Genomic DNA, 120,528 nt, shown 5'->3' on the forward strand with positions numbered 1-120,528 from the left:
CTGCAACTTCATTGGATATGTGCAAATTGATTTTACTGGTCAGCCAATCGAATTGCAGTATGTCTTAAAATTTCGATTGTATAATCTTAGTTTAAGTTTTTGTGAATAAGGGGCCAGGGACCTGTTTCACGAAATTTTAACTAAGATAAAATCCAAATTTTAGTAATTTGATTGGATAATATTAGATTGATTTTAGTGCTAAGCCAATCAAAATTGAAGTATCTATTAAAATTTGGATTTTATCTTTAGTTAAGATTTCGAGAAACAGGGCCCAGAATTTACATGTCTAACAATAGCTATTTAAGACGATTCAATAATTCATTTGTTAATATAATAGATTAATTGTATTACTCGTTTTTTTTTATTATTATTATCAAAAAATAAATAATGGACAGTCAATCCATGTGTATGTTTATGCAGCTAGTAGTCTACTCTTGCATCTGTTGCCCCCCCCCCCCACCCTCCTGCCTTTCTTCACCTTGAACTGCATACAATAGAAACTTCTTACATTTCTAAAAGCGTGAGCAGACTGTGGTATATGATTTTAACCCAACTTTTATAACAGAATATCAGGTAGATTAAAAATTCAGCGGAGACTTATAGTCCAAGTACGACCGGCAAAAAAATGCCTTTATAAGCCCGTTTTGCAGGTACGCGTTTTCGCCGGCGAAAAAGTCGGTCTAATGTCAATGTAATGGGATCTTTTCCAATGTAACTGTCACAATTCGATAACAGTACATATTCACGGTTCCTGTTCCTTAGACGCTCATACTAGTTATGAATAGGTTTGGGGTTATTATAGGCCTAGTGTAGGCTAATCTACTTCACATTCCTCCGCATTATCATTGTTTTGTTGGGGGGGGGGGGTTGGGGGGGGGGGGGGGATTGTTTAATTTTTTCACTTTTCATCTTCAATTATTTACAAGCATATATAAGAACGTACGTGTTATAGTATAATATTGCACAGCCATAATACATATAAATAGACATGGGTCCATCAGAAGGGGTGTAATTAGTATCAATATTCTTATAATACATTCGATTAAAAAGCAGTAATTGTATTCCATAGAATTGTGACCTGTATATTCGATTAAGAGTGTAACGTATAATTATTCTTATTGATATTATACATGTTCCATTTCTGTAAGAATATGTCAAATTTATCATTTCATATAGAGATATGTTTTCCACCTGGTATTGGAAGGCAATAATGCCAAAGCAAACCCTGTAGGCTATTGGACTACTCTTTGATAAAGTACATCTAAATATATGTGTAGTATTTACAACAGATAATGGACGGAGCCCCAACTTTACCGATCATTATCTCTTCCATTGTTAAGTTGGTGTCTTTATATTCAATAATAGTCAAATACTTGAAAACATCATTCCACAATTTCTTAATGATAGTAAAGGTGTTCTACTCTTTCAATTTCCGTTATACAAAAGGAGCAGTATATAGTTATCACCTACTCTTTTTATTTTATACAATTTTTTTGTGAGAATAATTCTATGAAAGAACATAAATTAGAATTCTTGGAGCTTTGTATCCAATATACAACTTTCAAACATAGTATATAGTATTTACTCCATATAGATAGCTTTGCACACAATTGTTTCCCACCATATTTCATTTCGCCCATTTCTCTACTATCATTTTCTATTAATAGAGTATATGTATATGTTTGCAACCCTTTTGTTTACTGAAGAGTAATTCTAGTGGCTTAAATTAGGATTGGTGGGGGTAGAGGAAAATAGCATTTGGATATGAGGCTTAATTTCCACTCTTTTGTGATTGCTAGCTTCAGAGCTTCATATTGGAATGATCATTATTAAGTTAAGATTCAATGGGGACCAGTTTGTTAAGGTACAGAAAAAAAAGCAAGTTAATGAATATTGGTTGAGTATGTTCCGTAAATATTCATAGTATGATTTCTTCAAACAGGAGACATTGAATGACCAATAATTATTTGCCATGGCTTCGATCCTGATATCAAGAACAAAGATACCTCCTTTGATGGTCCATGAATCAAAAAATAATGATAAACAGACGTAAATATAACAATTATAACGTATTTGTTCCCACGATCTATTAAGCCCCACTTCACATCTATCACACATGCCATCTTTCTGACACAGTATAACGACCAAGTCAAGAAAAACAATACAGTGTTTGCATAATACTTGAACTTCGATCACACGAGAGGTCGTAAATAAATAGACACGACATATACTTAGAGCTACTTAAGAAAAAAATATATATTATGCATACAAAGCTGATATTGATGTATTTTATCGATAATAAATATACTATATACTAACCATTTTATTATAATAGAGAGGTGAGCGTCCATTCTACACAAATTACGAAATTTCGGGACAAATATATATCATGGTACAATCCAGTAAGTGGGAACATATTGGAGGACTCGGAGAAACCTCTACTGTTTGTTGTGCACAAAGAGAGGGAGAGAGAAATAGGGTTTAACGCCCACTCGTCACAAATTAGGTCATTTCGGGACTAACATATGGTTCAATTTTATTTTAATAATTCACTTGCACTTAGGGGTCTTTAGCAGTGGGAGGAAACTGGAGAACCCGGAGAAACTCCACGAGGTTGGACCCTACTCCTTGTCACGTACAACCGGGGAACCGAAACTACGCCAGTTGACTCAATGACAGGCCTTATGATACAACGCACATGCACTAACCATTCGCCCCCCCCCCCACACACACACACACCACAAGCATAGGGTCGAAACGATGTTATTTCACTCATTTACAGACCTTGTGATCTAAAGCGCACGCGTTATACCACTTGTTATCCCCTTCCACCACCAGAATCGAAGTTATTATTACAAGTCCAGCATTCGGTGGCGAAAAACACGCGCTATGGAACCTTCAATGTCTGTAAAAGGAATGATCGCTGCTACATGTTATGTTCAGAAATGGAACATATTCGAATTTACGCCAATCGCTTAACTTTACCTCACAAACTCAACGAAAAAAAAAACCCTCCAGGGTTGGACAAAATCCCCACGAAATTAATTAACTCGAGTTCTGTCGTTTGAAGACAACACAGTTATTATAAACTTTCATTTTAAAGGGACAATAACACTCTTGCTGGCTTGACAGCTCCAGAAAATAAAAAATAGCCTTATTCTAAGTACTAGATGTTTAAGTGTCCTACCTGTTGTGTAAATTATCCATTACATCCTATTTTACTTGTCCAGAGGGTTCGAAAATATTTTTAAATTCAAGTCACATTTGAAGAGGTTTACGTTAGGCTTTTCAAATCATTTAGTTGAATTTTTCCAATTTTTTAAATTAGGTGTGTTAAGATGAAATTTGTATCACCAATTAATTGGAATATTGTAAAATAGTACAATTTGTTGACCAGAATAAAGATTGGGACATATTATTCAGTTACAACAAGAGTGGTATTGGGCCATTAAACATTTATTTTGAGCATTATCGAATCTTGTGTTATGTGTTTTTAATCTATAGTGCCCGGTCAAAATGGAATACATGTACACATATTTTAGAGTTCTTGCATTACACAAGAGAAACGACTATTCGAATCGAACCTAAAGTGTCGATGGTTTGTTTATATAGTGAGAATTTCGGTATTAGATAACAAATTAATCTTTTGAGCATGACCGAATATGAAATAAAATTCATCGGATTTTTCCGCCCTGGTTCTCCCTTGTCAGTGGTGTTGGATCGAGGGCTTGACGAGGGACAGTGTAGTAGTTCCGTTGGGACGAAAACCCGTGCATTGCAGTAGGACGTTAAATTCCATTTTATTTCGAATATTAAATACCTGGTCCACATTCTATAGTATGTTACTTGCAGTAACGCCACCATTACTGTTTTCTTTTTAAAATTCTGTGACGATTTGCATTTTTTTATAGAGCAAACGTATTTGGACATTCGTGTGTGGGTGACAGTATTAGGTTTTTAAAAAATACTAAATTAGATATTTTGAGTGTTATTTATAAAAAAAAAAAATGTTGATATTTTGTAAGCGTTTGCTATTAAAGGAAATTTAATGGCAATTTACGAGTCAGTTTAACCGGTTTTAAATAATAATTTTATCCCTTTTTCATTCTTCTTGTAAATAATTTTAAAAGTACAAGGTTATCCAGGTAACGAAACACGTTGTAAACCTTGTATACCCAATAATCAATATTAGCCCGTATTGATGAAAGAAACATGCACGAATGCCTACTAGCGTTATATTCAAGTCTTTTTATTTCCACACTGACATTAATGTCGGGAACAATCTCCACATGACAATGGTATACATTCCGCCCACTGTTATACCAACACGGATAGTGTTTTTCATGAAACGATATATTTTAAGAATCTAAGAAAAATTGAGCAATAGTTTGGGCATTGATAAGTAAGAAATCACCCATATCCAATTATTATTTTCTCGCTCCTTTTAAAGATGCATTATGTAAGATTTAAATAAAGATCCGATCGTTGTTACTATAATAGTTCGAAAATAGATACTAAAAATGAATAATATGGAAAATTTCATTCAAATTACTTTATTCTGAGCGAAGTTATGACTGTTTGTAAATTTAGCGTAGAGCATTTATTAAACATGCATTATGCAAGAGCAAAATCTGCTTATTACAAGTCTTTCTTTAGGCTGGAAATGTTATCTAAATTATCAATTAGACATTAATTAACTTATCCAGACCATAATTAACTCTCGATGTCAAAGCTAGCCTTCGATGTTGGCTGGATTAGATTCCTATATGCCGCTAACGGCTATTGATAATTAAATCAGAAAAAGTGGATAATCGAGACTATGCTGTTTATATTAATGATTTTAGTAATGATGACCGAGACTATGCAAAAATTTCACCCGCTTCTTTCTCGGCTCATAGTGGATCAATTTGACTGAAATTTCCAGCAAATTACCTTTACACTATCAAGTTTTTAACTATTATAGCGAGAACTGCCATCTCTTTATCTTATCTCCCATAATGTATCTTCAATGTAGCAACGGTCTTTGACAACCGAGACTAAGCCTCGATTGTCTATTTTATCATTAAAGCTCGCGGGTGTTCAAATCTATTTAAATCTCGGCCTGCCGGGTAAATAATTGTCTAAATAAATGTTTATATCACATTAATTTGAAGCCGAAATAAAGACCTCCAATAGGTAGACTTAGCTCTTACATAATGCATCTTTAATACCGAGCGCGATATAAATTTCTCATCTTAATTTTAACATTTGAGGTTACGCCTTGGAACATCGGGTTTTCAAGAGAAGTAATTTACCAAAGGGAAAAAAATGACATTGGGCGGAGAATAGGATATTACTCTTTCTATAGAAAATCAAATATTACTTATGTTGCAATTTTATATTATGAAAGAAACGTCTGGTTGTGGCAAATCTTGATCAAATGTACCAATCGGTTGTTAGAGGGTTGTCAGATATTTAACTGGAAACAATATTTAACTGGAAACAACAAACCCGGTTTAAGTAACTGTTGGTTGTAATCGTTCCGTTTTCTAACTATTGGGTCCACTATCATTTCTCTATTCGGCTTGTTTAGTAATACGCAAATTGTAATTAGTCGACTTCAGATCATCCTACCAATCTAAACCTCATGAAAATATAGAGATCCCCGACGAAGACTGGTCCGAAAGCCTTTGCTTATAGAGATGCTTAATTGGTTGGCTGTCGAAGCCATCGTTGTGCTCCTATCACATTTGGTTCACATTGCGTTTTGTTTTTAGCAGATACAATGGATGGGAATAGGTTTGTTCTCACTTTCCCAGCAAATTAACCCTACTAATTAAGCGAATTGGGGATTAGTTATAGATTAGTAAGTTATACTCTGTTTTAATTATCGCATGAACAGTTCAATTTAACCTATGACATGTGTGAACTATAAATCACTGTCTGATTTTTCGTTCATATGTCAGTTTAATTTTATACTTAATTACGATGAACACTGTTTATGATAAAAGTTTATTAAAAAGTTGAAAGTTCAAATTGTATGTCATTCCAAAATGGCTAATGCATAGGTAAACGTTAGATTCATTCCAAACTCGAGAGGTACTCGAAGCCTAGTTTATGATAATTATAAGTTTAGTGTTAAGACAAGAAGAGGAGCCACCATTCACTGGAGGTGTACTGTTCGTGAATGCCCTGCTACTTGCAATACCAGGAATGACCTGGTTACTACCTATACAGAAACATCCATAATTATCAAGCTGATCCAACCAAATTAATATAAAGATATATATACTATAATAGTTTTATATTTTTGATATTTTTTCAGATTTACGGGTTTCAGAAGCAGATGACTGTGTAAAGTTTGTACCAACTTTTTACAGTGCACATTCCATGTTATATCGAGCCAGATCCCAAAATTTACCAACTATACCAAAGAACCGATGTGATGTAGAACTGCTTTAATGTTATAAAGAAACAAAAAATGGTGAAAACTTCTTACTTCATGCAGAATACCAGAATAAGATGTTAGTATTATGCACCCAAGAAAATCTCTACCAACTAGCAGCAGTCGATATCCTATTCTGCGACGGAACCTTCGCTATTTGTCCAAGCCTTTATTACCAACTATACACTATTCATACTTTTATTGGTACCAACATGTTACGCCCTTATGCCAGATAAAAAAAAGTCAACATACCAAAAATTTTTCCAGATACTGAAAGAGAAATCCAGTTCATTAAATTTAAACCTACAACCAACTACCATCTTCACAGACTTCGAAGTAGCAGCACAGAATGCAGTTCGTCTAGAATTTAACTGCACCCTTAAAGGTTGTATGTTCCATTTCCGACAGTCTATCTGGAGAAATCCCCAGAAACATGGTTTGCAGAAACTGTTTGGTGAGAACAATTCTGTGACTAGTTTTGTGAAACGAGCGGCCGCGTTAGCCCTTATAAAACCTGGTGATATTGAAGACTTTTGGTTTTACTCCTTAGAAGACGCGGGTATGGATATTCCTGTGGTTCGCGAATTTGCAGACTCTATTACAGAACAGTGGGTCGAAGGTGTAGATATAAGTTTATGGAACCATTTCTATACTGAAGGTGCAAGAACAACCAACAATGTTGAAGGTTGGCATTCAAAGTATCGTCAAACCATCCGAATATTTTTAGATTCATAGAACTACTAAAGTCAGAACAGGGTTACACAGAGATACAAATTTTACAATATGGAAATGGAGGCGTTTCACGTCCAGAGAAAAGAAAATACATAGAATTAAACAGAAGAATACATGATGAAAAACAAAGATTATTAACTGGTTTGACGACTTTATATGAATACGGAAATTCGATATCACATTTAGTCGGATTTTAAATATACATGCACAATACTAAATTTGTTAATAAAATAACTTGTATGTAAAGTAGTTAATATTGATATGAAAAATATATATGTACATGCTAAATTTGTTAATGAAATAACTTTTATGTAAAGTGGTTAATATTGATATGAAAAAGACTATAGTTTTAACACCATTGTTACCCTAATTAGTACTGGTCCAATGATTTTACCTGGAAAACAATAGCTGCTGGGAAAGTAAGAACACCCCTGGGAATATCCCCGTCATAGACCTTAAGCCTGGAAGCATTCAGACACAAAGTTTGTTTATAGGTCAATTTCGAGACGCAAATACAAACAGGGTATGAAATTGTCACCCTCAATAACATCCCATATCTCTTATTTCGTCTGGGTTAATAACGAGATCTTATCAAATCGACCGTTTCATGTCCCACAGCTGTACATAATTAACAAGCAACGCTGAAATCTGTGCTATATTAATTTATGAGTAGGTTACTCGTATTTCAATCAATATATCGGTCATTACAATATTTTGTGTAATCATTTATTTTGTTTTCTCTTTGAAGGAACACTGCCATAATTATGTATGTTGAACGTGCATGGATTTAATTATTTAAATAAATGAAACACCAAAATTTAAAAAAAATGTCATTTATAGTAAAATTCACTATTTTCATCTTAAAAACGTTGAGTCATTCGGACACGATCAGTCTCATTGCTTAAAGGGCGTATAACTCTATTCGTTGGAACCTTTAAATAGACCAAAATGGGTCTAAAAGTACATGTTAATGTAATATGAAAGGACATGTATATAAAGTGATTTACAGTCATTTTTAAAAAAGATTATTGTAATTTCTAATCAGTTTTGTTCGGTGAAATACGGGACCAGTCCAAGCTGTTGCGCTTGCTTGTTCCATTCCACAGGTTTTTTAATTATTGTTTTACTGTTTGTGAGTCAATCATTTTTAAAATTATTTCCGCATTGTTTATTTTTTGTTAAATTACTATTGGCACTAAACTCCATAGAGTACACGATGTCGTGCACTGATATTAAAATGCTCGTAATGTCGTAAATATTACATATTAGTAATTCGTAGTCTAAATTTTGAATATTATGGATAATATTGAGTTAGAGGTTTAGCTCCTTTAAAAACGATGCAATATCCGCATAAAATGATTTTGGACCGTTGCAGATTTTGAATCTTGCGGCAAAAATCGCCGATCCCAGTATTTCATGTTAAATTTCCGATTGAATGACCCTATTTTTAACCAGATAATAGTAAACACCAGTGTTATTTTTATTTTGCCTTGTAAGTGTCTCGATAAAGCGACATCCGTACCCCAGTAGGATACTCGATAGGACGTTCCAGAATAGAGAGAGAGAGAGAGAAATGGAGTTTAACGTCCACTCGACACAAACTAGGTCATTTCGGGACTAACATATGGTTTAATTTTATTTCAATAATTCGCTTGCGCGTAGGGGTCTTTAGCAGTGGGAGGAAACCGGAGGACCCGGAGAAAACCCACGAGGTTGGATTAGTAATGCAGGGGTTGAGGTAGTTTAAGCGTTTCGGCGTGTTTTTCACATACAATTATACAGCTTTATATACTCAAATATATCTTAGGTAGCTCCTTTATATAATTTGAGTATGGACATGTGTATCACCTTTATTTGATGTGCATAGATTGCAAAAGAAGAACAAAATAATATGAATTTTGACATTTATGTATTTTTATTTTTTAAAAATGAGATAAACGCAATGTTTAACAAACAGTTTACATAACTAAACCAATAAATTTTTATTCAGCTGACATCATCTACAGTCAATTAATTTATGATAATAGAGTTTAAAACAATAGCAAGCAAGTAACTAATCATGTAAATTCCTTTTTTGGTTTGCACAGTACATGAACTTCAACTTGAAGGGAAGCTAGCCACATTAACGAATTTTGTCAAAATACTCAATGAAACGTTGGTTTTCGGAAGTGGTTCTTAAAGGATTTTGGTTTGCACAGTACATGAATTTCAACTTGAAGGGAAGCTAGCCACATTAACGAATTTTGTCAAAATATTCAATGAAACGTTGGTTTTCGGAAGTGGTTCTTAAAGGATTTCGAATAACCTGAGTGAAACAGACACAGAAATTAATATCTATTGTTATGCCCCTTTAAGTTTGGAAAAGAGCCGGAGTGTATTTTCACAAATGAGGACAGACAAAGCAAATACTACACCAAATCCTAAAGCCGCAAATGCCCCTTTAATATCGTCTAAATACATGGCCTTCAGCTCCGTACTATCTGAATGAAGACATTCTTTAGGGCGTTGGTCCTTATATCGAGCCTGCTCCCATCTTTTTAGAACACCTCCATCAAATAAATGAAACATAAAACGCTGAATTTCGGGCGTCAAAGGAGAATCTGTAGGAAGAGCGAGGGCAACATGTTGTGTTGCCAGTACATTTGTAATTGTGTCAAATGTACAGTCATTCCGCGAGAGCTTAAACAGAAGAGGGTCTAGCGAAATATAAGCATATTTCCCTTTTGTAACTCGGTCAATGTGCTCTGTAGCACTTGTTGAAAGCACACCGGGGTCGGACTTATTGAATTCGAGTATTTTATTCCAAGCTTTCCGCATGTCAGCCCGTTTGGCTTCTCTCAATAACGCAGCCGTCAGGGTGGACGGATGGACACCCCATTTCCATCCCTCAAGTTCTACCATCTCTTCGAGACTGTTAAACGGTTTCTTCTCCCGCCTAACAGAAAGGGAAGCCGTTAGGTTACCAGAATAAGTCGCTGCTATCACCACACAAAACAACCATAAGGAAAACGTCAGAACCCTACCGGTCCAGGTTCGTGGACGAATACCATCACCTCCTAAGAACAGACATCCAGCTACTGATAAAAACAGGTTGGATACACCCACAAATTCCGTTGCTGGCGAAGTTTTATGATGTGTGTTGTCTTTATTTACCGGGTTAACCTTTTCCAAAATATAAAAAACGATACAAATTCCAACAGCGGCGGAGAATAAAACATAATAAACTTGTAGCTGAAATGGCTGCATGATATTTAACCATCCTTTGGTCGAATCATCTTCCTTTCGGAACACCATGCCAAGTCCCTGGGTAAAAAAAGGCGGCAAAATAAAATCAACCACCCCTTCCCTATCTGGAGTCAACGTAAGCTCTGCTACTGCCATGTCAACTTCGCGTCTTATCATTTGGGCTACCAATCCGTCCCACGAACCATTGACGAGGTTGCCCCATTGGTTATCTTCTGGTTCCACAAACCTATACGTAAAGTTTAAAAACCTGGACATAGCATCACAAAAGGTCTTTGCGTAACCTGAGTATGTAATGTTTCCACTATCATTATGCTTAATAAAAAACTGCGGCGCGACATGAGAAGTTATGATAAAATGTCTACCATTGAAGCCATACAATGTATTTGGGAAGAGGGATGATTTTGTGTAGGTTCGTACAAGAGCAAACCGTCTGTTAGATAAAGTGAACGTGAATACACCCACAGAAGACTCGAAGCACGAAATAATTACAATATTTTCCAGAACAATTTGGTCAGTATTAAGAACCGAAAATACACATGTATTATCATCACCAGGAACAAATATCCAAAACGACTTATGACTGAAGTCTGTAGATCGATTAGAACGAGCATCTAGAGTATTTGCGATTGCCAAGAGGTTGAGAACATCATGGCCCCCAAACAGAATGATTGAAATATTTGGGAAATATTGTTTGTGTATCATTAATAACAGAGATGTCTCTTGTCCTTTCCAGTCGTGAACATCAAAAAACGCCGCTGGTGTGTATTGTGTTTCCACAGAGTCGTAAAAATCCCAAAGTAAATTTAAGCCGTGACTGTCATAAATGACCACCAACCTCATCCAGGACATAATATCACTGATGGTAGCGATAAGTTCTAGAATACGGGGGTGTTTCGTGCTGTATTCTCTATCAAATAACGTTGTTTTGTTTACGAAATTCATTCGGCCACTTTCGTGCGAACATACTGGGAAGATAATAGACATGACGATGACGTATATTGAAAAAGACACAAGCCCCAAGAAATGCATCTTATGGAAGTGCGCTGACATTTCCGATCGTAAGTGTAAAATTATATTCCACAGAAAATCACAGCTGGGTGGTAGTCAAACAAATAATCTACCAGTGTCCACAAATATCTCCGTTTTATTAAATACTTTACGAATCCTTGTATTGGTCATCGTCAGTTACCAACATTAACCGAAAATAATCTCCAGCACTTCTCTCACCGCACAATCATTTTTTGTATTAAGAAATATAAATATCCACAAAATTACCAACACATTAAAACTCTACATTTAGATATAAGATACAAAAACGGAACGTGTGGTATTTCACGAACTCGTGCTTTTGCTGAAATAATTTACCTCGTGAATGTACACCTAAATCATGGTTATATACTTGGCAAACATAATAATGATGTCTGTTAGATTAAAAAGAATGTACTATATTGACGGATTGATTTTCTCTATTTATTTGTTGACACCGACATAACCGAACACCATTATTTCTTGTCCTGAAATAAGCCCGGGTCTATAATGGCCGAGCCATTAGCTAATGCAGAATCACACAACATATTCACCTGGTTGGTTGTCTATTTTGGAACATTATGTTTTCTATTTTAAGGAATACGGTGACCGTGATCTGAAAAAAATAAAAATTTGAAATTAGATTTCAATTACCGTAGTAAGGCGGTAAGTGAAAATATTTTTACACGAATGTAACGTACACGGAAATTGAAATATGGAATATCTTAATACGCGGATTTCCGAATCTAATTACATTACATTGTCGATATAATGGTTCATTGTCAGTTCAATCATACATGACAAATCACCATGCCGTTAAACCAGCCATAGTCATCCTTATATACATCATAATTTTCAATAGAATAAATACTTGAATCTCAAAACAGACAATGTTTTGCAGTGGTGTGGTCATGCCCGGTGCCAACTCCTTGTTTGGATGCCCCAAGATTTCAAGTATAGGGCCTAGTACTCATAAATGTGAGAAAGGAGGACATTTTAAATACGTAAAAACACATGAATATACATATACAGTGATAATATCATTCTGTACACAGAGAACTACCTAGTTCGAGAATAGATCTCTGCCCTGAATGGCCGCCATTTCCAAAAATTAGTATCCTATTCTGTAATGCGGCTCTACTCCATTTCATATCTGTCATACACAAAATGACTAAATAAACCTTTTCAATTATTTTTTTAAAGATACATTATGGGAGATTAGATAAAGAGTTGACAGATCTCATTATTATAGTTAAAACTAGACAATTTAAAGGGAATTTGCTGAAAATTTCAGTGAAATTGATCCACTCTAAACCGAGAATTTAGCGATTGAATTTTAGGCTTAGTTTCGATCATCATTACTAAAGTCGGTACGATAAGAACATGGTCTCCATTATCCATTTTTGGATTTAATCGTCAATGAGCGTTGAGCCGCTGATCGGATTCCAATCCAGTAAATATCGTAGGCTAGCAAGAGTTGATTATGGTCTGGGTAAGTTAAGTAATGTCTAATTAACAATTTAGGTAACATTTCAGGCCTAAAGAAAGACCTGAAATAGGTAGATTTAGCTTTTGCATAATGTATGTTTAATAAGTGAAATAAATACTTCTCAAAATTTTCGAAGTATACTAAAATCGTCGATTTGGTACTTAAAATGTCAGTCATCCAGCTTAGTGTCCGTTCTCAAGCGGAACTAATTGTAGACAGACAGCGTTAGTTTAGTATACGGTAATATTAGATTCCAAAATTGTTTATTTAATTTTAATCTCTGATTGGACGCCCCAAGTACCGACTTTCAAAAATTGCTTGGTAATATGTTTACCTGAAAATAAATGTGTCATTCAAGATAGTACTTAAAATGTCGGTCATCCAGCTTAGTGTCCGTTCTCAAGCGGAGCTAATTGTAGACAGGCAGCGTTAGTTTAGTATACGGTAATATTAGATTCCAAAATTGTTTATTTAATTTCAATCTCTGAGTGGATGCCCCCTGTACCGACTTTCATAATCTGCTTGGTATTTATATGTATATCAGAAAATACATGTGTCAATCAAGATGTTTTGCGCAATGTATTCTAATCTGTTTACGTGTAATTATAGAGCTACAATTTCAGTGTCATTGGACAAGGAAGAAATCTTAGGTAGCAGATTAAATTAAAAACGAATTTATTTATTTATGTTATTACGGTACAACGGAGCCAGACACTTTACAAGTTAAAACTAGAGAATCAATAGAAACAACGAGATTTAATCTACATAACAAGCATTCTTTAGATTTATTAATCAGGATTTCTTGCGCCGGATAATAAGCCAGACCAGAACAGATCAGATGTCAAATATAGAGTTTAAAGGGAAGACATCACTATCACCATGAAAATTAATGAAAGTTATTTTGAAGAATACCATTTTCAAATTAATAATCTTACCGAAAATTCAATAACTGACCTTATCTTAGGGATAACTTGGCAGATTTGTCACAAATTTTGCATACATTCTAACATGGATGTAAATGGAAAGTCCAATAACTTCAAATCGAACATTATTATTTTACCAACAATTATACCTGAAAACAAAACTTCCAATGCCAGTTATTATTTAAGGTCATAGTATCGAATTTAGACAATTATTAATATGTTATCAAAAGTCTACTAAATTATTCAGGTCATCTAGTTTAACCCGAACAACATGGTCACTTTATTTATTTTTATCTGTAAATATATTTGTATCTGTAAATATACTATTCTTATCTGTAAATATGATTTTTATTAAAGTTTATGATTTAAATATCGAATGATTTTAAAGACAAAATGAATTTATTAAAATTGACTACTTTGATCAAAATTGAGCACTGTAATCAAAATTGTGTACTTTGATCAAAATTGTGTACTTTGATCAAAATTGAGTACCCTGATCAAAATTGAGTAATATGATCAAAATTGAGTAATATGATCAAAATTGAGTAATGGAACCAAATAATTCATTACTTTTATAAAAATTGATTAACCATATCAAAATTTTATTACGCTTGAGTACGTCGCTAATATTGTGCCTAGTAAAATGAGTTATTTTTTTTTCTTGGTGAAAGCTATAATGGCTCTTTAAGTATTAATTATGACAAATGAAGCCCAATGAGACAAAAAAGTACCTGTTGCCTGGTCAGACAATACAGAGTTAAAATTCAATGACATAAAATATATAGATTGATGTAATGAAATAAAAAAGCCCACAAGGGACAGTGCTTAACTAGTCTCGATAAAATAGTAGTTAATGAATAGTATTCTAAATAATTAATCGAAATAACGATTACACACCGAGTGCTTAGCAAATAATTTACGTAAACTGAGTATACATCGTTCAAGATAAAATTTAAATAGTTCAATAGATATTAAGTGTTTGCCTATGTTACGAGAGACATTTTACACTATATCACATTATCTACAAATAAACTGGTAACTAGCCTATTGATTTCAGGACCATTTTCGATTTCTAACCATTTTCGATTTCTAACCATCTTATTGCATGCATGAACATGATACGGGCTGTTTAAACCTAATTGAACGTTTACCATTAAAGACTGTTTTGTCCATTATTTTTCTTCCCTAAAAGAAAATCCAAATAGTCTGTCTGAGGTTGTCAATTTTCATCAGTTTAATTTAAAATCAAAGTTAGCACAGCTGTTTTGCCAATAATGTTCTCAATATACCCTAAACAATCAAAATTAATTCACGCCGACAATTTTATGTGTCTTAGACAAATACATGTAATAATATTTGCTGTCCTTATCGTACAAACAGCCCATTCTCTCCGTAAAGGTTATGTTCTGTATCCTCGACCGTAATGACAATAATCATTACACTACCATAGTGCGTATTTTTGACTTTAAAGATGTACTCGAACGTTCTAGCGAATGTCGCTCTTAATGGTTTGTGTTCAGGCATAAAAATGATGTGTTTTAACAAATTATGTGTCTAGCCCCATACAATTTAAATTTTTGTTTTAAGAAATTAAGCGGATGCCTCAGTATGTTTATGTCTATATCACACCTTCCCGGTATTATTGGCCATAAATTACCCAGGTTTTCTCTTGTCTTCAAACCGTTTTAAAACGACCGAAGCGACCTACGTTCACCCAGGTTTCAACACGTTCACGCAGGTTTCAACACGTTCACCCAGGTTTCACCACGACCTGACCACCGATATCCACGTTTGACCCAGGTTTGCTCACCGTGGTCAAATACTGCGAATGTGTGACAAGGGCTTTACTAAGTTTAGTGTAATGCATCGACAGTGGAACCACTGATTTTGTCAAAAATCATAAAAAAGAATTATTAACTTAGTTGTAATGGTAATCATTTAAACCGGGTAAACTTTTCCCTTTTAACATTTTAAAAATTGCACAGAACCTTAGGTTAAAATCGATTTTGATAAAACTTTCAAAATAAGCACCAAATGACCCACTTTATCGGTTTCGATCAACCTTCGACCCGATTTCAAAGTTTTGCACTTTTTTAAAAAAAACAAATTATGACGTCACTTTAAAAGACTGGATAAGTAATAACGATAAACGCCTCGACCAGGCATAACTTCACATCAGATATTACTGATTTTGTCAAGAATCTTAAAGAAAATAGAATTATTAACTAAGTTATAACGGTAAACATTTCAACCGGGTAAAACATCCCATTTAAAAAATTTTTAAGAGGAGCTGCACAGAAACTTTTGTTTACCAACTGATTTTGATGAAACTTTCAGAATAAGCACCAAATTTTAAAAAAAAAAAATTTTATGAAGTCACTTTAGGTTAAATATCAAAATTTAATTCAGCCGATCGATAGCAAATTGTGAATGGTTTCTAAAACTATATAAAGATATTGAAAATCGGATAAGAATTCTAAGACGAGATATATTTTAAAGATTAACCTAGGTTTTCAAAATGGTGGCACTTCCGGTGAATTTGAACTTGCCTCCTATTTACAAATATTTTTAAATAAGGCAAAATTAAAGAAGTTGAACATTTGTGCTCGGAAAATTTTGTTGACATTTTTGGCTTAATCCCCCATTTGTAACGGATTATGAAAGTTTCAGCTCGAAAAGTTCAAAATAAAAAAGTTACACACAGAAATCTCAGTTTCCAATTTAAATCCTAAAATTACGAACACATACCAGTTGGTGAAAACCACATTGAAATAAATTCATAAATAAAAAAAAGTTTCCTTTGATGTCTAATATTGGTCTTATTTTAGCTATGACGTCACTTCCTGATATGACGTCTTAGATATTTATTAAGCTTTTGAACTAAACACCTTTCTCAGATAGTACAGTGTTTATTTCTGTAGACTATTCGGCCACCCAACCCCCCAGAATATGTCTAGAGATCACATACAAAGTATTTGCTCCACTGCCTTCTATCATATACATCGAATTGGAAAGATCCAACGCTATCTCAGTTATGAAAATAAAGAAAAACTCATTCACGAATTCATCTCAAATAAACTAGATTGCCACAATGGTTTACTATACGGCTTACCAGACTATCAGATTAACAAACTACAACATGTTCATAATTCAGCAGCTCGACTCCTCACTAAAACTAGAAAACATCAACACATCTCCCCAGTATTGCAACCTTTACATTGGCTCCCAAATCCGCAAATAATTTCGTTCAAGTTACTCCTCTTCATCTTCAAAACGTTAAACGGCCAAGCTCCATTTTATATAAAAAGTCTTGTAAACCCTATACTACCAACAGAAATCTCCGTTCCCAGAAGAAAAAAAAAACATCTTCTAAAATTTCCAGCTATTAATTTACGACTTGGAAAACGTGCCTTTTCTTATGCGGGTCCTTTTCTATGGAATAGACTACCACAGTCAATGAAACAATTACCGTCTGTGTGCCATTTTAAATCTCAACTCAAAACATTCTTGTTTCAAAACCATGATCTGTAAATAATCAGTGAATATAACGCGCTTTATAAATGACAATGTTATTATTATTATTCTTTTCCGAAAACGCGAGGAAGAAAAAAAAATAATAATCTTTATGAAAACCATAGTTTTTATACTAGTGTAAAAACTAATAAATCACAAGAGACACAAACCTCGTTCATTAATGAACACATACTGTGTATTCCATAGAATTGTATCCCTTGTATTTCCAGTTCAATTATTACATACTATTTCATTTATATCACTCGTTAAGTCGACGCGATGAAAATAATACGACTAAATGGCTTTCTGTTGTTGAATTATTGTAAAACCAAAGACCACTGTCGATATATCTGCTTCAACAAATGTTATATGTGATCTAAATTAGAATGTAATGAGAATTAAAACAAGACAATTAGTGAACTACTTACTACATGATATATACTTGCTGTAGTTAATCTTGCAATGAGACTATATTGGCCTAGCCGTTACAATTCCCATCTCAGTGCCAAGAAAACTAAGATATTAACCCAGTATAGTAATTGATTCAGATGTTTATTCACCAGTATGATTTCTCCCGTTTTAATATTGACTCAATCTGTGGATATCGATAACACCTATAATAATAGACTATTAATATTTGATTACCTGAAAGGCGTTTCTAATATGTGTAACACTACTACCACACTTTATTTAATTTCACGTTTCAACAGCTTCTGGCAAACAAATAAACATATTTCTGATGTAAAGTTTGTATGTAAGATAATACAATTACAAAAGTGTTTATACCTCGCATTGATTACGGAGCTACAGGTATATGCTAGGTTCAAATTACCGCTAAACCATTTTCCATTTATTTGCCAACCACAGGCCAAATCGTCATCAAACAAAAAGTACATACTTCACCACGATTGGATATCCTGGATGGCAACAGAAGCTGGAAAATTCACGGGTTCATATTGTCAGCGCACAAATCAGTTGGGTTTGTTAGTGAGATTAATGTTAATCGTAAAATGTAATATGAACACTCAGGGTAGTATAACGATATGCCTGTATCAAATCAGCACTGTTGAACCATGACAATGGTTAATATTTTATCGGTAATAGGTTCTGACATGAAGATTCTTTCTTTTGCAGTAAACCATACAAAAGATACATTCCCACGCAAGAATTTATCGGGGAGTTATTTTTTTTCCAATAAATATATAGCTATTGTGATATACATGTATATGGAAATTAGAAACACCCAATCTTAATAGAAAAATACTGGGTTCCCTGAACAACATCCATGGGGCGCGCACACGACAGAAATGTAAAAGTATTCCTAGAGTGACGTAAAAAAAGCTTCATATCTGTTGATCTAATGGTTAACGGTTGTGATAACATGGAGAGAATTGAACGTCCAGTAAATTCTGCAATTAGCACATGATAATCCAGGAATTTACTTAGGCTTCGATATTTATGATGGGCAGACACAAGCGGGGATGGATTCTCCCCCAATCAAGTCAGGTAATAGACAAGGCGGATATTTTGTTTTCGATTAAAATGTTTTGAGAGGGATTTGAAGAAAACTTTTGATAGACAAATTAGTTTGAATATGTTTTCGTCTAAATATTTTAACAAATAAGACAGTACTGTTTACGTGGGAAGGCATATATAACAATAACGTGATTTTGTATTATAAATTCTCTGAAAAGATTAAAAACATTATATTATTAAAGCTATGGAGTTTCCATCGCATGATAAAGATGTCCATAGATTGGAGGTGGGTAAGACGCTGGCTCGCTAGCCTGGAAGTCGGGTGTTCGATCCCTGCATTGGCCGAGAAAGTTCATCCCGATTTTCCGGCGTGGTTCCCCTTGTCAATGATGCAGGACGGAGGGCCTGACAAGGACAGCTGTCTAGTCGTTCGGATAGGACGAAAAACCGAGGTCCCGTGTACATATTGGCGTGCATGTAAAAGACACCTTGACAGTTGGAATTCGATATAAGAGTAGGCCACAGTGCCGCTGTCCGGGCAAAATTTCCCTCATAGCACACTGTATGGCGTATGCCCGTCATCATTAGCCCAGTTCGGAGCAAAAGAGTAGGACGTTAAACCCCATTTCATTTCATTTCTCAAAAGAAGATTAAAAACATTATATTGTTAAAGCTATGGGGCTTCCACCACACATCTAAAATAATTATATGATAAAGATTTGCCACAGATTGATGAGTCGATTAGGCGTTACCTGATGATGAATATCAGTACTGAGTGCTTTAGTCTGGTAACACTTGATTAATGTGCAAACGCATTATCTTAAAAAGGTTTGATATGTTCCAATCCATATAATAATCTATCGATGTTTCAATAAACCGGTGTTATTTTACTTATAGATAGTGGCACATTACTGCATTGCACAATACAAATTACTCATAATTAATATAGTATATTAAATTATTAAATGCTGGATAACTTTCAAAAATACGTTGTACATTTTTATCGCAGTTTGAAAATCCTAACGCCAATGGTATATAGTCGAGCGATCGATGAACTGGCCTACAATATTCCGTTTTTATCAATTAGACCTATTGTTCGGATGAAACAAAAATCCGAATTCAACCCGTATGTACATAGGCGTGCATGCAAAAGAAGCCTTGATATTTGGAAATTGAAAAGAGAGTAGTACCTCGGGACGTGTACTAAAAGTATACAAAGACAAAAGAGTAAGAGCAATGTGCACTCACGTTCAATATACGTTCATTTTAAATACCCAGAAATATACAATTGTGCATGAATGCAGCATACATCAAGCCAGTCACCGCGCCATAAAGAGAATTGACAAAGTACCAGAATAAAGCTAATGTTAAGATAAACAGAAAAATGTCAGCTAGATAAAGCTGACTCAGGTACCTTACGTGATCGATCAATACCCTTCACAATAACAGCTTCTTACTTAAAGTTACCCAAAGGCACTATCTTATCAAGGTGCAACACCAGTTTGTTATTAATAGTTAATGGAATAAATAAATGCAATACTGAGTATAAAGGATTGTGTTATGTGATAGGTAACACGAAAATTACCTCATTACTTTTAATCTTCATAGTTTAATCTTTAAAGATAAGCGTTTGAAAAGTAGACTTTTAAGTCATTTCCTGTAATAAAGAAATGAGTAACTTTTGTCTATTCTAAATGCAAATCCCTGAAATATATTTCTAATTACCTCCAGCAGTATGATTTTTAATGGGAAATATTGATTTTTAAGGATGTGTAAGCCATGTAACATTAGGTGAAGTTACCTTTTGTGTTGGCGTTAGATTATTTTGCAGACAGACCCGTTGTTGTCAAGTCGACACCAACGGACTCTTAACGTCTATCCCTGACAACACATAGTAGTAAGATCGGTAAAATTTAAAAATAAAGTTCACAGATCTACAACATGTGGCTGGCCAAAAACGGTAACACTTTAACACCAACGTTGCAACCCTTTGAGCTGTCGTTGCTGGTTCCCGTTTCAACATCCAAAACTTAATTGAATATGAACCCTTTTGAGATGTAGGAGCTGGTCCCCGATTCAACCGCACGGAAATATAAGCCAAAACTTAGGATTTGATGTTGAGAATAATTTAGGTTGTGGATAGGTGGTTATGTGCATCGATTTGTTTTTGCTGTCCATGTCAACGTTTTAGCTACAAAATAAACAATAACATCAATCAATTCCTGTTAGAATTTCACTGGTTAAATGGCTGCGGGTTTAACTAATGTTTTATTTTTGTCGAAAGAGATTCGAAAATAACTATCCTCCGGAGGTTAGCACCAGAGCGAAACCATGATATGTGTTATTACATAGTTTGCGTTAGTAATTGAGGTATTGATTGATAACACCAGCTCGGCGCTTGGTTTGATAATCTCAGATTAAAGTGAACGAGATAATGTTATTATTTATAAATCATATGAACAATACATATGTGTAAGTTCCGTCAACACAAATCCAAGTTTGTTTAGTTTCCATTTGCATCGTTAAAGTATAGCGTCGCAAAAGTAGTAGTAGTGTATGGCTTAACGTCCATATCCACCTAGTATGATATCGCAGATAAGTGTCACACAATTATCTGTGTGCCTCTTAAGTAGTGTAGTGTTTGTTTGATCCGGTTTGATGATTCACGTCATCAACTAAAACATGAATGCAGATGATTGGAGAAAATCTGGACATATCTGTACTGATGCTAAAACCAAATGTTTAAACGAGAAGGGGGATCACGTGGCTAAGTGGGTAAGACGCTGGCTCGCTAGCTTGGAGGTCGGGTGTTCGATCCCTGCATTGGCCGAGAAAGTTCATCCAGATTTTCCCGCGTGGTTCCCCCTTGTAGGTGATGCAGGACGGAGGGCCTGACAAGGACAGCTGTCTAGTCGTTCGGATGGTACAAAAACCGAGGTCCCGTGTACACATTGCCGTGCACGTAAAAGATCCTTTGACAGTTGAAATTCGATATAAGAGTAGGCCGTAGTGCCGCTGTCCGGACAAAGTTTCCCTCACAGCACACTGTATGGCGTATGCCCGTCTTCATTAGCCCAGTTCGGGTCAGAACAGTAGGACGTTAAACCCCATTTCATTTCATTTCATTTTAAACGAGAAGATTTATAATTATTCAAAATCTACTAAACTCTTTCTAAGACTTCTTTTCAGACAGTATGCCTTTAGCGAGACCGGTGCACCTGCCCTAATCCCAAAATAAATAGATGGCACTAATTTAGTACTTGTATATATCTCTTTTTATGAAGTATATCGAGCAATCAAAGAGCTTATAACCAGTATCTGCAGACTCCTCTGGCTAATGAAGACGGGCACATAAGAGGGAACATGTGCATAGACAATCGTGTTTCCGCTTATCCTTCGTTAAATAACAACTGCCAAGGATTCTTTTAAGTGCACGCGGGAGTTCTCTTCGATTCGTTGTCTATTTCCAGTACTCCAGTGGCATTTCTGTCAGGTTCACTCAAAAGGCTATTAATCCACTTGAAAAACTTTAAGATAGGAATGTTCATTACAGTAAGTCATCCTAATAAACCACAATAATATAGTAGGGTGAATTTGGACTCAATAGTAAATGTTTAATACGTCATGCTAATCCGCACAGTATTACATAATTCAGTCAATTATATTTTAATGGATCTTAATCCACCTTAATTACCCACCATTTATATCTACTTCATATTGACTTATATATTTCATTAATCACCTGTCTCCAGTATTCTTTGTTTTAAACTTTAAATTGAGCTTATAAATTATAATTAACGTCAACGGGCTATAGCGTTTAGTTACCAGGGTATATTGTTTGTAGATTTATAGGATTAATGCCCTAGGCGATGCATGGGGATATATAGACCCAAAATGACAGAATTTGGGAAGAGCTGGCTATACACGTGTCTTGGGAGATCAACTTAGATCACATACCTAAGGACAGACCTTATTTACCTGTATTTGGAGACATAAGTTTATGTCAATTCCCATATCCACATTGGAGCTTATTTACTATTAAGCATTGGACCAATAATTGTTATATTAATTGTCTGTTGTGATATTTGTTGATTACTGTTTACCAAAGAATATAGAGAACTATTAACAACCATCAACAGTCTTGTCTTCTTTTAATCAACAACGAAGATTCCAGAAAATACACGAAAAGTGCACTTGTACAAATGGGGAGATTGCTTTGAGTGGCAAGATTTCGTTCGTACCTCAAACAGCCAAGCGAGAAGTTTAGAACGAGCTAGAACACTTTCCAACAATATAAATATTCAAGAAAGCAGAATTGGATACCAACAGTCCTGAGGAAGAAGAAACCACAGCTACACTAACCCTAGATAAGCAAAAGCGGGAAGAAGGCGAAAATGTTCCGGTCATCTAATCCAAGATATCCAGACCATGGTGGAAATTCGTACAGTCAAGACGTTGGAATATTCAAGCCGACGTCATCAAATGGAGCTTTAGATAACAGAAGACAAAAAGGTATGTGGTCTTTTTATCAAGGTAATCGCCATGCGCCATCTAGTTATTGTCAGTTTAATTATCAACATCATAGTCCTCGTGCTCTTGCTCCTAAACATGATTATAAAGTCAAACGATCTGTTTCTTTAAATGTTCAAAGAAATAAAAATAAAACATCGGCTAAAACCGATCGCGACACTAAAAGAAAACATGAATATGAAACACGGAAATTCTTTATGAGGCAACTTCCATTTTTGCAAATTGGCATACGAGCGTTTCATGAAATTCAAAATTTAAATGGCGTGATAAAGCAACAGTTAAAAGCAGTGATGAAAAAATTAGACGTTACCCATACTATTAGGAACACGCCTATTCAAAATCTAAGCCATGATAAATGTAACATTGAAGCTAATAAATTAAATAGGAAAATCTCTGAATTGACCTCGGAACTTGAAAGCGCGCATAAACATAAACTTGAGATGCACCTTGATCTCGACGAATTATTACGTTCTAAAGAACAATTAGAAAAGACCCATGGAAACGCTATGCTCGAAATTGAAAGATTGGGCGTGAGAGAAAACTTTTTAGAGTCGAGCAAGAGTGACATAATATGCGAGCTTATTGAACATCAGAAACAGATCGAAGACCTTAAAGAAGAAAATGAACATTTAAAACAAGATTTGAACAATTGTTACGACTATGATGAAAACGATTTTTGTGAAGGTCCACCCAATACATGGCCCTGTAATAACGGGAACGATTTTTATGATGGCCCACCCAATACTTGGCCCTGTAATAACGGGGACGATTTTTATGATGGCCCACCCAATACTGGTCCATATGATAATGGTGGTAACGATTTTAATGATGGACCACCCAATACTTGGAAGTATAATAATGGAGATGATTTTTATGGGGGTCCATCGAATATGCGTCCATATAATAATGTAGGAAATCATTTTAATAATGGCCCACCAAACAATTGGCCAAATAACAGTGGACCAAAACATAAAAATAAATTTAGAAACAAATCTTTTAACAAGCGATTTTAATTATTTTATTTACGTGATAAAGACTGACAATACAATTACCTTGATAAGCCACATACCTATTCCAATTTATATTTATTGATATTTGTATTCTATATACTTAGTGTGTGTTTCATTATGATTTTTTATATTTCTGTTTTATAATTTTTATTAAACCGGGTGAGGGCACCCATATCCACTATATGTCGACTCCCATCCGCTTTACAGAATTTGTTAATTTTTATATTTGTACTTATATATGTTGATATTGATATGATGTATTATGATTGTTTTTATATGTTGCCGATTTATATTCGGGACGAATATTTTTTTTAAAATCTGGGAGTATTATAGTAGGGTGAATTTGGACTCAATAGTAAATGTTTAATACGTCATGCTAATCCGCACAGTATTACATAATTCAGTCAATTATATTTTAATGGATCTTAATCCACCTTAATTACCCACCATTTATATCTACTTCATATTGTCTTATATATTTCATTAATCACCTGTCTCCAGTATTCTTTGTTTTAAACTTTAAATTGAGCTTATAAATTATAATTAACGTCAACGGGCTATAGCGTTTAGTTACCAGGGTATATTGTTTGTAGATTTATAGAATTAATGCCCTAGGCGATGCATGGGGATATATAGACCCAAAATGACAGAATTTGGGAAGAGCTGGCTATACACGTGTCTTGGGAGATCAACTTAGATCACATACCTAAGGACAGACCTTATTTACCTGTATTTGAAGACATAAGTTTATGTCAATTCCCATATCCACATTGGAGCTTATTTACTATTAAGCATTGGACCAATAATTGTTATATTAATTGTCTGTTGTGATATTTGTTGATTACTGTTTACCAAAGAATATAGAGAACTATTAACAACCATCAACAGTCTTGTCTTCTTTTAATCAACAACGAAGATTCCAGAAAATACACGAAAAGTGCACTTGTACAATAAGACCGCAATATGCCAAATTTCAAGTAGATTCATAATTCCAATATATCAGTGAAAATTTAGTTCTTTAAAGTCACAAATTTCATTCATGAATTGGCAGTCCCCCACTGGGTCGTGGAATCAAAGCCAAGAGTAATGTCCTTTGTTTTCATTGCCAATTCGGATGACTGAGAGTCAGCAATAATGTCTAGTTCTCTTGCTATCATGCTCCACAGTTGTGCGATTTTGTATTTGACTTAAGTTTCCTTTGGAGATCACGAATGATTTCATTATATGTATTTTCAATGACTATTATTCTTCAAGGTCATTGCAGCTAGATTGACCTTATTGTACACATTTCTCTCCGGTTTATAATCAAGGATGGTTTCAATGGTATCGGGAAATTACCGCCATAGCACACTGTTTCGTTTCATTTAAATAAAATGAAATGGGGCTTAACGTCCTACTGTTCTGCTCCTATACTGGGCTAAAAAAAGACGGGCATACGCCATACAGTGTGCTATGAGGGAAATTTTGCCCGGGCAGCGGCACTATCGCCTACTCTTATATCGAATTCCAACTGCCAAGGGATCTTTTACGTGCATTCCAATGTTTACACTTGACCTCAGTTTTTCGTCTCATCCGAAGGACTAGACAACTGTCCTTGTCAGGCCCTCCGTCCTGCATCACTGACAAGGGATCGAACACCCGACCTCCAGGCTAGCGAGCCAGTGCCTTACCCACTTAGCTACCGTGGCTCCCCGTTTCATTTATATGACAATATAGGATACCTGCACAATGAAGTAAGGACAGAATAAACATACAGCCGAGGCAATACAGTGGCATAAATTTAAGGGTATCCCACCCCACCCCAGCACAATGCATAGTTTATGGACGTTAATCTCCATTTGATTCCATTGTTGGCGATACGAAGGCTAGGTGTGTCAAGTAGGATAACGGTGAACATATATTTACATACGACTCTCCGTGTGTATTTTTATATTGAAACCGATTATTGATACTTGATTTCTGGTATTATTGAACACAATTTATCCCGAGATAACAGTTTTTACTTAGATAACAGTTAATATGAACATCTAAAATGGGAACATGACCATCTGTCGTGAAGCAGATAATGTTGTTGATTTCCAAGAGATTATCGCAAAATAAAATTGTTTATGGCCGTGGAAAGTAACGAATAGCGTGTGAAACATCGAAAACGAGGATTGTGTAATCTTATTGTTCAATGATTTTTCTAATAATGGAATAGGAGTCGATGATTAATTCGTTACTATGACAACAAATTTTGATATTTGGACTTTTGTGAGATTTGGTCGAACTATTTGGTGTTAATTCAATTCTGGGTCACCCAGATATGAACAAGGGGTTTTACATTTTTCTGTGTATTGTCATTGGCACAGAATCGCGTCAATTATTTGAAAACAGGGTCATAGGATTAACACCTATCTGGGGCCTTTGTGCTGCACAATGTATTGCTTACTGTATACAAAATCAGGTAAGTCGTATTTTAACTCAGTCGATCTTCCCCAGGATATCCTTTTCGTGTGTCCCTTGTCAGTGATGCAGGTCGGAGACCATGGCAAGGAGACGCGTCTGGTTGTTCGGATAGGATAAAAAAAAACGATGTTAAGGTTATCCCACCCCCTCTTTTTCATATAATTTGAAATGTTTGCTGGGGTTCTTTAAATAATTATGAAGCCATAAATGAATACACATAAACATATTCGCTTTTACACATAAGTCGGACTTAAAGAATATGAACGTTTGATTTGGTGTTTATTTTTTCTTTAATGGGACTACTTGGCATCTGCGACCTGTGAATTCAAAACGGATTAACGAAAGGTGCATACATTTTTTTTATATTCGGCATTTTTCGAAAACTATTGGTAAGCCTAGAAAATAGGATATGGTATTTGCCATTAAGATTTAGGACTGGATAATCCTCGAATGATAAGACCTACTTGCGGGCAAAATAAATTTTAAAAAAAGATTACGAGGGTGAAATAGTTCGATAAAATGCCATTTAGTTTCTTAATTTTGATAGGATTGCTTGAAATACTGTAGTGGTTGACCTATTGCAAGGAAAAGAAGGCTATATACATTTAATGACCACGGTTTTATCCATTGGTTCATTCTTCTTTCTTCTAATCCAGTAAACAATGTATAAGGAGGTACATGTACTATGGAAACTAAAAACATTATCGGCCACAGACAATGCACGAATTATGTTCGTGATTGCATTGAACAATGCCCTTGATCATGTTTTTGGTATATTCAGAATGTCCTTGATTGTCTAGAATAATGCCCATGGTCATGCTTTTGTCACATTCAGAATGCTCTAATGGTCCTTGGTTGTATAGAATAATGCATCTGGTCATGTTTTTGTATATATTCAGAATGTCCTTGATTGTACAGAATAATCCCCATGGTCGTGTTTTTATATTCATAATGTCCATTTTCTTATATTCATAATGTCCTTTTTATATAGAACAATGTACATTGTCATGTTTTTTTCTATATATATATATATTCAGACTTGTGGGTCATGCTCTGATGAAACAGAACACGTGTGGATGTTCCAGTGTTCGGTTTGTATATTACATTTTAAATTCTGTAGACAATTTGGGAGTAACAGTAGGTCAGTAAGGCGCTGTCTCACTAACTCGTGATCTTCTAGGATAGAACACACAATATAGGATACCGACACAATGAAACAAAAGAGAGAGAGAGAGAGAGAAATGGGGTTTAACGTCCACCCGACACAAACTAGGTCATTTCGGGACTAACATATGGTTTAATTTTATTTCAATAATTCGCTTGCGCGTAGGGGTCTTTAGCAGTGGGGGGGGGGGGTGGATGGCTGAATGGTTAGCGTGCACGCGCTGTATCATAAAGTCTGTCATTGAGTCGACTGGCGTGGTTTCGAATCCCCGGTTGTACGTGGCAAGGAGTAGGGTCGCCTGTCCAACCTCGTGGGTTTTCTCCGGGTCCTCCGGTTTCCTCCCACTGCTAAAGACCCCTACGCGCAAGCGAATTATTGAAATAAAATTTAAAAAAACCATATGTTAGTCCCGAAATGACCTAGTTTGTGTCGAGTGGACGTTAAACCCTATTTCTCTCTCTCTCTCTTTAGCAGTGGGGGGAAACCGGAGGACCCGGAGAAAACCCACGAGGTTGGAAATGAAACAAGAAAAGAACAAACAATATAGGATACCGACTCAATAAAACAAGAACAGAATAAACAATATAGTAAAGAGCAATATAATTACAGATTCAGATTTTAAAGTAAAGATTTAACATTTGGTTGGGGGGGGGGGGGACATAAAAATTTCAAAACATTTTTCAGAAAAACTACACATTTTTGTATACACCCACATTTTCATGTGGACGTATTATGCCGTCGCCCCTGTTTGTCCGTCCGTCCGTCCGGACGTTCGTCCACAATTTGTTTGTGGACACTCTACAGGTCACAATTTTTATCCGATTTCAACGAAACTTGAAATATAGGTTTATCTCTCTAAGATCTCGGTTCCTTTCGATATTGGCATGTATCGGACCGTACCTTCATGGATTATGGCCCCTGATTGTACGAAAAATCACGTTTTTAGATTATGGACCCTATATAGGTCACTGTTTTATCCGATTTTGTTTAAACTTAAAATGTAAGTTTATAACCCAAAGATCTCAGTTCCTTTCAATATTCGCGCATATCAGACCGTAACTTCCTGAATTGTGGTCCCTGATTGTACGATTTAAAATTTCGTGAAAATCGGCCCAAAACTGACAGACAAAATGGCCGCCCCTAGTACTCAAATAGCGTAAAAATGTGGTATATCAATGTTGTTGACCCTCTAGAGGTTACAATTTTCTTCTGATTTTAATGATACTTGAAATGTAAGTTTATAACCCAAAGATCTTGGTTCCTTTCGATATTTGCGCATATCAGATAGTAACTTCCTGAATTATGGGCCCTGATTGTCCGAAAAATTGCGTTTTTAACTTGAGGTCCCTCTAGAGGTCACAATTATTATCCGATTTAAAAAAAAACGTTCAAAAATATCACTGTTACACCGTAATGTTAATTGAGTTCGAATTTCGTGAAAATCGGGCCAAAACTGCCGGACAAAATGGCCGCCACTCGTACGCAAATAGTGTATAACATCTGGTATATCAAGGTTGTGAACCCTCTAGAGGTCACAATATTAAACCGATTTTGATGAAAGTTGAAATACATGTTTATAACCCAAAGATCTTGGTTCCTGTCGATATTAGCGCGTATCGGATTGTATCTTCCTGAATTATGGCCCTTGAATGTAGAAAAAAATCACGTTTTTAGCTTGCGGACCATGTAGATCTTGGTTCCTTTTGAAAATCGCGTATATCCGAACGTCACTTCCTGGATTATGGCTCCTGTTTGTTCGAAAAATCGCATTTTTAGCTTGCAGATTCTCTAGGGGTCACAACTTTTTTTTCCAATTTTAAAAACTGTTTGAATATATCACCATTTCACCATAATGAAGGATGAATTTGAATTTCGGGAAAATCGAAATGAAACTGCCGGACAAAATGGCCGCTCTTTGTACGTAAATTGTGTAAAAGTATGCTACGAAGAATGTGGATCCTCTAGAGGTCACAATTTTTATCCGATTTTAATGAAACTTAAAAAATATCTTTATATCCCAAAGATCTCAGTCCCTTTTGATATTTTTGCATTTCAGACATTAACTTACTGGATTATTGCCACTGATTGTACAAACAATCCTGTTTGTTTTTATCTTGTTCTCTATCCATCTCTTGCAAAATGTAGGCGTATCCTGCCTGCCAGCCGCTGGTTTTATAACAAAATGTAGGCGTATCCTGCCTGCCAGCCGCTGGTTGTATAATAGTGTTGTATTAAACATCGCTAAAATACAGAAGCCTGGTTATATTCAAAAAATCGCAAATGGTATTCTTATATATTCTTTGATTCTTATTTTTTTAAAGTTTGCACCGAATGAAATGACGTGATAACATATAAAATAAAAATCTCCAATAACAAAACGGGAGTATCTTATAAAGCCAGTGTTAACATACCTTTCTATTGTTTAACAGGAACCTGGGTTGAAATGTTCAAATGTCGGAAGCTGTTCTATCTTCGGCTTTGAAGGCGGTGAGACAATTGATTTTATACACCCTCTCCCCTCTATTGTAAAGTGGTTAGTGTGTCATATTTGTTTTGATATCCTTGTTTAAAGATCAAAAGATTAAACAAGTCGATTATCAGCATTATATACTCTATGGAACCGTATAAGAGGAATAAGTGGGAGAGATACCGCGATAGGAATTCTGATGGGTTGCGATACTTTTTTTCCCTTGCAGAGTTAATTGATTCAACGCTATGTTTTAAATGTGCCCGTATGAATTAAGATTGCTATTCTGAAGCTTTGTCAACACATTCCATTTATGTCGACATAGCACATGGCGATATTTTGCAGACAGATCGATATGCACGTGATATTGTCTATGCATTTATTACATCATAATGTAATCTAATTTTTTTTTAATGTAATAGACTTTAGACATCCTAACACCACCTTACAGATGCATTATGAAAGAATTAGATACAGAGATTTCCGGTCTTGCTATTGTAGTTCAAAAAATCAAAAATAGATAATGAAAAATTATTATACTGAAAATTTTAATCAAACTGCTTTATTCTGTGCGAAATTATGAGTGTTTTAACGTTTTGACAAAATGTAGCGTAGTTTGTATATTATCGTAGCAACGGTACTTTTTATCGTTAAACTCTGAAATGGCCGAGGTATTCTAATCTACTTGAAATTGGGGCCAGCCGATGCCGACAATAGGCAGATTTAGCTCTTACATAATGCATATTTAATGATACTTTTGAAAGGGATTTTTCATGTTATAGGATACTATATATCTACGACTCGCAACGAATCTTAAAACGCATGGATTGAGCGATATCGGTTAGAATTTTGTTCAAATTCTAATTTGAACAACTCCTATGTCGAACACGGGAAATCGTAAAGGGCATTACGACCGGCGATTTTGAACGAGAAACAAAATCCCGTTGGGGCATAAAACATCAATATGTATATCAGCATTCGGCTCATATAGAACTATCTACTTCGAGAATAGCTCTCTGCCCCGAATAACCGCCATATTAATAAAAAAAAAATAGTGTACTATTTTGTAATGGGGCTCTTCTCCGTTTCAGATCTATAATACGCAAAAAGACTAAATAAACCTTTTTAATTTTATTAAATGGAAGTGGAATAAATACTTCTACTTAGTGGTTTCGACTAAAATGGTCGATTTAGAAATTAAAATGTCGGTCAATTAGCTTAGTGTCTGTTCTCAAGAGGAGCTAATTGTAGACAGACAGCGTAAGTTTAGTGTGGTACATCAGTTGTGTATAGATTTCGTCGGGTGAAGGAAAATACTATACAATCGACATGTAGCATATCTGAGCCACTGTATATGTTGGACTCTGGTTGAGCAATAATGAATATTACTATGAAGTAATCAAGTTCAGAATCGACCAATAGGCATATACATTCTAAACACTGACATTGTTTCTATGACCCGTCTAGAGGAGATGAGCATCGACATGGGTTCCATTCTTAGTATTGTAATTCTTTGTCTAAACCCACGACACAACGTGCGTCACGGCATCCCCTTCAGTTAGTGCCTGAAAAGCGCTAATACCTCTTTAATTTTGTCTGACCACAACCGTCTCTTCTACAGGGTATATTCCAGAAGTTCCACTTGTAAATATAGTCAGAAGTAAAGTGAATATAAATTATGTAGATCTTAAATGGGGTGCTGTCACAGTAGATATTCCTATTGTACATGTGATACAAGTACAATGGAGCGATGACGACCATTGGGATACTATTGGTATGGTAAGGTGTACATGTTTATAATTAGCAAATAACATCGATAGGCCTAGCCTATTTTCTGACAAATTCTGCTTTTTTCGAAGTTCGTTCTTGGGGCTTAACGTTCGCTTGCACCAAGGGTGATATCGCAAACATAATCTTTATACGCCTGTGTCAAATTATAGTTGTGTACATGTTATTACTGATTTATTTTCTGTAATACAATAAGTTATTTATAGACAAAAAAGTCCAATTAAAGGTTGATTTTCATAGATAAAAGTCCATAACAGAAAACTGATAAATGCTATTCAGATATCAAATCCAAGTTATGATTATTAAATAATCTCAATCGTTACAAACAATAAGCAAGATGGCGCCATACAATATTCAACTTAGCTGAAGTTAACTAATTGGGGACAAAATCCGTCTAAAAACGCTGACACGTCCCTGTTTTCAAACAGTCTTAACTAGATCTGGATAACAGTTTATTCCCAATATTTTGTTTTACGTTACGTTAATTATATTTAGACACAACACAACAATTACACGATCGTTGACATCGGATGCCAGAAGCCTTTGGTGCGTGTGGCCTCGGTATCGAGGTTCGGTTCCTTCTTTTTTAGCAAGCCAATCAAGATTCCAGGTAAATTATATCTACATGCATTTACATACCCTGATAATACAAACAAATTATGTAGTAAGAGAGATGGGGTTTAACGTCCACTCGAAACAAACTACATGTAGGTCATTTAGGGACTAACACATGGTTCAATTTTATTTCAATAATTCGCTTGCGCGCAGGGGTCTTTAGCAGTGGGAGGACCCGGATAAAAACCCACGAGGTTGGACAGGCGACCCTACTCTTTGTCACGTACAACCGGTAGGTCGAACCCCCGCAAGTTGACTCAATGACAGACCTTATGATACAGCGCGCATGTGCTAACCATTCGCCCCCCCCCCCCCCCCGGCTCAGTGAGTAAGACGCCGACCTACTAAACAGGCGGCCCGTTCCCAGTGTTCACAGAGAAAGTTTCCCACGATTTTCCAGCGTGGTTTGATCTTGCTAGTGGTATAGGACAGAGGACCGGGCATTGAAAGCGAGTAGTCATTGGAACGAAAACCGAGATTCCTTGTACACATTAGCATGCACGTAAACGAACTCTTGACAGTTGGAATTCGAAATAAGAGTAGATCGTAGGGCCGCTGTACTGGCAAATTTACCCTCATAGCACAGTGTATGGCGTAAGTCCTTCATTAAACCGGTTGCACTGCGGCATAATTGCCGGTAAAATGGCTGCCTAAAGCATTTTATTACTCTTTAGATTTCTAAGCATTGCACTGAATAAGGAAATTTAACAAATACTGTTTAGAATATGGGATTAAATAAACTTATAAAACTAAATCATGATAATTGGCTGACTTTTGTAAATGGAAATAGTATTGTTTCCTTATAAATTTTCTTCCAGATCTAGTCGTAGGTCCTGTACAAAACCTAAAGACCAGATATTTATATTATAACAAAACTGAAGATGAGATTAAACTTCTTCTTCGGTGGATGCCTCCAAGGGGTAATATATTTTGTTCATGACGCCGGTTGCTGTTTACTGTAATTTAAATTTAAAGTGTTTTTTATCAAGTGTGGAGACATCTGTTACACAATCCCCACCCCCACACCAACAATTATACAACAATAAAGTTGTTTTAAAATATACTGAATATACTGAAATAAACTGTTTCAAAACACAGAGACGGATTATATGGAATGCAATTACTGGTTTATTATCGGTACAGCTAGAAGTTTCTACTAGTATTTGTGGTTGAAAACGACATGAGAATACTTATCGAAACGCCGCGCTATATGTATATTAATCCGGTGACTTTGTTCCATATAAATGGTCTAGTGTTTTAATGCTACGCATGGGTTGTTCCAAAATATATTAGATTAGTTCACTTCGAATGGGTCAGAAACTTGGACACACTATCCAGTTTGAATTGGTATCAGCTTTTGTTTAATTTGTATTTAAGGTTGGCAGAATTCCAGCGATCTTTCATATGAGTTGAATCCGAAGCCTATTATAAAGGATTGTCCCGGAGTGCCCCAGTATCAACGTAATATTGGAATGTTCTTTGATGATATTGTAGATGTAAGTCTATACTTATAACTGTCTCATTTCTAAATAAATTTATGAAAAAAAATAACAAGTATTTGATACATAAGTCTCAGATTTCACTGTCTCAGATTAGATCAATTTATAAACAAATGTTTTTTGATCATAACGTAATTGTCTTTCATATTTGGTTTCATTAACGTATAATATGTTTATTTTCAGGAGGGGCTAGTTAAAATGGTATCAGTAAGAATTCCTGGCATTGCTAAGGACTGTCAAGTAACACTTCAGGTACGTTTAATTGGCCCTATTCACTAGAAAATATAAATGATTCATGCGGGTACAAAGTGATTCAGAATGAATGGTATGGAAAGATGCGAAGCTAAGAACGACGAAAAACATAATAAGTGGTTTATATTATTGTTGTAAATCAGTTAAAAAGTTAAGCACTAAATGTGGGTACTTATTATAATCCTCAGTTTTATATCAAATGAATTAACTTTAAAATATGGAACAAATATAATGGTCTGTAACCGTGGCCCAGTGTGCAATGCGGTCACTCGCTAACCTGGAGGTCCTGGGGTCGCTCCCATGAAAGTTCCTCGGGTTTTTCCGGTGTGGTTTCCCCTTGTCAGTGGTGCAGGACCGTGGGCCTGGCCCGGAACAGTGTTTAGTCGTTCGGATGGTACGAAAACTCGAGGACCCGTGTACACATTGACGTGCACGTAAAAGAACGCTTAACAGTTGGGTAATTAAATCTTTTAAGTGTAATTTAATCCTCATTATTAGGTAAATCAGTTCTAGAGAGAAAGACAAATTTTAATGGGGTTTAACGTGGACTTGACACAAACTAGGTAATTTCGGGACTAACATATGGTCCAATTTTTCTTCAATAAGTAGGGGGTCTTTATCAGTGGGAAGAAAACTGGAGGACGTGGAGAAAGCCCACGAGGTTGGACCCTACGTACAAGCGGGGAATCGAAACAACGCCACTTGACTCAATGACAAACCCTCTGATCCAACCATTCGACCCCCCCCCCCCCCCCCAGTTCAGTTGCATGTGCAATATATATTGGGTAATTAAGTTATATGTGTAATGTAGTCCTAATTGTAATATTGTGTAATTAAGTCCTAGGTGTAATATAGACCTAATTATTGTGTAATTAATTCCTAAGTGTAATGTGGTCCTAACTATTGTAAAATTCCAGGTAAACGCCAGGACACCATGTAACTTTGGACCTGTGGCCAATTTTACTGTTAGTAAGTATATATAAATTCTTACAGCGGTCGTCCTATTGTCATTTGCCTCAAGAAATTGTATACCATACTATAATGCTCTCCCAACTATAACAAACCTAATCACTGACTCTAACCAGAGCAACGCATAATGCGCAAACGTGCCTAAATATCGTTAAAGAAAAATTGCACGCGTCGTGTTTGCTGGATGGACACACTCTGATCTTGGTAGGATGGTGAATGTACCACATTGTAGAGCGAGCATATGAATTTACAAATCACCGGTGATAACCAAGGGGGTGAAGCAAGAAGGCCTTGGGATGAACAAAATTGGGAATAAAGCACATAGGAAGCATAATATATTGCATTAAATTTAAAAACTTGGTTCAATAAGTGGATTTTATGGTATAAATTACAATGTAGTATTTTTGTGTTATTTTCAGATTGTTCGTTGATTGATGGATACCAATGTCCACCTAAACCTTGTGAGTAAAGCACAGAATAACAGTGACATTTTACGTTTTGGACTTACATTTTAATGTTCGTTGTTGGTCTGACGCCTTTCCTTTCAGTATAGGCAATGTACATTGCTTTTGATACCGTACATTTTAAGTTTATTTGGACCCTTTTGACTCCGTACACTTTCGCCTCATAGAAACAAGTTGTAATTAGGCATGATTTGCTTAGTCTTTTTGATTTCTTTCCATATGTATGAGAATTGTATAAAGCCTTTGATACAATGCATTCTAAGGTAGCTTTGGACCTTTTAAGTCCTATAAGCGTGGCTCCATAGATGCACGTTGTAACTAGACGTGATGGACTCAGCCTTTCTGACTTCTTTCCATGTGTATACGCATTGTACAATGCTTTTGGTACCATGCATTCTAAGTGACGTCGTAAACTCTGGTCCCATAACAAGTTGTAACTACATGTTATGCTCCAGTCTTTCTGCCTGCTTTCTATCCCACATGTGCATTGTACACAGATTGTGATGCAATGCATTCTGTTTGACTCCGTGAATTTTGACTCCATAGATGCAAGTTGAGACAAGACAGGGTGTGCTCAGTCTTTCTGAAACAACTTGTACTCCATTTGAACACCTTGGATTTAGTGCTATTGCGCACATATTCTTTGCGTGATATTGTCTGTATTAGCTTGCTTTACGCTATATCTTTCTGCATATGTGTTCTTATTTTTATTATCATAGATAATCCACCAGGTAATGTAAGAGATGTGAAAATTGTTTTGATGCCAGGGCGCGAATCACCCAAAGCTTCTATAACTTGGTCCCAGCCCACAGATTTAGGTAGTGCTGGTATTATTTCGGAATACTGGATTCAATGGGGTGAGGTGGAGAACATGTCACAGAATTCATTTCTCGCCATACCAAAACTCATCGATGCCAAAAATATGTCAGTTCCAGGGGTAATTAGTTTTAACTTTTATTTTGATTGTACAAACAAATTCATCTAGAAATAACATTTATTTCAAAGAAAGGCACAAAATAACCAAGATCTGAAGTGACTGGTTTTGCTGATTCTTGATTAAGGAATGCGGGTAACATGACTGTACTTCTACAGTTAATTATTATTTGATTGTCCTTTTTCAAAGTTGGTCATGAATTGAATATGTTCTTTGATTCTAGAACCAGTTGTTTGTCGAATTTGATGTAACATCTAATATCACCCAAACAGTTATAGGTGTACAGGTATGACTTTTGTTGGTAATATAACAGTGAATAAAGTGAGGGCATTGGTGCGTTATGCCCATTTATTGGTTTTCTCTGTGCATTGTATCTGTATTAGCGCGGGACTAAATAACCATATGTGACACTGTCGTGGGCACAAACTCCCAAATAAACAATAAATATGACAATATTCCGTGTCAAAACAGCCAAACAGGACACCACGTGAGACCACCTTGTCACAGCAGCACTTCACCTTTGAACTTCAATCTGACCTTTTCTATGGGCTTCACGTTGTGTAGTTTACTACAACGAATGACCAGGCAGTGCTTGATCAGGCACATGTTTACGTGATTGAACACTAGCAAATACACCACCCTGGATTTCACCACCATGTACTTATTGGGAACTAATAACTAATGCCATGAACTACGGCCATATTTGGATTACTAGACTATGGCGTCATTAAACTAATTAAGTTAAGACAATTGTCCCGAGTAATTACAATATAATATCTATGTCGACCCAGACACATTACCCAGAATTTATATATTGTTAGACGTGATATCAAAATTGTATTGCACAGAATGATCCTTGTTCTTAGAGAAAATTTGTTTACTTTAGTCGTGGTAGAAACATGGCCCAGTGGAATATTACACCACTATATTAAAGTAAATGAAGCAGTGGTCAATGAGCTAATAATGTTTGTTATGATTGCTTCAGGAATATGTATACTAGTACGCATGAATAACTGCGTAACGATCGTTTTTACTTGAAAATATTTGTACCGTGCCATTTAGATTGTTGATATTAAAACACAATAAAATTTAATTATGTTAACATTAGAAGCAATATTAAGTGCACTGCTAAATGTATTGAATTTTATTGCCTTTTAGATAATGGCGTGTAGCCCTGGGCATAGTCTGGCAAGCAATGAATGGGTATCACCAATAATGAATATAGCACCAATTTCCATTGACGAATATAACATTCTAAAAGGTATGTGCAAAATTGATATAAATATTAACTTTAGAGTGAGTACAAAGTTTAAGACGGGTCTTCCAAATCAGTTCCTAAGATAGAGACGTTTTAAAATACAAATTTTGAGCGGGAACATTTTGTGTATTTCCAAGGTCTACTTTGCATTAAGGGGTGTAATGGCAGTAATGCTTTTGTTGTCTTTTATTAAAAGAGATTTCAGTTACTTTGAATACTATATACGCTAGCCTGGAGGTCGGGTGTTCGATCCCTGCATTGGCCGAGAAAGTTCATCCAGATTTTCCGGCGTGGTTCTCCCTTGTCAGTGATGCAGGACGGAGGGGCTGACAAGGAAAGCTGTCTAGTCGTTCGGATGGGACGAAAAACCGAGGTCCCGTGTACACATTGGCGTGCACGTAAAAGATCCCTTGGCAGTTGGAATTCGATATAAGAGTAGGCCGTAGTGCCGCTGTCCGGGCAAAATTTCCCTCATAGCACACTGTATGGCGTATGCCCGTCTTCATTAGCCCAGGTTAGGAGCAGAACAGTAGGACGTTAAACTCCATTTCATTTCATTTCATTTGAATACTATAATAAGATTATTGCAATTTATGTTTTGTTCAAAGTGATAATGCTTCTTTTAAAACGGAAATTGCAAATTTTCTAAGAAAGTCAAAACGTAATTATTTCTATGTCTTTTGCTCAACAGGATGCCAACTCACAATTATACGATCATAGGTGTCATTCTCACACTTAAAACTCATTTACACAGGAAATAATAACACATTACCTCCCAATTACCTCCCTTGTTTTCTATTCTCCACCATGGAGTAGCTTTTTTCAAACGTTTGAAAATGAAGAGGAAAATGATATTTTTGCCAATTTCTCAGCTGACAGTAGTGAATTATAGGATTAATAGGATTATTCTTTAACAAGGTAGGACTGTTTATGGATACCATATATTTTCAGGCTTTATTTTAATAAATTTTAAAAATATAAATTAAAAAATTGCAATTTCCGCTTTAAGATTTTACCTGTCTGAATAAAAATGAATAATTCGGTATAATTCTCATACAAAAACGGTCCAAAGGTCCTTATAAGCGTGAAATCAGGGTACTATTAAAATGGGCCCGTCCGTCCACCCGCAATCAGTCTGTTACACAATAAATTCTAATTCATGGGGAATATTCAGATGTGGAAAGATAAACCACGCCGGAACGTCTCGATGAACTTTCTCGACTAACACCGGCAACGAACCCTCGACCCCCAGGCTGGCGAACCAGCGTCTTACCCACTTAGTCAACGTGGTTCCTAATTAAGCGAGAGTGGTACAACTTGGTTCGTTGTTTCATTATAAGTTCGATAATTAGTATTTTCTGGTTTTTAGGTTAAGTAGAATGACGCGGTGTTCGATTGGTTGATGATTTATAAAAAGATATGTGGAAGTAATTAATGACTGTCATCTATTCATTTTGGTAGAGCCCGCCATCCTCATTGTTGGCTTATTTTTTTATTGACCGGAACGTTGATTTAAGTCAGAATGGTGTGTTACTGGCCGAGCTAACTCTGTATGATGAGAGCGCCACGGGATCACTAACCACAAGGCGTCGGGTTTCCTCCCGATGTTGGCTAAGAAAGTTCTTCGGTATGTTCTAGTAATGCAGGATGGAAGGTCTGACAATAAACTGCATGTAGTCGTTCGGATGGGATAAAACACCGAGGTCCCGTGTACACATTGGCGTGCACGGAAAAGAACCCTTTACGGTTGAAATTCGAAATAAGTGTAGGCCGTGGCGATGATGTCCAGGGAAAAATTCTCCTCATAGCACACAGCATAGCGTATGCCCCTCTTCAATTAGCCCACTTGGTGCGCGAAATTAGGACAACGTTACACCCCATTTTCGATCGATTAAATTTTCGTCCGATAAAATTAAGCTAATGAGGATATGTGTACTATTTTAGTTGGTTTATAATGCTTTACAAAATCTATAGAATTATTATACAATCAATATTAATATATTAACAAATCGTGACAAAGACATTCTTTCTTCAGGGCAATTATTGTCAGATCAGAATGGATTTATTGTTGTCAAAATGCCCATCAATGATCCATCTGTTCGAGTATTCTGGCAAATCAAAGAAGAGAAGAAAAAGATGTATGCATCTGTTCGTAGTTATAAATTTCGTTGGGGCCTTTATGAAAATAATTCTATTCAAGACAGCACCACGGCTGAGATATTAAAAGTAGGTATAAATTTGATGGTGATCCTAATGATAAATCTCAAGATTTACAAAAATAAAGCCATGTGGTAATATCGTCCGGATAAATATTCATTTAAGAATGTCTGATGTAAGAGCTAAATCTATCTATTGCATGTCTATTTTCTGGCTTCAAATGAATTATTATTTATAAATGTATTCATACAAGTCAGTGGTCAACTCCCTAGACAATTGTATAGCCGGGATATTGAATGGAAAAGAACACCCGTGCCATATAATAATTTATAACATGGACGGGAAATCTTCCTTTGTTCTTTTCGTTGAATAAGCAGATTGTTTTCCCTGTAGTAGATTGGATGCAGCTTAACCGTGCAATAACTAGACATGTCCAATGTTATTGCACTCTTTTGCTGATTAACACTAGTTTTAGTAGAAATCATATAGAGAAGTGGGGTGGGTTTTTTGTGCAATAACAACAGGCATGTTGAGCAGGTGTCAATGTTACAAGTCATTTATAGCACGCTTCATTCGTTAACAGGTTTAACATCTCAGCCTACGGCCTCGATGTTTAAACCTGTTAACTCATGACAGCCGTGCTATAAATATAACTTAATCGTAACATGAATAATTGAGATATGCAGCAGTGGTATTTGACAATCGAGACTACTCAGGCTTAATCTTGTCAAAACTTCAAACACACATAACTTCGTTCAGAATAAAGTATTTAAATTGAAATTTTCATTATATTTATTTTTCATTGTCTATCTGTCAGCTATTATAGCATGAAAGACCAGCTCTTTACCTAAATCTTACATGATGAATCCTTAAAATTAATAACTCTTATGAAATATGAACTAATGAATATTATAAAACGTTGTATTAGATTGCATTTACTATTTAGATATTCTTTCAAGCACTTATTATTATTTTTTATTCTTTTATGTCGAATCGTCTAATTACACATTTTATTCTACAAATGAAATTGGGTTTAACGTTCTGCGCCACTGACAATGGAAACACAGTCTGGGCAACTCAAAAGAACTTTCTCGTCGCCACTGACAATAGAAACCAAGGCTGGGCAATTCAAAGGAACATTCTCGGTATCCCCAGTGGTCTCATTCCGTTCTACACCACTATTCCCTGGGTTCATCCATGGGGTAGTCACGTATTCAAATTATCTCCCTTGCTCTTGGCTTGATTCTACGAACCAATCAAAAACAGTTTACAAACCAATCTTTGCCTCATTGCTTACGCTCACAGCAATATGACGGTTTGCATGCTGCAACAAGGTGAGAGTTACTTCCCTTCGCCAATTTCCTTTGTATTTAACGATATTTTTTATTGGTCGCTAAAAATAGCACAGTCACCCAGTGCAGATAATTTCTGGGAATACATCAATATTATATTATAGCTATATAAAAATTTTCTCAACAGAATGTAACGCACCTAGATTTACACCAACTAAAGCACAATAAGACTTACGGTATAGAGGTAAGCTAATGTGGTATACATTCTCTCGTATTTGTTAATACCGAGAAGTGCGAATAAAACTGGTTTAATAATTAATGAAGTCAAGTATTCTTTTTCGTCCATTCCTGGATTTCAAAACGGTACATGTATTTATATAATGGCGAGACCAGCGTCCTACAAATGACTACGGAAAGCCACTTCACTGCGTGCTTAATGCACGGACAGTGACATGTTTGAGTTAATGATAACGTTGCTTGAAAAGAGTAATATTATATCGGGTTATAGTGCACCGACAAGGACAATAACTATGATGGTTTGTGGGTTTTTTCTCAGCTTGTAGCTGTTTATGATACAGATGATGAAGAAGACACTATAGAGGAACAATGGGACAATACTACTTTTCATCTCTTCACCGTACCATTTCCACACAGTATGTATATATATACACAACATTATAAATTGATAGTATCAGACATGTCATACATACTTTTAGAGAGAGGGAGAGAGAAATGGAGTTTAATTTCCACTCGACACAAACCAGGTCATTTCGGCACTAAGATATGGTTTAACTATATTTCAATAATTCGCTTGCGCGTAGGGGGACCCGGAGAAAACCCACGAGGCAGTCGAGGCTGGAAGGTGCCCCTACTCCTTGTCAGGTACAACCGGGGAATCGAAACCACGCCTATTGACTTAATGACAGACCTTATGATACAGCGCGGACGTGCTAACCATTCGGCACCCCCCCCCCCCCATCAGAACGACTAGACGTGTTTCCTTCCCAGGCCCACAGTCATGCACCACTGATAAATGGAAATATTTTAGGAACTTTCTCGGTCAGGACAGTGATCAAACTCTGTCAAGCTCCTTACTCACCGGGCCAAAGTGTCCGCTTTATCATGGCGATTGGGTATATTCATAATCATACTCAGTTATAACCTTGTCTTGATGACCATGTCTAAATTATCCAGGTTGGAGCCAATCTCGTTAAAATACAGATCTTATTTCGTTTCGTTTATTATAGTTCAAAATACATTCTATTTGCCTTCACTTCACGGGGATCAGGAAGAGTTGTTATATAACTCGCGTTCTGGTTGATATGAGGGATTAACCAATAAAACTGTCTGTTCTGGCGAGTTCTTGGCGTGCGGTGCACGGAACTGTGGGTAGACATTCGCAGCGAAAACAAGTTGTCTTTCCAAATACCCAAGGCAGGTTAGTTAATCAAATGTCTGACGCCATAGGATCAAAAACAAACCACTCATATGACCCTTTACGCGACCTCCCAGTCAGCTATTAATGTATTGGAGTAGTAATGTGAAAGACCGGATAATCTAGCCAATGACTCGTTTTTCTCAAATATTGACAACGCATCCACACTAATATTCGTAGAATATTTTTCTGGATGATAGGGACTAGTAATGGAGGCCATCGAAAGTATAAAAGAAACGAAACGAAATATTGATCTATATTTAAACTCAGATTGGGTTGGAGCAGAAACGAAGAACGTTAAACACCATTTCATTCATGCATTGTCCTGTACTAATCTATGATGTGGTAGCACTTATATAATGTATGAATCTATAGGCAGATATTTTTGACAATCGTCTGCTTCTGCTATAAACAAAGATCTTTAAAATACTAATTTAGCATCAGAAATATTGCAATCAAGTGTGCTTGCGAACGCGTCGGATTTTTCCATATTAAACTTTACTCCAGTTTGTAAATACTTGATAATATCTTTCTAGGTGCTCCTAGTGTCGAAGTTCTCTCATCTACAACAGTCACACCAGTAAAAGACCCTGTTCCCTCAGGCAGTAATTATTCTTAGTCTTCTTTAAGCTAAACTCAATGTCTTAAAATTCATGTCCTGATGTGTCCTTAAAAAGATCTAATGTGTTTTAAACGGTCCAATGTGTCTTAAAAGTGTATAATGTGTGTATAAAAAGGTATACTATATTTTTTAAAAAAGGGCTCATGTATCTCTAAAAGGGTAAAATATATTTTTAAAAGGTAGGCCTATAATATATCTTTAAAAAGATATATATATTTTTAAAGGGATCTATTGTGTCTTAAAAGATCTTATGTGTCTTAAAGGATATAATGTGTGTTTGAAATATATAACATGATTTTAAAAAGATATGATGTGTCTTTAAAAAGATATAATGTGTCTTTAAAAAGATATAATGGTTCTTTAGAAGGGTCGATTGCGTTTTTAAAAAAAAAACTCTAGTGTGTCTTTTAAAATGTCTAAAGTGTCTTTAAAAGGGTATAATATATCTTAAAAAGATTTTATGTTTTTAAAGAGATATATTGTGGCTTAATGGGATCTAAGGTATTTTTTAAAAGATCTTACGTGTCTTAAAAGATCTTATCTTTCTTCAAAAAGATCTTATATCTATTTAAAACGATCTAAGATCAACACCTTTAACTTTATTTACAGAAAATCAGATAATGTTGGAAATGGTTATACCTGTAGTGCTTGTTATTATAGCAACTCTTGTTATTGTTGTTGTTATTGCTATAAAGTTACGATATAAACTACGCTATGTTAATAAAACACAAACAGTCAATACAGAACGCTTTTATTATCAACCGGAACAAGACAACAGGTTCGTTATATTTTAGTCAACAGGAAGTATTAAAATGTAATTATTATATTATAGTACAAATTCTTCGGAGCAGAGTGATATTCAGTGTAATTGCTAAATGCTTTACAAAAAGATAAAATCAATGGTTGTGAGCAATATATTTTGGGAATAGGGCGGGGACATCATCCCCACGGTTGACTTGTTTGTTGGGGTTTTTAAGAGACCTAAGTCAATAAAAGCAAAATTGGAATACAATCTAGAGGCATGAGTATTAATAGTTTATGTTGAAATATTATCTTTGTCAAATGAAAACGGGCCAATCGAGATGGTATACATGAAAGCAACGGCAAACTTAACATATCTGCTATACAGATGGTATTCCGGATTACCGTAATTCAATTTATTTAAAACACAATACTAGGACATATTATGAATGGATATTTCATCTTAAGTTTTTATTATTAGTTTTGTTGATAATGTGGATATACACATACATTCGATAACAACACAAGAAGTGACGGATAAATGGGAACTTCCACCCGGTGCTATAAAATTAGGCCGTGTTTTAGGAGAAGGTGCTTTTGGTCAGGTTAGACTCGGAAAGATCAGGAATAATGTGTTATCAGATAGAATGGTACCAACACCTCAACCATCAGATATAACATCAACACATACTATTGTAGCTGTTAAATTATTACATGGTAAGTTTTATAACATCAGTGCATACCACAGTAGCTATTATATACTATTCAAAAAAAGTAGGGGATATTTGATTTTGGGGGCATAATACTAAAATATGCAAATGACTACGAAAAAAGTCACTATAGAACCTAACAGAAGAAACATTTCCAGTTACATGTGACGCCCAAACGCACCAATAGCTACCGCATGGAATGCAGGTGATGCGTGGGATCATCATGGGGGTCCAACCCAAGATTTGCACGACTCTGACTTTGAATGTTACAGTCATTGTGGCATTGAATTCCAGGGTGGAAACATCAGTTTAATTGTTTTAGTGACCAGAAAACAAATTTTGATATGCGTCGGCTTACCCAAAATGAAAGGTTACGTGCCCTTGGCATGCTACAGATCGGCACAACACAGGCGGTTGTGGCGCAGACGATGAATGTTTCTCAGTCTGTCATAAGCAGGCTATGGTCCAGATACCGTGATACACAATCTGTACAGGACAGACCACGCTCAGGTCGACAAAGGGCGACAACTCAAGCCCAGGTTCGATTTATCCGTACCTTGGCCTTGAGAAATCGTGTCATCACAGCAAATCAGATCAGCGCTCGTCTTCAAACAGATACTGGTGTGAGAGTGAGTGGCCAGACTGCATCGACTGCATAGGGGTCACCTTCGCGCCCGACGTCCTCGCTTCCAAGACGTTAACGTCATCAGACATGATCGATTTGGGGGTGGTTCTGTTATGGTGTGGGGAGGCATCACTGTTGCTGGAAGAACGGCTTTACATGTTGTTGCAGGGCGTGTTACAGGCCAGTACTACCGGGACAACATCTTGGCAGTCCATGTTGTGCCGTTCGCACGACGTCATGGCCGCCGTTTCATCTTCCAGGATGACAACGCAAGATGTCACAGGGCCAGGATCGTTACAGGTTACCTCCAACAAAAGAACATCACCACATTACCTTGGCCAGCACTGAGTCCCGACCTCTCCCCCATCGAGCATGTCTGGGACATGCTTGGACAGAGGTTACGTCAACGTCAACAACGTCCTGCCAATGTCCAAGAACTTGCTGCTGCGTTGCAACAGGAATGGGACAATCTGGACCAAAATGACCTTAGACGTCTCATTAGGAGTATGCCACGTCGGATCAATGCTTGTTTGGCAAACAGAGGAGGATTTACCCGTTACTGACTTGGTTGTGATGCTGTGGTAACTTTGCTGTTTGACCCCGGGTATCATTTTACCCTTATAATGGTCAGTCTGTGCCTTACTTAGTCTAACGATCATTTGGAATAAATCGATGAATGTGAACTTCATTTCATTTTGTCATTTGTTTCTTCGTCAGTTTCATTAGGTGACTTTAATAACACTTAAAAATCAAATATCCCCTACTTTTTTTGAATAGTGGTTGGTAAGTTTTATGACATCAACACATACTACCGTAGCTGTTAAGGGGAGTGGGTGGCCGAATGGTTAGCACGTCCGTACTGTATGATAAGGTCTGTGATTGAGTCAACTAGCGTGGTTTCGATTCCCCGGTTGTACGTGACAAGGAGTAGGTTTTCTCCGGGGTCTCCGGGTTCCTCCGGTTTCTTACCACTGCTAAAGACTCCTACGCGCAAGCTAATTATTGAAATAAAATTGAACCATATGTTAGTACCGAAATGACCTAGTTTGTGTCGAATGGGCGTTTAACGTCATCCCTCTCTCTCTCTCTCTCTCTCTCTCTATCCTTCTCTCTCTCGCCGTAGCTGTTAAACTATTGCGTACTTATTTTTGTACAGTAGCTTTTTAGTTATTACGTGATAAATTTTATAACACCGGCATACTATATTATGCCTAGTTATCACACAGTAAGATTTACACATAAATAAAATACAATACATTAGAAGTGGGGTCAGGTGGCCCCGAAAAAAGTAATCGTGTCCCAGCTTGCACACGATATTTCAGTCTTTTGACTTGTTAGCCACAAACACACACCATCGACTAAATCAAAGCTAATTTGGCCAGTTTTAAACACACTTCTTTTAATGCATGACTTATATAGTTATAATTTATGAACTGGAATAGTCTACTTTTTTTAGATTAACAATAGTTCATTTATTTGATATATTCAATAATTCACTTTTATTTCGAACATGAACAGTTCACCTATTTTATGAACTTGATATTTCATTAACTTGACTTGTTCGCTTATTTTATGAACTTGACAACTAGTTCACTTATTTAATGAACTTGACTAGTTGACTTTTTTTTTATTAACATAAATAGTTCACTTATTTTTTGAACTTGAAAAATTCATTTATTTTAATAACTTGAATAGGACACATAGTTTATGTACTTTAAAGATACATTCCCGCGTACAAACTTTGTTATTTGATGATATATTTGGACTAAAAACATATTCAAAGTAGCCAATCTATCAAAAATTTGCTTCAATTCCCTTTCAAAACATTGTATTCGCCGGGGATACTTATAGCTATAAGTAAGCTGATGTTAGACACAATGTCTGTCAACTTAGCTTCATTGTGGGAGGATCCATTTTTCAGAATGTATTTATCATTACTTACTGTACATTTACCATACATATTGAGACCAAAGTAAATTCTTAATTATTTCTGTCAACTTCTTTTTCCGCCGTTTAATTGCAGAGTCTTTTGTACGTTGATACCCCTCAAACTGCCTAACCATTTGATCAAGAAATAACAACCGCTCCCTCACTTAAGCTGGCACACAATAACCTGGCAGATAACAGCTGGTTGCCAGTTAGTGATACCCTGACAATTTTGCCCAGTGCTTGTCCCATAGTCGTTTTTTGGGTAATCCAGTATTTTTCTAGTAAAGTTTGGTGTCTATACTGTTCATATACATGTATACCAAATTTGACATACTTTTATTGGAAATAACCACCCGATAAATACTTTTCTGGGAAAGTATCTTTAATGATTCACTTATTTTATAAACTTGAATAGTTCACTTATTGTGTTAACTTGAATATTTCATTTATTTCATTTAGTTCACGAATTTTATTAACGTGAATATGAACATGTGAATTTGTCAAAATCGTCTAATTCTTTACCTGGTTTGATAATTTCAGATAATACTGATAATCGTAATAAACAGGAATTTATAAAGGAGATTAATATAATGAAGGAAATAGGTGTACATAATAATATAGTTAGTATAATAGGCTGTTGTACATATAGAGATCCAGTATGTCTTATTGTAGAACATGTACCTAATGGAGATCTACTCACATATCTTCAAAATATTCGTCATGCTATTGATACGGTAGGTAATTTCATTGTGTTTGAATATTGGAGTGGACTCGTCTACAGGATGGGAGTCGCTATGGTTCAGTGGGTAAGGTGCTGGCTCACTAACCTGAACGTCCCGTTGTCAGTCGAACCAGGTCCTCGGCATGTTTTGGGGTAGTTTCCCCTTGTCTGGGTGCAGATAGTGCGAAAAACCGAGGACATGTGAGCGTTAAAGAATTCTTGACAGTTCGAATTCAATTGCTGTTCAGGCAAATATTCCCCCCATAGCACGCTGTATGGCGTTTGTCAGTCTTCTTTATCCCGGTAGGTTAAACCTCCTTTCATTTATTCATTCGTCTAAAAGATATTGCATGGTTTATGAATCGCGGTTATTAGAAAGCATGCGTCAAAATGTTTTATTTGACAGTTACATCGAAATTATTCAACTGAAATTATAGAACTTGTAGAGTGTATCTGCCAAGCAATTGCTAATCACCTTTCAACATTCAGCTTTTGAGTCGTTTTACGTACAATTTATTGTAGTGGATTTCAACAAGTTTTACGAACTCTCTGGGTCGGTGGGGGCGGAGGGGCGGACGAGCAGTGATTGTAATTTCGATAATTATGTGTGTTTATTCAAAATCAGAATTAATTGTATAACTTGTTATTGCAAGATGTATTGTAACACTATTTTAGTGATAACAGAGATCAGTTTCGTAAATATATGGTTTATTTACATCGGAACAGAATATAACACATCTTCATACAAAACAATACAGGAACTTAAACTAATATACTGGAACTAGACTATACATCGGGAACTAGACTACGACAGGAACATATCAGGGCGGTACATAACTATATTAAATCCAGCATTCCGCCCCTCTGCCAAGGCAGCGGCTGAACTTGGGGTGAGTCTATGCACTCGTCCATGCCCCTCTTCTCCTCTCCGCTCTGCCTGTCTAACTGCCAGTAAACTCCTGATTATATAGCGCCAGAGAATAGATAAGACAATGCAATTGTCTCTTTATCACGTTATGGTATGCTTACTGACCAGTGCATATTCCTTTGAAGTCACGTGGAGCTAAATTGAAGAAAGTTATAGAGTACTTTGTTACAATATAAAAACATCTATAAACTTTTCAATATAAACTGACGTTTATTTTAGGATGAGAATGTTGTGGTAGATGTTGATAATAATCAAACTCCGATGTTAACATCAGCTGATCTTCTGTCTTTCTGTCGACAAATCAGTATGGGCATGGTAAGTAAACTTAAATTTAGAAACAGAAATGAAAGAAGTTTAAAAGATAAATCCTTTTATACAGTAAATATTATATGAAATAGGACATAACATCCTATTTTTTGCATCAACCGTGATAATGAAACGTGTGATGACACATATTTCGCCTGTTTCGATTTCACAGCTGCCGGTGAATCATTGGCGTTCTGCCAATGGTATACACGGCTTTTCGTCCCAACCGAATGATTAGACGCTTTTCATAGCCAAACACCCCCACCCCCTGCACCACTAACAACATGAATCTGGCATGAAAATCAAAAAACTTTCTCAGCCAACAACCAGATCGAACACGGGACCTCCCAGTTATAGGCTAGGGCTATACTGACCGAGTCACCTTGGGAGGGAGGTTGGTGCTTAGTACAGTGTGTCGGGGAAGTACGTCGCGAGATGATTTAGGAGAAATGTTCATGTCTGCCCTCAGTTTTTCCTGTTCCTGTCCTCGGATCGTCGCAGAGTCCCTCAGAACTATGACACCGAGCTCGCATGGCGTTTCAGCTAATGGGCGTATAAAAATGAGCATGTAATCCAGCAATCCAGTCATCGAATTCATAACTGGCGATTAATTTTAAATAAAAACGGGGTTTTAGAGTAAAAACTGACCTGATTTCCTTGCAGATATAAACATCTGAAATGGTCTCAGACTAAATCTCCTGGCATCTAGATTTCACATGGTAAGCTCGCGCTCGGACGCGGTGGCTCCGCTGTCAATACAGTCCACCAATCAGCCCCCAACACCCCCACCCACACCCACACCCACACACGCACACACTTTTTAAAAATCCTGACTAAAAATCAAACATTTAATCCTTCAAACACAAATCTGTGTTCTTAATAGTAACAACACGAATACCCAAATCGACTTAGAAATAAATGTTATATCTTCTTTTTTCTTAGGAGTATTTATCAGAAAAGGGTTATGTTCACCGAGATCTGGCTGCCAGAAATATATTAATAGGAACAGATAAGATATTAAAGATAGGAGATTTTGGTTTAGCGAGATATATTTATGATGATAAAATCTATGTCAACAGAAAAGGCGGTAAATTGCCTGTAAAATGGATGTCTATAGAAGCTATCTTTGAACTGTCATTCTCTATTGCAAGCGACGTGTAGGTAGTTTAAATGATTTAAAATTATTCTTTTGTTTTATTAAACGGAACTAACACCCCAAGAAAAGCCATTTTCAGGCAAAATGTTTGAAAATGCCCTAAATGTTTTCTTAATGTCTATTTAAGAATGACGCGAAATAGTATTATTATCCCACGCCCGAACTAAGTTATGGTGGGGATAATGAAATGAGCCCCTATCTACCCCCTGTCCCGGGTGTGTTTCCGGCTGCATAATTCAAACACCTTTCAGAATTTGTATACAAATGAAATGAAATGGGGTTAACGTCCTAATATTCTGCACCAACCGGACAATGAAGGCGGGTGTACTTCATGTAGTGTACTATGGGGTGAAATTTGCCCGGATCGCGGCGATTCCGACTACTTTTCGCCAAATTCCTGTCATTGTGTACATCCGACCTCGGTTTTTTGTCCATTCCGAATGACTGGAAGCTGATTCTTGCCAGGTCCCCCATCCCACACATCTGGCAAGGGGAAACCATGTTGGAAAATCTCGGAGAACTTTCTCTTCCAAAACCGGGATCGAAGCCCGGACCGGCTGGTTAGTTAGCCAGCCAACGCTCGCTTAATAAACATATTACATTATTTGTGTTCTCTGCTTATTAGGCATTTATATTTCTATTTCCATAGAAACAAATGAATATCAACAAAACTCAATCATTTCTGATCGTATAGTATTTAAAGTTGCGTTAAAACGAAGTTATCTCCCTTCCATTATAACAAACCTGTCTAGCCCAGTTCGACCAACGCAGACCTCAATTTGCGTTGGTTTAATATGTTAAGCTGTGGAGCTTCAATCATGCATCACGCCATTCGTGAGTTCGATTCCATTATTGTACGCGGCAAGTTTGTAAACTTCGGTGGTGATTGACTTAAAGTGGTATGCAGTGGTGTTACAAACTGTCAACACTACGTTAGTGAGTTCTGCCTCGTTATTGTATGCAACAAGAGGTTGGATTACCAACATGTTATTACGGCTTTCTTTGACGGAACCTATAATAATAATATCTCCTCCCAGGCGCAATCAGAAAAATCAAACAAAGAATTTTATTTTAGTCCCGAAATGACCTAATTGTATTGCGTGAACTTTGACCCCCCACCACCACCATTTTTACTATTGCTCTTTGACTTATTTTTCATTCGACTTGATCAAAGAATACAAAACGTTTTCCATATTAATTTAGGATTGACTGAATAAAGTAACTAACGCCCTACTTTTCTGTTCCAATCAGAGTAATGAAGACTTATTACGACTTCATTCCTTAACCCAATTTTTCTACTTGACATATTTATTTCGCCAAATGACATAAGTGTGTGTTGTATTTCGTTTCGCAAATACCTTTCCTAATTTTCAGATGGTCGTTTGGGGTAGTAGTGTTTGAGATTGTAACATTTGGCGGCAATCCATATCCAGGAATCAATAACAAAGACCTATTACAGGAATTAAAGAAAGGTTACAGAATGGAGAAACCAGAAAACTGTTCCCAGGAACTGTAAGTTATTCCAATAATGCACTTTGTCATGTCTAGCTGTTCGAATGAGACGAAAAGCCGAGCTCCCGTGTAGACGTTGGTGTGCACGTAAAATAACCCTTGACAGATAATTCAATTGCTGCCCAGGAAAAATTTCTCCCATATCGCATGCCCGTCTTCATTATCCCGGTCAGTGCATAAAAGTAGGACGTTAAACCCTATTTCATTCATTCATTTGCAGGGGCTGTTCATTTAATTTCAAAAGCCTTATCCAAATTCAATGTTTCGATTGAAATATGGCTGAATGGCTATCTTATATTTTAACATTAACAGAACACAATTTTAACAGTTATATATAGCTGGAATGTGTCCTTTCATTCTATTAACGTCGTCAAAACATGTATCGTCAATTGGAGAAGAATAATTATCCTTTTTTATCGAATTGATAGAGCTTTTATTTTTTCCCCGGTCGACTAAGTGTAGCTTGTAGGTGTGGGTGGGAGAAGGTGGGCGTTTGATTCATTGCTGATCTATCTAGGTTTAGTATGAACCTTTACAAATGACAAAATTGTTTGATTTGCAATCACAGTTAATTTTGCAAAGCTGCATAAAGATGAGAGATATCAACAAACGGGGAAAAACCGTAGTCTCTTGATTAAGATCAAGTGGGAGGTGCACGAAACTACGTGTATGTCAATGTGTGATCGTGCAGAACACGAACGAACGCGGGATTATGAACATCCAGATCAACGTTTTTGTCACTCATGCTTTCCCAAGAGTTGATTTTTAAAAGGAAGAACAAATATGTAGGCACAAGAAATTTTTATAATTTATTCAAATTTAGTTATTTTAATTGTTCTTTGAATTCAAAAATATATTAAACTGGTATGAAACCAATATTCATGTGAAAATTATTACATCAAACCAACTCTATTAATTTTATTAGGCTTGCGTGTCACTGTTTTGGGAGTGGCACATTACCGTTTGGAATTATCAACTCGTGTCGGCCATGACGTGTTTTCCCGAGCGTGGTTTCACAAACACACAATATTGTTGACTAGAACAAAAACATTCTGGATATTTTCTATCTCGGTTGCCAGATATCAGGGTAACGCCGGCGAGGCTGATAGGGAAAATGAATAGTCGTTAACATGGAACCAAAAACATCCTATGCTGCACGTAAATTATCCATTGGTATTTGTGATGGTGTCGAAAGTAGGTGTACACGCCACTCCGCGGCAAAAAATATTCCCCTGGGCCCTATTTACTCTAAATATGGTGTAATGGTGACAAGACGTTAACCCCCATTCATTTACGTTCTTTGATATTAAGGAGCCGCTGTGGCTCAGTAGTAAGACGTTGGCTCGCTAACCTGGAGGTCCCGTGTTCGATCCCAGCGTTGTCCGAAAAAGTTGCTCGGGATTTTCTGGCATGGTTCCGCTTGTCAGTGGTGCAGGGCGGGGGGCCTGGCAAGGGACAACGTATAGTCGTTCGGATGGGACGAAAACCGAGGTCCATTGTACACATTGGCGTGCACGTAAAAGAACCCATCGACACAGCGCCGCTGTCCGGGCAAACTTTCCCTCATGGCACACTGGTGTATGCCTGTCTTCATTAACAGAACAGAAAAATAGGACGTTAAATCCCATTTCGTTTCATTTCTCTGGTATTGAACGGAGTTGTACTCGTTGGCGTGTACGTAATTAAAACATTGCTGTTGAAATCGATGAACAGTAGGCGGAAACGTCGCCGTCCAGGGGCAAAGTACCCTCACAGAACACGGCGTAGTGTAAACCCGCCCCATTTTATTTGTTGACGGCGTTTCATTCACATTTAAAGTTTCAAATCAATCCGTTTATTTAAATACAATAGTGTAAACAAACTCTATTTGGATGACAAAGTGCCAGATATCTTGAACTATCGGGGGATATGTACCCAGCTGTTAACGTAACTGAAATGAAATTGGGTTTAACGTATACGGCGTTTCTTCCTACTCTTCGAATTCGGACTACCAGGGATCTTTTACGTGCACTCCAACGTGTGCAGGTGACCTCATGTTTTCATCCCATCCCAATACTACTTTCTGGATAACGCCATATTGTGAAATGTAACCCACACAAAGTTATGGCTGCGGGAACGGGGGAAGCGGGAGATGGGGGGGGGGGTGTCATGTCTGCGATATCACAAGTGTGGAAGGAGACGTTAAACAATCAAGGGAGAGAAGGTCGCCATTTTCAGTGTTAAGGTACTTTCTAGAACCTCGCTACCCGTCACCATTAAGCCAACGAATGTTTAAATCGACCACACAAGTCCCAAAGTCTTAAAATAGATATAGTTGTTATCTTCACGTGGAATACAGAAAATAGAGTAAATATTTTTAAAAATTGTAAAAAGAATTTTATGTAATCAGTTATGGTTGAGTTCATGTCATTTCACTTCCTTTCTCCGTGCACAGATACAAGTATAATGTATGCCCTGTTCCGCGCTTAAAGGCTTTAATCAAAATACTGTATAGGTATTGTCGCTTAGCCCACTTACAGAGCTGTCTGTACATACTGGGTACGTTCATTTTGTTAATACAGTTAACGCAGGCCAGAAATTAGTTACTTAGTGCCTAATAAATCTTTATTCTAAAATTCCAAACACACCAAAATTCCGCATTATGACGTTGTGTGGTGGTTGGTTGTGCAGGTGAATGAATTCTAATTTAGAAAATGACTAAATATGATACCGTGTACGAAGCACCTGCACCTTGGGTTGGACTTCGCCTAATTAACTCACATCGAGAAGGTCGCTACAGCCCAGGTGTGAGGCCAAATATTTCCACGCACCTGTGTAACAAGTCTTCACAAGAATTCATAAATCAACGTACACAGCGACACTACCCCTTTTTTCCTCTTCACATCTTAAGGGCATAAACATATCAAATTAAAGAAGGCATACTTAGAAATGAATAAGTTGGAGAGTTTGTATAAGCTTGTATTAAAGTGTTATTGAAAATAATATCATTATATATTAGGTTTTTGTTTATAAATTGTGTAATAGAGACGGGCGTCCATTTATCTCTATATGTTGACAGGTTTGTTAAAGTTACTTAATAAAAAAAAGCCTATATAGATGTGTACGTGCTATGAAATAGGTCTATATTGTGATAAGAATCTGATATAGTTATAGACTCATCATCATCATTATCATGTATTATTTTCTATCGCAAATTCTAATGTCAAATGTGTTCCAATGATGTATTTGCCCTTATCTGATTCTTCTACAATTTAAGTCGAATTAGAACATTATATTTTATAAAGGATGTGCCTTTAAAGGTGGTGGTCCACCTGTATATTCTAACAATAGACAGACAAGGGTAATAACTACCAGAATGAACTTCGTTCAAACGCCAATATTGTGTTTTGTGACGCTACTGGACAACATGGAAGTGTCGATTGGGAAGGACACATAAAAACAAGAATAATTTTGGGTCATTGACAATAAATATCGCAATGTTTAAGCTTGTAGACGTCACATTTGAAGATATGCCCGTCTTTGATGACGTCACTAAGAGGGGGTGGGGGGCTAATTAACATCGAGTAGCTGTCATCATTATGTCTTCTGTTAGAATATATCTGATCGGTGCAGAAAAGTAGGACGTTAAACCCCATTTCATATAAGTTAGAATATAGAAATACAGATGGGACATCTCCTTTAAAAGGTCCGATCTTCTGTACGAGAAATTGGATAATAAATTATTTCACAAACACGATAACATGTCTTCAATTCTATCATTATACCACTTTTAATTCCGTTTTTTTTTTATCATTTGTCGAGGTCTGAACTGTATATATATCAACGTTGGGTGAATCTACAAAATCTAAATTACCAAAAGAGATTTAAATGACTCGACGCTTTAATGATTCTTACAAATCTAAACAGACTCGTCCTTTAAAACGCAAATATTTGAAATTCCACATCTGACAAAAATGCTTTGTGTGAAAGTTCAATGACTGGTCAAAAACAAACCTTAAAACACGTGGACTTTACGTCTTAAATAACGGAATAGATCTATACAATGATATAAATGATGATTGATGCTTTTGACAAGTTTACGGTAATATGTTCTCCGAATCAGCAGCAATATTGAACAATTAAATAGTTGGGAATTAACACTCGTCAGCATAACACGGCCATTTTGAGACTAACATACAGTTAATTTATGTCAATGGTCACGTGTGCAATGGTAGGGCGATGTATTTTGTCCTGACAGTGGCGTTTCAACGAATTCCAAACGTCAAGGGTTCTTTTACGTGCATACCCGTTTAACGTCAATTCGACACAAAGTAAGTGATTCCAGGACTAACATATCGTTCAATTTTATTTCAATAATTTGCTTGCGCATAGGGGTCTTTAGCAGTGGGAGGAAACCGAAGAACCCTGGGAAAACCTACGAGGTTGGACAGCCACGCCCATTTGACTCAATAACAAACCTTACGCAAAGCTCATGGGTTAGACTATTGGACCATCCAACACCCTAAAAGCATTGAATACAAGGTAAAAGGTATACCTGTATCCACCAAGGGAGATCACGTGGCTAAGTGGGTAAGACGCTGGCTCGCTAGCCTGGAGGTCGAGTGTTCGATCCTTGCATTGGCCGAGAAAATTCATCCAGATTTTCCGGCGTGGTTCCCCCTTGCCAGTGATGCAGGACAGAGGGCCTGACAAGGACAGCTGTCTAGTCCTTCGGATGAGACGAAAAACCGAGATCCCGTGTATACATTGAAATGCTCGTAAAAGATCCCTTGGCAGTTGGAATTCGATATAAGAGTAGGCGATAGTGCCGCTGTCCGGGCAAAATTTCCCTCATAGCACACTGTATGGCGTATGTCCGTCTGCTTTAGCCCAGCATAGGAGCAGAACAGTAGGATGTTAAACCTCATTTCATTTTGTAACAAGCAATCTAGAGCTACAGCGACTTGACTTAAACAAGGAGGATGTTTAATGTCTTACTCCCGTCAATCTCACTAAACCCGGCATTAATTTAACAAGACATATGTTAATGTCAGTCTCAACAAACAGTAGTACACACAGTTTTCTAGGCGTATTGATAGCTTTTGTTGTTGGTTAAACATTTAATGTTTTCACAGTCTGCTAGGAAAGTAAACGGGGAGAGATAAAAGTATGCTAAACCCCTTAGTTTACAATAAGCCTTGTTTACATGTTGTCGATTTGTTTACTGTGAGGTTAGTCGACAGTAGATTAGCGAAGTAGAGAGAACTCTCTTTTTTTTATTTACTAAAAAAAAATAAAGAGGGCCAAACTGTAGTTGTAATGAAATGAAATGGGGTTTGATGTCTAACTGTTCTGCTCCGCCTGGGCCAATGAAGACGGACATAGGCCATACATTGTCCTATGAGGGAAATTGTGTCCGAACAGCGGCACGACGGCCTACCCCTTCTTCGAATTCCAACCGCCAAAGGTTCTTTTATGTGCAATGCTAATGTGTATACGGAACCTCTGGTTTTCGTCCCATTCGAATGACTATACGCTTTCTCTTTTTCAGACCCTCTGTCCTGCACCACTGACAAGAGGGAACCACGCTGGAAAGTCCCGGTAACATTTCTCCGGAATCGAACACGGTCCCTCCAGGCTAGCGAGCGAACGTCTTACTCACTAAGCCACTTCGGCTCCCCCAAACCGTAATTGACGTACAAATGTATAAATGAAACCAGCTTGTTCGCGTTTTTAGATGTAAATCTGACGATCAATGAAACAAGACTGTTGCAGTTTAAAGGGATGTTTCGCTGAATCATAAATTACATGTATATGGAAATATGACTTAACATGGTATATGTTCACCTCTCACACTGGCAGCTACGGTGAACATTCGAATAACGACAGTATAGCGTTAAAAAGTTGGAGCGCAGAATCTAATATCGCTCCATAAATATTGCCAACCAGAAACATAAAGCGAAAGAGTTAGTAAAATTACCTTGGTTTTCTAGACGCTCATCCATACATTGGCATACGGTTATTGGGACACTGACTTCACAAACTGCATGGTTAAACACAGTTGTTATTTTAATTTTATAAGACCCGCCATGTAACATAACGCTCGGTATCACGAACCAAAGTTTAGTAACCATTCTGTCATTGTGGGAGAGAGGGAAATGGGGTTTAACGTCCACTCGACACAAACTATGTCATTTCGGGACTGACATATTGTTAAATTCCAGTTAAATTCGCTTGCGCATATGAGTTTTTGGCAGTAGGAGGAGACCGGAGGACCCGGAGAAAACCCACGAGTACGTGAGAATAGAAACCAGGCCTCTTGACTCAATGACTCAATGACATACCTTACCATCTAACGCCCACGCGTTAAACCATTCGGCACAACATTCGGCTGAACGCCATTCTGTTGTCATTCTTAAATCTTCACTAATAATGTTCAGGTCACAATATTATTCTGTGGAATACACATAACTATTTATAACTGGGCGACGTTTCGACTAGGCTTATGAAGAGACAATATATACATGTAAAAACAATATTTGGTTAATGCTGACCAACGAGATACAATCCTATAATGTTATTGGTACGGACGACCTTCAGTGTCGACTGTCGTAGGCGGAATGTCCCTTTATATTATTTGTCTTCAGATAAAGAGCTGTACAGTTGAATTACGTTTTTTATGTCAATTTACATATCTCTTTTCTTTTCAATTGTACATTGAATTATTGTGGTTAAACGTCTCGTCGACAGTGGAAGAAAAAAATGCCTTTTAAAAAAATGGGTACACTGTCAAAAGAGGTTGAAAACCGCTTAAATAGTGTTTGAAGTCTAAACTATTATGTCGATCAGAGTTAATGTTCTCTGGTTTTCTTTAAAATCAGGATAACACTTTGTATTCATTCTCCTTGTTAAAATGATAATATTTTGCACTTGTTGTTCAGACAATTATATACAATTTACGTGAAATTAAATTAAAAAATCATACATTCATTCTTTCGTTGTATATATTCAAAGTTGTCATGAGCAAGGGTTTTGGGTGGTCGAACGTATAACGGATGCGCTTTAGATCACATAGTCTGTCATTGGAGTCAAGAGGCGTGGTTTCGACCCTACACCTATACGTGACAAGGAGTAGGGTCCCCTTCCTAACCGCTCTCTCTATTGCGCTTTTTATACTGCAGTATATTGTCGTTTTTCTGTCCGTCCTGGGGTTGGGTGGCTGAATGGTTAACGCGAGCGTGTTGCATCATAAGTACTGTCATTGAGTCAAGTAGCGTGGTTTCGATTCCCCGATTGCACGTGACAAGGAATAGGGTCGCCTGGCCAACCTCGTGGGTTTGCTCCAGGTCCTCCTGTTTCCTCCCACTGCTAAAGACCCCTACGCGCAAGCGAATAAATGAAATAACCTAGTTTGTGTCGAGTGGACGTTAAACCATACACCCCATACACCCCCCTCTCTCTCTCTCTCTCTCTCTCTCTCTCTCTCTCTGTTTGAAAATTTTAATAGTGTGTGTTCGATTCATTAAAAGGAAGTCGCCTATTGAACAGTTTCGGACAATGGCTACATTGTTTTGAGCGTGACAACATTTACTGTTGTTCGGACATATAGCATAGGCTATGCTGATCAGACACCTAGCTGTCGGTGGTGTGTGTGTGGGGGGGGGGGGCAGATTTGTCTACTGTATTAAGGTGACTAGTGTTTGGGCGCCTGCCTAACCTCATGGGTTATTTCTCGCCCAAGTTTAGATACACCACACGTTAGACCCAAAATGACAATACACATTAAAATGTGGGTTTTATACTGTATCCATGTAACCAGTGGTTAACACTGTATCTATGTAACCAGTGTTTAACACTATATCCATGTAATCTGTGTTTAACACTATATCCTTGTAATCAGTGTTTAACACTATATCCTTGTAACTAGGGTTTACCACTGTATACATGTAATTAGTGTTTAACATTGTATCCATGTAACCAGTCTTTAATGCTGTATCCATGTAACTAGTACTTCTCGAAATAATCAGTGCAGACATAATCAGTGTACTATATCTAAGTAAAACTAAACAGTGTGTTTATGTCTATCGGAACAATCTGTGTTTCTAGTATATGTAAATAACTAGTCTGCTTATTAAACTATAACCGGTGTATACTATCTGATTTAATATCAGCAGTATCTTTTACTGCATCTAAACAAACCCGGTCTAATACCAATATATTCTGCTTATTAACCAATCAATCAGTACCGAAGTAAACCATGACATTTTTATTTGTTTAGCATAAGTATTTACGAATGTTTGAAGTCAACTATTCTCTTGCGTATAAAAAATATTACTTGTATAAATAATAATTTTCCGTGATTGGGAACTCCCGGGAAGAAAATACTAACCCCGCATTGTGAATATTTATACACGATACATGATTAGGATTCAGACCATTTATAAATCAATTATTTATAACCCTCGTATATAGTACTTTAATGAGGAGGTATAAACTGAAATGATCAACCCCTTTACAGCACAAACTATAGTCATCAAGTTTACCTTTTTTATGGGTTCTAGCCAATTAGATGGGTAATTGATTTACAAACGATTGTCTTTCTATTGAGGGCTTTATCATATAGAACTACAGGGTGCACTTATAGAACGCCCGCGTCTTTAACGTGGCTTGATAGCGAGCTTTGTTCAAGTATGGGAGGTCCGACAATAATAAGAATGTTGACGTATTGTTCTGGTGTTATTGTTCAAGGATATACTGCTCCAAACTCTAATCTTGTACACCAAATCTAAGATTATGGTGTGTGATACGAAGCTTAGTGGACGTCCACGAGGGAAAAGGCACACCTAGGTATTATTGTTGATAAAAATCGCTAGATGTTTATCTTTCTCCATACCAATGTTAATTATAATCTTTGTTGAGATACCGCCATCATCTTTTTTTAATGATATCCCATTCATGAAAGAATTTGAACGAAACTGTGCTAAATACGTAGTTTTGAAATAAGGGGATCAGTTCGAAATGACGCAGGTTTGTTTTCCGCGCCGAGTTTTATTGGCTTTTTAATATCTCATTTTTTTAGTTGTCAACAAACTTCTCCCTGAGTTAATAGTTCTGTAGATAATATATCCAGGACTGTGATGGCACAGAAATTAAGGCGCTGGCTCGCTAACCAGCAGGTTCCGGGTTCGATTCCAGTGTTGGCAGAGAAAATTCATCTGGATTTTCCGGGGTGGTTCGCCCCTTACTCATGGTGCAACGAGAGGACCTGGCAAGGAACAAGGTCTAGTCGTTCCTTGGGGACGAAATACCCAAGTCCCGTGCATAGGTAAAGGCCCTTAACATGTGGAATTTGAAATAAGAAAGAAACTACGGGGGCCCAGTTTGGGAGGCCCGAAGTTACAGGATATGAATACATTGCAGGACATGAATAACTTTAAATAGGCCTATATTCATTCATATTTAAGGCCAACCATGCTTTACTTCACAATTAGTAATTGACTGATACCTGTAAATAGCCACACCTGGCAGTCCTGCTGACAGATTGCCTGGAGTTTTGTTGGCTATTTAACATCTCATTTCATTTAGTTTTCAACAAACTTCTCCCTGAGATAATAGTTCTGTAGATAATATTCTAAGGCCCCGGGTTCCATTTATGTGGGGGGTTTTTAAGTTGGCGAGCTGCAGGACACTTTTCTAGTGCGGGGCCCAATTCTGTATATATAAGACAAATATAATGACCGTTACAATAACTGGCAGAATATATAGCTTAACCTTACTGTGAATATTACCGGGTTTTACCCAGTTCTGTCATTGAAATTTAATTAGGATTAATAGCCCGCTCGGCTAAAGCGCAATAATATGCAGTAGTCTCTAACCGGTTATAATTCTTGATTTAAATTTATTGCTTTATTTTTTTTAGACACGAATAATAATGCACATTTGTATTCACGTTCATCGTCTGGTTAAATTGATGACAAGTCATACACCAGGCCAACGATCTCGCTAAAAATTTAGAAAATTTGAAGAATTAGCATTACTACGCTGTACAAATTGTAGAAATTCCATTCGTAATGCAACCTACTTGTATTTACATGGAAACATATTTACAGGTATCAATTATTCTAGTAAATAAAATGAAGGAGATTTGTTATTTAGTCAGCTCTATTTTCGACCAGGCAATACTTATCTTGGGGGTGATGCGCTTTGAAAACAAGTCTGTCTAAGTCTCAGTCAATTCAGTTCGACCGACATGAAACTGGGCATGCCTGTTTCTTGAACCATTACGTGTTAATAGCCGGGCCTTGATTTTTGATATGACGTCACCATTTCAAGATGGCGACGATGACGTCATGCCCGGTTCCTAATGGCCGATGGTTTTGGTTTTAATACAGACGAATTGTATTAGGGAAAAAGCGAACCGAACAGACATCGGTGTTATAATTTCCGGATGGTATGGAACGGGTTGAAATTGGTTCAATTGAAATGAAATGAAAAGCCTTTAACGTCCTACATGTCTGCACCAATCGGGTTAATAAATACAGACTCCTAAACCATATGACATCGACAATAATACGGCAAATTGCGAGAAAATGATTACGAAACAAAAATGAATTAGGAAATAATCAACATGGATATAATTGTGTCCATGTTCATTTACTTTAGTTTTATTTCTAACCCAGATGTCTCACCTTTGTATGTATAGAACTGAGTCGTGTTGATTCACTTCAGATTTAGAACTCTATGCTGATTTTAGCGCTATGGGGACCCCTTTCGAACTATACCAGTTGAATACCTAATATGAATAACCGGTCAAAAATGATTCAACGGTATGACGAATTGAAAATTCATCGATTTATACTGCTATCTATGCAAGAAGGTGGGCACCTTCTTTTATTTACCGTGAACCAAATTGTTGGATCTGTGTTAAATCCGACTGAATCCAAGTCGGGAGATTATCTAGCGTTGGACAAGGACAGCGGTCTAGTCGTTCGGATGGGACGAAAAACCAAGGTCCCATGTAAACATTGGCGTGCACTTAAAAGATCCCTTGACAGGTGGAATTCGATATGAGTAGGCCGTATTGCCACTGTCCGGGCAAAATTGCCCTCATAGCACACTGTATGGCGTATGCCCGTCTTCATTAGCCCAGTTCGGAGCAGAACAGTAGGACGTTAAACTCCATTTCATTTCATTTCATTTATCTAGCTTTAGTACTTTGATATTGTTTTCTAAATTAAATGTTAAAGCCGTGAGAAATTTGATATTTTCCGATAATTCCCGTTTACCTAAATATTCAATCAACGGACTCGCCTCCATGACTAATCTTTGTCTAAGTTGAATGTCCGCGAGTTTGCGCGGAAGTTATTCAAGGGTTTTGGGGTCATTACCGGTAATGGAATTTTATATATCTGTTTCTATTGCCACGGTTGACATTTCAATATTTTACCATCAAGTGTCAATCTGAATAAATTAGTCACTTATGGAATTTGAGTAAATGGGATGGCGATCATTAGTTAGTTAACAGTGGTTTTATTGTATGTTAAATAACTGGAATAGCTGGGGGCTATCATTGGAGTGGCTAGAACTCTAGTAGAGGGTAATCACAAATAATTAACAATCCCTTTGATACAGATAATGGATGAACCTGTCTATGGCTATTTGTTACGGTATTTGTTAATTTCATAAAGCTTTTTATGTTTACTTTCCATATGTACATCTAAAATTCAAATTTGAAGAGGGATAGAGAAATGGGGTTTAACGTCCACTCGACACAAACTAGGTCATTTCGGGACTAACACAAGTTCTATTTTATTTCAATAATTCGCTTACGCGTAGGGGTCTTTAGCAGAGGACCCGGAGAAAACCCACGAGGTTGGAATTCAAGTTTGGAATGCGAAACATTTTGTTTAGCAGTGGTAAATGGTCGCCAATGAGTGTTCAGTGATGGGTGTATAACCCTTTCTTAAAGAGCATAAACCACTTCGTGTACGAAAATCGTCAGATGTCCTGTATATTTTCTACAGCTGTGTTAATTCCCAATAAATAGGAAGTGGCAATCAAATCTTAATGAATCTAGATGTGTGCTTTAAAAACTGTTCCTAGGAATTTCCCGGCTTGGCTTCCCCGTGTCAGTAGTACTAAACGTATGGGTCTGGCAAGGAAGAGCCTCTATAGTCGTTCGGATGTGACGAAAAAAAAGACCCTGTTTACGCGTAGGATTGTACGTAAAAGAACTCTTGACAGCAGGAATTCGAAATAAGAGTAGACCGTAGCACCACTGTCCGCCCCATCCCCCACACCACACCTCCCACAGCGTACGCTCCATAGCGTATGTCTGACTTCATTAACCCATTGGAGTAGAAAAGTACGACGTTAAACCACATTTCATTTTATTCTTAAGAAACAGAACCACTTAAAATAGTTTGAAAGCTAGTTTATAGAAAGAGGATCGTGTTTCAATAAATAAAAATGGGGGAAGAGAACCACTTCATTTAAATAAAATAAACCAGAGAGCTCGCCTGAAAAGCTTTCAGTGAATAACTACAACAGATGAAAACGAATCCACAGAAAGTCGTTAAACATGGGCTTGTGTTTATCCCTGGCCTACACAAAATGCAAGAGCATGCCATCGTTGAACATGCTATTTAGGCGAACCTGTGGGCTTAAGTCAAAAAGAACCGAGTGCGTTGTTCATAACCCCGCCAGTCTGTAAGTAAATATGGAGGGATAAAGAGATATACGTGTCAACAAAGAGTGTATTAACATGGTAGTGTGAGCCGGGAACATAGTCTTTTAAGCGACTGTTTAAGCGAAAGGTGTATCTATCTCTATATACATGCCAATGGCTGCTATCTTTTCTATCCCTTTTAGATATGATTCGTTGTTCCCTCCGTGATAAAAGAGAGCTAATTAAATCGATAAAAGTTGTTAAATTATTTAAATTGGTGTCTTATGTTGCTTGTTTATTTGAGTGGCCGGTGGTCTAACGCGTGCGCTTTAGATCATAAGGTCGCAGGTTTTTTGTACCGGCTTCGGCGAACTATTGAAATGAAAATATATCAAACCAAACCCCAAAAATTGCTGTGATTTGCTTTTATAATTGTATCGATAGTATTGAATGCGGGGCCGAGGTGGACCAGTGAGAAAGTCGTTGACTCGCTAACCTGGAGGTCCGGTGTTCGATTCCGCTGATGACTGAAAATGTTCATCACAATTTTTCGGCGTGGTCCCCTCTTGTTGGTTATGCAGGACAAAACAAAGGGCCTGGCAAGGGACAACGTATAGTCGTTCGGACTGGAAAATAAACCGAGGCCCCGTTGTACACATTGGCGTGAACGTTAAACAACCCTTGGCAGTAGAGTGTCTATATAAAAGTACGCCGTAGCGCCGCTATCCGGGTAAAGTTTCGCAATTTATGGCGTATGTCCGTTTTCATTAGCCCAGTCGGAGCAAAACAGTGGGATGTTAATCGTCATTTCATTTAATTTCAAATTTAAGCTACACAGTATCTGATTTACCTATTGGGGGGGGGGGGGAAATGGGGTTTAACGTCTACTCGACACAAACTAGGTCATTTCGGGACTAACATATGGTTTAGTTTTATTTCAATAATTCGCTTGCACGTAGGGGTCTTTATGAGTGGGAGGAAACCGGAGGACCCGGAGAAAACCCACGAGGTTAGAATTACCTATAGGCTTACCAAGCTAGAGCCCAGGGTCTTAAGATCTTTGCTTATATGTGTTTAAAACAAACTGTTGTCTACCTCTAGTCCTGGGGGTGGCGAATTCGGTGGGTCCCCATAAATAGAATAGCCTAGGACCTCTCGTCATCTTAATCCGACACAGGCTATAAGTAGGTCAATGGTTTGATTTACCATAATTACCTTGGATTATTTTCAATATGATATGTTATGAAACTCTTTGTATTTTGTTCTTGATGAAAGTTCCAGTACCCGTTTAAACCACTGGAAAAACCATCATTGCGCTAATGTTTTGCGATCGCTAACTATTAGCAATGTGATGAATTAGAAATGTGCGTTCCGGTGAGAAAACTAAAAGTTTAAAATGGTCAGCACTGACCCATCGCACCAACTGGTTTCCTTGGGGCCCATCGCGGTGAAGAATACGTGACTTGATGAGAATACCAAATATATAGTTTGGATTTAGGTCATTATATTTTTCAGTGGATGCGACGATTTTTTCAAATCGGGGCCGATGCACCCTTGACCCCTCTCTGCCCTCGTACCACGTCCGATGTTTCGAGGCCTGTTAGACATCCATGTTTACGAATGAACTCAGTAGTGAATTTAATGCTCATTTTGTCGGGCAAACAAGAAACTAGTCGCGGCATTTCCTTTCTGCTCTCTTTGACGTCTGTGTAACCTCTTCGACGCCATTGTCTTGTATATAGACGTACTTGATCATGATCGTAATTCAATATACAATTGATCAATAAAATTAGAACTTCCATCACCGTTCTGCTAAAGATATTGTATATCGTGAATGGCCTTTTAGCAGGTTTGAAAATATCTCTAGCCCGTACAGATGTGTCAACAGAGTGCTAATGTACATAGTTAGTTTTACTTCTGGCAGTCTATCGTCATTAAAATATCTTGAAGTTTTCACAACATTTCGCGTAATGGCGATGTACGTGTCACCCCCACACACCATAAAATAAACGCAGGTCAACAAAGTTAATTGTTTTGCGGAAACCACCCTACAAATTAGCTCACTGTTGACCTTTTTTCAATCACATTTTGAATGATTACAACTAGCCCATGCTGTATACTTGGGTTTCTGTCAAGACATTTTAGTGTTGGGGGAAGATAATCATGTGTGTCATTACGATGTGTGATTACACAGTCTCTGTGCGATTAAATTGACCTGAAATATACTTGAAACGTTTTGCCGAACCCGGTGCTAACATAGTGTGGATTTGCTGTATAACCACTATTCACAGGACAAGTTCTGGTAGCAGCACTGATCCTACTGTATTGGTACTATTCTCAGGACAAGTTCTGGTAGGAGCAGTTGTCCTACTGTATTGGTACTATTCTTAGGACAAGTTCTGGTAGCAGCAGTTGTCCTACTGTATTGGTACTATTCTGGTCCACGAATAGGCAGCCCTTTTTTCTTTTCTTTTTATATAAAAAAAATGCTGCCTATAAAAAAAAAATGCTGCCTATTCATGGACCAGCGGCATTATGGAAGATTAGATAAAAAGCTGACAGTTTTAAAAAATAGATAATGTAAAGGGAATATGCTGAAAATTTCAATAAACTACTTCGCTTTTAGTGGAGAAGAAAACCTCATTTCAATAACAATGTAGCCTCGGTTGTCATTGTTACCGTTGTTAAGGCTAATCATCAAGCGCCGTTGAAGCGCAGATCGTATTCAAATCTGTTTAAAATCGGACCCATCATAATCGGGCGTTGATTATGGTCAAATCACGCTGTTAATAAATATTTAATTAATAGTTAATATTTAAGGCCTAAAAACAGACCTGCAATAGGCACATTTAGCTCTTCCATAATGTATGTTTAAGATGTTTTTATAAACAATATTTTAGGGGAGGACATCACATAATGTGTCTATCTTAATTAAAGTTAATTTTTGTTGTCAATATTTTGTAAGTTAGCTTTTTTATAACACATATCAGCTGATGTTTAAAATAGCATGTAGGCGTTGTCATATTGACAGATCTTAATAAGGGTTATTGTCTATCAACTATTTAGGTCAATAAGCGAAATGTTAGCTTTCCCTTAAATGGGTGTGCTATATATAGACATGAAATGGTATAGGGTTTAACGTCCTACTGTTTAGCTCCGACTGGGCTAATGATGACGGGCATACGCCATACAGCGTGCCATGGGGGAAATTTTGCCGGGGCAACGGCGCTACGGCCTACTATTATATCGAATTCCAACTGCCAATGTGTACACGGGACCTCGTTTATTCGTTCCATCCCACAGAACGATTATACGTTGTCCTGCACACCGAGAAACCAGATGATATTTTTTCGGCCAACACCGGGATCGAACACGGTACATCCAGGTTTGCGAGCCAGCGCTTTACTCACTGAGCCACAATCATACAATCATAACGTCCATGGGGAAATGTTATCATACAAATAAATATTATGACCGACATAAGTCATATGATTTCTATATAATTTTACAAACCTATGTTACATTTCCCATTTTGGTAAACATATCTTTGCCAACATCAAAGATACATTATGGGAGATTCGATAACGAGTTGGCAGTTCTCGCTATAGTAGTTAAAAACTAAATAATGTAAAGGCAATTTGCTGAAAATTTCATTCAAATTGATCCACTATGAACCGAGAACTAAGCGGTTGAAATTTCCGGCTAGCCTTGATCATCATTACTAAAGTCAGTACGATAAACAGCATAGTCTCGATTATCCATTTAATCGTTAAATCGTGAAGGAAAGTTATGTAGTAAATCGGCTCATAATCCACTACAGATCGCAGGCTAACGATGCCATCTAGAGTTGATTATGGTCTGGATAGGTTAATTAATGTCTAATTTTTAGATAACATTTCAGGCCTAAAGAAAGACCTGCAATATACAGATTTAGCTCCTGCATAATGTATGTTTAATGTATTTTAAATATATTTTATTTACCTAATTATTTCTCCTGTATGATACGTGTTTTATAAAGACAATATGTCATTCATGCTAGTATGTTTAATAAATCACATATAAGCTACTTGGACTCAGTCTTAATTTAAAAAGACCAGAAATAACGTGGTGACAATATTATGGTATATAGGACATACTTTACCTTGCAAGTACGTAGGGTGCATAGGACAAACAAAAACATATCAAACCTGTTAATATGATGCCTTTTAAGGTGTGAAACATAAAAAACATACCAAACAAACTTAAACTCGCCGTTTAGCTATAAAAAAATTTATCAAGATCTAAAATGTCTAGCGGTAACGAGTTTTCTGTGATAATGTGGTCGTTGGTTCTTTGAGAAGTGTAAATTGTCAACTCGTCAAACTAAATGAACTTAAAAATATGATGGGTCTCTATCATATATAATTTGTAGGATGTCTACATGTGGACACTTTACCCTACCTTTACATATTTATAGTTTTACTATAACCATGTACTTTTTAATATTCAAGTTTTCAGAATTTTTGTCATTTTTGAGCGACATTAATCAGGTGTTCCGTGTGTTGTTTGTTTGGGTTTTACGTTAAAGGCTCAATACCACTCTTGTTGTAACTGAATAATATGTCCCAATCTTTATTCTGGTCAACAAATTGTACTATTTTACAATATTCCAATTAATTGGTGATATAAATTTCATCTTAACACACCTAATTTAAAAAATTGGAAAAAGTCAACTAAGTGATTTGAAAAGCCTGACGTAAAGCTTTTCAAATGTGACTTGGATTTAAAAATATTTTTGAACCCTCTGGACAAGTAAAATAGGATTTAATGGATAATTTACACAACAGGTAAGACACTAACACATCTAGTACTTAGAATATGGCTATTTTTTATTTTCTGGAGCTGTCAAGCCAGCAAGAGTGTTATTGTCCCTTTAAACCGTTGGGCTTACTTTATTTCATTGACGTCCAGCCTAGAGATGCCGTGTAGGCCTAATGGAAATAAAAAGGGTCTAACATCTCGTCAACACAATTCAATATTTCGGTAATTTTGAGACTAAACTATGATTATTTAAGTCTCTGTTCATGTATGTTATGCTAAGCGAGAATTTAGCCCGGACAACGGTGCTTCCACCTTCTTTTCTTCGATTTCACGGATTGTTTGTCCCATCCGGAAGACTGGGCAGCACTTTATTTGTTAGCGCAAAAGGTGCTAACCGTGCTGACTATAACTTAGGAACCATGCTTGAAAAATCTCGAGATTCTACTAAGCCCACACCGGGATTGGAATCCTGGACTAGAATTTTCGGGTCTAACATGGAAAGTGTATCTAGTTCCTCGGATCAATAGAAAAACCGAATCATATGTACAGCAATCTTCAGTAGAAAGCTTGACCTCGCTTTAAATTCGATCTTATCAAGGCCTTCGCGTATTTTTCGACACTAATTTCGATTGGTTCCTAACCCAGACGGGGACCTCTCAGATTCCTGTTTCGAAATTATAATCGCGAATACCAAGTCGCGCGCTTTCCAACTGAAATGTCTAGCTGTGATAATCGAGTTGTAAATTTCAAGCTTCGTTCAATATCAAGGTTGTTGGAACTTTCCACTTTTCGGCTATGACCCACTTCGCATCTTAGTCCAAACCTTTCTAATTTACTTTTTGTTCTTTTATTATTACGTGTTTGTATCATGTGTCTGTGGTAAAGGTAGATGATAACTACCTAAATGTTTGGGAATTCCAGACTAATGTAGTAACGGCTAGATGTTGTAAAGCTCGCAGTCGTTGCTTCAGGAACATGATGTACAGCTTGACAGTGCAGGTACAAAGAATAGGAAATATGTGATGCTTAGTGTCATGTCAACGTCATACGGTTATTTTAAGACTAATATGCGGTTATTTGTCTATAGCCAAGGGCGCATGGAATGTTGAATTGTGTCATCGATATTTCCGCGTACACTTCTTACTTTTCCTCCTCTTGTATTTCATATTTGGTGTTTATATTTTCAGATATGATATTATGTTGGATTGTTGGAAAGCGAAACCTTCAGACAGACCAAGTTTCACAAAGTTACGAGAACAATTGGAAAAGTTGATAGAAGATACTTCAGGTGTTGAATATCTGCAACTAAATGTAAATCTACAAGACAAGCGGTATTATGATGTTGATAACGATAATATATCTACTTTCTTATAGAATTACTTAATAGATAGCAACAGGATCTCAAACGGGTCTAGTTTTATATATTATCAAAAATCAGTAAATTATTTACAAAAACACCTACTGCACACAGAGAACTGTCTACTTTGAGAATATATCTCTACCCTGGATGGCCGCCATATTAAAAAAAAAGTATATTATTTTGTAATATGGATCTAATCCGTTTTACATCTTTCATACACACAAAGGCTAAAAAAACATTTCCGATTTTATTAAACGAACCCCGCGCATAATATTAAAAATTTACAAAGAAACATGTGGATAATAATAAACAAAAACAAAGAAATCAAGGAGATTTTTACTTTGTGAATGAGTGCTAGTAAGAACCACAAGCAAAATAAAAATCAAAACAAAAAGTTGAATTTATACGAACTGGTGGTTTTATGTTTGTTATTTTTTGTGAAAATAATGTTGTTAGTATTAGAAAGTATTGTTATTTCACCGTATATAAATTATATTAATAATTAAAAATAGGTAGATTTGGTCAAATCTTGGAGGAAAAATACTGTGAGTTTAGGCACAAATATGCAATCATGGTGTATTATTTTAATAGAGTTTAAAAGTTAAATGTATTTACACTTCACGCGGAAGAGTTATATCGATTGGGCAGTAATAATGGCAAAAGGTTGTTCAGATTAATGCGAGTCTAACACATAATTTTAGTCTGATTGTACAAGATTATATCGTGACGTGAAATGAATAATATATACATGATTGTAAATAAATTACCCCCGTTTTTGGAGCAGAATGTGTTTATATTGTTAATTGTTGTTTATTTCAAGTTTTATATGTTAAGTTTGTTGTTATTTATGATATAATTATAATAATATAGAATTTATTGCAATTATCATTATTGATTGACCCAATTTTACCGGCGTAATTTGTATTATACTTATCATCAATTTGATCTTTTAAAAAATCTAATGAAAGTTAAGCAACTGTTTCTGTTTACTTCGTGTTGATATTAGTAGTCAATTAAGAGATAAGACTAATATGTGGACCAGGAGTTCCAGGGTTCGATCCCGGTGTTGGCCGAGAACTTCCCCCTGGATTATCTAGCGTGGTTTCCCTATGTCAGAGGTGAAAGCGGGAGGGCCTGGCATGGAAAAGAACCCTTGACAGTTGGAATTCGAAATAAGAGTAGGCAGTAGCGCCGCCTTCCGAGTGAGCCTTGCACACTGCATGGCACATGACCGCCTACATTAGCCATGTTGGAGCAGAATAATAGGACGTTAACTCCATTTCATTTAATCACAGGCGCTAGTCTATAAATGATTTATTTCACTATTACATTATCCCAAAAGGAACTCTAAATTATTTATTGGAATAATGATTTTCATGTCTGATTACAACTGTTTATCTTCTAGTTGTTATTGTACAATGTTTTCCTAATTCACCCGATAAAACCTGCCGCGGAGCTTATCTATGACTAGTATGCTGTGTGTAGGCTCCGCGAAGCTACTGTTTGGTCCATCACTGTGACAGTAGTTTGGACTTTCCATTTCAGTTTTTTTTAAATTGCGTTATCTTTAAGAAAAGGCAAAGATAAATTTAGAAGCTGCTCGATTGCCCGTTCAGAGAGAGTGACTGTATGGGCTGACAAGTCAAGTATTGTCTAGTCTTTCGGATCGAACGAAAAACCGAGGTCCACGTGTGGACACAATGGCGTGGACACAAAGATTAACCTCATCATTATTAACGCACATGTGACCGTATGTTAGTCTCAAAATGACCAAAGTATTGTTTTAATGAGACGTTAAATCCCATTCCATGCAATCATTCAACTGGAAGATACATTTAAGAGTGTTTAGTGTTTTTTTGTCGATCATCTTTTCAATAAAAGTAAATGTAATATTACATCTATTTTTTTTTTAAAATGTGGTATTACGTCCAAATAAGTTAAATAACGGATAGCCATCGCTTTAACACTGTGTTAGTCTGAAAATGTGTTGATGAAACGTTAAACCCCATTATATCGATTGATTTAACCGAAAGCTGCATTTATTTGGCGTTTCTTTTGTCGGTCATCCTTTTAAAATAAATTAAATGTTTTATTATGTCCAGTTTAATTAAACAAAAATGTTGTATTGATGAAACGTTAAACTACAGTCCATTCATCCACTAAATTGGAAACTGCGTGTAAATGTTTTTGGCGTTTCTTTTGTCGTTCAGTTAAAAAAAAAATAAACACACTAAAATGCGGTATTGCATCAATTTTTTTAAAATGTGGTATTACGCGCACAAAGGATAACTATCTATTTAATGTAATTTAAATATAAAATATGTAGATATGGAATGCTGTAAGTATAAAATAGACATCTCGTGACGTGTACCCAATGGTGGGCTATGTTTTAATTGACTATGTCCACACGTGACATGTGTCAGACCATCTGCAGACACAATAAGCTAGTTGTTTAAGTATATATCGTATCCACGAACTGTCATTAACACAGCAAGAGCCTTGTTTTTATCTAACACTTACAAATTGTACAATTATCTTCACCAGTCGCTGTAAGGGAAATGGTGGGGGTTTCGGTAGCTTGGTTGATCTTGGTGATGACCTGACAATCAACACTTATTTGACACAAAAGTGGTATGATCCAGTGTTTATCATGCTGTATCCAAACTAAAATGCCACCGGGCCGTTTCTTAGAACTAACCCCAAAGGCACGGGGATCACTGCAGACATTGTTAACGAGCTAAACACGTGATATACACGTAATAAACTTGTCTAGATATAAACCAGTGATTGTATTTCCATATAAACTGTGTTGTGGTTTTTTTTTGTCTAGATTGTCTGTCCAACAAAGGCGGGCGTTGCTCAGGTATTCCGTTTGCCATTAGGCGAACTGGTTTGCGATATCACTACTGTGGATGCAGATGTTAAACCACCAGTTACTATTACTACTGCCGCGGTTCTCTACGACAAATTATACTGTACCACCTCTACGGAATTGTAAATTAGTTCAATCTATATAGAATCCGGTTTCAATTTCAGCCTCTAAACTGCGCATTTTGGAGAATCTTCTTTCCTTCTAGGCTGTCACTGTTGTTAGCCCTACACCCCAACCCATCTGCATATTGAAAATTAAGATCTTGTTTCGTTAATAAATCTGGATTCCTGCATTAAGATTCGATCCAACCAAACACGCCCTTACGTCCGGTGGAAACTATTTGTACTATTTGTAGCAGAGAGCTGCCACGACAAAATCAATTCCATTCCATAATTAGATTTTCTAATATCTTCTGCAAAATTGTGATATAAGAGTTTCGGTTAAAACTTCAAAAACTTGAATCAAGCAGGCTGCGTTGAGATATACATTTGTGAAAAACGAGACTCGGATAATTATACCGAACCGAAATAACACGACAGATCGAAATCTAAGCAAATAAACACTTTCACATAAATGTACTTACATATCAAAGGAACCATAATAATTCTATTTTAAATTGATTTCGTCTGTAATATCAAAAATATAGCCTTTTATCTAAATCTCTTTGTACATTGCCGATGTAATTTCTATGCTCAATTTGTTTCTTTACACTTTTCAACTTGTATACCTCTACATCTATTTTTTTATTAATTTTTATAAAAAGTTTAAGAGAATCTACCCTTTGTTTTCCTCCATTTTTTTTACCTCTCCGTAAATATTAGAATTTATTGTACTCAGTCCTCGTTCTGTTACGTGGCTGACATTTTCAAATATTAGTTTTGACATTTGAAACAAAAAATAAAGGGAAAAGAAAAATGCCCACGCTTAGCTTTCCAGCAATCTCTATGAATATTAAGGTTAACTCATTTTTAGGACCAGTTTGTTGAAATCTATTTTCCATGTGTTTTCTTTGTGCGCTATTGTTGGTAGTGTCTTTGTCTTCTGTACACATTCTTTCTCTAAATATTTTTGATAATTCGAAAAATTCTGGTTCAAAGTTTCAAACAGAAGCCTGTGTGCTTTGTGTTGTTAACGGCATAGTTTTCGTCTAAATACTTTGAAGCAGTATTATATTATTACATCAAGAACAATATCTAGATGGAATATTTGACGTTTGCTTTGTTTTAGCATACATGTGAGTTTCCCAATGTCATAAGATGTTCAGTGAATTTTTCTTTATTTTAAGGTCTTCTGGGAACAGATCGGCTACCTCTTTTTGTGCTAAACATCTACGTAATGCCTTCTTTGAGCGGCATTTAGCAATTGACACGTAATAAACACAAAAAAACAGAATATGGAGAGAGAGAGAGAGAGAGAGAAATGGGGTTTAACGTCCACTCGGCACAAACTAGGTCATTTCGGGACAAACATATGGTTTAATTTTATTTCAATAATTCGTTTGCGCATAGGGGTCTTTAGCAGTGGGAGGAAACCGGAGGACCCGGAGAAAATCCACGAGGTTGGACAGGCGATCCTACTCCTTGTCACGTACAACCGGGGATTCGAAACCACGCCAGTTGACTCAATGACAGGCTTTATGATACAGCACGCACGTGCTAACCATTCGGCCATCCAACCTCCCCCCCCCCCCCAGAATATGGAACACAATTACTATTTTAATTAAAGCGACGTGTCGTTGGGGGTTCTCTCAACGTTTTCAAGTAAATGATATTATATTATATTCATCATCATTTGCTTGACAATTCGCTTTAACTAAAATAGTAATTGTGTTCCATTTTTTATGTTCTTGTGATTATTAACTACGTAATGCGTTTTTAACCTCAGTGGACCATTGAGAGTGGTATTGGATCAGGCCATGGGTTCGATACTGGTGCAGACGGAGAACCCTGAAAAAAAAATAAGTCTTATGTAGTACACGTTTGTGTGCACGTAAATAAACCCAAGAGTTTGAATTCAATGAAACGTCGGCAAATATTCCCTCATAGCCCAATGCACGGCGTATTTACGTCTTCATTAGCCGTGTGAAAAGTAGGCAAATATTCCCCATAGCCCAATGTATGGCGTATATGTCTTTAATAGGCCATTGAAAAGTTGGCAAATATTCCCTTATACCCCAATGCATGGCTTATATACGTCGTCATTAGCTAAAATACTGTTTTAATATTTTAATAAAATAAATGCATACCTACTCAGATATTTAAACAGCCCCTTGGTTGTAATTATCCTCTAAAATAAAAACATAAAACAGTGTAATTTATTCTTTAATCAACTGAGTTTAGTTAATGTAAGGTATTATGTCTTAATTCATTTCTCTACACAAAGCTTTAACTATCCAGTTTTTCTACTAAATGTCAGCTTGAATAATTTTTACATCCATTTTATAAATATGTAGTGTACTGTTTAGCCACGAACATTTTCGGTTATCACATGGAGCGCCGGTATAGAATACATGAATACTAGAATTCATGGAAGTAAACTTGTTTAAAGTCAGTTCAGTGACTGATCCAAGTGGCGGAGTGGAGAGTAGGAGGCCGCCCCCCACTCCCAAGTAACAAAATAAAAAAAAATCCGCTTATAATCCTGGCCCCGAGTTCACAAAGCATTCTCAGACTTAAGTTAAGAATTTAATCAACTTTCAATCACTGTTTAGGGGAAATATCTTTGCTCCTCCAGAAACACAAAACTGTGCACATGGATTCTTAGTGATGTATTTAATACATTAACACAACAACGGTTTTATAAAGGGCTATATTTTAGTTAAAATAAGGCGAACAATTTTAAGTAAATTCTTAACTTAAGTCTGAGAATGCTTTGTGAACTCGAGGCCTGGTTCTATGAAACGTGTAATTTTGAACTGTTTGTATGTTAAATGTTGTATTCGTGTCCAGACATTAACACCACTATATTTCAAACATTTTGAGGAAGTGGGGAAGCCCCCCCCCCCCCAATCCCCCAAATCAAATATCCAGCGTCCGGCACTGAGTCAGTTTCACACTGGCATCAATCTAATCAAATATCAAGATCTAAATCTGCAAGATCGAACAGCAAAATTTATCATTCGAATATAGTTACATCGAATGAAACTGTATTTCGATCCAATAAGATTTGGTTTACACTTTCAGATTAATTCAGGCTTTCGATGTAGCCTACAAGAAGATTATTAATTGAATTATCTAAAGCCGGTTAACTAATATGATTCTTATTGATTATAGAATAAAATGCTCTACGACGTTCACGGGGGGAGATTACTTTCAGCATACAGTGTCAGTAGCATATGACTAAGTCGATATTATACAGAATCTACGGCATTAAATACACGAATTCAAATTTAGTAATAGTCCACTTCAATCAATATTGATGTTGTTATTTTACCATGACAATATGGGGCTGTCCAATGAACATTTGAAAATCAGTGTGCGGCGTCGACTTGTATAAGGTTTGTAATGAGGCGTCTTGATGAACGAGGCAAAGCGTCAGTGCGTAAGTGAAATGGAAAACCGTACTGCCGATGTACACATGACTAACCAGACGTAAACGACTAACATTCAGTTTGGACCATTCGTGTATTTTGCCGAATATTACCGATCAGAAATTACGATAAAATTTTTGTCATTGAATGTGGTCAGTTTATATATATATATATATTCATATTGCATTAATATGTGCCTTTCGACACATTTTCGTCCATTTTAGATTTTAAAAATAAGAGATTTAGCTCTTTTAAAACAATAATCATTCGGTTAACGTTGACATCAATGGAAATTCTCCAATAATTTACAATGGGCTGCTGCACAGAACTGGATGGTTAGTCTCGAGAATCTGCCCTATTCGTCTTTTGGAGACCACAATTTTGGGTGACTATCTGTGATATGGGTAGTGTAATTGAAAGCGAATAACACACGATTTCTGTCAAATTCAGTGGGTGGTTTTCTTAATTCCCGATTGGCTCTGTAACATATAAAATTCATTAACAGAAAATCTGTCACATTTTCATCTATTCTTTTCACTAATTATGTATTATGATCTAGGTACTAAGTAGTGGATGGAGATGAATGAAATGGGGTCTGGGTGTCTTCACATTATTAAGTTGTTACCTTCTCTGCATTAGCCATTCTGTTTAGTATTTAATAATACAGCGTGTTAAAGACAAGCGAAGCCAATCGGACCAATCATAGTCCTCGTTACCGACCTTTCTAAGATAAGTTACTGCCACAAACCATTTTGATCAAATCATTTGTCATTCTAGTAATAACTTGACATGGTAGAGATTAGGGTTTGGGAGAGAATGGTGGGGATCAGGTTTCAATAAAAATTCAACAAATAACAAGTCATGTTACACGGTTTGGGAGAGAGGGTGTAAGGGACAGGTTCCAATCAAAACTATTCTTAAATTCAACAAATAACAAATCATGTTTTGTTTGGGAGAGAAAGAGTGGGGATCAGACTCAAATCAAAAACTGTTCTCAAATTCAACAAATAACAAATCATGATATATATTTTTGTAATATATAATATAATATTCTTACACGTATAGATTTCACAAATAACTGGTCATTAATTCAACCATATACATGTAACTACAAGTCTTAAAATAGATTTTATAAATATATATACAAATCATGAACTTTATAACAGCATATTAAATACTATAGTCAACATTAAATGTTGCATTTAATTCACTTTTTTGTCTTTTTTAAATAATTATTTACTGGTAACTATCGTCCATATATAAAATAGAACGATCAAAAATAAGTAACAAAGCCGTTGATTAAAAAAAACAGATTTTTTGTTCTGACAAAAAAAGTTCCGGCTTTTGCTCCTATTTTTCAGCACTGTTATACATTCAATAATAATTCAAAACCAAAAATAAACATATATTCACTAAATTCACAACCATAGTAATGATATTTTATGACTAGTTCAGCTTGGTCTGTAAACAACACCATTAATATCTAACGACATAGTAACGGCATTGTAAATAATAATTGATAATGTGCACTATTTTTTGTATATAACTATGTATCTTTACAATGAATGTATATTTTTTGTATTTATAATAATGTAATAATTACAATTAAGAGAAATTACAATACAACAAAATGGTCTAGTCATGACCCTTAAATATACAGTTACATCATTCAAGTTACAGTTACAAATGTATCATCAATAGGCTATCAATAAGGTACATGTAAATTCTAATGAGGTAATTTTTGTTTTATAAGAGAAAAAAATGCCACTGATCTGGGAAAATTGCGACAACATTACTGAATATTTGGTTTTTATGTACTGTTTTCTGAGAGCTACAAACACTCTTTTATCCCGCCTAAACTTTTCCCGTTCACTCGCTCTCGCTCACTCTCCAGGGTAAGTAAGTATGTGTATAAAGGTTGTGAAACAAACCCATCGGACCTGAGTAGTTATATTAGCACACGTGTATATTGAACATGACATGCCGATCACTCATATACATGTACAGTATGAGGTACTTTCTTCAAGTGTTAAATAAAAAGATACCACACCACCTTGTACCAGGCACAGCACTCTTTCTACTGACCACGTCATGGCGTCCATTTTTCTACAAGATTTTATCACATTATAAACAAACGAGTTTTTTTCGTTTTTCGTGTTTTTTTTATTTCAAATAAACAATATTGAGGTTTTGTGAGCAGGAAAACATTACCGACAGCCACAACCTTCCACAACCATATCTTGATAGTTTTTAAGCACCACTTTATCCAACTCGTCTAAATATAACATAGAAATAGCGCTAAGGTCCGAGGGCACACAACACGCTTTAGGCACGGCAGTAGGATCCACAGAATGAACAAGAGTCTGCATAACAGCATGGTGTGTAGAGTTCAGATGCTGTCCCATCGGGAACGGACACTCCCCCCGACAAAAGTAAGCATTGTAGCCTGGGGGCGCTACTATCCAATCATTCCAACCCACATCACCAAAGTCTACGTATAAAACGTGTCTCTTGCACTCATTTTTATTTCCCTTTTTCTTCCGACGACGTCGCTTCCGTGCTTTACGTCGCCTCGCATTGGTGCTACGACTAGTCCTTGATTTAGGCCCACGGCCATCATCTGTGTACGTTACTAACAAAGGTCTTTGGATTTGCCACTGCTGTTCATCAATGTCTGTCGAGCGACGTAATCTCACATGTGACGTAGTCGATATCGACGGACTATCGGACACAATTCGCACTTCTATCCCATAATTATAACTAGGTCTCTTTCTCCACTTTAATACTGCTGGATGAACATCAAACGATTCCCACGAAGAGTTTCTCGTATCCACAATTTTAGTGTCAATAAGTCGTGCTATGCATTCACTATCTTTTGAAGGAGCTTGCATGATTTCATGAATCTCCAGTCTATGTTTATAATGATTCTTTTTTATATTATTTTGACCGTCTTTTTTCGCTTGTTCTGTTGGAGTTGCGGCTACGATGTCGTAGACGTCTTTAAACACACGTAGTTCTGACGCTGCCATGATTTCGCCATCAGGAATGGTGGAAACGTTAAACCAGATTCTAACACATGTTCTTTCATCACAGTCACTGCCAGTTTCAACATCTGAAAAATATGATAATAAAAATGACATTAGTTTTGACAAAGCATGATTTGTAATACAGTATTGTCCATTAATGTAGTATCACTTTCTTTCATTATCGCATTTAGCTTGATGTGTGATATTAACGGATAAAATGTAATAGTTGTGATTATCCACAATTAACAGCGAGAATACAGTCATTTAATTTATTTATTTATTCGATTATTTGTTAAGTCAGATTGTACCCTTTTTCCTACAACCCGCCCTTACAGCTGAAAGTAAATGCTTTCGATTCCCCAAATGCATATTTTTAATTCTTACATCTATATCCACATTAGGAAACCTTCTGATGAGGATAGAAATGAAATGAGTTTTAAACGTCCTACTGCTCTGGTCCGACTGGACTAATGAAGGCGGGTTGAGGTATAACTCAAAAGATAAAATGCTTACCATCATGGTAGAAACTGCGAACTGTGTTGGCGGAGACGATGCCTTTGCCTTTCGCCTGGGCGTAGGGACTGATGAACTCGGGATCCCTGTCTAAACGCTTGTACAAATCCAACATGTATCCAGGTATCGGCGTACGGCGTCCTGGAACGGGGCGAGATTTTAAACCAAAGAGACCCAGCAGGTTGGATTCTACCGCCTTGATGACTTTCTCATTCCTCCGGGGTGGCAGTTCTAGGCTTTCAGCTGAGGGTAAGAAGCTGTGATCTATAACAAGCACGGTCAGTAATAGCACCAAGCTACTGTAACAAACTGCGATCATAGTGGACACGACGCCTGAAAAGAGAAAGAATACAAACATTAAGAAACAAATTTTAAAAAAAAACCACAATCAGTTATTAAAATAAAGATTCTAACATATGGACGCTGCCATAAATAGAAAGAGAAAACAGTTACATCTGGCGGCTGCTGAAGACACGGCATCAGTTTTCTACAAATTGTTCTGGGTACAAGCTATGATAATAAATCATTCGTATATCCCCATCAATATGCACGTAACTGATTAACAAAGAAAATAAAGGTAGAAATATATATAGACTATGTACACGTGTAGTGAATTCAAAGTAAACACTGCAGAAACACCTGTAAACAGACACTGGTTCAAATATAAAAATTTTATAGCAGAAACTATAATAAGATTCTTATAAACATAATTGCACTTAATCTAATAAAAAGATGAAGGCCAGGATCAAACAAAGCCATCTTAAAGGTAATGTACTTACAATGACCATAAAATAAAACGAGCGAATATTTTATTTTCATTGTAAAAGTTTTAAACCATAAGCTTCTAATTCGTTACCTACGACTTTACATTCCGCGTTTCTATGGGGAGAATTCAGCGTACTATATACAACATAGCTAACGGGTTCGCGTATTGTGGAGGATATATGCGTATGGGGTCGTCATAGAGTATGACAATATAATAAGCCCCAGTGATAAAAAGGGCTTAAGTGGGATTTAGCTAAAGTGTCTCCCCCTAGGATTGTCAGTCGGATAACTATCAAATTTAAGACCTGTATAAATCGTTTTATTTTCTTGGTCACCCGCTTATGTTGCAGGTGTTCGTATGTTAAAGTCACGCTCGGCTACGATTGGGAAACCGACTTAAGTACAATCTGAGTAACAAACTACCCCACTCTATTTTCTATTCCATGATGGTAAACAGACAGAAAGTCAAAATGAAGGTTTCAGGATACCACATTATTGTTCAACGTAGTATAAGTTAACCATTGATGTTGGCAGCAAACGTGTCACACATTCGGTGTTAAAACTCCAAAACTTTTCAAATGTTTGATAAACTAGTTACGTGACCGCCTAAATGACGAATTACAGTCAGTACTTTAAGAATAGAACCCCCGCTTAAATTACTAGCAATTATAGCGTTTCTAAAAGTAACTGACTCAATATAATATGATATCTAATCTATTCACAAAAGGGACACGACTTTTAAGAACAAAAACAAACCGTGAACAAAGTTCCCGGGCATGAGTATGGAATGATTAACCCCTTGGGAAGAGTGTCATTTCTGAAACAGCGTATGGAGTCACGCCAAATGTACACATCCTATTCAATATTAAGCACATACAAATTGTGACAAAGTTTACTTATATTTATCATTAGATATGATAGAGCAAGCAAAGATGACAGTGGCACAAAGGGACCCCATCAACACATTTCAATTGTCAACAAACGATGTTGCTTGTTTTACGCGATAGGCACGGCAGAACGCAATCTGATCCGTTTCACAAAATGATCGCGCTTAAAGCACTTACACCTACGTTTGTTTTGTATCCGCGGCACGGAGACCTTTATGGACAAAATCCATTGTCACATGAAACTGTTTATGTACACTCGCGAGTGGATAATGCAAATCTATCTGTAAAATCCTTAATTTGGATTGGCACAGGTTTCTGACCACCTAAAGAAAAATGTCGGACGTGCTCTAAGCGCGGCGTTTTACTTTATTTCGTCTATTGAAGACCCGAACAAAAGCTAAACAAAAGAAACAATTTATCACCAAGTAAGGAATTTCCATGAACTTACAAACATTTGTGCTATAAGATTTATAAGATTTACAATGTAAAATTTATTGGATATAACATATTTTGGGCCACCTAAGTATATACCTCTTAGGGTATCACATGTTATTTAACTGTCCATTAGGCATAAGGCGGGCATATTTATGAGCTCTTCTCGTGAACGGTGTCGAGGGACTTATCGTAGCTATATTTTCAAACTGTGACGGACCCAACCAACTTAATGTCAACTTTGTTAGAGTATCCAATAAAATATACACATAAATGTAAGACATCCACGCAATTTGTAAAAGCGGGGCTAAAGTTCCAAGAGGAAAGGGCGAGTGTTTTGTCGTTGATACAGTACTTGCGGCAAACTGAAACAATTTTATCAAACTTTTCTACAGCAAAAACCGGAAATGGTTCACCTAGTCTAAATGCTAAAAGCGTGACGTTCCATTCTAAATATGAACCATGTTTTATTTGATTTATATATGTTAAAAATAGTGTAAGCTTTCAAAACACCAGCGGCAAATGTAGATGAGGTCCACACAAAATCAAAAAAGCCCACTTTTCCATTTAAAGAAAGGATTATTTGGACAGTAATATGATACATATATACACATGTTTGTCTGGTAAGTGTTTAAGTTATTGAGGGCAATTTTTCATGTACATATATTTTTTTCATTTCTTACTTCTCAAGCTAGAACACCTCCAACATATTGTATTTTACAAATAAGTGAAAATATAGCGGATATCCTGGTTGCTACTAATACAATTATCACCTAAAACTGTTTGTTTGATATTTCACTATTTGTACCCTAATGCTGACTTATCTAAAAAAAAATACCGACATCTAAATTTAGTATTTATAACTGAATTCTGACTTCGTTGTTTTTAATGACATTTGTGTTGCTATTATAACAGTACTTATTTACATTCGTTACACTGGACCTTTCTTACATAATTATTCATTTGTTTTACTATTAAAAAAAAATATTTATTTTAGTACTTAAACACTTTTCATCAATCAACTATCTGATACAAAAACTTTTAAGAAAACAGATCTATTAATTACTGCGATGACATATTGATTAATGCGTTGAGTTGTAACTCGTACGATCTGAGTTGTAACTCTCTTGATCTGAGTTCACCGGTGATGCAACCGTTAACGATGATCACTTATCAGGCTACGAACCGTTCAACCTAAATTATGTTAACCGTTAAAACTAATAATAAACAAAACAAGTCTTCCAGAGACAATAGACTGTCAATCAAGTCAATAATTAATTAGTATTGATTAGTCCTAATGTTAGTGAGTACAAACTAACACTGTTTCATTGTTATTTCCTAAAATACAATCGAAATGCAATTTGGTAAAAATATCTTTAAAAATGCTATTTCACGCAAATGTATTTATTGGAATATTAATGTACATTCTTACTTATGGCATATTTTAAAATGACTATTAGAATTTGGTGAATCGGTAATTAAACCGATTAATCCAATAACAAAGTTGAATTTTAAAATAATATGACCTGCTACATAAAAAGAATATACACCCCAGAATATGCAATTTCAATATTGTATATAGCATGACAGAGAGAGGCCACTCGACACAAACTTGGTCATTTCGGGACTAACATACGGTTCAGTTCTATTTCAATAATTCGCTTGTGCGTAGGGGAAGGACTCAAAGAAACCCCCGAGATTGACAGGCAACCTTACTCAAAATCACTCCACTTGACTCAATGACATCCCCTAAGACCTAAAGCGTAGATGATAATATAGTGGGCATTAACAGGGGTTTTCTATCAATGCCTTTCGAGATCACAGCCCTGTCTACAATAATTAAAAAAAAAGTAATATCCAATGTTATACTTACAAAAATCGTTTTACAATCTTGAATAATACAAGAAATACGTCCATTTCGGTACACACTAAACAATAACACCATATATAACAGTCGGGTATACTCAACAACACACTAAAACTAACTTAGCCATAGATCAACCTTAACGGTATGTAGAGCAAAGAAATAGGACCTACCTCTAGTGACGGCATCTTATATTAATATGAGGTCCAGGCCCCACTGACCAACTAGTGACGGTCATTATCAAAACAAATTGTCAATTTCAATAAGTCAATCATATCAATTGTGTCAAAGGGATTTGTCTCTAGGTAATCGGTTAAACAATAGATCTCAGTGATTAACGTCATCAAGTGAGTAGATTGCTCACTACGCTTCCTTGTTAATACTTTGATTATCAATGCAAAAATAACGAAGCCAGTATTTTTTAAGCAATTATTATTCATGATGACTAAATTTCTATATTTTTACGACTAATCCTTTATTGAGATTCATATATGATTACATAAATATATCACTATTTCAAAGACTTCTTTGCCGGAATCATATTACCATTTTCCCTTTATATTGAACAAAACAGGTCTTTAGCACCGATAAAAGATCGAATAACACACAGTTAACGTACAAGCCGCATCATTTACCATTGTTTATTTTCCCATTAAAACGTCCTTTTATAAATTAAAGGTTATAATGAGGAAGAAACACGATATATTTTATAGGCTATTGTCTCATGTTCTAATTAAATTGGTAATATAATTACTGTACAAATATCTTTGAATTTTTCAGACTTTTTGAACAGAACTAACGAAATGGTTAGATAATGGTAAAGAAGGTAAATTTACGATTGAATTACAATTTATGTTTATCTTAAATTATTCAATTTCGAGTGCATTACTAGTTCAGCATTATTCAGAATTTCGAGTGCAATTTACTAGCTGTGAAGTGTTCAGCATTATTCAGAATTCCGAGTGCATTTTACTAACAGTAAAAGAGTTCAGCATTATTCAGAATTTCGAGTGCATTTTACTAACTGAATATTACTTTTAGTGTCGAGTTCTGATTATCTAAAACTGCGGTGTATAGTGTATATTACTAGAGGTGCGTGATTCTGCAGTATCCCGAAATTCGATGCATAATGCATTTACTAAATTGAAGAGGATTTACTGCACATGGAATATTACTAGAAGTGCATAGCTATGAATTATACATGTATTCACTGTAAAGCGCATTTTACTGGCATTAACTAGAGTAATAGCATATCAGGTGTATATTCTTTGCCAGATTTCCACCATTGTTATGAAGGTATCCCACAGTCAACAACTTAGTACAAATAACAAGTGCACATTACTAGATATCTAAATTATCCATAACTACTCTGCATAGTGCATATTACTAGAGTCCGAATTATTCAAAGCTTCGCTACACAGTGCATACTACTACAAGTGGAGAGTTCGAATTATTCAGAACGTCGCTGCATAGTGCATATTACTATAATGTACGGGCATATCATGTCCGATGTATATCCATTGCAAGGATTTATTGTGAAACAAAATGCTGACTTGGTGCAGTTTGAATATGTTTCAGACACAAATAAAATACAGACACACACATCACACCGCACAGCGTGTGCTCCTTTAATAACCTGTCACTATTAAAGATTTCAAAATGTGCCGGTTGTGACAATAATTACACGATATATGCATATTTAGTCTTTTTTTTCGAATTTTGAACAGGGATAAATAAGACAATTGCAGCGTGCGTTTTATGATTCATTATTAACAAGAAGACATTTCTAGTCCTATCAATCTCAAAAGCAGTTAGTTAGCTTTAATATCTGAATTCTTAATTTTGATTTTTATGCAAACGAATTATTCATCATCATATTTTGTTTAAACCGGGACTGGTCCCCTAGCGTACTCATCTTGGCCTTGCAATTGTTGTTCCTCGAAAAAGTCTAAGGCTCGACCAATTCATGTATCATCGACATTAAACTTGGCATGCATGTTCCTTGGACAATTGTGCATCGTTTTTTTTATATGATGTCGCAATGCCGCCATAGTTGGCGCCTGGGCCATATTACGGCAGTACCTGTTTTCTTTAAAGTACTAATTTTGTTATTTGCCCGGGTATACATAAACAGGTAGGAGTCTATTCAGATACAAAATACATATTTAGAAATATATATATTTGAACAAGAGAAAGCACAATGTTTGCATAACGAACTTGTACCTGTACAACACTTGTTAATTCAGATGTTGATATCGACTATTTGTTGCGTGATAGCGAAAATTAATCTGTACTTTCTAATGAACTAGCTATAAGGTTTTCTGTATTAATTATATATAAGATCGACACACATTTTCTAGTTCATGTGGATCGATATACAAACCGACTGTATGAAGAACAAGTTTACTACACCGTAAAACACAGCCATCACAAAATACGATCGCATTGGGTTATAAAGTGGTCTTATTACAGAAATGCATTGTACCATTATTCTCTTCGTACAACATGACCAACTCATAACACAACTGATTTTCTGTAGGAAAGGGTCTTTTCGTGTGTCTACAATCATCAAGAATTCGGCAATTACTTCATTTGAGATCAGCTACTGGTTCAATCCCTGTTGCTCGGAATTTTCCAGCCTGGTTTCCCCTTGTCAGCGATTTAAGACGGGACGGGGAGGGGGGGGGGTGCGTCCCGTCATTCGCATGGGACGAAAAGCTGGGGTCCACCCCAGGACACGTTCATCTTATAGCACATTGAATGGCGTATGTCCGTATTCGTCAGGTCTGTCGGTGCAGGAAAATAGAGAATTAAACCCCATTTCAAATAACATAATTTCAGAGGCCATAAAGCCGACCCTTTTTACAACAAAACAACATCGGTCACTTTAAATCATTAACATCCCACGAGTTGGAATGACTTGTGTAAGAAAAATACTTCTGTGAATAGTAGATGTACACGTAGGTATAAGAGTGGTATCAGACAAAGCAACAAACGCGATCATAAACATTAGAAATCAACATTAAACGTACGTATTTGATTAGACAATCAAAATTGAAGGTAGAATTTCGTATTACAGACAGGAGAATATCTCTTGATTTGCCCAACCACAAAAGCTCGATATATATTTATAACAGTTTTATATATATATATATAAACGGACTTTTAACACAGACACTTAATTAAGCCTTTTCATTTGCTGTTTGGGCCAATAACTCGGCAACTAATCGGCAACTTGTATACATTGTTTAGGGATTGCTAACGGGAATCTAAGATCACAGAATTTTGTGTTTCTAGTTAAAAATATAATTATCATATTCGTACATCAAATCCACTTCTCTGGTCAACAATTTACTTGTTTATTCACCATAAAGAACAAAAACAAGCAATCACTAGTCTATATTGTTACTTATTCTATGGCGGAGATAAGGTAATAAGACATTTATTGCACATATAAAAAAAGAGACGTAATCTTTAAGCAATACATAAATAAGAAAATAAACTCGTGTACATGTTCTCTGTCAATGTAGGGAGATTTAATTCAACAAAGACCACGCGTATTTATCTTCATTCAAAGACAACCTGACTCTTTATTGACTGTCACATGTGGGCCAACGATAGAGTGAAAGTGCTAAACGCGACCTACAACCTCAGCGCTCAAACCTGAGGAATGTTATTCTTTACATAAGATTTTTGTTACAAATCCATTTATTTGTTTATGTGTGTTTGTTTGAGGTCGTGATAATAGTTACCTAATGCCATCAACCCATCCTTTGTCGAGACTTATTTAAAATGGGCTTTTTATCTACCATAACTCAACAAAGCGCTGCTCTCTCTCTCAATATATTTTTACTAATCACTTTAACAAATAAAAGCAGATTTCCCTCAGTCTATTCAGAGTACGTTCACAACAGAATGTCAAAAACTTTGTGCAGATTTTTTCCCCCTAAAACCACATCAAAAATTGTTGCATGAATTCTTGACGTTTAGAGTTGTTTTGCGGTTTTGTTTTCTTAATTCGTGAAACTAAAACTAAAACAATATATACCTTAGTTTCTATGAAATTCATTGTCATATATACAAGTGATCGTTATTCAAGCCAGAAACCACAACAAACGAACAGTAAAGAGATACCAGCGGCCTACATATATGTAAGACAACATTGTGTGATAATATTATACGGAAGTCACGTCTCGTTGATTAAAAATTCTGATAACAACTGTGAATGAACAAGGAAAAAAAATCAAAATATTTATCGCTAAAACAATTCAAAATACTAATAGATGATAATGCTGTCAACACTTCATGAAATGAATTATACTAATATATATGTATATAAAATATACTTGTATCCTATACATTTTGAAAACCATTAATGGTTTTCATGAAAAGACACCCTCTCAGCGTGTAACCCTGGTAAACACCCACTACTTCTTTCTGGTGCTATGTTTATTTATGAATTTACGCCTGACATTATTAATATTAAGTTATTTATTGTGGTCTCAAATCCAGAATAAAATAGATGTTATTACATTTTATTATGTAGCATAAAGCGGAAAGGAATTATAAATCTTAACATTTGAAATATGTTAGACATATTTTAAAATTAGTTTCGTTGTGAATTTGAATGTATACATATCTGTCCTAGCTTTATCATTTATGTACTTTTTCTAAATCGAAAAGTGAAGAGACAGGATATTATTTATCTGAAGGTACACGGGTATCATTAATCATGTCAAGAATACAATCCAAGCCTTGTGGCAAGATAAAGATGGTAGAAAAGGTTACTTTATTGTTAGTTTCTCGAACGTTAAGGTGGCTGGTTTTTGCTTAAATACATTTTACAGCCTTTTTATCTCTAACGGGCGTATCTAAATTATGAGCCAGGATTTACACTCAAGATAATGTCCTCACAATAGTGTACTAGTTACCGCGGTATATAGAAATTACCTTCTACAATACCCCTACACATATTCATAGTATATCAAAAGACTTAGTTTGGTCATATGTACAATGAATTATAGTATTATTTAGTATATATCTCATTTCGTTATGTGCAAAACTTTTCACATCCTATAATTTATCGGGAACCAAGCGTAGCGTCGGTAAGCACATGATAATATATTTATCAGTAGCAATTTACTGTTTAACAAGTCTTCACTTTTCTTTCCTCTCTATCGTTCAATTATATCTTCAGCTTATCTCTACTGACCCCGCTCTAATCGTTTTATGTTATCAAATTGTGGGCTGTTCGGACAACTTGTCTATTTTATTGTAAAACGCCCCTATACCTACTTTCAGATATTCATTAAAGCGTACACTTTAAAATACAATGAGGTTTATTTTTGTGCATTATCAGACTAATGTGCTGATTTAAATTTGTCCTGATAGCGGTGCCACGGTCTACTTCTGTTTCAATTCCCGACTGTTAGGGGATATCTTATGTGCTTTCAAATCGTATACACGGGACATTGTTTTTTTGTTTCAATCCCATCCGAAAGACTAGGCACTTGTCCTGGTTAGACCCTCTCCGTCCTGCACCGCTAATTATATTACACCAATATAATTATGTCTGGTACCCCGTTGAATATAGCCTGAAATCTAACCAGAAACCAGAGAAACAATCTCCTAAACGCTAAAGCAAATAAACATATACACCCATTACAGGAACCACAGTAAACAAAAGGGGGTTGATAAAAACATCTTTACTATCTAAAGAACCAAAAACATCCAACGTTTGTTTGTTTTATTGTAAACTTTTGTAAATGCTTGTTTTTATATTTTTAGCTCCAAATTCGTGATATGTATTATGGATGTCTGACTTTACCGAGACAATAGAAATGTATAAAAAAAGGGTCGGTACAAAATTCAAATACTTCACGAAATAATCTGACTGTTTCTTAACTAAAGTGGCGGAATCTAGAAGCGTGTGTCTTTTTATCATGTACGACACACGTAGATTACATGCGAACATCTCGAAATACAACACCAGCAAAAAACATATACATAAAGACGATAAGAAAGCTCAATTAGAATTCTTATAATACGAACCCTTCATCATGTCGTGTATAATAAACCAAGGTTCGTAAACGCCCAAGGCACCTTTTCTTAAGTAGGGGTCCTTCTAAAACCCTCGATTTGTACATTGCATTGTGGTTAAGAGCTGTAAATGGGACTTGAGCTCTTTGTTTCCCAAAGATGTTTTGAGGGCAAATAAAGTATCTTGTTGACATTTGCATTGATCTGTTTAGAGTTAGGTTACTTGAACATCTTTACCCTTGAAAAGACAAGAGAATTTAGTTGACTGACTCATCTGTTAAATGGTACAGCACAGCTGTAAAACACGACTTTTAAAATACGGTTTCAATGGTTTATTTGAAAACCGCCTTTTTTACAATGACATCAAGTGTACGTACATTATTCTCGGCTGAATAAAAAAGGTATAAGGTTCAACAAATATGTAGCAAAGCATTATGAAAAAAAACCACACCAGCAAAAAGCCAATCCGTGCGTGTATATGTGACTGATAATAAATCGCTAAGAATGCTTCATAAATCATACAATGCTGACAACGGTGCTGAATGAATTTTAAAATACGAATTCAGAAGCCGATAGGTGTAGGAAATCATGGCGCGTCGAGTCTTTCTGACATACAGAATCCGGCTATTCATTATTTTCGTTGACATTCAGTGAGGATAAAGTACGACCTTGTTAGCAATTATAGGATAAGTTGCAATGATTAGAGAACAAGAATATACACATTGCTCACTTAAATTCATAAAACATATTAACCTCCTACATGCAACTTAAACTTATTTTAGGATTAAAAAAAAGATTAATGTTTTTAAACATATCAATTACTGTTGAAGATTAATCGTTAAGTAAACCAGAAAAGAAAATGTTTCAAATAGGATAACAATCTTTTACTTACATGTAAAGAATAGGATTTAATTAAAATAGTGGTTGTACATTTCAAGCTCTGCCACTCAATTAAAGACAATCTTATACTGAATAAATATCATATTGTACGTCTAATCACCCTTCATTAGTATACAAAGGAGAGTCATTACAGAGGATATTGAAGCATCATGCTGCGAATCTAAAGCTCTATGTCTGGATAATTGTGGTTAAATTAACTAACATGGCATTCTAATCAATTACGTTCGTTTCGCAAAAAAGCTCAATCCACAAAGAGCTAAAGAATTTAATATAATGACTTTAAGAATAATTAGATAGTAGCTACAGTTTTCTATTTTGGGAAATGGTTCTGATTTTAAACCAGGTATTTTATCTAAAAGATAAAGTTAATTAAAGATATTTATATGAGGGACGTAGGGGGTGTAAGGGTATCACGTGAACGAAACAATTATCAACCTAATTATTAGACTAATATGTTAGTTTATCACGAGTCGGTACATAAGGTAGCGATGTCTGCCGTTGTCTTTATAACAGTGTGGGTGCATTTATAATAAAGCAAAAACAACCCTCAAAATTATCCAACATTGGAAGTGGGCCCTTTATGAAACATTAATTGATCCAAACATAATGACAGCTACTACTTCGTCGTTGGTTGACAATGCTAGGAGGGTCATTATATTCATATGACGTCTTCCGAGCTCCTGCCGAACTTTCTCAGCGCATACCAAACACCAGTTGAACAAATTAAAATGTCGCGTTACAAACAAGAAGGGAAAGATAAGGACGTCCCGTCATGTAACATCATGTCGGCTTCCTTCAACAATCCAGAGTCTTACAAAAACGAACAGCGCCGATAATTGTTTCTTCACAAATAAAAAAGAAAAGGTTTCTAAGATCGCGTAATCATCTGATATCTTTTCTCGTTTGTGTTTTATCTCGTTTTGACAATGTGAGATGGTGGGGGAGATAGATGCATTAACGTTGAAGTAATCGTTGCACCTGTTCTGTCAATTTCGTTTGAAGTGGCCGCCTATCACAGGTAGAATGATAACAGTGGCAGGTGTGCACTGAAGATTGTCTTTCCCTCATAAAACGTTGGTAACAGTAACTGATAATGCCTACAGGACGTAGCATTTAATGTCACACGGGTGAATTACAATCACCCTCGGTATTTCGAGTGGATTATAAGTTCAGCCTCATATTAAAGGTCCTCTATCGTATGTTTCTGTAGTATACAAGTATGTATTTCTACCTGAGGGTTTAAAGTGGCAAAAGTTCTATATTTGAATGGTTTATAAATGTAACCAAATACCGCAAAATACTGTTCAACTGTCCAAAATCTATAACTATTATATTATAAAAACTTGTCACAAACTTTATGAAACATGTGGTATGAGATTTTAAATAGTACTTATAAAAACGAACCGTTGATAATGAGATATGTTTTTAAAATAGGAAGTTTGATATGATTACACTGCTCAAGAGGCCTTCGCTTTAAGGTATGTTCCATTTGTCACAGCGTGTAACTGTCCCCTTATGCACAGTGTCACTGTAAAGCATCTCCTGTGACGTCTAACTATAACTAGTTATTCGTGAATTTACCAAGACGCAGCTTTTAAAAAAATAAAACTGTCATCCAGTTAGTTCTATATAGAGCAGCCTTCAAATAAAACGACCGTACCTAAATTTATGACCACCTTGAAGAGAATACACAAGTATTATATATGACGTCTCACTCAAATCCCTGTCACTTTCAAAACGGGCGAAGAAAAAATATATTAAAACACTATGCTATTCATATAGGGGGAGTGTGATGTTATCTTATGGATAAACTTATAGGGTATTGTATTAAAGAATTACACGTTAATGCGTGTAATAAAATCTTCTTGTGTGTATACAAGATCACAAAAAATAGAGATAAAAGCAATAAGTAAAATACTTACGTTGGCTTTCACGATCCGCTTAAACGGGGAATTTGGAAGTAGCATGTCCCATGCAATTTATGTTGACGACAGTAAAAAACAGTAGATTATAAATTTTATGGTTTGTGTGTATATCTAGATAACACACCCGCACAAATAAAACAAATAAGATATATTGGTTATAGCTGGTGTCCTGATGTAGGTCTGTCGCTTCTAATAGTAAATACGAATTCAAACCTAACGAATTCTTTACACGACAGTAAACTGCGACACCAACACATATCGCCCTCTTTTCTCCCACCTTGTTAGATTTACACTTCACAAGCTTTATGTATTATTCATAATAATAGTAATAGCAATATCACAAATTTAAATTTGTCACATCTTTAATTTCATAGAATAATATATTCAAAACGGCTGCTAATATCCATTATATTCCACTACATACACACCTTATGGAAAACAGTTCCGAAGCTGAAGAATCATCCGTGGGTATAATCGACACTGTTGCTAAAAGTGAAACTGTCAATCGGAAAATCATTACTGTACATGTGTAGATAATATATATCGGTATAAGTAAACAAGTATTTACAACCACATTATGATATTATAATTGATAACAATACAATATGTATTATATATATATACACGTGCACTGTGTCGATGTTGTTCGGTAGGAGCCCCACCGCCGTCGCTGTTCAGCAGTTAAAGCTAACTAAAGGTAAACCTTGTCGCATATCATTATAATTGCTGTGAGTACTTTCACCACCCTTTTTTCTCGTGACGCCTGTTAACATCCAAAGCAGAAGTAGTACGGTTTTAGCAGTTTGTCTGCTACAGATCGCGGTTTTTATTACGGGACCTGTTCACTCATCTGAACCCAAAACAATACTCACTTGTAGATCTCAACAACTGACTGAATAGCCCGCTCGCTTGATTGTTCGCTAGAGTCTGTTAATGAACTCACCAAGTTGACTACTAGTAGTAGTTGATTGGTTGAACACAGAGCAGCAAGGCGTGCTTTTAATACGGCCGTCAAAATCTACTTATTTAAAGTTGAACCAGGTTGTATATGTTATACTATATATTATAGGACAGACGTATACTATATGTGCAGTAATGTAACTAAAAGCTACACTGATGCGTGTAAACCACAAGTATTTATTGAACAACAAAATAAAATGAACTCGAGTAAAGAAATTCCTTGATTAAATAGTCGAAGCTACCCTTTATATACATGTAGATCCCGGATCACCTTCGAAACTTCGGGAAAAGCGACCATTACTTGTAAATGGATGAATTTGGTAGTTTAGCCTCGGGTATTATTCTGTCGAATTCCAAACAATTATTGAGAAATATAACGAACAGCCCTGGGTTTAGTCCTCGGCGTGTTATATATAGTGAATGAATTGACACTGTTCTCATACCATGTGAAATTATCGTATGATAATTTTAGACAGGGGACGTGATTATGTTACCCAGGTGTTCAAATTGGCTACGGAATCTATTCTCTGTTGGTCAGTTGGCTATTATTGTGGTCTTCATGAGCACAATGCAGCCTTTCAGCTCATAACACGTGAAAAAATCCCACAATTTCAGTAGGGGTCCCATTCCATTTTCAATATTCATTTTGAAATGAAAATTTGTTTTGTGGGAAAAACGCCAGTAAGGTTGTACGGTGCAATATTATTTTGTGCTTGTTGAAATGAATGAAGTAGTCATTTAGATAAATTCGCTAGGACATTTGACAACACTATGTTGAAATTGTTGTCGATAATCATTGATACAACGAGAACACGTTTTATTGTGGATTAATGCATTTAGCTAACAATTTTTAAGCGACCAAATAAAGAAAAGGCGATCATATTAAGAGAAAGCTCAAGCGAACAAATTTTAAGCGCTCAAATAAAGAGGAAGCTCTGAAATAAAAAAGAGTTTCCGTTTTAAACGAAACATGGATGACTGACAGGGAGACTTTAGATGCCGGAAGAAATTCGGATTATCAGATCCCCAAACCACGGATCTTAGACGACTGTAGTTTAATTTCCATACCAAAATTGAAGAATAAGCCCTTGGATCTATTTCGTCGGGGATGTTACCAGAGCCACTAATTTCACCTGCGTCAGTGCTTAACCAGAAAAGATTTGATGTTTCCCTAGGAATAGAGAACACTCTGAAACTTACAAGACCCACCTTTACCTTGTCACCACAACTGGTCAGATAGTCATTCTGATAGCGATTATATACTTGTCCAATGTAAAATGAATGACATTAGTTGCCGAAAAGTAACTGTTCTTAATCCTGAAAGCCTACATATGGCATTCGTGCTCAGGTAGTTGCGAACGGTAGCTTATGGAGAAGGTTTCGTTGTTTAGAGCCTTTGATTTTGAAAACTTTCCTCTTCATAGGTAGACGAAGAATCGCAACCAATCCCCAAAACAATGAAAACCCAGGTCTTTAGAACTGCACATGAAAGTTAGGACGAAGGAACTGATAGGAGTGACGAAATTATACGACCACACAGAGGATTGGGGTTTAACGTCACACTGTTCCGCACAGACACGGCTAATGAACACTGGCCGATCCCAGGTCTTTGGGGCGAAAAACAAAGAAATGTGTGTCTCAAAATGGCATCGCTGAACCCCAAAGCTTACGGAACTTTAAGAGTGTCCCCGTCTGCACTAGCTCAGTCGTGGCAGAACATTAGGATGTTAAACCCAATTTCATTTAAGAGTGTCCCTTTTTGAAATCGCCTCATTGTCATTTCATCTTGAAAATCGTAGCTCAACTTTAGATTTTCAGGAAGTAGGAAATCCCTCAAGAAAACCACAAAGGTCAACCGTCGAAAGTAGTGATAATAGATTACCGAAAATACATTTTCATTTTGAAGTTTCCTCGTTGACTTATCGTGACATGACAATTCCGTTCACAACTCACTTTTTTCACCTAGCATCAGAACTCACGTAATACTTGTCTCGCATAATAAAATAGTGGAAGATCTACAAGACTGTTGTTTATTCTTGATATTTTTAACTGCTAGTTCTCTTTAATAGTTTTTACTCGTCTAGACACATTTGTTGTGTCATTCTGTATCTTTCGGACTGATATTTGTTGATAACACACAAGGTAGACCAGTGTTCTATTTGTGGAAAATTGTATTACAGAAAGACTGGTTTCAGTTCCATAGGAATACATACCTGGACTGTCACTGTCAGCAGAAACTCAAATGAATGCTTTACGTCTCCCAAAGAAAATTATAATTCGGTTTAACAACCCATCGATGTACTAAAATTGAATCCTCTCTTCAGAATTAAGAACAATGTCTATTTTACTCCCCCGGTGCCTTTTAACCCACCCCTGTTGGCCCAGGCAACGTTATCGAAAAGTTCCTAGTCATTTGGAATTAAGTACCGTCAGTTGAACAAATCTGAATAAGCAATGCTCAGGCAGCATGTCTTCTAAATGTGGTTGAAATTTTGGACCAGAGTAGCTTCATGTTTGAATGATGTCCCTTTTGAGCGGGTTTGGAAACGTTTCACGTACTAGCCAGTGTCCAGCAAAGGATAGAACTAGAATTTAAGAATACTTCAGGTAATATTATTTTTGCTGGATAGCAGTGATTCCGCGTAATCTAATTTCAACTTTTAGGTGCAGACCAATGCGTACACCGAATAATTACTTTTTCAGTCACGCAGTTGATACTTGATAAGTCACGAAGGTTCTTCATCGACCACGCCTGGATTCTAGCCATGGATATTAGACTTGAGAGTTCAACGATGTGATCGCTGCTAAATCACAAATTTGAATAAGTACCCGCAAGGCAGCATCTTTACCAGATTCTTTCAATGACATTCAGCAATTGAAATACACACATCACAACTCCATGGAATACAATTAATTACTCTTTATTATTGAGCTTCTCTAAAGACTAGATAATCAAGTAGAAACGTCGCTCAGTAATAGAGAGAGAATGGGGTTTAACGTCCACTCGACACAAATTGTCATTTCGGGACTAACAGTTGGTTTATTTTTTTTATTTCAATAATTCGCTTCCGCGTAGGGGTCTTTAGCAGTGGGAGGAAAACTGGAGGAGCCGGAGAAAACCCACGAGGTTGGACAGGCGACCCTACTCCTTGTCACGTACAACCGGGGATTCGAAACCACCGCAGTTAACTCAATGACAGGCCTTATGATACAGCGCGCATGTTCTAATCATTTGGCCACCCCCTCCCCCGCTCAGTAATAAACAGTAATTTTATTTCATAGAATTGTCACATGTGTATTTACCAAATGTCGTTGAATTGATAAGTATGATAGAAATCCATTGAGGTTGGTGGAATTTGACTTAGAGGTCCTCGTCCAGCAGTAGCTTCGGCTTCAGGTATACAGTATACAGCAATTAGTGATTGCATGTGAATCGTGCACAAAGCCTATTATGTTTCGTTTCTAGAACACTTGATGTCGCTTTTAATTCCCATTTCACATGGCTTAGACATGGTTACTACTTTTGTATTATAGCTTAGTGGGGCCATAGTTTAGACTTCGGCCTTAATTGCCCGTTCTCGTTAGGAGAAGGTAACTTCTTCGGGCGAAATAGAGGGATACGTCGTCTTTGTACTGAGATAGTTTTATACCATGAAATATTCCATTCGCACGGTACCCATTGGATGTCTTCGTGTGTACAGTGAAATACTGTGAAATTTTGAAAGGACTAGCATTTTAGACATCAAGAGGCTATGAGATCTAAGGGAACAATATGGATTATTTCGTAATGTTTACGCCGGTTTTATATAGTAAGATAATGGTGTCTTCAAGTCTGGTATGCCACAATGTCGTTTTGTCCCCAAAAATTAGCGAGGGAATTTCCGTACTGGACGCAGACGACGACTGTCAAATTTGTTGTCTGCTCCAACGAACATACTTCAAACCTTAGATGGCGTCACTATATTGACCTGTACGTATTTAAAATAGCCACTAATACAAAGGTACATGGAAAATGTGTGAGATATGTGAAGATTCAGACAATTGAATTATTTCCAAGGTAAACCGGCCAAGTTGGCGGTAGATAGGCCCATGAATCAAATAAATCCAGTTTCTCTCATAATTCCTTTCTTTGAAACTCAAAGAACTAGTTATCACATTGGCGGAATATTTTTCTTTGCCATAATAGAACATTGCGATTATAGTATTAAGGACCAAGCATACCAGACTAAAAGTTAAATTTGGAGATCAATACCATACAGATTCAAAAGTACTTTTATTACAAACATTCTGGACCACAAATTATTCTATTCTATCATTTAAGCCACTTAAAGTTTACATCTTTCTGTATCTTATACACATATATCGTGCTAATAATTCTGCTATCTCTTTTGAAGCAAGGTAGCCCTTTTTTATGAAATTCATTTATATACTCAAATGATCTTAATTGTATAATAACATCAGTCTTCATACTGAAATACTTTTGAGAAGTGTGTGGACGATGTGTCCTGTTAAGTGATCGATGTGCTTTTCCGACAAGCCTTATTCCTAGACACTTCCCGAAAGAGTGCACTGTTCAGCTTTTAGGATTGGTACTACAGGTATAGTAGAGCTTACAGCGGCAAAGCCTTAAGTCATTGCTTGTCCATCGTTAAGATACGTGATTTTCACATATTTTAATATGTGAAAAGCACGTATCTTAAAACAATACAAGTAGGCCTGCGACAACAGTTTCGGAGATACTTAAACTCATCCTAACAAGAACGACCCACGGAGCTTCAAAGCTAGTATCATCCAATATTAAATGGTCCACAAAAGTAGAATTTTGAACAGTTTTAATTTTACAAACCCATTGGAATTGTTTGTTGCACGAGCTCATTTTATTTTGAGGACCTACCGACAAATCATAAGCAAAAGGACTATTTATTATTACTTTCTATGGTATACCTTTGCATGTGGTGTTTGGTCAATAATAGTGTTCATTTACCTCTTCTTCAGGTATAGACTCAATATATATATCCTACGTACATCACTTTGTGTGTATGATATTTACATTGTTTTTCTGTCTTAATACTTTACCCCACGGAATGTTTGGATTCACACACACACACACACACACACACCTTCACTAGATAACATCTCGAGCTAACAGTTTAGGATATGTGATCCTGTAAACACCTGGGCTGTTGGGAAGAAACCTGAGACTATTATTACTGTCGTATAGTTAATCAGTTCGGGTTAGGATAAAGACCACACTAACTGCTACTATAATCACTTTGATAATAAACACCCCCTTATTATTAACCATCACTTAACTTGACAATATCTCTAAATCTAAGGTGAGAAAAATATACTTTAATTCGGCAATTACTCGGCGAAAATTATGAGTCATAATATATCTGGGCTTTGTGTGTAAATACAATAATTTTAATATTAATAGTTGAAATACTATACTCGACATATATTAGCCTCATTTCTCAAATGAATAATCACAGTTAAAGAATCATTTAGTTAATATGCGATTTATGGCCTGACAGAAAATAGCCTTTAAAGGGTGGGGGCGGGGATCTTGGAGCACAAACAACTCATAATCGCATTTGCGGTAATTGGTTTGCCCATAGTTTTCGACGACCGAGATATTACCAAGGAGGAGGATTCCTTGTGCGTAAAGTGAACAAGAGAGGGTAAATCATTCACTCGACACAATCTAGGTTATTTCGAGACTAACATTTGGTTCAATTGTATTTCAATAGTTCGCTCGCGCGTAGGCTGTATTTGGCAGTAGGGCGAAACTGGAGACCGAACTGATGTTCGACTAACGATCCTACTCCTTGCCACGTACAAGCTTGGAATCGAAACTACGCCACTTGACTCAATGACAGGGCATGCGTTCGAATTTTTCAGTTCTTGTGGCCGCTATTTTAAAGGTCTTAATTCGGCCCTTGTCAAATTGATTTGTTTAGTAGTAAGCACAAAAGGATCACAATACACACATTGAGGTATTTAAGGTATTGTCCGCATTCGCACAACTTCACAATAAGTGTAGGACCAATAATAAATGAACCCTGGGCTGCGGATGTGCACCCAGTAAATGTATCCTCAAACATATATTAAAGCACAACCGGTTTATTTTATATATGTTAGCTTGCAACCATATGTCGCAAATCTTCCATCAAGCGAAGCAACCACACACTTCGAGGCTCCTACACAGTCGCCTTAGTTATGATGTGTACTTTTGTTTACTTCAATTTAACTACCATAAGTCTATTAAGTCCTCTCACTATTCACTAAGAAAAGAGGATAAAACGAAACACACACGTGGGGTTCTTTCACCGGCGTATTCAGAGCAAACACCTGCAAAATATTTTGTTCGCTGATGGGCTGTACCTTCATGCCTAATTTGTTCCCACCAAATGAGAGATTAAATTTGTATGAATGGGGAAAATTACGGGTGACAGAGTTGATGCAAGAGAAGTCATTTATTTTCTCAATTGACAAGTTTAATATTTTCACACGGATATTTTTTTCTTTTTATATTACCCATTTATTAAATTCACACAGGTGTAAAATTTACAAATATAGAAAATTAAATTTACCACAAAACTGACCGATATTTATACTTTAAATGAAATGGAATATTTTAACAATAATCGCGATCGTTTGTATGAATGAACAACGTTCGCTTAATGAGTAAGCAGCTGGCCCACTAACCAGCGTAGTTGTCCCTTGGCACTGGTGCAGGACGGAGAGCCTGACAAGAAACAGCGTCAAGTCGTTCAGATGGGACGAAAAGCCGAGGTCCCGTGTATACATTCCGTATATTTGGACGTAAACAAAACTGGCAGTTGGAATTCAGTTGCTGTCCTGGCAATTCGAAGAAATGTTTTGCCCTAGAAGGAATTATATTACCAAGAATTGAAGTCGCGTCCCCTCAAAGGCCAACATTAAAATCCATGGAGCGGAGTGCGACATGAGCACGGTATAGTTGCATCTTCACTGTCCTTGAACTACTGCTGCTTGAATCAACTCTCAATGAACACTGGCATACAGTATCTTCTACATTTACATGAACATTGAGTTGAAGTAAAGTGTCGTTCATGCACTATGTTATTACTTCCAGAAATCGTGATTCTACTATCTACGCGATATATACCGTTACGTGGTCCTGGGATTAAGTTCAACACGTGGTTCTTAATTTGCGTAGTGCCGGATTTAGAAAAGATGTTTTGTTTTAAGCATGGAGATCACGTCATTGCAGACTTGATGACATTATGTTGGGGATAACTCTTACACCAAACGACTTAAAGGGAAGTAACTACGTGAACAAAGTAATCCAGGCAGCTGAGCGACTAAGTCGGAGAGTGGTAGCTTACCCAACAATCATTGGTGGTGATGTAATCAGATAATCATTGTTGACATAATGATACAGGTTAATCGTTTCACATCTAATAGTAGAGTTTACCATAAACAATGGCTGGAATTGACAGCTAAAGAGCTTTGCTTATCCACAGGATGATAACATGATTAAATCAAATGTGATTCCGAATTGGGGTACTTTATATGGTCTAGCAAGGATTGCATGCCGGTAGTCCCGGATTTTTTTCCTTATGCTTTTTGTCTTCAGGCGACATCTCTTCTCGCCCCCTAACTGCAGATCTGGTGCATTCTTCGGGGCTTTTCACAAATAAAAATAGCTTCAAACGCATAATTCTCAACACATATCATCACAGTGGGTATGGAGATAAGATATTATATTACAAATTTTGAAGGGTGGACCACTAAAATAGTCACCGAAATTTTTTTTCGAAATGGCGTTAATTCACGTGCGTATACTAATTCTGGTTTGGCGGCCATTTGAAAAACGAAAGAAATATCTCGTAGCCGTTGCTTTTGATCAAATCGCGTAATTATGCGATAATTACAAAACTTCCTCAAAGCAAATCCTTAGAACCATCCATTACTGTGGCTAGAGCCAGGAAGGAAAACTTCAGTAGCGGTACCATTTCTTCTCGAACCCCTGTTTTCATTTTTTAGTTTTCTCTTGCTGGTCGCTGTGGGTGGGCTCACAGATGATCGTGACGTTCTTTCGAGTGGTATTGTATACTGTTTTGCTAACATGCTTCTTTGCCGCCTAACCCACAAGCGCTGGAGTAAGAATTGAAATCGTGTTTGGTTAGTTCACTATTGTCAACGGCTTCGGCGTTTCGTCCGAGTAGGACCGAACGTAAAACCACTCTTAAACAGACGTTATGCAATAGCTAAATCTGCCTATTGCAGGTCTTTCTTCGGGCCTTAAATGTAATATAAATTATTAATTATACATTAATTAACTTATCCAGACCATAATCTACTCTCGGTGCCATCGGATGACTCCAATTTTAAGTAGATTAGAACGGCTCAGCCATTTAATGATTTGATTTCAAAATGGATAATCGAGATTTTGTTTAATACGGTAGCAATGACGATGTTCTAATGGCAATAACTTGGCTCAGAGTGAAGTAATGAGACTGAAGTTTTCAACATATTCCCTTTTCATTATCTTTATTTAACTACTGTAGCAAGAATGGTCAGCTCTTTATCTAATCGTACATAATGCCCCTTTAATTAGCGCAGTCAAAAGTTAGTGTGCGGTCCTACTTAGTGTCTTCGCAAGGTTCCTATAAGTTGAATATATTTAAACATCATAATTGAACAACTTGTCAATGAACACACAGTCATGCTTTATAAATAATATACACAAATGGTTATAGTTTAGTTTTTATATATAAAGTGTTGTATGGCAGATCATTATTTCGTTTATATATACAAATATATAAAAGACTGTATTTTATTTTTTTTTATGTTTTTCAAACAAGGACCATTTATTTCGTTGATGTACACTATGCTTTTGTTGGCCATCATAATTAATAGTTATTTCTATTCTGTGAAGAGGTAAAAAAGAGATAAATTAAGGATTTGAAGCTACCCCTATCAAACAGTTGACTGCTTCTACCTATAGAAATCATGACTTAGTAAACTGATGGACTGATAAAGACCTCTTATATTGACGAGATAACATCGTTCTCCCTTGTTTGCTTCTTTAGATTACACAAACGCGATGGTTTTGATACGCTTGTCACGCGGGCTCTTATGTCATTCTTCAAAGGTGACGACTCAGTGTGGTGAGACCGAGCGTATATAAGAAACATTATCCACGTGAAATAAATGAGCAAGGTTGGGGTTAGCTGAGAGAACGATTTATTACCGATAACAAATATCTTTAGATGTACTTTATGTATGTTAAGTTCAATGATGAACACATCCATCGTTTACTCCGAAGGTGTCCCGTATATCCCTGCTCTTAAATCTTATGTACCGAACACACCAGGTAACACCAATAGCTGTATCTTAAGCGAGAGAGACACAGAGAGGGGGGGGGGGGGGTACTGTCAAACAGATAGTCCTTGCCTTAGGGAGAGAGAGAGAGGAGAGAAAGAGAGATGGGCTTTAACGTCTCCTCGACACAAACTAAGTCATTTCGGGACTACCATATGGTACAATTTTATTTCAGTAGAGGTATTTAGCAGTGGTCGGAAACCGAGGAGCCGGAAGGAAGAAAACCCACGACTTTAGGCAAGCGACCCCACACATTGTCACGTACTTAGTATGGTATCGAAACGTTAGACGACGGAATAGAAGGGTTACATCCAGCTGATATAAGTTGCTATTATATTTGCCTTTGAAATTTGATTAAATTGTGTGAACTAGAATAATACAGTTGAGCACCACACACTAGGCTACAGATATAGTCGAACGGTATATAACGATGGTGGTCCTGCTCCGCCCAAAATGAAATATGTACACTTAAATAGACAAGACAAATGAAGTGGAAACAATTTGTCCTGTATGTATTTGCACCTACTGACCTATTCAGATCAATATCCTCATTAAAGTTAATTAGTACTTTTAATTGACCTAGAAGGTGTGAGATATCGATTATTTGTTAGATTCCATGAACGACTAAAATAGTTATATACATTAAGTTGAAAGTGACATAGTTTCATACAATAATTGGTTGAAATTGACAATGTAAGTTTGCTGGCTTGCTGCGTTTTCGGTATGTAAGTCATTGGTCTCATCGCCTACCCCCCCCCCCCTCTCTCTCTCTCTCTCTCTCTCTCATAATGAAGGATGATTAGTCTCCAGTAATAACAGACGGACCTATACAGGGGTGAAGACTATATATGTCCACTTCTAGTTGTAAGTAAACAGGTGGTTGCACTTTACGATTCCGTCTAAATATCAGATGCCTTAATTGTATAATATTTCGACGAAATCGTCAGTGATTAGACAAATAAACTTGAGATTTCAATCTCCAATAAATCTTGCATCTTCATAACACCGCCCAGATTTTCTGATACCCACGATAAGATCCATATTGCTATATACAACCGTGTTCGAGTAGGAGGCTGTTCTGTGATTATTATCTTATCATTTTTGCACATCATTCAAATATACACCAAAAATATTTTTATAATATAACGCATAGAAATGTCGTATTTGTGCCAAATAATAATTAAAAACAAGAATATAATACCTTTTACTTGAAGGAATATCAAGTTCCTTTTACCGAAAAAGGAACAGCATGTCTCACAAAAGAGGAACTCCACGGAGAACTGTTGTTTTTTCATACGTTATAACGATTTGCACTATAAGCATATTAAAGGGCTATTGCAACATTGAACGAAGTATACAAATTTTTCATAGAAACAAAGCTAACGTTGTGAGCTTTGAAATGTCCCCGAAATGGCACGCCGAATCATGGCATTTCTATGTTTTTCATCTTTGGTCTCCTCGAATCTCTTCCGCCCAAATGATTATTAGTAATGTGAGTATATCCCACTCCCAAATGATTATTAGTAATGTGAGTATATCCCACCCCCAAATGATTATTAGTAATGTGAGTATTTCCCAATCCCAAACTCATGGTTTAGAGAAATAATCAATCATTCATGCAAAAGATCAATTTTTATACGTGATCGGCACAGTTAGTGTAAATCAAAGTAAATTCTTTTGTCCGCAATCTTTTGAAACAAGTCATATATTGAAATCAAATTTAATGGGTAAGGCAATACACGGAACACACGATGAAATATGTTTTCAATTACCTTCTTTAATTCCAGAAGTAATATTTTGATCGGCAAAAATTAAATGCTCGCTAGCCTGGAGGTCTGGTGTTCGATCACTATACATTGGCCGAGAAAGTTCATCCAGATTTTCCGGCTTGGTCGCCCCTCTTGTTAGTGATGCAGGGCGGATGGCCTGACAAGGACAGCTGTTTAGTCGTTCGGATGGGATGAAAAACCGAGGTCCTGTGTACACATTGGCGTGCACGTAAAACATCCCTTGACAGTTGGAATTTGATATAAGAGTAGACCGTAGTGCAAAATTCCCCTCATAGCACACTGTATGGCGTATGCCCGTCTTCATTAGCCCAGTTCGGAGCAGAACAGCAGGACGTTAAAATTCATTTCATTTCATTTCTATTCAAAAGAGGAATTCAGTGCCGCCCAAAACAGGAATTCCATATTCCCCACGACGGAAATTATTTTGCCATAACCAATCCCGAAACATAATAAATTAAAACATTAATATTTTCTTGACGAGGGACGCACTGATAAAAAAAAAGCAACATAGTCGCTGCGTGAAACTAATGTTATATTACCCAAAAAGATTCAGAGATCTGATAAAATCAGAACCGCCCTTCAATAATAATAGACGAGTTGTTATTTATTATATAACTTTAATTTGCATTTTACACGAGAAACAACAGTAAACAGGGTTAATATGCTTCTTGTGGGGTTTCAGCCGCTTCGTGATCTGTTTATCCTATTTTAACTCCAGTGTTTGCCAGTATTTATTAAGGTTATGATTTATCATACTGATAGCCAGCTTGTAATCTATCTTATTTTTGTAAAAGTTAATCCCCGTTTCCTGAATGTTACGTGAATATGTTCAAAAGCATTTTTATTTTATGATGAATTCAAATTCTAGCAATTTTAGACAGTTACACGGCAGGTCATGACCCCTGTATAATGAGGGGAGCGTGAGAGCTAGTAGGTGTTGTAATTAATTGCGTATTTAGCGCACGTGTGCGACGGAAACGATCAAAATTTATTTTAAGGATGTAAGTTTTAAAGCAATAAAATATGATTCTATAAAGTGGATACGTAATTTTGTTTGCATTATAGCCAACTAGACCTTTAAACGGGTGTGGGTGTGTGTGTGTGTGTGTTGGGAGGGGGGGGTGACTTAACGCGTGCGCTTTAGATCACAAGGTATGCCATTGAGTCAAGTGACGTGATTTCGATTCACCGGGTCCTCCGGTTTCTTCAAACTGCTAAAGAACTTTACGCGCAAGCGAATTATTGAAATGAAAACCATATGTTAGTCGCGAAAAGACATAGATTGTGTCGTTAAACCCCATTTTGACTTTAGGCACATTCCTCAATAAAGACAGATAAAGTTATGATATAAAAACACGTAACTATTGTCTTGTGGAGTGGTTATAAAATCACAGATAATGCAATCATTAACAAAATATATTAATTCCGTAAAGCCACCGTGTAGCTCGAGGGAGGTAGGTGCGTGAGATATTGTATTATATACCACACTATCTAGGCTATCTATTGCTCGCTGTTTGATATATACATGATACGTAGAGAGATATGAAATGATATTAATCGCACATACAGGTGTACACGGGGCGTGATTTCCGTAGCCGCTGGCGATTTACCGTGAAATCTAGAAGTAACCCTTTTACATAATCAAATGATACGAGTTGGACCGGCGTGGTGAGGTGGAATTGAATGTTAGCTATGTAATATAAGCGAATTGCAGCGGCATATTTGAATTTTATCCAATTAGAGGACCATAAAAGGAAATAATTCGAAATGAAATGTCACGCACAAATCACTTCGCAGAATAGCTATTAAGCTATAAATGAACTACCCATAACTAAAAATAAATACTCAGTACGCATTCATATTCTAGAACAAGAAGACTGACGTAAAATATTAACTAAATTCACCCATATTTCAATTTTGGCGTCATTTAAGGTTGATTTTATAATAGAAAATGTTGTAAAACTGTTCATCAAAGAGTAGACTGTGCAGTACTTTAACGCCTAACAAAATCTATATTTAAAGTGAGATACTCCTATGTTACAGTTTTTGTGTATTTGCCTCAAATATTTTAGAAATGCACTTTATGAGATAATTGTTAAAACATTTTTATAGTGTATATTTTTGGCGACAGATTCACAACATTTTAAATAATATCATAAGAATTAGGAAAGTTATACAATATTAAACCAATTATCCAGAGAAGAGGTAATGGGCATCAAGACTGTTCTGGTATGAATATGCAAAACCTGTCTGGTTGACGACACACGTCCCTGGAGATATTACGGTGGAGGTGACAATGCTTCCAATATATTTTGTTACAACAATTAATTTCTATTCAGGAGCCGCGGTGGTTCAGTGAGTAAGACGTTGACTCGCTAATCAAGAGATCTCGGGTTCGCTCCAGGTGTTCGCCGAGAACGATACCTTGGGATTATCTTGCGTGGTTTCCCCCATGTCAGTGGTTGCAGGACGGTATGTCTGACAAGGAACAATGTCTAGTCGTTCGGAAGGGACTAAAAACTGAAAGCCCGTGTACTCATTGGCGTGCACGTAAAATAACCATTGACAGTTGGAATTCGAAATAAGTGTGGACGGTAGTGCCACTGTCCCGGATAAAATTTCCATCATAGCACAGCGCACTGTATGGCGTATGTATGCTCGTCGTCGAAGAAAAGTACGGTGTTAAAATCCATGTGATTAGATAAATCAATTGGTAAAATGTTATTCCCTGATAATTACAAGAGTATCGTCTGTTAACCAGGTGTGAAAAGGAAAGAAACAATATCTCTTTCATCCTGTCTCTTCCTGCTGGCTGTTTATCATGCAAGGGGGTGAGCCCTTTTACCTGCCAGGGCCGAAAGATATTAAGCGGTGAAAAAGCGGTGGGTCTCTACACGATGTTTATGAAATAAACAGATTGAAATGGTGAACAAACATTGGATTTGCCTGTAAGATATTACCAGTTTTATCATCGCCCTGCCGTTCCCTTTATATTGATGTCAGTATAAACAGCTATACACGGCGATAATGTTATCAGAATGAAAAGTCAAAATCTACCCAATACAGTGTGTTTTATGATGTACAAGGTAATATTACAGAACAAAACTCTATAGCTAAAGGCACTTATTCATGTACACAAACATACAAAGAACTGAATCGCCAGATGAGACTCAAACGATTACTGCAACTGGTGTGAAACATCTGAACTAAAAACTGTAATTAAATTTCAAACATGATATGGAAATTATTTGGAAGACGAAACTAAGGTAAAGTCAAATCGTCAATCTACAACAACAAATGACCTCTGTGAAACACCACTTCAGCTTACATAATACCCACAACTTCAATATTTTGTTAATGGCCAACTTTTGTTTCAAATATTAGTTTAATACTCAAACTCTTGAATAAACATCAACCGGTGACTACTTTGAATTGCTTGGGCATAGAAGGAACTGAATAGATAATAGATCTCAAAATTTTTGACAAATAATTCCTGCTCACAACCGCTGCGATCTACTAACAATTTTCTTTTGGAAGAGACGTGTAGACATCGAGAGAAAGAAATGGGGTTTAACGTCAACTTGACAAAAACTAGGTCATTTCTGGTTAGTCGGACGAATCTATTCATTGTCACGTACAAGTGAGGGGGCGAAACCACGCCACTTGACTCAATGACAGACACCATCATCTAAAGCGCACGCGTTAGACTATTCGGTGCCCTCACCTCTTTTTATATCAAACATGATACACCTGCAAAATCCATATCTTGGTATAAAAATATTAGACTTTTCGGTAGATATGTCCACGAATAATAGTACTCCCCGATGAACTAGATATTTCACACATGCATTTATTTCAGTAGTTTTCGTATATCAGTTAAAACTTGGTGTAGGCTTTTAGGTTGTAGATTTCACAATCTCAAGAGAGACTTTACTTTTCCGTCGGCATAGAACTAACTACATTCAACGTTCTTCCGAATAACAGATTTGAGATTAATAAACAGATAGTAAGAATATACAATCGAATACAAAAGACCAAATAAAAGTACCCAATCTATTAATCGAGAACTAGAAGGAATGTATAAATGAAATGAAATGAAATGGGATTTAGCGTTCTTCTTTTTTAAAACTACGGGGCGATTATAATGAAGACGGGCATACGCCATACAGTGTACTGTGAGGGATAATTTGATCGGAAAGCAATCGAATTCCAAATGTCAAGTTTTCTTTTTTATGCACGCCAAACTGTACACGGGACCTAGGTTATTCGTTCCATCCGATCGACTAGGCACTGTCCTTGTCAGTCCCCCCCCCCAACCCCGTTATTCATCACAGACAAGAGGAACTTTCGCGGTTTAGGACACGGATAATATTCACTTTTATATGTTAGGTAGTTGTCGAAGAAATTTGCAATAAAACGAAAGAATTTTGGTCCTAAATAATCTGACTTCCTTGTAGGGGTCTTTAGCTTCGGGAGGAAACTGGGGGACGCAGCGAAACCCCATGAAGAGTTTGGATATGCGACTCTACTCCTAGTCATGTACAAGACTCTTGTTGGTGTGGGATGAAACCACGCCACTTAACTCAGTGGAAAATCTTGTGATCTAAAACCCGCACTTTAGATCATTCGACAATCTCCCACTCCACCCCAAGCCCCGACAGGAATTTAAAAGTCTAGGGCCTACGATATCATTTTTGGTTTGATTGCGTCTTTTTTGGAAAACTACCTGTTTTCATGTTTGTCCATAATGACGTGTTATATTGTTGTGTATTTCTGTAAAGGAAAAGTAAAGCTATTTATTTCTGATGTTTTGGAATGGCTCATCGGGGTCAGCTGAGTCGAAATTCCTTATGGGAGCATGTTCTTCTAATATCTCTGCCTACACTGTTATTCCTAAGATTTGTCATCCCGGAAAAAATGCCGTAGGTTTTTGGAAGCATTATATATAGAAAATGTACTGGTTTTAATTTCTGTAGAATAAAATAATATCAACATCATACTAATCCCTCATTTTATTGATGCACCCATTTCCTTTAGGCGTTTTCTACATCTTTGTAATTTAGCGTTGGTAAGGCTTTAATATCCGATCTTCTGAAGACTTGGTGGATATACTATTCTTTCATGTTAATAATTTATAATGAATATGGAATCCGTGACATTATCCCAAAAAGTGGCGATCGAAAATATCCTGCCAAAAACAAGTTCAACCGACATATCTACAAACCTTGAGGGGGAAGACTACGTAAAACATAGCTGGGATTCCAGCTGTATTATTGGTAGCTATGTGAGAATGCAGTGGAAGCAATCCCTGGCAGTTTCTGTCACGACCTCTCTCGTCTTTCATTAAACAATCTGTAACCTTCAGCTTCGTCAAATGGTGAAATAAGAGAATCAAAGGTATTTGGTAATCCATGGCAAAGGAGACCTTTTCTAATATGAGGTCCATGGTAGAATTAGTGGTGCATTACGCAGTAGCAAGGAACAAAAAAAAGAGCCGTGATAGGAACGACTCTGGATTTTTCTTCATATTATGAAGATATTTTGATTAAGATATTACCTATCTTTAAATTTGGCATTTTAAGCGTGCATATTAACTTGATCGATGAGTCGGAAAACTCCCAGTAACTTATAATTAAGTATCCACATGTACACAACAGAGGTGGCCAAGGTGGCTCAATGAGTAAGGTGGCTCAACAGCCAGGAGATCTCGAGTTCGATCCCGGTGTAGAGGTGGCCAAGGTGGCTCAATGAGTAAGGTGGCTCAACAGCCAGGAGATCTCGAGTTCGATCCCGGTGTTGACAGTCGACAGTTCCAATTGCCAGTGGTGCAAGTGCAGGACGGGGGTCCTGGCAAGGAACAGGGCACAGTCGTTGAGATGATAGTTAAACGCTGGTGCAATTTCCCTCATTGCACATTAGCCGGTTAGTTTAGAAAAATAGTAGCCCACGTTAAACACCATTTCATTTCATTTCCAATACCAAGAAGAACACGACCGGTAAACAGTGAGACGACATAAGAGCACCCATAAGCTATCATAGAATAGCCGAATCTAGTGAATGGGTCTATATAGTCAGGTGAAGCTTCACATTCTTGTCCAAACTGGAAAACCGGAAATGTGAATGAGAGACATCTCAAAATATCACAGACAATAGTGAGTACCGCCCGGTCCGTAAATAAATTGTGAGCCTCTAGGCTAGGCGTGTCTATTTAATAAATGGTGTCGGTTTGCGATATTAAAGCAGCTGATAACATTGACTATCAGTAAAATAATATAAATATTTCTCAGTATACCGTCATACAGCGCCCAATCAAAGATATTAGTGTGGTACTGGCTTACTACCCAGGAGGTCCCCGAAAAGGATCCCGATGCTGTACCAGAAAGTTCCTCGGTATTTTCCATCGTGTATTTTCCATCTGAGATTCGAGACGGATAAGGAGGATGGAAACGAAAAATGGTTTAGCCGCTTGAAAAACGGAAGTCCTGTGTTACCATTGACAGCACCTTAGGGATACCTGACAGTTGGAACACGAAATAGGATCGAGTCGATTGTAAAACCGTCTTCGTTAGCCCGGCTGGTACCGAAAAGTAAGTCGTACTACACCATTTCATTTCAAAATCCTGCTCCAAATACCATACTTAATCTTCTCGAGCACTGACTTAAAATTTCCATTTTGGTCTGAAACTCACATTCTGTTTATACGTTTACTTGTCCATTAAACAGACAAAATAAACAGGAGAAAAGGCTAGATAAGCCAACCAACTGGTACATATGGTTATAATTATTTCCATACATGAATGTTTGACATCGGTGTCTTAATGCTATGCAATAATGGATCATTTGACTCAGCTGAATCAGGTGTATGTTATTTCTATATAATGTTTACCGGATTTTATAATAATATATCGGCTGTTACATCGTGGCTGTCATGATTTCTACCTGTAGCCAGTAAACAAAAAATGAGATGAGACGAGTGTGCATCACTTTTCCTTGTTTGGCGGCCAGGTTGGCAGTAATCGCTAACATGTGTTGGAGGTTCTGGCGTTGATTTGTTCCACACGGCAGAAAAAACACGTGCGACCACTTAGAACCTGGGTTGAGTCCAGAGCAGATGGTTCATCAATCGCGCTCAAGTATGGCTAATTCATCAAGATACACAGTCGGTAAAATTATTTTCTTTTCCAAACAACAGTTCTTGGCACGAGCATACGATGTAAGGTAGATTTGAGAAATGACAATAAATTCTTGGAGCGGCTGTTTTCACGTCTGGTCGTGTCTCTATTTATCGTCTGCTTTGAAAAACGTACGGTTGTAATTTGTCCAGCATACCATACCTGACAAGCAGGAATATAAACATCTGAATTTACCGCAAGATTTCCAGATCAACCATGTTATTATCGGCTCATAATACTGCGAACCAGCCATATCGCACATCTTCTGTTTTTTGTATCTTTCACCAGCTATCTCGCATATTCCGCTCATGTTCGCCTAGAAATGTTGGCCAGGTGCTCACAACTTGTACATACTTTCTGATAACAATAAGATCTTTAGATCTTACTACTTATTAAACAAAGAGTCTGTTATAATTATCAAAAGGTTATTTCGGTGCAGACACGGTTCCTCTCTCCTGTCTGGTCCTGATTTCTGCCCTTTCTTCCACGTTTGTATAATATAATATACGCCAGAAATGCACGTTTATTATTAGAGTGGTCTTCACTTAACAGTTCTCAGCCCTTCGGTATTAGAAAACGAATTTTTTTAAGCCCCATCGATCCCCTCTCAACCACATGCATACCGTGTGTTTGATATAGTTCGTCTTGTGCTTGTCTGTAAGATGTTTCAGCATCAGGTTGGCAGATTTTTCTATCAATATTTGAATGGCATGACCAGCTGTATAGGTGTTAACGAGTGGAACTAAATGTTAATAATTGTCAAACAATTCCATTACCATAAATATTACAGCTGTTTTTTCTGTGTTCCTAGGTATCTTATACAACTAACGTGTGTTAAATAGTGTAAAAATATATTACACAGACTAGTTATCATAACCCACGTGTTGTTATAAGATTACCTTGTGTTACACCGCTGTAGGTATACACAAACACAACCCATACTCTACTTGGATAATTTGCCTGCAAATGAAAAGTTTGGATATTGATTGAAGGTCTGGTGTTTTTTGTTCGATTAACCACCCTATACTCATTTGGTGTCGTTGAAGAAGATCACAGAATGATGGAATCTTGGCCGCTGCAAGAAATTTAAAACAATAGTATTCTATATCGCTTTTTATAATATATTTGATATGGAAATCCATTGACGATTTGGAAAAATAAAAAAAAACATTTTACGTCCTATATTTCTTCTCCATCCGTGGTTATAAAGACGGACCAAAACAAAAGAATATATGTCTCTTCTTACTCTGTTTGGGACCAAGTCACAATTCACTAGATTATTTTAACAATCTGTTACCAAGTTTTCACCAAAGTATATATTTGTTTAAAAAATTTTCACCATGGTATATATTTGTTTAAAATTAAATGGAATGTACATATTACTCTTATTACTCAAGGGATCTTTTGCGTGAACGCCAATGTGTACACGGGACCTCGGTTTTGCGTACCATCCGAACGACAAGGGGAAACCACACCGGAAAATCTAAATGAACTTTCTCGACCAATGCAGGGATCGAACACCCGACCTCCAGGCTAGCGAGCCAGCGTCTTACCCACTTAGTGACGTGATCCCCCCATTACCTCAAGAATCAAGTATAGGTCCTTGTACTCAGACATTTGAGGAATGAGGACATTTTTAATTTGTAAACACAGAGGAAAGTCTAACTGTTTATTCAAATTAAATAGGACAGCTTGTACAACTAAGTCAATATCAAAAATTTCAAATTTTGATACTCTTTTATTGGATCCCCCCCCCCCCCCCACCACCACACACACGCACACGCTGAAATGGATGCCATGGACCATCTCCCCGACCGCCATCCTCTGCGCACCGCTAGTTTAGCATGAATGCCATTATCGCATTCAACCATGTCTTATTTTATATTTTGAATAATCTTTTTTCCAGTTATTTACTATTTCAATAAGGGGGGCCATGGTGGCAAAGTAGTTTCCCCTCGTCAGTGGTGCAGGACAGAGGGACTGACAAGGACAGCTGTCAAGTCGTTCGGATGGGACAAAAAATCGAGGTCCCGTGTACACATTGGTGTGTACGTAAAAGATCCCCGACAGTTGGAATTCGATATAAGAGTAAGCAATAATGCCGCTGCCCGAGCAAAATTTTCCCTCATAGCACACTGCAGTCGGAGCAGGACAGTCGAACGTTAAACCTCATTTCATTTCATTTCACTATTTCAATGAGCTTTAAAGCTCCTCACCATAACACACCTATCATTTTGCCAAGCTTTACCACGATACTGCCCAGATATGTCAACTTGTCCGCTTCTATTACAACATCTCGAATCATCTGATTTAGCATTGGCACGCAGGATCTTGATTATCTCTAGTAGTCTTAGCAATATTTTGCTCATTCGTTTTCGTTGACAGCATTTGATGACGAATGTGGGAGCAACACCATCTGCAAAAGTCTTCTAGTTCTTTTGTTGCCAAATATCGAATTCCTCTAGGAATTTCATAACCCAGTCCAATAACAATAAAAAGATTGGTGATGACACAAGACTGTCTACAATAAAAACTGTCTACAATAAAAACAATAAAAACTGTCTACAATAAAAACTGATGTAAATCTGGGTTGTGGATCAGGTAGCTTATGGATTAAGCTGACAATCTTAGCACTCACTGTACCAAATTGTTGATCAGTCCACCACCACAATAAAAGCCTTCCTAAATTCGGCGAAGTTCACAGGTAATCACTTTAAGGACTGTTTGATGGTTATTCAGAGTTATAGAAGTCAGCGACAGTCTTATAAAGTTAATGAAACTAGATATATGGCCGTATAAAGTAGTAAAAACATAATCATATAAAGTTACGGAAGACAGAGACATGATCATATAAGGTTATAGAAACTGTGGAGATATGGTAATATGGTGTTACTAAAGCTATAGGCACATCATTTATTGTTATAGAAGACAATACCGACATTTGAACGACGATATATGATCATAGGAATCAGAAACACGGCCATGTAAAATTCGATATACTAGAGATATGGTCATATATATTTATAGAGACTAGATATATGGTCACATTACAGAAACTAGAGATATAGTCTTATTATAGAGACTAGAGATATGCTCACATTTGAGAAACTAGAAATATGGTTATATATAATTACAGAGACTAGATAAATTATCATATCAGAGTCACTAGAGATATGGACATGTATTATTATTGAGACTAGAGACATGATCATATTAGAGAAGCTAGAGAGAGAGAAATGGGGTTTAACGTCCACTCGACACAAACTAGGTCATTTCGGGACTAAGAGAAGCTAGAGATATGATCACATATTATTATAGAGAATATAGATATGATCAAATAGGTTATATGATTGTATAGAAACTACTGTGTGTTGAGATGGGATAAAGTTATATACACTAGAAATTAGTTATTTCATAGTCTCTAGAGACAAGATGTTTGAACTAGAGACAAGGTCATATAGAGTTAGAGAATGTTGTTAAGGCTCTTTCATTTATGCAAGCTGTGAAAAAGATATAGATCCAATGATCGTAAATGACAAGGAATGGAGTCATAGCTCCCGGATCTCGTGGTTTACACCACATTGAAGTTGGAAGAAAATGTTATAATATCCAAGAATATGTTGATAGTTGTCGTGTTAAAACGACATTTGTAAAGTGTTGACGAGAGCTTGCACTTCATTCTGTGCCAACAGAAACGCGAGATATGACCAAAGTGTTCTTATAATGTTATGGCAACTGGAAACACAATCTCCTTAAAATCAAATTAATTTTGTACAAGACAAATATAGTTTATAGAAAGTGCAGAGATATTGTCATACAAACATGAGACCTCCTTGTTATAAGTTATGACTACTGGGGCCACATTCCTATTAAAATCGAATTAACTCATTAAGAAACATTAAATTGATATTGTTATTACTGTCTTCAATCATACTTACACAGGTGTCCTCCCACGATCTCACATAAATCAACAGAATAATGCATATTAGGTTTCCACGATACCTTAATGGAATAGAGATTAGCAAACATCTTAATTTTTACTGAGTCATTTATGTGTTGCTGCGTGGGTTCTATATTAATATCACCATCTGGGAACCCCTGTTTCAGGTTTAACTTGCATCTGTTATCAGTTAAACATATTAATTTACTATAAAAATAATTAACTATCAAAATATACTACCTGTCACTCAGCACTTGATGCACGGCTTATTTTCCCTCTTTGTCGACACGCGCTGGCGATGTTATCTTAATCTGGTGCTGGAATAAAAACTAGATGAAGAAAAGACAGGATCGGTAAAGAGCTGAAGAATGAGATAAAGAATAACAGTAGGTACAGCAAACGAACATGTTCATTCAATCTAGCCGTACAGTCTATCATGGATAGAACCAATATGCCTCGTTTCAACTAAACAACCCACAAAAGAGCATTTAATTGCGCGGGCCAAACCTCTTAGCAGGTGGTCGCAAGTGATGTATTTTTCTGATCTTATAAAGAACAAGTTAATGTTTTTATCAGACTGAACACACTGTTGCCGTAACTCATATTCAAGATACATGGTTTTGGTAACAAATTGAAACAACTGCAAGAATTGTTACCGGTTCCAAAACAAGTAAAATAAAAAAAAAGATATAAACGAAAAAACGAACGTGAAACAAAGCTACGGCGAAGTTTATCAGATCCGTGCACCTGTCAGGTGGATTTCATTTTCTGCTTAAAAATTATGTATCAATTGGAACACCCATACTAAAAGTCTATTAGAGTTCTCATTGAAAAAAAAAGTAGAAAACGTAACAAAAAAATGTCCCAGACGTATTGACTTGGGACCAAAATATGTTTTGAAAGTCAGTAGGAACTGTGAAGAGAATTCCAGCTGGAAAACCCCAAAAAACAGAAGCAAAAGAAGACGAAATGCCATAAGAGCGCAGGTGAATTTCTCATTACTGGCGAACATGATTGTTTCCTCCTCAGACATTATTACATATTGCAATTCTTTGTAATTCTCTGTCTGGGTATTTTGAAATATTGCATCCAATTTTTTCCACCATTCGTTTCGAATAATTTTGGGTAGTGGTTTTTAAGTTTTAAAAAGATTAGATCTGGAAACGTTTGCACTTCATACTGAAATTCAATTTGAACTCGAGTCAAATCGCCATAACAGATGATGTTCTTGTGGTTTTTTTCACAACAATATGACTTTCTGATAAAAGCCAAATGATAAAACTATCTGTTTTTGTAATTATTGGAGCAGTTTTTGAGAGAGTGGGAAGATATGTTATTACTCATGAACAAAGAATAAGATATATTTTAACATGTAGTTATCTCAAAATGAAATGCAGATGTCATTCGTAGATATATTCAACTAACAAAAACAGAATGTGCCATACTGGTACAACAATCTCTTACTGAATACTGGATATTGTATAACTTATAGAGTACATGTATGTTAAGTGTGTTTATAATATTTTCATCGTGGTTTGAGTTTATTTGTAGCAGACGCGATGATTCGGAGAGTACGACGCTGGCTCACTAAGCAGAGTGTCCGAGTTCGATTCCGATGGGGTGGGTAGAGTTGGGTGGCCAAATGGGGGTTTAACACGTGAGCTTTTGACCACAGGTCTTCCATTGGGTGTACGTGTACGTGATAAAGAGTAGGGTCGTCTTCCAACCTCGTGGGTTTTCTTCAAGCCCTCCGGATTCCTTCCACTGCTAAATATCCTTACACGCATGTGAATTATTGAAATAAAACTGCCATAGTTTATGTTGAGTGGGCGTTATACTCGTTCGGATGGGGCGAAAAACCGAAGCCATGTATGTATATATGTAATAAAGCAAATTAAAGATTTTCTGACAGTTGAAAATAGAAATAAGAGTAGACCGTAGTGTCGTTGTCATAACAAGATTTCCTTCATGAAACACTGCTAGCCGTGTATACCCGTCTTCATTAGCCCGGTTGCTGCATAAAAAAAAAGTGGGGGCCCCATTTCATTTCCTTTACTTGTAAATGAGGAGACTGTGCGATAATATGTTGACACCGCTAATCTTTAACAACTCAGGTGTCTTACAGCCGGGCTAAAGAGAGAGAGAGAGAGAGAGAGAGAGAGAGAGAGAAATGGGGTTTAACGTCCACTCGACACAAACTAAGTCATTTCGGAACTAACATATGGTTGAATTTTTTTTTATTTATTTCAATAATTCGCTTGCGCGTAGGGGTCTTTAGCAGTGGGAGGAAACCGGAGGACCCGGAGAAAACCCAAGAGGTTGGACAGGCGACCCTACTCCTTGTCACGTACAACCGGGGATTCGAAACCACGCCAGTTGACTCAATGACAGACCTTATGATACAGCGCGCGCGTGCTAACCATTTGGTCATCCACCCCCACCCCCCTACAGCCGGGCTAAAGACTTGGGCAGTTAATATTTATATCATCGATATTCCTTCGGTAGGAAGGTGTTTAGATAGAAACCCATTCTTCTAAAAGGTGTAGTCTAAGTGCATTGAAAATCTCAGTTCATTATGAAATGTGAGAGAGACATGGGGCTTAACGCCCATTCGACACAAACTAGAGCATTTCGGGACTAACATATGGTTCAATTTCATTTCAATAATCCTGCGAGGTTGGAGAGGCGAACCTCATCCTTGTCAGTTATAAGCTTGCGATGGAAACAATGCCACTTGACTCAATGACAGACACTAGACCTCCCTCACCCCTCCCCTACCCATTATGGAGAAATAGCCATATAGATAAAATGGCCACAAGTCTAATCATAGTAACGAAGTCATGGTCGCGTGTTGGGATCCCATAAATCCCCATGTACCGAGATTGTATGTCACAGATACTCTCTCTAATCTTGGATCAAATATCTATATGGCTTATCTTATGTATTCCTGTATACTTTCATTTAAAATTATTCCAATGTTTGATTAATCAAAATAAAAACTCCGCTTTACTTCAACCTTGGATTTCACCTTGTTGGAACTGTTTTTCAGACAACTTTTTTGTCTGCAGAGAGTAAACTATATCCATATACACGACAAATTCCATTTAGGCGATAAAAATCATGCCTGTTGCCACTGCTTCGGGTATGTCGATGTATCATGAAGATCCTAGAGCCACCTATCTTACAATACATATCACGACCCATTTTGTTTTCTATGACGTTAGGGGGTCTTTTCCAGACTATTAGGGTGCAAATATGCCCCTTATCTATTTTACTGCAAATAAATGGAAATCCGGTGTTCTAGAAAAGGTAAGCATACCTTAGCTCGGGCACAACATCGATCACTACTTATAGCGAGGTTGAGTTTGGACTTT

At 36.7% G+C, this 120,528-nt stretch overlaps 3 protein-coding genes and 1 long non-coding RNA gene across 5 annotated transcripts; 2 read left to right on the forward strand and 2 right to left on the reverse strand.

The window, feature by feature from the left end:
- Nucleotides 1-9,050: 9,050 nt before the first annotated feature.
- LOC126820975 (glutamate receptor ionotropic, kainate 2) lies at nucleotides 9,051-17,915 on the reverse strand. Its single transcript, XM_050549211.1, has 2 exons — nucleotides 17,782-17,915; nucleotides 9,051-12,044 (listed from the first exon to the last, which is right to left on the reverse strand). The coding sequence occupies exon 2, from the start codon at nucleotides 11,450-11,452 to the stop codon at nucleotides 9,497-9,499; it is 1,956 nt and encodes a 651-aa protein (XP_050405168.1). The 5' UTR covers nucleotides 11,453-12,044; nucleotides 17,782-17,915; the 3' UTR covers nucleotides 9,051-9,496.
- A 16,313-nt stretch (nucleotides 17,916-34,228) lies between these two features.
- On the forward strand, nucleotides 34,229-35,558 carry LOC126820997 (uncharacterized). Its single transcript, XR_007680218.2, has 3 exons — nucleotides 34,229-34,348; nucleotides 34,535-34,603; nucleotides 35,521-35,558. It is a non-coding gene; the product is annotated as an uncharacterized LOC126820997 (long non-coding RNA).
- Nucleotides 35,559-45,122: 9,564 nt separating this feature from the next.
- On the forward strand, nucleotides 45,123-71,249 carry LOC126820987 (tyrosine-protein kinase receptor Tie-1). The gene is made up of 6 exons (XM_050549231.2): nucleotides 45,123-45,192; nucleotides 48,280-48,473; nucleotides 49,608-49,703; nucleotides 50,637-50,851; nucleotides 52,225-52,362; nucleotides 70,996-71,249. Exons 1-6 carry the CDS (start codon nucleotides 45,123-45,125, stop codon nucleotides 71,180-71,182), a joined length of 900 nt encoding a protein of 299 aa, XP_050405188.1. The 3' UTR covers nucleotides 71,183-71,249.
- A 7,347-nt stretch (nucleotides 71,250-78,596) lies between these two features.
- LOC126820981 (bone morphogenetic protein 2) lies at nucleotides 78,597-94,838 on the reverse strand. 2 transcript variants are annotated; one of them, XM_050549221.2, is made up of 3 exons: nucleotides 93,918-94,838; nucleotides 81,109-81,441; nucleotides 78,597-80,681 (listed from the first exon to the last, which is right to left on the reverse strand). In XM_050549221.2, exons 2-3 carry the CDS (start codon nucleotides 81,425-81,427, stop codon nucleotides 79,777-79,779), a joined length of 1,224 nt encoding a protein of 407 aa, XP_050405178.1. In that variant the 5' UTR covers nucleotides 81,428-81,441; nucleotides 93,918-94,838; the 3' UTR covers nucleotides 78,597-79,776. The 2 variants fall into 2 exon arrangements, with proteins under 2 accessions (XP_050405178.1, XP_050405177.1); XM_050549220.2 differs by lacking the exon at nucleotides 93,918-94,838 and adding an exon at nucleotides 91,108-91,286.
- Nucleotides 94,839-120,528: the final 25,690 nt, after the last annotated feature.

Source organism: Patella vulgata, chromosome 5, assembly GCF_932274485.2.
Source record: "Patella vulgata chromosome 5, xgPatVulg1.2, whole genome shotgun sequence".
Lineage (NCBI taxonomy): Eukaryota > Metazoa > Mollusca > Gastropoda > Patellidae > Patella > Patella vulgata.

Coding starts and splice junctions, on each gene's coding strand:
- LOC126820981 (XM_050549220.2), bottom strand. Junction 80,682..81,108: donor TCGCAGTTTCTACCATGATG/GTAAGCATTTTA, acceptor CATATTTTTCAG/ATGTTGAAACTGGCAGTGAC.
- LOC126820987 (XM_050549231.2), top strand. CDS start 45,123: ATGGTACCAACACCTCAACCATCAGATATAACATCAACACATACTATT. Junction 49,704..50,636: donor GACAAATCAGTATGGGCATG/GTAAGTAAACTT, acceptor CTTTTTTCTTAG/GAGTATTTATCAGAAAAGGG. Junction 50,852..52,224: donor TTCTCTATTGCAAGCGACGT/GTAGGTAGTTTA, acceptor CCTAATTTTCAG/ATGGTCGTTTGGGGTAGTAG.
- LOC126820975 (XM_050549211.1), bottom strand. CDS start 11,452: ATGTCAGCGCACTTCCATAAGATGCATTTCTTGGGGCTTGTGTCTTTT.